At 42.7% G+C, this 144,179-nt stretch overlaps 3 protein-coding genes and 1 pseudogene across 6 annotated transcripts in view; 2 read left to right on the top strand and 2 right to left on the bottom strand.

Annotated features, from left to right (window-relative positions):
* DNAJB9 (DnaJ heat shock protein family (Hsp40) member B9) overlaps window positions 1-1,784 on the bottom strand; it is a 7,312-nt gene extending 5,528 nt beyond the window's left edge. Inside the window, exon 1 of one of the 2 annotated variants that reach the window (XM_075857075.1) lies at window positions 1,678-1,784. The gene's annotated coding sequence lies outside the window, so the exon portion shown is untranslated. Of the gene's footprint in view, window positions 1-1,588; window positions 1,612-1,677 lie in introns of those variants that run through there. The other variant, XM_075857076.1, reaches the window with a different exon arrangement.
* Window positions 1,785-2,148: 364 nt separating this feature from the next.
* On the top strand, window positions 2,149-24,626 carry THAP5 (THAP domain containing 5). Its single transcript, XM_075857077.1, has 3 exons — window positions 2,149-2,381; window positions 23,889-24,184; window positions 24,217-24,626. The coding sequence occupies exons 2-3, from the start codon at window positions 23,947-23,949 to the stop codon at window positions 24,540-24,542; spliced, it is 564 nt and encodes a 187-aa protein (XP_075713192.1). The 5' UTR covers window positions 2,149-2,381; window positions 23,889-23,946; the 3' UTR covers window positions 24,543-24,626.
* An 18,228-nt stretch (window positions 24,627-42,854) lies between these two features.
* On the bottom strand, window positions 42,855-51,871 carry LOC142747922 (isotocin receptor-like; annotated as a pseudogene).
* An 18,444-nt stretch (window positions 51,872-70,315) lies between these two features.
* PNPLA8 (patatin like domain 8, phospholipase A2) lies at window positions 70,316-140,636 on the top strand. 3 transcript variants are annotated; one of them, XM_075857074.1, is made up of 11 exons: window positions 70,316-70,422; window positions 79,340-79,374; window positions 84,531-85,585; window positions 98,362-98,511; window positions 99,441-99,592; window positions 101,050-101,144; window positions 103,821-103,992; window positions 107,251-107,308; window positions 115,805-115,999; window positions 132,006-132,201; window positions 140,112-140,636. In XM_075857074.1, the coding sequence occupies exons 3-11, from the start codon at window positions 84,572-84,574 to the stop codon at window positions 140,384-140,386; spliced, it is 2,307 nt and encodes a 768-aa protein (XP_075713189.1). In that variant the 5' UTR covers window positions 70,316-70,422; window positions 79,340-79,374; window positions 84,531-84,571; the 3' UTR covers window positions 140,387-140,636. The 3 variants fall into 3 exon arrangements, with proteins under 3 accessions (XP_075713189.1, XP_075713187.1, XP_075713188.1); XM_075857072.1 differs by lacking the exon at window positions 79,340-79,374; XM_075857073.1 differs by lacking the exons at window positions 70,316-70,422; window positions 79,340-79,374 and adding an exon at window positions 70,430-70,574.
* The last annotated feature ends 3,543 nt before the right edge of the window (window positions 140,637-144,179 follow it).

Genomic DNA, 144,179 nt, shown 5'->3' with positions numbered 1-144,179 from the left:
TTGTATTAGGTAGGTTCATCAATATTAAAGGGGTTGCCCAGTCCCTAAAAATTGACAGCCTATTCTTAGGATAAGCCATCAATAGCTGATGGGTCAGACTCTTAGGACCCCCACCGATCAGCTGTTTTAAGAAGGTTGCAGCGCTGGTACGAGCGCTGCCTCCTTCATTTCTTCTTGCTCACTGTGAATCAGCGACACATCAAGCAGCAACTCACAGTATTGCAGCCGTTTCCCATTGAAGTGAATGGGTGACGGCTGCAACACTGAATCATCGCTACATCTGTGTCGATGATTGAGTAAGTAGAAATGAATATACAAGCGCTGCACCCCCTTCAAAACAGCTGACCGGCAGGCGTTCCAAGAGTCAGTCGCCAACCCATCAGCTATTGATGCCTATCCTAAGCCTAGATCATTAATTTTTACAGCTCCTTTAAGACAAAAATGCTAAAGGTTAATATTTTACAACTATTTAATGGCATCCTAGATATACCCACACAGTTTGACAGCCAATGAGCTGTAACAACTCACTAGATCACCCCGTGTGCAAACTGCCTATTTGTAAATATATAAAACAGCCAAAAATCCCACAGCTCACTCACACGTCACAGAACCAACATACTAAACATAAAAAAAATTATATACACACACACGAGACAGTCACACACACCATCTACAAGTGTCTAAGAGTTGTACCAACAATATTTAAAGGGTTAAAATAGTGGATGCCATGCTCCCACCATCCAACAATTTCTGGGCAGCAGAGCATCAAGGCCATCCTGGCTGCCATCTAAGCCAATCAGCACTGACCCCGTGGCTCACTTTAACATTTCCTACTTCGGGAAGCTGGATCTAGGACATCCTCATAAAGGAACAGCCTGACATTTACAATGAGGCCATAATGATCCCCACACACAGGTGCAGAGCTGGTGTAATGTGGGGGCTGACACGTGGCCACAACTAGACCAGATACACAAGCTTCATTTTACCTAAAAATTCCTAAAGCCCGCAGTCAGAATAACATCACATCTGACGCCAGCATAATGACAACTACTTTACTGAACCAGAGATGACTAAGGACAGGTCACTTCCCTCCCCACAACCTGTAACTAACGTCTAACCAGGAGGGGTCAAGCCAACAGGCAGCAGAAAGTGATCTAGAATGGAAATAGTAACAGAAGAAACCTAAGAACCCAACATAAGCCGCCACTAGCACTCATCCCATACTGCCAGTCTCCCATCACTCAGGAGGAGTCAGCCATGTGTAGGAAAGCTTACGTTTCATGGTCAGTCCTATGACAGAAGCAGCACGGTCCCTGCACAGCTCACTACCATATAAAAGGAAACTCTAATCTCTCATGGTACAGTTTCCGAGCCTTGTGGTCCCTGGCCTCCATACAAGAGTGCCAGAAATAAATACCTATGTGCACAGCAACTCCATGACCCTGAACACGACGCCATACACAGGTTATCAGCAGATTACAGTCCCTGCAGATAACCAGCCAGCACTTCACACAACTCCACCACTAGACATCAGAACTTCCTGGCAGCCACTCTACGGCCAGCAAACCAGTCATCATAACGGTCCTACCTGCCCTGAAGTCGGAGGTCAGGTTGTACGCCCGCCAGCCGCCCACTCACCCTGCACAAAATGTGCCCTTCACAAAGTCAGCCACTTACCAGCCTCCCGACGATAACCTGCAGCCAGCAGCTCTGACTTATCACCACTGGCACTCAGGCCCCGCCCCTTCTGCTACCAGCCGCTCTGCTACACGACACGCTTTACCATTGGCCATCAACGCTCACGTGATTTTAGGAGCACGTGGAAGGCTGTTGTTTTACAGAGAATGTGGGCGTCACTTCCGCTGACAGTTTATGGGCCTGGTTATTACGTCAGTAGCGCGGGAATATAACGGGAGGTGGGCGGAGACATGTTGTTATAGGCGGTTTTGCCGAACTGTTGTATGATAGCCTGTCTCTGGACTGTTATGTGCAGTTCGTTCTGGCCAGGAATAAGCTCTGGTTCGGTGTACCTGACTGAGTAATCAGCGGCGAGCTGCTATTAATTAATTTTAAAAAAAGGTTATACTGGGAACACATGGACATAGTGTCACTGTAGAGACGAGAGGTCAAGTTCTGGTATTAGTGAGTATTGTATACCATTGCTCTGCCCTCATCAAAAATGGCAACTAAGCGTCTGCTATTGCTGACGGCTTGTGCCAGGTGAGCGCAGGTTATCGTAGGAATGTCAGGTGCCCGGATGCGGAAGAACAGGCGCTGCCCCGTGGTTATCTTTCCCTCAACAATCCTCGTGTTGCCCACATACGTAGCTGCTGCGCCCAGGAGTGACCCGATTCATAACAAGAGCGGCACTTGTAGCTGAGGTGTGTACGGCTGGGGAGTTATCTTTATTTTATACAATTTTGTAATGATCCAAAGCCATAAGGAAAGTGAATTTTACAGCGGTTTCCCAGCTAGCAGAGGTGAAGCTCATTCAGGCACAATGCACACGATGCGTATTACGTGCAGTAATGCCACGCGGATTTGTGTGTGACAAATCTGCAGCGTAATATAGTACCAGCATAGTAAACGAGATTCCACAATCTCATGTACGTGCTGCGGTATTTTTTGGGACGGAAATTGACCTGGGGTGTGTATATTTTAAAATCTGCAGCATGTCAACCTATCTTGCCTATTGTATCTGCCTAGTGCTGTGAAAAATCGCACACAAAACCTGCAGCATGAAAACGCACCGAAAAAACACAACAAAATTTAAAAACCGCACCGAAAAATACACAGTTAGGTGTGTATCTTACCTGTGTATTGCTGCAGTGTTGGTGGGTATTTTTCACAGTCTGCGTGTAGCCTAAGGCATATTACGTGCGGATTTTCATGCGGTGAATCCTGTACCAGCAAAGGAAATGAGATATCAAGAAATCTCATCTACACGGTGAAGATTCTTTCTGTGCGTAAATTGATCTGCGGTGCGTATTTTAACTCCTTCCCGACATTTGACGTATCCATACGACAAAGTCGGGTAGGGGAAGTATGGAACGTGCTCACGGAGTGAACTCGCTTCATATGATGCCGGTGTCGGCTGTTTGTTACAGCCGACACTTCAGAGTAACAAGCGGCATCGCGCTCGAGCGTGATCCCGCTAGTTTTTAACTCGTTAAATGCCGCGGTCAACAGAGACCGCAGCATTTAAATCGTTAGAAAGAGGGGGGCGACCCCCTCTAACAGCTCATCGCGCCCCCCGCAATGCAATCGCGGGGGACGATGGTTGCTATGGCTGCCTGGGGGCCCAATGAGGACCCCCAGGTCCACCATCTTTGTGCACCTCCGGCAGGCCTGTCAGAATCACGATATACTGCAATACATTAGTATTGCAGTAAATCGTGCAAGCGATCTAACGATCGCTGGTTGAAGTCCCCTAGGGGGACTAATAAAGAAAGTAAAAATGAATTCAATAAAGTTTTTTTTGTTTTTTTGTGTAAAAAATAAATAAATATTAAAAGTTAAAAAAAAAAATCTTTTCCCGTTTTCCCCTAGAGCATAGTAAAAAAATTAATAAATAAACCTAATTGGTATCGCCGCGTCCGTAAAAGTCTGAACTATTACAATATATCACTATTTAACCCGCACGGTGAACGCCATAAAAAAATAAATTGTAAACGCCAGAATCTCTATTTTTTGGTCACCTAATCTCCCACAAAAAATGAAATAAAAAGTGATCAAACCGTCGCATGTACCCCAAAATGGTATTACTAAAAACTACAGCTTTTCCCGCAAAAAATAAGCCCACATACCACTTAATCGACGGAAAAATAAAAAAGTTATGGCTCTCGGAATTTGGCGACACAAAATAAATGTTCTTTTTTACACTTAGGTTTTTACTTGTAAAAGTAGTAAAATATAGAAAATACGATATATATTTGGTATCTCCGTAATCGTATTGACCCACAGAATAAAGTTAACATGTTGTTTTAATTGCACAGTGAATTCCGTAAAAACGGCGCGCAAAAAAACAATGGAGGAATCGCTATTTTTTTTCATTTTCTACCCCACAAATAATTTTTCCCCGTTTCCTAGTACATTATATGGCAAAATAAATGGTGCTACAAAAAACTACAACTCGTCCCGCAAAAATCAAGCCCTCATATTGACGGAAAAATAAAGACGTTATGGCTTGTGGAATGTGGGGAGGAAAAAACGAAAATGAAAATCTGAAAAAGGGCTGCAGCTGGAAGGTGTTAAAATTCACAGCAAAATCCGCAGCATAAAACCGCACCTATTTCCACATCAAAATATAAATACCGCACCTAAAAACGCACCATTTGGTGGGTGCCAGCTGTTTTATACAGCTGACACCCAGATGTTTATCCCCTCAAATGCTGCGGTCAGTAGCGACTGCAGCATCTGAGCGTTTAAAGGGATGGAACTCCAACTGTACCCTGATTGCCCCCCTTCCGTGGTGATATATGCGGCATGCTGAGAACGGGGTGCTGGCGCTTGCTTGGCTGTTTCTGTAACTCATTGAACATAAGGCAGAGAGCAATGCGCAAACGTGACCGCCTTTCCACACAGTCCCCGTCTGGAATTGGTGGCCGCCTGACCAGAAAGAACTGGGGGTCAGGTGACCCCTAATCTCATTATAGTTGTGGGTCTCAGAGCTGGGGCTCGCATCTATAAGATGTTTATGGTATATGAATTGTCTGAGGTGGGAATAACCCTTTAAGCCATGCCAGAGGTAGAGCTTAACAGGTTTGTCCCCAACCGGACAACTGATGATCTATCCCCAGCATAGGTCATCAGTATATGATGGGTGCGGGTCCGACACCCGGACCCTGCACCGATCCACCAGTTCAGGCGCCGGATGTTTTCAACAATATACAGTAGATAGAGTCGGAAGCAGATGGCGATTCTGCAGTAGTAGAGCTGCAGTTCTGCAGAACGGCCGCTATGCAGTGGTCAGAGCCATCTGCTTTCAACTACTGCATACCGTTCAAAATATCCGGCAGCCTGAGTGGTGGATCAGTGCGGGGTCCGGGTGTTGGACCTGCACCGATCGTATAGTGATGACCTATGCTGGGGATAGGTCATCAGTTGTCCGGTCATGGACAACCCCTTTAATAGTAGAACACAGAAATAGGCGATATACTCTAATACATCAGTATTGCAGTATATTGCATAAGCAGTCCATCGATCACGTGGTAAAGTCCACTAGGGGACTAAGTCAAAAAAGTATAAGATAATGTAAACCATAAAAAAAGTAAATGATTGGTATTGCCGCAGATGGTTTAAGTTGGAACTATTAAAATATCACGTTATTTAGCCCTAAGGCTGGGTTCACACGAGCACATTAACGTCCGTAATGGACGGACGTATTTCGGCCGGAAGTACCGGACCGAACTCAGTGCACGGAGCCGGGCTCCTAGCATCATAGTTATGTACGATGCTAGGAGTCCCTGCCTCTCCGTGGAACTACTGTCCCGTACTGAAAACATGATTACAGTACGGGACCGTTGTCCTGCAGAGAGGCAGGGACTCCTAGCATCGTACATAACTACGATGCTAGGAGCCCGGCTCCCTGCACTGAGTTCGGTCCGGGACTTCCAGCCGAAATACGTCCGTCCATTACGGACGTTAATGTGCTCGTGTGAACCCAGCCTTAAAGGGAAGGTGTCATGACATTTATTTATTTTTTTATCCTATTGCTTTTAATATGATAACATAAATTTTATTTATTTGTTTTCTCGTGTTCTACTTTTTACTTTGTACTTACTTTTACTTCTCTATGGGGGCTGCCATTTTTTTTTCATCTCTGTGTCGATTAACGACACATGCAGAGATGGAATACGGCACATACAACCCCATAGAGAATGTGAACGGGAGCCGTTCCATTCTCTGCAGCGTACGCCGTCTGTGTGGGAACGGCGCATGCGCGGCTCCCACACAGACCAAAACGAAGCTCGTTTGCAGAGCGAAATCCAGCGCCATTTTCTTGTGGACCGGAAGCCGCTGCCGGACAGTAAGATGATGACTTCCGGCCGCGGCTTCCGGCCATATGTTCAAGGAAGCGAAGGCGCAAAGAATAGGAGTGGCGGCAGGAGAAGGTAATTTATGTTCGTGTATGTGCGTGTTATACTGTCGTCTGAGCACTGTATCTAATCCTCCTACACTGTGCAGTCGCTCAGAAAATGGTGGCACACAGTGTAGGAGGTTTGAAGATTCAACCCCCTCCTTCTCCTGGCACTAGCCAGAATAAGGGAGGGGGGATTGTGTGAGGACACTAGAGGAGAGTGTGTCTACTCCAAATTTGCGGCATAATGCAATGAGGATGCTTTACCACAGTGACCATGCTGCAATTTTGGGAACTGCTCCCTCTAGTGGCCAGCACATGGAAATGTTATAAATTAGAATCTAATTAGAATATAATATTTAAATCAATGTGTAATCACGTAAATATTAATTGTTTAACTAAAAAAAAAAATTCTAGCGACACATTCCCTTTAAGTATAAATTAATATTTTTTGGTCACCTCACTTCCCCCAAAAAATTGGAATAAAAAGTCATCAAATAGTCATATGTACCCCCAAAATATACCAATAGAAACTACAGCTCACCCCACAAGCCGTCACACAGCTCAATGAACGGAAAATTAAAATAGGTCTCAGAATACGGTAATATAAAACACATTTTTTATAAGCAAATTGTTCTAATTTTGTTAAAGTAGTAAAAAAAACAAAACACTATATAAATTTGGAATCGCGATAATGTTAACCCTCAGTATAAAGTCATCGCCTCATTTTTATCGCACAGTGAATGCCGTAATAACGAAGCCCCAAATACTATGGCTGAACTGAGTTTTTTTTTTTTTTTTCAATTCCACTAAGTAATTTCTAAAGCTTTTATTATAAGGTAAAATAAATGGTACCGGTAAAAACTACAACTTGTCCTGCAGAAAACAAGCACTCATGCTGTCAACAGAAAAATAAAAAAAGTTATGCCTCTTGGTATGCGACGATGGAAAAACAAAAATTGGCTCTGTCCTCAAGGGGTTAAATGCTAAGTACACCTTTGAAAACGATTAATTTTTTTAATAAAAATGTGTTTATAATGACATTTTATTAAAAAATTTATTTGCTTTTTCAGATACAGTTGCTTTGTATCCCGCATAGAGAGCCGCTGTATCTAGTGCTGAAACCTGTATCCGTCATGTCCGCGGCACTGACTGGTTATCGATCACATATAAAGTCGTGACAGATACAGGTCTCAGAGCACTATAAAAAGTAAAAATAATTTTTAATAAAATGTAATTACAAAGTTGCACCAATCACACTGGCATTTTTATTTAAAAAAAATTGTTTTCAAAGGTGTACATAGCCTTTTAACACTTTGGAGACACGGCCAATTTGAGCGATTACGCCGTTTTTGTGGGGGGTTTTGTTTTTACGGTGTCCATCAAGCGGTAAAAACTACATGCGCACCTTATTCTACAGGTTGATACGATTACGGCAATACCAGATTTATATGTTTGGTTTTATGTTTTACCACTTTTAAAAAAAAACAACAAAACTATTTGCAAAAAAATAAAAAATGTTTTGTGTCGCCATGTTCTGAGAGCCATAACTTTTACATTTTTCCATGAATATAGCGATGTGAGGGCTTAATTTTTGCGAGGCAAGCTGTTTTCACCGATTGTCGGGCTGCTGGTAGCTAAATTTTTACGCAAAATGTGAGTCTTTGCGCAAATTAAGACTTTTCTATGCCACAAATCTATCGTAGATTGTCTGATGAATTCCTTCCTTCTGTATTTCAAGTAATCTCAAAGTTGTTCAGTGGGATTAAGGTCGGGGCACGGTGCGGGCCACTCGAGTACTTCCACACCAAACTTGTTAAACCATGCCTTTATGGACCTTGCTTTGTGCACTGGGACACAGACATACTGGAACAGAAAAAGGCCGAACCCCAAACTCTTCCCACAAAGTTGGACGCATACAAGAGATACAATTGTCCAAAATGTCTTGCTATGTTAATACATTAAGATTTCCCTTTACTGGAACTCGGGGGCTTAGGCCAAACCCTGAAAAATAACCCCATAGCATTATCCCTCCTCCAACAAACGTAACAGTTGGCACACTGCAGTCAGACAGGAGGCTTCCACACACAAATTTTGTTGCAGAAATTTCTGTAACGGAAAATCATTTTGATTCATCTAAATAAGGTTCTTTCTGCAGCAGGTGCATAGATTTCTGCAAGTTCCATTCAGAAGTTTCTGCAACAAATTCTGCCACATGTGCAGAATTTCCGCAACGGAATTCTGTGCAGAAATTCCGCAGCATTTACAGTAGCAGCAAAGTGGATGAGATTCAGAAAATCTCATGCCCACGCTGCAGAAAACAACTGCAGCGTAAACGTTAATAAATTGCCCTGCAGTGTGGAATTTAATTCCGCAGCATTTCAATTTATGCTGCGTTTTTGTTGATGCGTCTTCTCCATTAAATTCAATGGGGATGCAAAACCAGCAACAGAAAGCCCAGTGTTGCAACATTTGCGGTGTATTCCCAGCGAATACGTCGTAAAAATCGCAAAAACAGGAAAAAAATCATACCCAGAATGCACGCCTTCTTCCTGTAGTCCGGCCTCCTGGGATGACGTCGCATCCCATGTGAATGCTGCAGCCAATCACAGGATCAAGCATCACATGGCCTGCAACGTCATCCAGGGAGACTTGACTGCACGGGGGGGACGCATCGCCATAACAACGGCCTATGTAAGTATGAGCGGTTTTTACGGCTTCTTTCCACAGCGGAAATTCCGTCTGAAAAAACGCAAAAATGTTGTGCGGTTTTCGGACAGAATATACTGCGGGTTCAGGGTCGGATACGCTGCTTGGTTTTTATGCAGCGTATCCGGCCTGTGGGAACCTGGCTAAGGGTGTGTTCACATCAGCGTTAGGGTTCCGTAGATGGGTTCCATCAGTCCTTTTCGTCAGAGGAACACACCAACGGAAAGGCAAACGGAAACCATAGCTTTCCATTAGCATTACAATTGATTTCAATGGTAATTCTTCAGTTGCTAATGGTTTCCGTTTGTCTCCTTTCTGTAAGGTTTCCTTTTCTTCGTTCCGTAAGGTTTGCGTTTGTCTCTGTTCCGTAATGCTAATGGAAAGCTATGGTTTCCGTTTGCCTTTCCGTTGATGGGTTCCCCTGACGGAAAGATCTGACGGAACCTAACGCTGATGTGAACACACCCTTAAGGCATGGCCAGCCAACTCTGTCCGAGTGAGAGCAGCTTCTTCTTATAAGGTATCTTCTCTGGCTAATAGAGGGTGTCCTGAGCAGTTCACACACACAAAACAATATTGTAATACAATGTTGCAGCGTATCTGACCTAGAACCCATAGAAAATTCTGCCCAATTCGGGCGAAATTTCTACGGAAGAAAGCGGCACTTCAGAAAAAAATAAAAATGTTCGTCAACGACAACCAGACCAAATCCCCGACGACAAACCGGGGGTTAGCAGAACGTCTACTATCCGCCTGAATCTTTTGTGCGCTCTGGGACGCCTCTAGGTTCTTCTGAACCTGGGCCCAGACAGTGCACAGTTCCCGATGAACCTCCTCTACCTCAGGATTATTGGAACAACCAGGGGAGACGGAGGAGAACCTTGGGTTAAACCCGAAATTACACAAAAACGGGGAGACCCCTGACGAGTTACTGACCCGGTTATTCAGGGAAAATTCAGCAAGGGGAAGGAATGAGACCCAATCGAATTGACAGTCAGAGATGAAGCACCTTAAATATTGTTCCAGGGATTGGTTGGTCCTTTCCGTTTGGCCATTAGTTTCGGGATGGAAGGCGGAGGAGAAGGACAGATCAATCTCCAACTTTTTACAAAAAGCTCTCCAAAATAAGGAAACAAATTGTACCCCTCTGTCAGAAACGATATTGACTGGGGCCCCATGGAGACGCAGGATGTGTTTCACAAACAAAGAAGCTAACGTCTTGGGGAAACGGGGCGGCGAACGAACAGTCAGGACCAGGACGAAGTGAGTACACCCGAGCGGGCACGGAGACAGAAGCAAGCCAGGGGCAAAGCAAAGCAGGTCAAGCAGAACTGCAGCAAGGCAGAAGCACGGCAGAAGCAGGCTGGAGCAAAGCAGCAGTGGGGCCAGGAATCCAAAAGAATTACAAGCACTGAGGGAGAGCACAGGGCAGGTAATAAAGGGCAGGGGGCGGAGCTAACTCCGACAGACCAGGCCGCGATAGGCTCTCCCACTCCTGAGCCTGCCACCCTGGTTGGTGGGAGATGGTGTCAGTCGAACAGGTCTGGCCTCAGGTGTGGATTGATTAATCCCAGGAGTATAGCTAGATGAAGTACCTGGCAGATCCCTAACAGGATGTTTTTTTGTCTTTTGTTTATTTAAAGTGAATGTGTCGCTAGAAAAATATATATATATTTTTTTTAGTTAACTGTTAGTATATAAATGATTACACATTGTTCTAATTTTTTACAATTTTTTCACAGGTCAGGAAATATTATAAATTAGATTCTAATTTGTAACATTTCCATGTGCTGGTCACTAGAGGGAGCAATTCCCAAAATTGCAGCATTGGCATGTGGTAAAGCAACCTCATTGCTTTATGCTGCAAAATTGGAGAAGACATACACGCTCTAGTGTGCTCAAACAATCCCCCCTCCTTTATCCTGGCTAGTGCCAGGAGAAAGGAGGGGGTAGAAATGTTCAAACCTCCTACACTGTGACACCATTTTTTTGAGCGAATGCACAGTGTAGGAGGATTAGATACAGTGGTAATCACACAGTAAAACACGAACATACACAAATATTACTTACCTGCTCCAGCCGCTGCTCCCTCCGCTCCTAGTCCTTGCTTCTGAACATATGGACGGAAGCCGCGACCGGAAGTAGTCATCTTACTTTCCAGCTGCCTCTTCCGGTCCACATGAAAATGGCGCCGGATGTCGCTCTGCCGAAGACCTTCCTTTTGGACTGTGTGGGAGCGGAGCATGCGCCGTTTCCACGCAGACGGCGTACGCTATAGTGAATGGAACAGCTCCCATTCGCATTCTCTATGGGGATGTATGTGCCGTATTCCATCTCTGTATGTGTCGTTAATTGACACATACAGAGATGAAAAAAAAAATGGCAGCCCCCATAGAGAAGTAAAAGAAAGAAAAAAGTACAACACATAAACACAAATAAAATTTATTTTAATGACATACTACACCCGTGCAGTGAACGCCGTAAAAAAACATTGCCAATATTGCTTTGTTTTCCAAAAATGTAAATAAAAAGTGATCAAAAAGTTGCATGTATCAAAAAATGGTACCTATAAAAAACTATAGCTCGTCTCGCAAAAAACAAGCCCTCATACAGCTCCGATGACTAAAAAATTAAAACGTTATGGCTCTTACAACATGGCAACAGAAAAAATACATTCTTTTTACAAAAGAAAAACATAAAAAAAAGTGCTATTTGGTTTCACCGGAATCGTACTGACCCGCAGAATAAAATTAACATTAATTTATAACGCATGGTGAATGCTGTATAGGAAAAAAAAACTATGACCGAATTGCTGTTTTTTGGTCACTTTGCCTCCCAAAAAAAAAAAAGGATAAAAAGTGATAAAGTCGCATGTACCCCAAAGTGATACCAATAAAAGCTACAGCTCGTCCCGCAAAACAGCCCTCCTACCACTACGTCTATGAAAAAAGCAAATAAGTTAAGGCTTCCGTTCAGGAAAGAAAATTATGCAGTTGTGCCGGCCCGAAGGGAACATTTCTTCTGTTTAAAGCGGTGATTTAGCAAGGCCCTAAAATTAGGGAGCCAGGGAGGGGAGGGCTCAAACATATCTGCTGGAAGCGAGTGTGCCCGTATTATACCAGGACAACACTTCCCAGCAAAATTCCCCAAACTGTAAAGGTGCAGAGTCTGGACCAAACGGGTTAAGTAAGGACACCATTTATCAGTGGGACACCGACCTGTGCAGAAAGGATTGCTTTACAGCGTAACAAATCTCTATGGGTTATTTTAGAGGTTTTTTTTACTCCATTATTATACCACCTGACTATGCCCCTGATGTACTCTGCCCAGCTTACATTTGCTCCCACATTATAAACTAAAATACCAGTAAAACTACAAACCAAACTACTACCACTCAAAATCCACGCTCCAAAAGCCAAATGGCGATCCCTCCCCTCTGAACCCTACAGCGTGCCCAAACAGCAGTTTACTTCCACACATATGGCATCGCCAAACCAGGGAGAACCCTTTTAACATTTTTTGGGGTGTGTGTCTCCAGTGGCACAAGCTGGGCATGACATATTTGCCACTGAAATTGCATATCTGGGGAAAAATTGCAATTTTTACTTTGCACCATCCGCAGCGAAATCATTTATGGAAGAGACCGGTGGGTGAAAATTATCACTACACCTCTTAATAAATGCCTTGAGGGGTGCAGTTTCCGAAATGGGGTCACTTCTGAGGGGTTTCTTTTATTATTTCACATCAGAGCCTCTGCAATTGTGAATCAATACTGGTCAAATGGTCAGGCAAAAGATTAGGGCCACATGTAGGGTGTTACTAAAACCGGGAAAGAAGCTGGGCACCACATATTGGCATATCTATGGAAAAATTGCCATTTTCACTCTGCAACATCGAGTGTACACTAATTTCTGTAAAACACATGCGGGGTTAACATTCTCACTACAACACCAGGTGAATACCTTGAGGGGTGTAGTTTCACTTCTGGGGGTTTCCACTGTTTTGGTCCCACAGGGGCTTTGCAGATGCTACATAGCAACCAGAAATCAATCCAGCAAAATCCTCGCTCAGAAAGCCAAAGGGCGCTCCTTCCCTTCTGAGCACTACTGTGTGCCCAAACAGCAGTTTATGACCACATATGGGGTATTGCCGTACTCGGGAGAAATTGCTTTACAAATGTTGGGGTGCTTTTATTTGTTGGGAAAATGAAACATTTTGAGCTAAAGCTGCGTCTTATTGGAGAGAATTGTATGTTTTATTTCCACTGCCCAATTCGAATAAAATCTATGAAACACCTATGGAGTCAAAATGCTCACTACACCCATAGATTATTTCCTCAAGGGGTGTAGTATCCCAAATGGAATAACTTTTGTGGAGTTTCCACTGTTTTGGTCCCACAGGGGCTTTGCAAAAGCGACATGGTGCCAAGGAACCAACCCATCAAAATCTGTGCTCCAATAGCCATTGGTGCTCCTTCTCTTCGGAGCTCTGTCGTGTGCCCAAACAGCAGTTTATGACCACATATAGGGTATTTTCATAATCTAGAAGTTGCTTTACAAATGTTGGATGGCTGTTTTTTCTTTATTCCTTGTGGAAATATTATTTATTTTTTTTAGCTAAAACGACATCTTATTGGAAAAATGTAAACATTTTTATTTTCACATCCAAATTCTATGAAAGACCTGTGGGGTCAAAATGCTCACTACAGGGAGGACTCCTTCCTCCCAGTGCGATGCGAGCGTTGCAATGTTCTCAATGTAAGTTATTCTACATTACTAAACTATCAGACATGAGTGACAGACTGCTGAAATCAGCGTGTCTGTCACTACTTTATGCTGCCCTCTGAAAGTCACTGACCAGTTCCCTTTAAAAATACTAAGCTGATTGTGTATTCAGCTCATTAAAGTCTATGAAAACCTTTGAAGACTTTGTTTTACTTTAAAAAATAAAATATATATATATATATATATATATATATATATATATATATATATGCGTGTGTATTATAGTGTTTAGTTTAACTTTGTAATTGTTTTTTATTAAAAAATATTTTTCGTTTTTCACATATAGCTTCTGTGTATCCTGGATACATAGAAGCTGTATCTTGTGTTGAAACCCGAAATCGGCGGGACTGATGGCTTCGGCGACACTGCACACATAGAGCAGAGAATATTCTGCTCCCCTATCTATCTATATATATTGCAGGCAGATTTAAACAAACTAAATGTTTGGGCGTCCACTTGGCAAATGAAGTTTAATGTAGATAAATGTAAAGTTATGCATCTGGGTACGAAAAACCTGCAAGCATCATATGTCCTAGGGGGAGCTACACTGGGGGAGTCAATTGTTGAGAAGGATCTGGGTGTACTTGTAAATCATAAACTAAATTTCAGCATGCAGTGTCAATCAGCTGCTTCAAAGGCCAGCAAAATATTGTCGTGTATAAAAAGAGGCATGGACTCGCGGGACAGGGATGTAATATTACCACTTTACAAAGCATTAGTGAGGCCTCATCTAGAATATGCAGTCCAGTTCTGGGCTCCAGTTCATAGAAAGGATGCCCTGGAGTTGGAAAAAATACAAAGAAGAGCAACGAAGCTAATGAGGGGCATGGAGAATCTAAGTTATGAGGAAAGATTAAAAGAACTAAACCTATTTAGCCTTGAGAAAAGACGACTAAGGGGGGACATGATTAACTTATATAAATATATGAATGGCGCATACAAAAAATATGGTGAAATCCTGTTCCATGTAAAACCCCCTCAAAAAACAAGGGGGCACTCCCTCCGTCTGGAGAAAAAAAGGTTCAACCTGCAGAGGCGACAAGGCTTCTTTACTGTGAGAACAGTGAATCTATGGAATGGTCTACCACAGGAGCTGGTCACAGCAGGGACAGTAGATGGCTTTAAAAAAGGCTTAGATAATTTCCTAGAACAAAAAAATATTAACTGCTATGTGTAGAAATTTTTTACTTCCCCTTTCCCATCCCTTGGTTCAACTTGATGGACATGTGTCTTTTTTCAACCGTACAAACTATGTAAATATATATATATATATATATTCTGCAGCAGCATGGAAAAGATTATAGAGCATTAATGAGCAGTGTATGGGCAGCGCCTGTGTTTTTGTCCCTGCTCCTGCCCCCTCCCCTCTCAATAGACTTCTCTGGGCAGCAGTCTCTCTCTTTTTTTTTCTCTCTCTCTCTTCTCTCTCTCTTTCCTCTCTCTCTCTCTCTCTCTCTCTCTCTTTCCTCTCTCTCTCTCTCTTTCCTCTCTCTCTTTTTTCCCCCTCTCTCTTTTTTCCCCCTCTCTTTTTTTTCCCCCTCTCTTTTTTCCCCCTCTCTCTTTTTTCCCTCTCTCTTTTTTTCCCCCTCTCTCTTTTTTCCCTCTCTCTTTTTTTTTTCTCTCTCCTTCTGCTCTCCCTTCCCACTCCATAGACTTCTATCTGCAGCAGCGTCTGTGTCTCGTTCTGCTCCATCCTCCACTCTATACATTTCTATCGGCAGCTTCTATGTCTCTGTCTGATCCTGCTCCCCTTTCCCCTTCATAGACTTCTATGGGAAGCATCGTCTGTGTCTCTTTCCTCCTCCCCTCCACAAACTTCTATGGGCAACAGCATCTGTGTGTCTCTTTCCTCCTCCCCTCCACAAACTTCTATGGGCAACAGCATCTGTGTGTCTCTTTCCTCCTCCCCTCCACAAACTTCTATGGGCAACAGCATCTGTGTGTCTCTCTCTCTCTCTCTCTCTCTCTCTCTCTCTCTCTCTCTCCTCCTGTTCCCCCTCTCTCTAAATAGCCTTATATGGGCAACAGTGTCTGTGTCTCACACAGAATTTGCATGGATGAAACAACTACATTTTAACAGTAAGTCAATTAAAAAGTTGATGATATATATCAGGTGTACTATTAGATTAGCATAAATTGTTTGAAAGCTAATGTCCATTTAAGGGCACAGATTTTTTTTTTTGTTCACTGCATTTCAAAAGCCATAGTTTTTTTTAGTCGAAGTAGCCATATTGTTTTTGTGGGATGAGATGTATTTTTAATGCCATTTTTGAGTACATATGTAATGTACTGAATAACAGGCATTAATTTGTTTGTGGGGCAATGGAGGAAAACTGCAACTTTTTGAGGATTTGTTTTTACAACGTACAGTAATAAATGACATGTTAAAGAGGCTCTGTCTCCAGATTATAAGTGCCTTCTCTCCTACATAATCTGATCGGCGCTGTTATGTAGATAACAGCAGTGGTTTTTATTTTAAAAAAACAATAATTTTTGAGCAAGTTATGAGCAATTGTAGATTTATGCTAATTAGTTTCTTAATGACCAACTGGGCGTGTTTTTACTTTTTACCAGCTGGGCGTTGTACAGAGAAGTGTATGACACTGACCAATCAGTGACCAATCAGTGTCATACACTTCTCATTTTTCCAGCCCAGCTTCTTTCACTGCACAATCACACTGTAACAATGGGCTGGAACAATGAGAAGTGTATGACGCTGATTGGTCACTGATTGGTCAGCGTCATACACTTCTCTTTACAACGCCCAGTTGGTAAAAAGTAAAAACACGCCCAGTTGGTCATTAAGAAACTAATTAGCATAAATCTAAAATTGCTCATAACTTGCTCAAAAATGATAGTTTTTCAAAATAAAAACCACTGCTGTGATCTACATTACAGCGCCGATCAGATTATGTAGAAGATAGGGCACTTATAATCTGGTGACAGAGCCTCTTTAACTCTTTTCTGTGGGTTATTACATTTACGCCGATATCAAACTGTTAGGCTATGTTCACACTGAGTTTTTTTGACGCGGAAACCATGCCGCAAAACGTCAAAAACAGCCCTTAAATTGATTTCAATGGGAGAAGCAACATGCCCTATCTTCGGGCGTTTACGCCTCTGACCTCCCATTGACATCAATGGGAGGCAGAGAAAGCGTATTTCGCTGCGTTTTATGCCCGTGGCGCTCAATGGCTGCGGGCGAAACATGCACTGAAATTCGGTGTGCAGGGACAGGAAAATCTGCCTCAAACTTCCAAACGGAATTTTGAGGCAGAAATTCCGCCTGCAAAATACTCTGTGTGAACATAGCCTTATAGTTCTTTGTTTATTTTTTTATGCTTTACTACTTTTCCACAATATAACTTTAAAAAAAAAATTATCGCTAACATTATACACTGCAAAACTTCTGTATTGCAGTTTATGTCTGCCTCGTCCATGCCAGACCTCTGGGTACTTTATAAGGGCCTGTTCACACGGCGTGTATTTGATGTGTTTTTCTGCGCATTTTACACGCCGAAAAACTTCTCAAAAACGCTTTGTTTAAAGTGGTTGTCCACTTTCTGAGAACTGTTGACCTATCCACCGGATAGGTAATCAGTATATGATTGGTGCGGGTCCGACATCCGGACCCCACACCGATCTGCAACTCCGGCTGCCTCTGTGCTCTGAATGTTTGGAACGGGATGCAGTAGTTGGATCCGGAAGCAGATGGCTCCGACCACTTCATAGCGGTGAACTGCAGCTCTGCTCCTATACGCTTGAATAGGTGCAGAGCTGCAATACTCTAGCTCGGCCACTATGCTTTGACCTGAGCCATCTGCATCCGGAGGCAGCCGGAGTGCCTGATCGGTGTGGGTTCCGGGTGTCAGACACGTACCGATCCTATACTGATGACCTATCCGGTGGATCCGTTTTCAGAAAGTGGAAAACCCCTTTAAGCTTCCTATTTACATCAATGGGAAAGCACGCCATTAGTGCATACTACGCATTTTTTTTCTGCATGTTTAAAAAATCTGTTGCATAAAATGAAGCGTCAGGTCAAATCTTTGGCATATAAAACGTCCCTAATTCCCATAGTCAATGGGAGTCCTAATTACGCGCCCAAAAAACACACCCAAAGTGTGCACAAAATTAGTATTCGTTTTTTTATTTTTTTTTAACGCCGAGTGAACAAGGCCTAAGGTTTCATGCTGCTATGGAAACCCATAGACGCCATATGATTTCTGGGGCTTAATGCCTTTTTACATGGGCCAGTAATCAGGCAAACGAGCGTTCGCAGAACTCTCGTTCCCGATAATTGTCCTATGTAAACTGGGCAACAATCAGCCGATGAACGAGCGAGTGTTCATTCATTGGCTGATTGTATCGTTTATGCAGCCGAAAATATTATCGTTGTTATAAGCACATCTCCCTGTGTAAACAGGTTGATGGTCTGCCAACATGATAGAAATGTATGGGGACGAGTGATCGTAGCAACGAGTCTCGGCGCTTGTTTACACGGCCCACATCAGGCTGTGTAAAAAATCCCTTACACAGAGAGCCCCTCCCTCTGAAAAACCCATTTCTCTGCTGCAGTCGCTATTGACAGCGGTATCTAAGGGATGAATTGGATTAGAATTATCGCTGATACCAGCCATTGCAGCTGTATGTTGCAACTGACACCTGCTGCTGACGGCGCAGAGCTTCTGAGCCCGCACCATCCTTGCGCCTTACATTTAAATATGTAAATATACAGTGCAGGAATAAAAATTCAAGAAAGCGATGTTATGAATTTTAGAAGCTTATGATTGGCCAATTGGCATAATCACAGCCGGCGTCTGCAGCGGCAGGGTGCTTTACGCTGCCGTCATGACTGCTCCAGGAGCGGAATCCCTGGCCAGAGCGTTGCCGACACTGGACGGTGATTCTGCTCTTGGAGGAGCCCCTGACGTCACTATCCATATATGGACAGTGACGTCAGGTGCTCTTACTGAAGCGGAATCCCTGGCTAGACATTTCTGATGCTGTCATTTACAGCGAGATCACGCTTCCTCTGCTGTAACTACCACAGACAGAGTAACGAAGTGCAGAGATTGTGAATAAACATCCCGTGGAATGTCTATTCACTGTCTAAACACTTCAGTATCATTAATGTTTAAGTATAAGACAGCACATAAGGATCTAGCAGGATCACTATGCGCTGAGTAAATGAATGGAGAGGAGTGCATGACGCTGATTGGTCACTGATTGATCAGCGTCATACACTCCTCTGTACAACGGCCACTTGGTCTAAAGTAAAAATACGCCCAGTTGGGAATTAAGCAACTCATTAGCATAAATCTGAAATCGCTAATAAGGTGGTGAAAACAGATCGTTTTATTAAATAAAAATCATTACTGTCACCTGCATTATAGCGCCCATCTCCTTATATAGGAGATAGGGCACTTATAATGTGGTGACAGAGCCTCTTTAAGCACATAACTTTAGGCTGGATTAACACATGCCGTTTTGATGCATTTTTTTTTAGAACATTATGTGATGCATTTTATTTTAGCCTAATCCAGGAGTGAATACAAAAGGAAGATAAAGTATAGAAGAAAGATTTGTATCTCTCCACTCTTTTAAATCCATTGCTGCCTTTGGCTCAAAAACTGCATCAAAACTGAATGTATAATTCCAGCCCTAGGCCTTTTTAACATAGAAGTAATTACGTCAGTATTTTGCCTCCGTATTTATGAGCCAAAACCAGGAGTGATTCCAAAACACAGATGAGGCACACATTTTTCCATTATACTTTTTCTCTGTGTAAAATCCACTCCTGGTTTTGGCTTCCAAGTACTGCTGTGTGAAAGAGGCCTAAGGCAGGTTTCACATGTGGCCTTTTGATGCAGTTTTTAAAGCCATTTCCAGGAGTGGATTGCACAGGGAGGGAAAGTATATAGGAAAGATCCTACTTCTCTTTTTTTTTTCTTTCTTTATTCCACTCCTGGTTGTGGCTTACAAAAACTGCATCAAAATAGCACGTGTGAAAACACCCTAACGTCCAGTGTCTTTTTGTCCTTGATACAATGGGAAAATCCAAGCAACAGCCATGAACTCAGAATAAAAATTGTGGACATTCACACATTCAGATCCTTCTTAGGATCAATTCCCCAAAATTGAAGGTACCATAAGCATCTGTACAAACAATTGTATGCAAATATAACCATTTTAGCGTGACACAGACACTTCTTAGTTCAGGTAGAAGTCACAAATTCACTCCCAGGGCTGAATGAATTTTGGTCCAAATGTTTCAACGGAATCCCAAACCAACAACAATATAAACAGTAAATCAGCTGGAGGCATAAGTTACCAAAGTATCTATATTAACGGAGAGAGAAAAACGAAAGTTGGATCCAGCACTGATGGATGTAAAAAAGGAAACTTCTTCTGCCGCCAAACATTTTATTCATCATCACAACAGAAGTGTAAACACACTGAAATGTTATGCAATAGAAAAGGTACACATCCCGAAGAGAGGAGGAGATCTCAAACACAAAATACACAGGAGAGAAGCCTATTGGATCTATAGGCTTAAAACAAGAGCCCCAAAGGGTCTAAATCGAAAAAAGAGAAATTATGTTCCATTATTAACGCATACCAAAAAGAACTGGCATTCCATCATTAAAATTTACTTCGATAATCAGTAGAGTCTGTATGGGGCTGTAATACATGACAAATAGCTGTTATTAGCCACTGAAATTAAACTGCCCATCAGTTATATGAAAGACTACAGATTATAACCATCTACAGCTATATTCCACTAGTTATGTCCTTGATTTTTCCTCTCCTCTCCCCTGCATTCAAATAAAATGTAACAAAAAGTTCTTGCAATAAAATAAAAACCAGAAGTTAAAGAGGCTCTGTCACCAGATTTTGCAACCCCTATCTCCTATTGCAGCAGATCAGCAGAACGAGCATTTTTGGCCAAGTTATGGCCATTTTTATATTTATGTAAATGAGGCTTTCTAAAGTACAACTGGGCGTGTTTACAGTAAAACTCCAACTGGGCGTGTATTATGTGTGTTACATCGGGGCGTGTTTACTTCTTTTACTAGCTGGGCGTTCTGACGAGAAGCATCATCCACTTCTCTTCAGAACGCCCAGCTTCTGGCAGTGCAGACACAGCCGTGTTCTCGAGAGATCACGCTGTGACGTCACTCACTTCCTGCCCCAGGTCCTGCATCGTGTCGGACCAGCGAGGACACATCGGCACCAGAGGCTACAGTTGATTCTGCAGCCGCATCAGCGTTTGCAGGTAAGTAGCTACATCGACTTACCTGCAAACGCCGATGCTGCTGCAGAATCAACTGTAGCCTCTGGTGCCGATGTGTCCTCGCTCGTCCGACACAATGCAGGACCTGGGGCAGGAAGTGAGGAGACGGCACAGCGTGATCTCTCGAGAACACGCTGTGTGTCTCTGCACTGCCAGAAGCTGGGCGTTAACGAACAGAAGTGGATGATGCTGATTTGTCAGCATCATACACTCCCATTCCCAACGCCCAGCTAGTAAAAGAATTAAAAACGCCCCGATGTACGCACATAATACACGCCCAGTTGGACTTTTACTTTAAACACACCCACTTGGACTTTTGCAAGCCTCATTTGCATAAATACAAAAATGGTCATAACTTGGCCAAAAATGCTCGTTTTTTAAAAATAAAAACGTTACTGTAATCTACATTGCAGCGCCGATCTGCTGCAATAGGAGATATGGGTTGCAAAATCTGGTGACAGAGCCTCTTTAACACTAACATAAGCCATGCATGAGAAACGTCCAATCAGGGCTAGATACACTAGGATCCTTTTATCAACAAGCACCAGCACTTGTTTCTCCACAAGTACACTCATACCCTTCTATGTATGTTTTTAATCATTTTATCTAATTTGTGGTTCCGAAGTACTGACGGCTGAAGTGGTTAATATGCGGCCAATCTATCATAACATTATCACAATACATGTTTAATGTGTTAAACAAACTTGTTGTAACATAGTTGTATTAACATACAATCAAGCCAAAACAAAGTTTCTATTTGTAACAATGTACTACATAATAACCTTTCCAAGGCTACCCACCTTTAACCCTTTCGTGTCCCAGTAGCTACGATAAGCTGTAACTAGACACGAAGGTCCGCACATCCGGTTTCCTTTGCGTTCCAGAGGGATATTCCCCTGGAACGCAATAAATCACACCTGAGGGATTGAACACATGGATTCATTACGTCATTGTGGTGTATTAAAGAGGCTCTGTCACCAGATTTTGCAACCCCTATCTGCTATTGCAGCAGATCGGCGCTGCAATGGAGATAAGAGTAAAGTTTTTTTTTTTTTAAACAAGCATTTTTGGCCAAGTTATGACCATTTTTATATTTATGTAAATGAGGCTTTCTAAAGTACAACTGGGCGTGTTTAAAGTAAAAGTACAACTGGGCGTGTATTGTGTATGTACATCTGGGCGTGTTTACTTCTTTTACTAGCTGGGCGTTGTGTATAGAAATATCATCCACTTCTCTTCACAACGCCCAGCTGCTGGCAGTGCAGACACACAGCGTGTTCTCCAGAGATCACGCTGTGACGTCACTCACTTCCTGCCCCAGGTCCTGCATCGTGTTGGACGAGCGAGGACACATCGGCACCAGAGGCTACAGTTGATTCTGCAGCAGCATCGGCGTTTGCAGGTAAGTCGATGTAGCTACTTACCTGCAAACGCTGATGCTGCTGCAGAATCAACTGTAGCCTCTGGTGCCGATGTGGCCGACACGATGCAGGACCTGGGGCAGGAAGTGAGTGACGTCACAGCGTGATCTCTCGAGAACACGCTGTGTCTTTGCACTGCCAGAAGCTGGGCGTTGTTTAGAGAAGTGGATGATACTTCTATACACAACGCCCAGCTAGTAAAAGAAGTAAACACGCCCAGATGTAACGAACACAAGACACGCCCAGTTGTACTTTTACTTTAAACACGCCCAGGTGTACTTTAGAAAGCCTCATTTACATAAATATAAAAATGGTCATAACTTGGCCAAAAATGCTCGTTTAAAAAAAAAAAACGTTACTCTTATCTCCATTGCAGCGCCGATCTGCTGCAATAGCAGGTAGGGGTTGCGAAATCTGGTGACAGAGCCTCTTTAAGTCAGCCAAGCATAAACGAAAACATCCAGGACACTATATCTAACTAAGGAATGTTATACATGACTTGATACTCCCTTTCACTTGCGGACCACAGTGTTTTTCAACAAAATGTAGCGCCGTAATGCAGAGCTTTCTTTTGCGCTCCAGGGGATCACCCCTCTGGAACGCAATCAATACAACATGCTTGACCGCATATAATGCCCCAGCCACACATGTCAGACCTTCATTACCAGCCATGAGTAAGGACGCAGGAAGCGTCTGAAACGCGTAGGCATGATTTTCTGATCACCCCTTGTACGGAGGAAAATACCCTGCTGTTTCTATTTTTAAACTTACAATAAAACTTGGAAGAAGTTTCCTTTTTTACATCCATCAGCGCTGGATCCAACTTTCGTTTTTCTCTCTCCATTCATACCGTGTGCCGACACGAGGACCCGAGCTCTGCAAGCAGTATAGGTCTACACCAAGGTGAGCTGGAGGATTCCTCCTATTTTTTTCTTCATTATCTATATTAACCATTAATAGTTCTACGTCACCTTGCCCTAAAAAAAACCTCTTATGCAAGAAGACTGGTATAATAAAATTGTATAGAAGGCTACCCCGAGAGTTTGATTCAAGTTAAATGGGTACTCCAGAATTAGAAAAACCTCTGCTTTTTTCCAAAAATAGGGCCACACCTGTCCATAGGTTGTGTCTGATATTGCAGCACAGCAACTTGTAAATGAATGAGGCTGAGCTGCAAAACCAAACACAAACTGTGGACAGGTGTGGCGCTGTTTTTGGAAGAAAGAAGCCATGTTTTTCTAACCTTGGCCAACCCTTCTAAGCAATTGAAAGGCAATGCTAATGAATACTGACAAAGTGTAAGTAAATTTTTCACCCTTCAAGAAACATATAGTAAAAAAAAAAACCTGACATCAATTTGTCTCCTCACTATTATTTTGCAAGTATTTCATATGGAAATAAAGCACATTCCCTAATTTACTTATCATAGGAAGTGTACGCTATCATGAAATGTGTGGGGTTGTGAAAAATTCAGTTTGAATGTCTGTAACCTAAGTGTATGTAAACTTTCGGCCTCAACTGTGGATACCCTCAACCCATTAAAAACTCTTGCTATTCCTGACCTTAAACAACTATAATGTATGGCATTACCATTTCAGGAAACAAAACCAGACTATGAAATGCCAAGCTGCCAGACAATGACTTACGAGTGGCATCATGCCTCCCTGGAAGACAATTATTAACACATCATCAGGCTTGGTGATGTCTTTTGAAGTTCCATTACGAGAGCAGGGTGACATTGTCTCCGAAAATCTACATCGATTTCATGTGGATATTTTCAGCCACAAACCACAAACCTCTGACAAATCGCTGGTATTCACTGCAATTAATAAAACAATAGAGCAACTGGGCTCGACGGAAGGCTCCATTATTACCATCATTGGCCCAGAAGACCGTTTAAAAAAACAAACTATTTTGACAAGTCAGCCCATATTACAGGATCATCAATCACTGAAGAGGAAAATCTTGATGTGGAACACATTTTTTCCAATGAATCAGACAGAGCGGATAAGATTTTAGAAATGGAGCATTCATATTGCAGATATGATGACAGGAACCGTCTCTGGGAGACCATTGCTAGACTCCAGTCCAAAATAGCAGAGCTAGAAGTGCAAGAAAGTATCACTCTTGCCCGCCTGAGATCTTTGGAAACGCTTATTGGACAATTGAAGCAAGAAAATGTGTTATCAGAGGAAAAGTTAAAAATAATCGATAATTGTCAGAATAATTTTGATTTTGCAGTTGTACAATGAATGTGTAAAGAATGTCCTTGCTTACTTGGATTATATTGTTTCCTTGTATATGAGTATTAAAGACACAACCGAGTTTCTCATTTGGATTAGTGTATATCCTCTGTATTTGGAATGTGCTGAACACAGAGCTAATGTTAGTCAATGCGATTAGGCTTCGTTCACATCTGCGTCAGGGCTCCATTCAGGCGTTCCGTCCGAGCTTCCTGTCAGAACAGAGCCCTGACTGAGACAAACTAAAACCATAGGTTTCCATCACTATTGAATTTAATGGTGACGGATCCGGTGCCAATGGTTTGCGTTTGTCTCAGTTGTGCAAGGGTTCCCTCGTTTTGATGGAATCAATAGCGCAGTCTACTACGGTATTCACAACTGAGACAAATGGAAACCATTGGCACCGGATCCATCACCATTGAAATCAATGGTGATGGAAACCTATGGTTTCAGTTTGTCTCAATCGGGGTTCAGTTCTGACGGAAAGCTCAGACGGAACACCTGAATGGAGCCCTGACGCAGATGTGAACGAAGCCTTATTAGTATTTTCAATATACAGTTTATTCTGTCTGTGTTTTTGGGCGCAATATTTACCCCTACATGTCAATGAAGCCTGCTAAAATATGCATGTTTGATTCTGTATTCACATTAGTATTTCATATGCAATATTGGACAAAATACATCTGAATAATACAGACACGTATACGGATGAAACCTACCCATATTGGGTATTTTTATGTAGATCCATATTTGGATGCATTTGTGTGATTGAGGCCTTTTGTTTTTATATACCGTTAGATTGATTTTGACCTAGTTTCTATCATGCTCACGTGGTGTACAGGTCACAATGGATATACTGTACGTCACATTTGAGTAATCTTGACTTGTAAGAGCACTGAAAGGTATTGCATCTGTTGAAAAATAGGTATGCAAGTGTAATATTTGTTTTCGTGAAATGAAGCTCACGATTGTCATATGCAATTGTTGCCTCAGATTCTATAAAAAATAAAACCACAGCCACATCTCTAGGGAGCTGACGCTTGGAAAACAGAATATCTTCTATCCGGTAAACACATGCCGCTCCAGATGAAATGCAGCTAATTCTTACCTGTTTATTTCCCCATTGAATGAGATCATTGCTCTTGTTTTTATTTTCTTGCTTACTATTGGGGCTTATTCAGATGAACGGGATATACGTCCATGCAACGCGCGTGATTTTCACGCGCGTCGCACCGACCTATATTAGTCTATGGGGCAGTGCAGACAGTTGCGTGATTTTTCCGGAGCGTAAGTCCGCTGCGAAAAAGTCACGACATGTCCGTTCTTTGGGCGTATTTCGCGCATCACGCACCCATTGAAGTCAATGGGTGCGTGAAAATTACGCGCACCACACGGAAGCACTTCCGTGGGACGAACGTAATTCGCGCAACAGCTGTGAAAAGGATGAATGAAAACACAAAAGCACCACGTGCTTTTCTGTTTACAAACATCCAAACGGAGTGTCATAATGATGGCGGCTGCGCGAAAAGCACGCAGTCGCGCATCATACGGGGCAGACACACGGAGCTGTCAAGTGCCTTTTGCGCGTGCAAAACGGTGCGTTTTTTGCGTGGGCAAAACGCACACACTCGTGTGAATCCGGCCTTACTGTGTAATGTTTTATGGTTTCTACTACTTGAAGTGTAGTATGGATCTTTGTTATTATACAATTCTAGATGAGTCCACATCACGGTTCCTCACTATGTCCCAGATTCTACTGGGTCCCACTTTGACTGCGGTCCTCTACGTCCACCATGATACGAAACTAGTGAGGAGGAAGGATGTTTTATTAAAGAGATTTCTATGGAGTTTAAAGTTATTTTATCCTGTGCCCGAAAAACAGGTACAGATGACATTGGAGGGCAGGAGGAAGCTACCAATTGTTTTTAAACCCTGTGAAATGACATATTAATTACACGCACGTGACAGCGACCACACGGGCAACTTGTATCCACATGATCAAAAGTGAATGCCAGAGGCAAACAAACTGCTACTCTCACAGTGTAGATGAGAAAACTTTAAACACCGTTGTCAGAAACTTTTTTTTTTTTTATTTACCCATAATCTATTATAATGTTCCTAAAATGTTGGGTAAAATACACTCTTAGAAACATAAAATAATGATAATTGGTAAGCCAAATACACTGTTTGCTAAAAAAAAAAATATATATATATTTTTTATTTTAGCCATAAGGACACGGGTGCAGCCTGTACTATTGATCCATACCCCAAAAAAAACATGCCTCGTTTTGCATAAATTTACACTATGGTGTTATCTAAAACCATACGCAGCTCGGTGAAATGGAAAAGTGTTTTCCTAGAGATTATCCGTTTGTTTAGATGATTTGCAGTCTATAGAATACAGTAGGAGAATTGATTCACCTATTCTCATAAATACACCAAAAGTATGGACTCATGCACAGCGGCGTATTATGGCATTGTACAACCTTCAAATTGTATGGCAGCCATAGACTATGGTGCCCTACTATTTCATACTGAGGGCATAGGGAAAACCACAGTACCAACGGATGCTGCTGCATTCTTTATACAATTTAATGGAGAAGTGGCCATGCTGCTTGCTCATTATTTTTTTTTTCCCATTCCTCTCCTAGACTTTAATGGAGAGGGCCGTATGCAAGCACGGCCAACTGACCATTGAAGTAATTGCGGAGTCCGTTCACCGAAACCTTGTTTTTCTGATAGGTGACAGTCCCAAAGGTGTGACCCGTACCTATTGGGCATTTATGGCATCCTTTATTGCATTATGATATCCTGTTAATGTGCCATAAATGCCTAAAATGGGAATACCCCTTTAATGTGCTTCACTGTGCATATGACTCTGGGACCTTGATTTCCAAATGAAATGCAACATTTACTTTCATCTGTAAACAGGACTTTGGACCACTGAGCGGCAGTGTTGGTCCACTGTGTTATATCATGTCCAGAGTCATCGCAGCCGTCTAGCAGGAAATTTTAGAGCGCTTCATGCTTCCCTCTGCTGACAAGTTTTATGGAGATGCTGATTTCATTTTCCAGCAGGGCCTGGCACCTGCCCACACTGCCAAAAGCACCAATACCTGGTTTAATAACCACAGTATCACTGTGCTTGATTGGCCAGCAAACTCGCCTGACCTAAACCCCATAGAGAATCTATGGGGTATTGTCAACGGGAAGATTAGACACCAGACCCAACAGTGCAGATGAGCTGAAGGCCGATATCAAAGCAACCTGGGCTTCCATAACACCTCAGCAGTGCCACAGGCTGTTCGCCTCCATGCCACGCCGCATTGATGCAGTAATTCATGCAAAAGGAGACCATACTGTACATACTTTTCAGTAGGCCAACACTTCGGTATTAAAAATCATTTTTGAAATTGGGTTTATTTAACCCCTTCCCGCAAAGCGCAGTACCATTATGTTGCGGTGATAGTGCGGTCTCAGGAGCTGAGCCCGCACCATCACCACCGGGTGACAGCTGTATGTTACAGCTGGCACCCTGAGGTATCGGCCAGGACCGGAGCTAGCATCCGATCCAGCCGATTAACCCCTCAGATGCTGCGTTCAATAGAGATCACAGCATGTGAGGAGTTTTTAGCCACCAGTACCCCAGCAACATGATCGCTGGGCTGCCGGTGGCTGCAAAGGCGATCGGAGGCCTAATACCTCCCCGTCTGCCAGCAACGGAAGCCTCCTATGGCCCGCTCTTCGAAGCTGAGCCGGGGTCGTCAGCAGTGGGTGTCCGCTGTATGTTACAGCGAACACCCCGATGTAACGTCAGGAACTGCAGCTAGCTCCGATTCCTGCCATTAACCCTTAACAATGGCCTCCTGTCTGCTATTACGGAAGCCGATTTAGGCCCTGACCGGAGCCTGATTGGCTTGCTGTCCGTGAATAACTGACAGTTCTAATACATTGCACTACATAGGTAGTGCAATGTATTAGAACATCAATCAAACAGTTGGACCTTCAAGTCCCCTAGTGGGACAAAAGAATAGTGTAAAAAAAGTAAAAATAAAAGTTTCAAATAATAACATAAAACACAATCGCCCTTTTTCCCTTATCAAGTACTTATTGAAAAAATAAATAAATTTGGTATTGCCGTGTCCGTAACGACCTGAACTATAAAAATATTATGTTATTTACCCTGACTCTGAACGCGGTAAAAAACAATGCAAGAATTGTTGTTTTTTTTGGTCACTTTGTCTTCCAAAAATTGAAATAAAAAGTGATCAAAATGTTGCATGTATCCAAAAATGGTACCTATAAAAACTATAGCTCATCTCGCAAAAAACAAGCCCTCATGCAGCTCTGTTGACGAAAAAATTAAAAAGTTATGGCTCTTACAACATGGTGACAGAAAAAATACATTCTTTTTACAAAAGTAATTTTATTGTGCAAAAAGTTGGAAAACATTAAAAGTGCTATAAATTAGGTATCACCGGAATCGTACTGACCCGCAGAATAAAGTTATCATGTAATTTATAATGCATGGTGAACGCTGTATAAAAGGAAACTAAAAAAAACTATGTCAGAATTGCTGTTTTTTGATTTACTTTGCCTCCCAAAAAAAGGATAAGTGATCAAAAAGTCGCATGTACCCCAAAATGGTACCAATAATAACGACAGCTCGTCCCACAAAAAAACAGCCCTCATACCACTACGTCTATGAAAAAATAAAATAAGTTAAGGCTCCAATAAGTCAGGAAAGAAAAAGTTGTGCAGCCCGAGGGGAACATTTCTTCTGTTTCAAGTGGCGATTTATCAAGGCCCTAAAATTAGGGAACCAGGAAGGGGAGGGCCCAAACATATCTGCTGGAAGCGAGGGCGCCCGTATTATACCAGGACAACACTTTCCCAGCATAATTCCCCAAACTGCAAAGGTGCGGAGTGTGGACCAAATGGGAGATAAGTAAGGACACCATTCATCAGTTCAACACCGGCCTGTGCAGGAAGGATTGCTCCACAGCATAACAAATATTTATGGATTATTTTATTGTTTAACCCATTATTATACCACCTGACTATGCCCCTGATGTACTCTGCCTAGCTTACATATGCCCCCACATTATAAACTGAAATACCAGTAATACTGGTAACAATTACTACCAAGCAAAATCCATGCTCCAAAAGCTAAATGACGCTCCTTCCCTTCTGAGCCCTACAGCGTGCACACACAGCAGTTTACTTCCACATATATGGCACCGCCATACCCGGGAGAACCCTTTTAACAATTTTTCGGGTGTGTGTCTACAGTGGCATAAGCTGGGCACGACATATTTCCCACTGAAATGTCACATCTAAGGAAAATTTTAACTTTGCACCATCCGCAGCGCAATCCTTTATGGAAAAGACCTGTGGGATGAAAATGCTCACTACACCCCTTAATAAATGCCTTGAGGGGTGTAGTTTCAAAAATAGGGTCACTTCTCAGGGTGTTTCTTTTATTACTTCACCTCAGAGTCTCTGAAATTGTTAACCAATACTTTACATGTTGCCAAATTAAGCCTCAATTTCGCATGGTACTCTCTCAATCCTGAGCCCTGTCGATAGTCGAGGCAAAAGATTAGGGCCACATGTAGGGTGTTTCTAAAACCGGGAAACACAGCATAATAATTATAGAGCTGTCTTGTTATGGTGGCACAAGCTGGGCACCACACATTGGCATATCTATGGAAAAAATACAATTTTCACTCTGCAACATCGAGTGCTCACTAATTTCTGCAAAACACCTGTGGGGTTAAAATGCTCGCTACACCCCTAGGTGAATACCTTGAGGGGTGTAGTTTCCAAATTGGGGCCATTCCCTGGAGTTTCCACTGTTTTGGTCCAACAGGGGCTTTGCAAATGCGACCAGAAACCAATCCAGCAAAATCTTGACTCCAAAAGCCAAATGGCGCTCCTTCCCTCCCGAGCCCTGCCGTGTGCCCAAACAGCAGTTTATGACCACATATCGGATATTGCCGAACTCAGGAGAAATTGCTTTACAAATTTTGTGGTGCTTATTTTCCTTTATTTATTGCGAAAATGAAAAAATTTGAGCTAAAAATACATCTTATTGAAGAAAAAGGATTTTTTTTTATTTTCACTGCCCAATTTTAATAAAATCTATAAAACCTCTGTGGGGTCAAACTGCTCACTACACCCGTAGATTAATTCCTCAAGGGGTGTAGTTTCCAAAATGGGGTTACTTGTAGGAGGTTTCCACTGATTTGTCCCTTAGGGGCTTTGCAAATGCGACATGGCCTCCGCAAACTATTCCAGTGCTCACACAACATTCCATTGTTCACGGTAATCAGTGCAGACATACTCTTATCATATTATCCATTAACTACATTTCTCTTCATCTTATGGTGACATAGGCACGATGAGAGGGTGCGCTGATGCAGTTTGAGAAAGCAAAAAAACTAAACTCTCGGGGGGGGGGGGGGGGAGTGGTCCTGGCTCATTCCGTCTGCTGTCTCTAATTGGAGCAGGCTGTGGGGGGCGCGGTCAGTCCTCGCCGCTCCCCACATCCTCTCTGATGACGCAGTACAGGAAGTGGGGCAGCGCCATCTTTGTACCCCGCATCAGACGCCACCTATCCTCCATCCGGTTATATCACCTCCTCCTCTTGACTCATAACACCTGGGATGCGCAGTATATAAGAGTGGGCACAAGCAGCTTGACCCCAACCCCAACCCCGGACGAAGGCAGGTGCCGAAACGCGCGTCGGGTGTAGACGTCCCATCTTTGCATCACAATGTCTACTGGTATGTTGAACAAATACTTGCCATCTTCAGCAGCTTGCACAAAACTTTGCTTATAACTCTTTGATTACACTTCAAAACCAGCTTTTGCACACCTAAACACTGCTCTATACTATTGTATCCTGTTGGCGTTGTTTATACATTTTCTTTTTTACTCAAATCGCCACTACTGTACGAAATATATGCATATATGTGTTTTAGCCAGGTATGCTGCTATTTATCTATTTGCTGCCATAATACCTTATTGTTTCCAACATGTTGACCAAATTAGCACATCTGATTTATGATTGATGTGACGTCCTTTTTTATTGTGTGACTTATCCTTATTCCATCTTTTTACTTGTCTCATGTCTCTATTCAATAAAAATTGTATATATATTTTTTGTATTTCACGTGCTTCAAGTCGATCATTTTTTCTTTGTCAGTTTCTCATGCTAAATCTTTTGATCCACGCACCAAGCGTATCTTGGTCAACACTTAGGATATGATAACGTGCCGCTCACATAACTAGCAACAGTGCTTTACAGTGTAAATGTTGATGCTTCGAGCACTATTATCATTATCATATTCTGTCTGTTGGTATTCTTTTGGTCTATAATTATTTCCTTCACTGTAGATTGTAAGCTCTTGCGAGCAGAGTTTGCTCTCCTTCTGTACTAGTCTTTCATTCATTAAAGGAACAGTGTCATCACAATTTTTTTTTAAATATGTTAAAGATGTTAGTGCTTTATTAAAAACGTTTATATTTATTTGTGTGTTTGTGTTTTACTTTTTCTTATTTTTACACTTTTTCTTCTCTATGGGGGCTGCCATTTTTTGTTCCATTTCAGTATGTGTCGATTAACGACACATACAGACATGGAATACGGCAGCCACAGTCCCATAGAGACTGCGAACGGGTCCCGTCCCATCCACTTCTGTGTACGCCGTCTGTGTGGGAACTGCGCATGCGCCGCTCCCACACAGTCCAACTTGAAATTGGCGCCGTCCGGCGCCATTTTCCTGTGGACCGGAAGTCGCGGCCGGACAGTAATATTACTACTTCCGGTCGCGGCTTCCGGACTTGTGCACTTGGACCAGCGGCAGCAGACGGAGCGGACGGGCCGGAGGGAGCCGCGGCGGCAGGAGCAGGTAAGAGATTTCAATGTATGTTCGTGTTTGTGTACGTTTACTACTGTATGTAAACCTACTACACTGTGTGTTAGCTCAAAAAATGGCGACACACAGTGTAGGAGGTTAGACCGTTCAAACCCCTCGTTTATCCCGGCACTAGCCAGGATAAAGGAGGGGGGGATGCTGAGAGCTCACTAGAGCGAGGGCTTTTTACCCAATTTTGCAATGCTGCAATTTTGGGAATAGCTCCATCTAGTGACCAGCAATGGGAAATATTATAAATTAGAATTAATTTATAATATTTCCTGACTCGTGAAAAACATAAAAAAAATTTGAACAATGTTTAATCACCTACACACTAAATGTTTAATTAAAAAAAAAAAAACATGTTTTTCTGGCAACACATTCCCTTTAAGGGGTTTTTCCAGTTCTCAGAAATTGATGGCGCTGCAGCTCCTTTAACAGGTTCCCGACCGCTGGCCGTAAATATACGGCCAGCGGTCAGGGTCTCTAAAGTCCGGCGTATAGTATATATACGGCCGCACTTCAGAGACTGTGCACGCGCGATCGCGTGCACACAGCTCTATGCCCTGGCTGTTGCTAACAGCCATGGGCACTGGGCAGAATGTCAGGGGTCAATCTTTTGGCCCCTGAACATGTGATCGCTGTGACAACCAATCACAGCGATCACATGCATTTCTGCATAGAAAACAGTGTGCACGCGATCGCGTGCACACAGCCCTGTGCCCTCGCTGTTACCAACAGCTCTGGGCACTGGGCAGAGTATCAGGGACCAATCTGATGGTCCCTGAACATGTGGTCGCTGTGACAACCAATCACAGCGATCACATGCATTTCTGCTTATAAAACAGTGTGCACGCGATCGCGTGCACACAGCCCTGTGCCCGCGATCGCGTGCACACAGCCCTGTGCCCTCGCTGTTACCAACAGCTCTGGGCACTGGGCAGAGTATCAGGGACCAATCTGATGGTCCCTGAACATGTGGTCGCTGTGAAAATCACAGCGACCACATTTGTTTTATTTTGAGTTTTCTGGCAGTAAATCTCCTGCCTCTTTTCTTCTCCTCAAATATTGTTTCAGTTTGAGGAGAAAAAGAGACTCGGGAGAATTGCTGCCAGAAGATTACAGTGAAAAAAAAAAAAACAGTTACACTATAAAACATTCTCTGTATAGATAGATTTCTATCTATCTATACAATCTATCTATCCATCTATCTTTTTTTCTATCTATCTACCTTTCTTTCTTTTATTCTATTAGAATAGGCAGGTAGGGAGTATATAATTATATATATATCCACATATATATAATATATATAGCAATAGCGGTTTATTTTTTTGTTAGCGGTAGTGTAGATATATATAGCAGTTAGGCCCCATGCACACGACAGCAAAAAACCTCCGTTTTTGCGGACCGCAACTGCGGTCCGCAAAAACTGAGCCATTCACTTTCATTGAACGCTGACACCTTTCAGTAGCACTACGGAAGGGTGTCAGTGCCGTGGAAATGTTCCGGGAATTATGGAACATGTCCGTTCTTTCGCATTTTGCGGGCCGTGCTCCCATACTTTGTATGGGAGCACGGCCCGAAAATGCGGCTGTCAGCGGCCGGCCGTGCCCGCGATCGCGGACAGCAATTGCGGGCACGGTCGTGTGCATGGGGCCTTAGTTTGTGTGTTTTATATAAAAAAATAAAATTTGTTTAGTTAGTGTTAGTTACGTTATGGCGAGGAAGTTGTTTAGCGCCGAGGAGGCATACGCCATGCTGTGGTCTGAGTCGGAGACCGCATCAGAGATGGCGTCCGAGATGGAACCTGTTTTAGGTAGTGACGATGACAGCGTCACTTCAGGTTCATCTTCAGGGGACGTTGTCCCTGATGCAGTCGAAACTGCAGAACATGAAAGCGCAGGGCCAAGTAGCGCTGTAGCACGGGACAGCCTGGTCCCTCCAGTCCAGGCTCTTGTATGGGCACCTGCCCCATCTTTTGGGCCTAGAATCCACGGATTTACTGCCACTCCTGGCATAACCGTGGACAATACAAATTTTGTCCAAATGGATTACTTCCATTTATTTATAACGGACGACATCCTAAATCAGATTGTCCACGAAACAAATTTATATGCCACGCAATATATAAGGCAGAAACCTTCATCCACCCATGCCAGAGATTGGACGCCCACCAATTTGCAGGAATTAAAAAAAAATTTGGGGCTCACCCTAAATATGGGTATTGTCAAAAAGCCCTCCATTAGGTCTTACTGGTCAACAAGACCCGCCCAAGCCACCCCAGTATATTCTGCAGTAATGCCCAGGTCTCGTTATGAGACAATAATGAGGTTCCTCCACTTCAATGACAACGCACAGGCCCCCCCAAGTACCGATGCAAACCGGGATCGGTTGTTCAAAATAAGACCGCTAATAAATTCCCTGAATAATTTATTTCTGCAACTCTACACCCCTGAGCAGAATGTAAGTGTGGACGAGCAGATATTTTGGAAGTGTTATAGAAACTCTGTTGAGTTTTGTAAAACCAGCTTTGAAAAAAAGCGATTTGTGAAATAATCTTCTTCTATCGTCCGCCCTCCTACATCTCTATGTGATAAATAAGGCCACATATTTGGTATCCCCGTGCACGGGAGAAGTGGCAGAATGTGAACGGAGATTAATTTTGACCGTGGTCTATACCGTGTGTGAAAAATGCTGGTATAAACTGACGCATTTGCTAAAAAATTGCTAATTTTATTTTGTTCCATCTTATTCAAGAAACTTTCAGAAGAAAACTGGACTGTCTAAAAATATGATAAACCCCTTGAAGAAAACCTTGTGGGGTCTACTTGCGTGAATGAAGTCATTTATGGGGTGATTCTAATGTTTCAGCAGCATTAGGCCCCCCAGAAAACAGTATGCGGCTATAAAATCAAATGCAAAATTCCTGGACCGAAAAGGCCAAAAAGCCTCCTTTTATGCCAAGCCCTGGCACATGCCCGCACAGTGAATAAGGCACACATATTTGGTATCCCCATGCACGGGAGAAGTGGAAGAACGTGAAAGGAGATGAATTTTGGCCGTGGTCCATACCGTGTGTGAAAAATACTAGCCTAAACTGACGCATTTGCTAAAAAAGTGCTGATTTTATTTTGTTCCATCTTATTCAAGAAACTTTCAGAAGAAAACTGGACTTGCTAAAAATATGATAAACCCCTTGAAGGAAACCTTGTGGGGTCTACTTGTGTGAACGAAGTCATTTATGGGGTGTTTCCAATGTTTCAGCAGCATTAGGCCCCCCAGAAAACAGTATACGGCTATAAAATCAAGTGCAGAATTCCTGGACCGAAAAGGCCAAAAAGCCTCTTTTTATGCCAAGCCCTGGCACATGCCCATGAATAAAGCACACATATTTGGTATCCCCATGCACGGGAGAAGAGGAAGAATGTGAAATGCGATGAATTTTGTCCGTGGTCCATTTTGTGTGTGAAAAATACTAGCCTAAACTGACGCATTTGTTAAAAAAAAAAGCTAATTTTATTTTGTTCCATCTTATTCAAGAAACTTTCAGAAGAAAACTGGACTGTCTAAAAATATGATAAACCCCTTGAAGGAAACCTTGTGGGGTCTACTTGTGTGAATGAAGTCATTTATGGGGTGTTTCTAATGTTTCAGCAGCATTAGGCCCCCCAGAAAACAGTACACTGCTATAAAATCAAATGCAGAATTCCTGGACCAAAAAGCCTCCTTTTATGCCAAGCCCTGGCACATGCCCGCACAGTGAATAAGGCACACATATTTGGTATCCCCATGCACGGGAGAAGTGGAAGAACGTGAAAGGAGATGAATTTTGGCCGTGGTCTATACCGTGTGTGAAAAATACTAGCCTAAACTGACGCATTTGCTAAAAAAGTGCTGATTTTATTTTGTTCCATCTTATTCAAGAAACTTTCAGAAGAAAACTGGACTTGCTAAAAATATGATAAACCCCTTGAAGGAAACCTTGTGGGGTCTACTTGTGTGAATGAAGTCATTTATGGGGTGATTCTAATGTTTCAGCAGCATTAGGCCCCCAGAAAACAGTATGCGGCTCTAAAATCAAATGCAAAATTCCTGGACCGAAAAGGCCAAAAAGCCTCCTTTTATGCCAAGCCCTGGCACATGCCCGCACAGTGAATAAGGCACACATATTTGGTATCCCCATGCACGGGAGAAGTGGAAGAACGTGAAAGGAGATGAATTTTGGCCGTGGTCTATACCGTGTGTGAAAAATACTAGCCTAAACTGACGCATTTGCTAAAAAAGTGCTGATTTTATTTTGTTCCATCTTATTCAAGAAACTTTCAGAAGAAAACTGGACTTGCTAAAAATATGATAAACCCCTTGAAGGAAACCTTGTGGGGTCTACTTGTGTGAATGAAGTAATTTATGGGGTGTTTCTAATGTTTCAGCAGCATTAGGCCCCCCAGAAAACAGTATGCGGCTCTAAAATCAAATGCAAAATTCCTGGACCGAAAAGGCCAAAAAGCCTCCTTTTATGCCAAGCCCTGGCACATGCCCGCACAGCGAATAAGGCACACATATTTGGTATCCCCATGCACGGGAGAAGTGGAAGAATGTGAAAGGAGATTAATTTTGGCCGTGGTTCATACCGTGTGTGAAAAATGCTAGCATAAACCGACGCAATTGTTAAATTCTTGCATTTTTTTCCAATTTTGCCCACTTTAGAGAAAAAAAAAAAAATTATATATACTGACAAATGCCACTAAAACAAAGCCCTATCTGTCCTTTAAAAAGAGTGTAAAATTCAAAGATGAACTTTATTCACCTGCTGAGTTATAGTCATCTAAAGAAGCACATAGCAAAATTGTGAAATTTGCTCTGGTCATTTAGCTGTAAAACAGCCTAGTCCTTAACCGGTTAAGCTCTTGTTTATTGTACTTGTTTTTATTGTCTCCTGTTATGTTTTTAAACCCTTTCTTTATATGTATAGCATCCTGGAATAAATGGCACTTTAAAATTAATAAAAATCAGTAGAGTTAAGGCCCTTTTACACTAACCAATTATTGGGCAAACGCTCGTTCATAGAACGCTCATTCCCGATAATTGAACGCTCGTTCATCTGCTGGTCGTATCGTTTTAAAAGTGTAAAATATAATCTGTGTAAACAGGGAGACGTGCTGCCGACATGATACAAATGTAAGGGGACGAGCGATCGGTGTAACAAGTGCTCGTCCCCATACATAGCTCCTTGTGAAAGGAGCAAACGAGCACAGATCAACGAGCTGTCTTGTTCGGCGCTCATTTGCACTACTGTAGTTTAGCTGTATTTTCATTAAATCCACAGTAGATGGCGCTCCAATGATACTTAAATTGCATTTTCATTTTGTAATACTACGTATTCATTCTCAAATGGTGCAATGAAATTTATATTCTGAAGTTGCCACATTTCAGTTTTATTTTTTATTCATTTAGAACAAATATTGTACAAGACAGATATTAACATATCCATTTCCCATCATTAAACAGCGTAATGCAATCGGTTATCTGTTATTTAATAAAAAACAAAGCATTCATAAGGCTTTTTATCGCAAAATAAGTACATCGTCAATTCTCACAATAAGGTACACTATCTCATATCTACTTGTAATCCACTCCTCTGTTTTTGTTAAGTCATAGAAAAGAAAGTAGAAGAAAAATGAATGCAAAAACACCCTGCATGGTTTCGTGGGTACCCCCTACTGACAATCATCTCTACCACCCCTCTCGGGAAGCTCCAAGATTGGCTCCTCAATTTCTTCCTATATTTGGGAGAAGATTGGATCTCTGTCCGTTGTGCCCAAATAGCCTAAAAATTGCCCTTGTCCCTTTGATGGAGGAAAGGGCACAAAATCTCATTCTCTTAAACCATTGTCTCCCCATCGGCGGTCTCCTCTCTCTCCATAAGATACGCATATAAGCTTGAGCATCATGAACAAAATGTCTAAGAAGTGAATTCTTATAACTCTAAAAAATTACATTTCTGGATTGGTAGGGGTCTCAGCACACGGACCTCCACTAATCAGAAAGTGATGGCATATCTTAGAGATACGCCATTACTTTCTGTAATGGCAGAGTCTTTTTATAGTGGTATTCTCAAAATAAAAAATGATCAGCTATTCCCCACTGATGACGATAATGGGGGCCCCAAATTCACAGATCCTCTTCACTGTACCTGCCGCAGTGTGGGGTAGCTTGAATGGAGCGGTGGTCAAGTATACACCCGCACCTCCATTCAATGACTATTAGAATGATGGAAGTAGCCGAGCGCTGTACTTGGCTGTTTTAGACATTCCCATGGTCTTCAAACGTGTGGGATCCCCAGCGAACAGAAAATTTCTGTATACTGTTAATAGGTGATCATTTTTGATTCTGGTACAACTCCTAAAAAGAAGATCTATTATAACTACTGAGGTGATGTTGCAAGGACAGGCCTCACATCCTAGATTTCTGGACTTTTTTATTGCATGAATTGCTCCTAAACAAGTTGTATGGGCCCAGCCCTAAGGTGTGTCATTGCTGGCGCATATCTCTTCAATTTAACTCCAAGACCTGGCTAAAGGCCCATTTACAAGGGCCAATAATTGGCTGAACGAGCGTTCTTATAAACAATTGTTCTCAATTATTGGCTCATGTAAGAGGGCAGCGATTAACCGATAAATGAGCAAACGCTTGTTTGTCAACTGATCACATTGCTTATACAGCCTATAAAATCATTGTTGTCAGCAGCACTTCTCCCCGTGTAAACAGGATATGTGCAATGATGCAATCTGATTGGGACCGAATCTGTCAGCTCAATATGCTGCCCTATATAAGGTCAGTATATTACAGAGATAAGTCCGTCCCATTAGCCAAAATGACACAAAAAATTGTGCAATTTGGCTATTAGGAGTGATCAAAGAATACACCGGACTCATAGTTATGAGTCTGGTGTATTCATGAGGAGTGCGCACCTCTCAGGTGATTGATGGCTAGACACAACTAGAAAGTGTTTTCTTATCAGCCCTTCGGGGGCTGAGTAGTGGGTGTTATAGAACCCACTAGTGTAACTTTATTCGATTATCCTACTGATTTTAATAGGTTTGTGATAGTGACAAATTCCCATTAAGGGTCTGTTCACACGTTGCGTAAATACTGCAGATTTTGAGCAACAGAATTTATTGCGGAAAATCCACAGTAAATACAGTAGCAGCAAAGTAGATGAGCAAAGATAAATCTCATCCACACGTTGCGTAAATACTGAGCCGAAAAAACGCCCCGAAATTGACCTGCGGTACGGAATTTTATTCCATAGCATGTCAATTGTATTCGCGTAAACGCTGCTTATTTGTTGTGAGTTTTCCCCCATTGAATTCAATGTTGAGGTAAAACCTGCAACAACCACCTTTTGATAAATAAATAAAAACAGAATTAACCCCTTAATGACCAGCCTATTTTGGACCTTAATGACCAAGCTATTTTTTACGTTTTTCAATCGTCGCATTCCAAGAGCTATAACCGTCTTATTTTTGCGTCGACATAGCTGTATAAGGTCTTGTTTTTTGCGGGACAAGTTGTATTTTTTAATAGCACCATTTTGGGGGACATATTATTTATTGATTAACTTTTATTAACTTTTTTTTGGGGGGAATAGAAAAAAATCTGAAATTTCGCCACTCTTTTTTGCGTCCTAAATCTACGCCGTTTACCGTGTGGTATAAATAACACAATAACTTTATTCAGCGGGTTGTTACGATTGCAACGATACCAAATTTGTATAGTTTTTGTATGTTTTACTACTTTTACACAGTAAAAACGCTTTTTTTTCTAAATGATTTGTTTTTGTGTCTCCATATTTGAAGAGCCGTAACGTTTTTATTTTTTCGCCGATGCGGTTGTATGAGGGCTTTTTTTTTCGGGACGACTTGTAGTTTTTATTGGTACCATTTTGGAGTAGATGCGACTTTTTGATCACTTTTTATTACATTTTTTTAAAGTCAGTATTCACAGAAAACAGCAATTTTTCCATAGTTTTTTATTATTTTTTTTACGGCGTTCACCGTGCGGGTTAAATAATGTAATAGATTTATAGTCGGGGTCGTTATGGACGCGGCGATACCAAATATGTGTAACTTTTTAACTTTATTTTGTTTTTTTAATAGTAAAGCATTTTGTAAGGGGAAAAGCTGGGTTTTTCATTTTTTTTCACATTTTTTTTTTAATTAACTTTATTAAACTTTTTTTTCACTTTTTTACTAGTCCCATTAGGGGACTATAATATGCGATTCTGCAATCGCATTTATAATACACTGCAATACTTTTGTATTGCAGTGTATTACTGCCTGTCCAGGCATTCACTCCAGGCAGCCTGGGGGCCTTTATTAGACCCCCGGCTGCCATTAGAGACACAGACACTCGGCGATCGTATCGCTGGGTGTCGGTGGGAGAGAGAGGGAGCTCCCTCCCTCTCTCCAAAACCACTCAGATGCGGTGCTCGCTATTGAGCACCGCATCTGAGGGGTTAAACGTGTGAGATCGATACTAATATCGATCTCACCCGGCAGAGCAGGGACGCCCCCAGCCCTCAGCTGCCTCTAGCAGCTGAGAGCAGGGAGATCTGACAGTTCCCTGCTCTGTTTACTTATTCCGATGCCGCGACGTAAAAAGTCTATGGCATCGGAATAAGGCCCGTTAGTGACCGACGTAGAAACACGATGGGCCGGTCACTAACGGGTTAAAAAAAAAAAAACCCGCAACAACTAGCACAACTAATGTTTTTTTGCGGCGGGTTCGCAGCGATTCTGCCTGAAAAGATGCAACTCTAAAAAAAAATCTTATACTTACCCAAGAGTCTGTGTTTGTTACTCTAGGCCGGCCTCCTGGGATGACGTTTCATCCCTGTGATTGGCTGCAGCGGTCTCTAGGGATGAAACGTCATCCCAGTGTCACGATCCGTGGGTATGTGGACCCACTAGGCCGCTCCACCGTAGCGGAGTAGCAGCTGGCTAAACAGTCCTAGTACAAGAGTACTTTTAATAGTCAGACAGTAATGGAGGCTCGGCACGGATGAACTTGTAGACATCAGACGTGGTGTATATCAGCAGGCGTGACCAGTGGCATGTTAAGGTCAGCAGGTTAAGGCACAAGAAGAGAAATAGCATGGGATATAGGATACAGGTAGCAGGGCACGGGAACAGGATAACACTAAGGAATCATTTGCTAAGACTAACATGAGTAAACACAACAACGTTCAGGCAATGAATGAAGGGGCAGAGCCCTTTTTATAGTCCAGGTTGATCATGGGCTAATTACAGATTTTCTTCATGTGTGTGCACTGGCCCTTAAATGCCGGGCGCGAGCACACGCGCACCCTACGGGTACTAGTGCAGCGAAGTGAAAGTGAGTGCCAGCTAAGTGCTGCAGTTTTTCGCAGCGGACATTCCGGGCGAAATACTGCACTACAGTTTGGTGAGTTTTTTTGCCCGGAATTCCCTGCAGCGCACAGGACAGATATGCTGCGTGCTCTTACGCAGCGTTTCCGGCCCGTGTGAACACAGCCTTAGGGCTTATTCACAGGAACATAGAGAAACTCGAACGTGAAAGTCGCCGGTTTTTCACGTCCGAGTTTCACCCGTACAGGACCCGTTTTCACGGATCCCCATAGACTTGAGTCTATGGGGATCCGTGAAAACAGGAAGAATATAGGACATGTTCTATTTTTCAACGGACCCTTCACACAGTCCATTGAACAACGGCCGTGTGAACGACCCCGTTGAAATACATGCGTTTATGTGACAGCCGTTGTTTTAACGGTCGTCACACGGACGAATTCAACTTTCATGTGAATAAACCCTTAGACTGAACTTTTGATAATGTGTATGTAGCTTGTGGGCCAGCGCTCATCACATTCAGTTGAGCAGAAGCACATTTTGGATCACATGGACGTATCCTTGGTCCAAGCAACATCCATATATTTGTTGACCAAAGATGCGAGTGGATACCTTCAGTAAATGGTAAAATTTCAAGTCCCACAGCATGGAATAATTTTTTTTTATTTCAGTGGGCCCACCGACTGTAACATAAAAAAAAGTATACCAACATATACTTGCCTGACCGATACCAAAAGCTTTTTTGAAATCTGTTAGGTGTAAAGGGGTCTAAGAACCCGTTCAGAGTATGGTTTGGGAGTATCGCCAGTCGCATACGGTGAACGTGGTATGAACACAGGCTAAACATGTCGGTGGGAAAAATAACATAAATCATTCATAGTAGTAATTTTTATGAGATTCTATTGCGTATCACACCCTGGAAAACACGTTCTCTATGCAAGTAAGAAAATATACTGATGATTATAATGACTGGTTTAATTATTAGTAACTATTCAAGCAACACTTAGGAGTCACAGACATTATTGGATCACTAATGGAAGAGACATGCAGGACATGCAGTTACAGACATTACTTATATATGAGTGAAGCACTTCTTATACATAGGTAACTTGTTCTTCACAAAGTCTTTTTCCACAATTGATGCGTCCTGGGACTTGAAATTCCTGTTGAATTGAGATGTATTTTGAGATATGCTTTAACTGTTTAATGCCATGTGGAATGTCACCTCAAAAATACATATATATCCAGGGGTTGACACAGCTGTTCAGGGTTCCCAGAAGCATTATAATTGTGAATATGGGACCTGAAAATAAAACATTAAAGTAAGAAATAACACATGCTTTTCATCAAGGTCTTTTAAAGTGTGTTCATATCTGGGTGGGAATCTCTGTTTTCGTCATCTAATAAGGTACTGCTAAAATGGTACATACATTTTTTTATTATAGAAAAAATGACACAAAAAAATGCCATAGAAAACCGCAGCACACTTTGACACATGCGTTTTTTAAAGCGGAAAAAACATTGATGTAGGTCTCTGACAGAAAAACGCCACTAACTTGTGGAGAAACACCATAAAAACCCTTGCAAACGGCTCTGAGCCATAAAACGCAAGACAGGAGAAAAAAAATGCCTCCTCCAAAAATGCAATGTGATTTTATTCATACATTTCCAAAAGATGCTCCAGAATTGTTATTTTTATAGGGAATGCTGGTACTTACTCAAACAGACATGTCAAGAGCGCTGGCAGGTTCTATTCCAAGCAAACCTGTCAGGTGATTTCTGTTGCCCTATCTGCACCCTGATATATTGGTTTATATGATTTGAAGCAGGATTTCTGAGTAAAAAGTAGAGTAAGGCCCTGTCCACATCCCGTTGTAGCCTTCCGTCAAAGGTATACGTCAGGAGGATTCGCAACGTATACCTCTGACTGAGGGCTGCTACGTATTTTACTGTATAGGCTTACAGTGGTATACGCAGGGCCGCCATCAGGGGGGTATTAGGGGTACTACTGTAGGGGGCCCGGCCAAACTTAATTGAAAGGGGGGCCCGGCAACTGCCGCGACTTGCCTTTGGTAGAAAAAAACAGGCCCCTGCAATGGGGCCTGTTCTTTTCACCAAAGCAATGTCGTGAGCTGTGGGCCCCCCTCTCGTCAAACACCGCCGTGAGCTGCGGGCCCCCCTCTCATCTAACAACGCCGCGAAACACGCGCGAACGAACGCAAGCGCGCACCGGCACGCTCGTTACTGCAAATGCGCGCTCACGCGCGAACGACCGGGCACGCCGGAAAGCAACCCGCTCGTGCCCGCCGCCGAGAGGGATGCGGTGCGCACGCACCAAAAGTACAGTGACCAATCAACTGGGAAGAACAGCCAGAACAGCGGCGCACAGTCTAATTACCTGCTGGCCCGCCTCCGACTCCGCCTCCTCGTCCTCCTCCTCCTCCTCAGCCTCCTCGTTCAGCGCCTCCTCGTCCGACTCCGCCTCCTCCACCTCCTCCTTCTTCTCCAGAGCGTAGCTGCGTAAGGAGAGGGGGAGGAGTCCAGTTCTTGCGCGGCGGCAGGAGTTCTTCGATCCCCGCCATTTTCTGGAGCCTGGAGGTGAAGGACGACATATGGACCGAATACATCGCCTGACGAGGACTGGAGTGGGAGCAGCTCTTCTGACACAGTGAGTAAAATGTCTCAAAGTGCTGTTTATGTATGGCCCTGTTCACACAGAGTATTTTGCAGGCCGAAAAAATCTGCCTCAAAATTCATTAAAGAATTTTGAGGGCGATTTTGACCTGCCCACACTATCTTGCCGCGTTTTTTGCTGCGTTTTTTGCCTGCGGCGATTGAGGACAGCAGACAAAAAACGCAGCGAAAAATGCATTTTCTGCCTCCCATTGATTTCGATGGGAGGTCAGAGGCGGAACCGCGGCAAGAAAGGACGTGCTGCTTTTCCTTTTTTCCGCGGCTGGCTCCTATTGATTTCAGATTAAATCAATGGGAGGCGGTTTTGGAAGTTGTTTGGTGCTGATTCTGACGCAGTGTCCGAGTCAATATCAAGGCCAAAAAACTCGGTGAACTGGGCCTTATTGTTAGGGCTTATTCAGACGAACGTGTAATACATCCGTGCAACGCGCGTGATTTTCACGCACCTCGCACGGACCTATGTTACTCTATGGGGCTGTTCAGACTGTCAGTGATTTTCACGCAGCGTGTGTCCGCTGCGTAAAACTCACGACATGTCCGATATTTGTGCATTGTTCGCGCATCACGCACCCATTGAAGTCAATGGGTGCGTGAAAATCACGGCCAGCGCTTCCGCAGCAGTATAAACTATGAATGAAAACAGAAAAGCACCACGTGCTACAAACATACAAACAGAGTGTCATAATGATGGCGGCTGTGCGAAAATCACGCAGCCACGCATCATACGCTGCTGCCACACGGAGCTGTTATGGACCTTTTGCATGCGCAAAACGCCACGTTTTTGCGCATGCAAAAAGCACACGCTTGTGTAAATCCGGCCTTAGGGTAGGAACACACTAGGCATGAACACTGCGGATTTTATGCAACACATTTTATTGTGGAAAATCCGCAGCGTATTACAGTCGCAGCAGAGTGCATGAGATTTGAACAAATCTCATCCACACGCTGCAAAAATAATGGACCTGCAGTGCGGCTTTTTAAGCTGCAGCATGTCAATTTATTCTGTGGAATCGCTGCTCCTCTGTTGCGGAAATGCTGCGGTTCTGCCGCAAAAATCACACATGAGAAAAAAAAGGTACTTTTTTAGATTTATAAAAAAGTTTAGACATATCCCGGCCGTAGTCCTGGTGACGCGGTCCTCTATTCTTAGCGCAGCTCGGCCTCCTGTCATGACGTTTCATACCATGTGACTGCTGCAGTGGTCACATGGTCTACAGCGTCATCCCAGGAGGCGGGGCTACGTTCAGAAGAGAGAGATGCGTCACCAGGACTACGGCCGGGGTAAGTCTAAACTTTTTTTCCCTGCAGGATTCCCTCAGCGGACATGCCTCACCAAACCTGCGCCACTATTTGGTGCGGTTTTGCTGGCAGAATTCCCTGCGGCTACCGGGGCGGATAAGCTGTGTAGTTTTACTCAGCATATCCGCCTAGTGTGTCCCTTATGATGTCGCTCCTGGAGCTGCTGCCGCTCTCTAAATAGGAAATTGGTCCAGTAGAATTTGGAATTATTTTTTTTTGTGAACCAGCTTAAAAAAATACAAAACTTTTGTGTTAGGGCCTGTTCACATCACCGTTCGCTTCCGCTCCGGGGTTCCGTCTGAGGTTTCTGTCGGGTGAACCCTGCAACGGAAAGTGAAAGTGACAGCACAGCTTCCGTTTCAGTCACCATTGATCTCAATGGTGACGGAAACATCGCTAATGGTTTCCGTTTGTCACCATTCCGGAAGGTTTTCGGACGGAATCAATAGCGTAGTCGACTGCGCTAATGCTGATGGAAACGGAAGCTGTGCTGTCACTTTCACTTTCCGTTGCGGGGTTCACCCGACGGAAACCTCAGACGGAACCCCGGAGCGAAAGCGAACGGTGATGTGAACAGGCCCTAACACAAAAGTTTTGTATTTTTTTAAGCTGGTTCACAAAAAAAAATAATTCCAAATTCTACTGGACCAATTTCCTATTTAGAGACCGGCAGCAGCTCCAGGAGCGACATCATAAGGGTAGGAACACACGAGGCGGATATGCTGAGTAAAACTACACAGCTTATCCGCCCCGGTAGCCGCAGGGAATTCCGACAGCAAAACCGCACCAAATAGTGGCGCAGGTTTCGTGACGCATGTCCGCTGCGGGAATCCTGCAGGGAAAAAAAAGTTTAGACTTACCCCGGCCGTAGTCCTGGTGACGCGTCTCTCTCTTCTGGACATAGCCCCGCCTCCTGGGATGACGCTGTAGACCATGTGACCGCTGCAGCAGTCACATGGGATGAAACGTCATGACAGGAGGCGGGGCTACGCTAAGAATAGAGGATCGCGTCACCAGGACTATGGCCGGGGTAAGTCTAAACTTTTTTATAAATTTAAAAAAGTGCCTTTTTTTTTTTCTCATTTGTGATTTTTGCGGCAGAACCGCAGCATTTCCGCAACAGAGGAGCAGCGATCCCACAGAATAAATTAACACGCTGCGGCTTAAAAAGCCACACTGCAGGTCCATTATTTTTGCAGCGTGCGGATTAGATTTGTTCAAATCTCATCCGCTCTGCTGCCACTGTAATACGCTGTGGATTTTCCACAATAAAATGTGTTGCATAAAATCCGCAGCGTTCATGCCTAGTGTGTTCCTACCCTAAGGCCGGATTTACACGAGCGTGTGCTTTTTGCGTGCGCAAAAACGTGGCGTTTTGCGCATGCAAAAGGTCCATAACAGCTCCGTGTGTCAGCAGCGTATGATGCGCGGCTGCATGATTTTCACGCAGCCGCCATCATTATGACACTCTGTTTGTATGTTTGTAGCACGTGGTGCTTTTCTGTTTTCATTCATAGTTTATACGGCTGCGGAAGCGCTGGGCATGATTTTCACGCACCCATTGACTTCAATGGGTGCGTGATGCGCGAACAATGCACAAATATCGGACATGTCGTGAGTTTTATGCAGCGGATACACGCTGCATGAAACTCACGGACAGTCTGCACGGCCCCATAGAGTAACATAGGTCCGTGCGAGGCGCGTGAAAATCACGCACGTTGCACGGACGTATTACACGTTCGTCTGAATAAGCCCTAACAATAAGGCCCAGTTCACAGAGTTTTTGGGCCTTGATATTGACTCGGACACTGCGTCAGAATCAGCACCAAAGAACTTCCAAAACCGCCTCCCATTGATTTAATCTGAAATCAATGGGAGTAAGTCGCGGAAAAAAGAAAAAGCAGCACGTCCTTTCTTGCCGCGGTTCCGCCTCTGACCTCCCATCGAAATCAATGGGAGGCAGAAAATGCATTTTTCCCTGCATTTTTTGTCTGCTGTCCTCAATCGCCGCGGGCAAAAAACGCGGCAAGATAGTGTGGGCAGGTCAAAATCTGCCTCAAAATTCGGTGCGCGGTAGGCGGTCGCGGGTGCGCATGCGCGGGAGTTTGCGGGTGCGCGCTATCGGTCGCACGGGCGGCAGTGTTTGACGGCCCCCATGACGACCCCCATGCTACCCAGGGCCGCCATCAGGGGGGGTATTATGGGTACTGATGTGAGAGGCCTGGCCAAACCTAATTGAAAGGGGGGCCCGCAGCTCACGACATTCTTTTGGTGAAAAAAACAAGCCCCATTGCAGGGACCTGTTTTTTTTTCTACCAAAGGCAAGTCGCGGCAGTTGCCGGGCCCCCCTTTCAATTAGGTTTGGCCGGGCTTCTCACATCAGTACCCATAATACCCCCCCTGATGGCGGCCCTGGGTACCATGATATAGTGCTGGACGGAGTACCGTTAACAGGCGGTGCCACTGTAGGGGGGCCCAGAAAATGTAGCTGTAGGGGGCCCTGAAATTCCTGATGGCGGCCCTGGGTATACGTCCCCAACACTGCCTCTTCTTGACACTGGCTGGTATACTTCCTTCTCTGTACACACACTGATACATTCCTACGAGTCCTGTCAGGATTTGCTCTGGTTTTTCCTGAGAAATAACGTACCAAATCACATAAAATTATATACCAGAGTTCAGCATCCATCCCTTTATCATATGATGCCTATCGCCTGACGGGTTTATTATAAAATTGGAAATAATATGGGAATGTTGTAAATCTGGCAGAAGAGGCCATCCTCAATAATGTCAATAACAACTCTGAAGGAGTTATATGTTGTGGCTAATATGGGAAAGACTGGGCATACAACAGTTTTCTGGTTGTCTTATTAGTTACAGCTTTATGGAGAAGTGTCAAAAAGACTAAAAAAAAAAAAGGAAGGAGCCTGACACAACCCGAAAGGTGGCTTATACATGTTAAACGAAACAGATTTCTCCTTCATAACCATGCACACTCGGCTCAGTGAGAATGTTTATTTCAAAGAAGAGAGGGCAATAAGCAGCTGACAGACTCCTCTGGCAGCTGCTTATCTCCTCTGGGAATAAAGGATCGGGCATGTTGGATTTTATCCTTCTTCCCCTGACATCTGCCGTCGGAGAAGAGTTGGGTGGCCCCCATAAACATTAGATCATTGTCCGATCCTAGTAAAATCGGCAGGTTCCCCAAGCTTTGTCTAATGTGTAAAGTCAAGTAGAAAAATGTTCTTTGGGATTTTTTCGTGTAGATGAACATGTTTTGCCAAGCCAAACATGACACATTACTAAAGAGGTCACAAACATAAAGCCAAAGCTACACAGGAACTGCTTAAAACAACAATGTTCGTGTGTACTACAGTCCAGACTTTAATCCAATGTATCATTTGTGTGTTGGTTTTGGGGGGAAAATAATGCTAAACAGACTCAAAGATGCAGATACTGCCAAAAGTAGCTATATTAAATATTGACTAGAAGGGGGTGAATAGTTCTGCATTCAATTGTTTTGTATTTAATAACGGCAATGAATGGTAATCGCTTTCTACACAATAATGTGACAGTCACATGAAGGAAGTAGTCATTATCTTACTTTGGTATTAATAATTAAATTTTTACTACATCTTTTCAGTAGTTCAGGTATGTGTTTAGCTCAGAACATTTATTAAAATGCATACATTTCACGTGTACCTGTGTATTAGCTCCATTAGTCATATACACTGAAAATCTACCACTTGAAATCTTATGTACATTTCTTTTTACTGTATACATCATTCCCCCTTGTTTATGTTGTTTTTCTTCTACCCACCTTTAATGTTCCCTGTTTTATTCTCTAACTTTTTTCTATAGAAAGAAATTTATATTAAGGGGGAGGTTTACTTCAGGTAATAAGAAATGATTTTTGATGTTGTTCAGAAAGCAGCTGCAAGGAATTTGGTTTATTCCACACGTACTATGCCTTAGGATATATCCACAGGCAATGAACCATGAGTATTTGCAGTTTTGAGTACAATAGGAACTGTTTATTTAAAACCACAACTGCAAAAAAACTGTAAAAATCACACGGGGGATCTACCACACCATTACCACTGCAGGAATATACCTTTTGTATTAGCTGCATTTCTTCCACTTGTTGGATCAGGATCACACACACACACAGCTTTGATGCAGTTTTTGTGGTAGTTTTTGGCTTAGGTTTTTGTGCCCAACACAGAAGTTGACACAAAAGAAAGGAGATGCAACAGTCTTTACTTTATGCCTTTTGTTCCATATGGATCCACTTCTGGCTTTGTAACTGAATCAAAAACTGCCACAAAAACTGAATCAAAAGTGTGTGTGTGTGTGTGTGTGTGTGTGTGTTTTCGATCGATCCTGCCCTAAACAAATCAAATAAGGTAATGATATGTTCAATTATTTTGCCCACTAAAGTAAGAAGATGCATATCGGTAGGATCGAACTGACTGGACCCCCACTGATAATTGACGGATTTTCCCTACACAACGCGCTCCCAGCACCCGCTGTGTAGGGATCTACAACACATCCCTGTTCACGTGAATACAGGAAAAATTCTAAAGGAAATATTGCCCCTTTGTTTTTAAGGGATTGACAGGACTCCTCTTTGATCATAATGTAATGGCATTTCTTAGCGACATGCCATAACATCAAATTATGGTAAAACCTTATTTAGTCATTTCAGTAAGATTAGTTCCATCAAATTTGGTTGGCGTCTCACTATAGGTGAACCTTTATTTTAATATGAATTGACTTTACATTTTACAAAAAATTCTTACAGCTATATGTAAACAGAAAAAACTGATCTTGTGCCCCAGTGTATTCATTTCTGCTATTTCGATCATGAATCAAATAATATCTTACCGTATGGGATATCAGCAGACCATGCTGCCCACATCTGAGCGATGAAGAACGGTGTCCAACATGTCACATAAAAAACAACTGGGATATTTTCACATTCTTTATATATATATATATATGTATATATATATATATAGATATATAGATGTATATATCTATATATATATATATATAGATAGATAGATAGATAGATAGATAGATAGATAGATAGATAGATAGATCTATCTATCTATCTATCTATCTATCTATCTATATATAGATATATCGATATATAGATATATCTATATATATGTAGATATATATGTAGATGTATATCTATATATATATATATATATATCTATATATATCTATAAACTTTTGATATACAGTTAACACTACTTGCTCTGGATAGTATTCTTGTCTGTGGATCATGGACTAGAAACCCCTTGTGATTTTTCACATAGACATTCATTTTTATCTCCCAGCAGATTTTGATCTGGCATATACTAAGTATAGTAACTGGAATAAAAAATATAGCTATAGAAATCCAGGTCACATATGCCACTACGCCCCATAGTTCAATGGAATGAGCCCAGCACTCGGAGATGCCTGGAGCAATCTCTGTTTTGGAGAAAATGAAAGCCTGTGGAACACTGAGAATGAGAGAGATTGACCAGCTTGTGCATGTTGCAGAGTTCCACAGAGCTCGTTTCTTCTGAAATGACACCGTGGGGTAACATATTGCTTGAAAACTGTCCATGGTCATCACAACTGTCATATAAGTGGAGGCAAACATCCCAACTAGTTGTAAATATTTAATAATCCAACATAATGGATCAGGTCCAATAAAGACATCTGTAATATCCCACATCAGCTGAGGGAGAACTTGAAAAAATGCTACAACTAGGTCAGCCAAGCTTAAGTGAAGCATAAACACATACATCCGAGACCGCTTCTTTCTTCTGTTCCACAAAATCAGAATCAGGATGAAATTTCCAACTGTGGCTGCAATGAAAATTATCCCGAGCACAGAAATTTCAGCAAAAGCCAAATGCTCATCTCTCTTGGACCAGCCGGTTATTTTAGTCCCGTTGTTTTTGTTTACTTCATAGTTCTGAATAGACTTTTCAGTGTGGTTGAGCTTTCCCTTTATAGAAACTGAAATGTTTTTCATTGTGGGAAATTGGTCCTAAAGTGATGTGTTTATTCCTTCAAGGCTTTTGTTGATGCCTTATAGACACAGTTAACAGATTACGATTTTAATTTAGATGTCCGTAAGAAGAGGTATGCTTCAATGGATAAGCGTTTAGCTGTTTTTTACTGTGTTTGGAAATTCTGTGACTGAGCAACACTCCTTCTCCTGACCAATTCCAGGAATTGTCTATAGTTATAACAGACTATACCCTTCCTTATTACAACAGAAATGTATATATTTATATTTACACACAAGTCTATCTGTCTGGCTTTGGAGAGAGGTATGACTTCATAGTCACATGTTTGCATGCAACGGTCACCCCATTTGTGTGTAAAAATATAGCAAGATGTTCCATGTTCTGTTCAGGCAACATGGAGTTCAGACTGACCACAAAAGTTTTAAAGCAGATCTGTCATCAGATTATACTGCCCTATATATGGTCTTATATAGTATGGAGACAGGTCTACTCTTTTATTAGCCAAACCACCACTAAAAAATATTGTGCCATTAGTCTAATAGGAGTGATCAAAGAATACACCGGACTCGTAGTTACAAGTCTCTTGTATTTATGAGGGGAGCGCTCCCCCCCCTTCCCTCACCCTTCTCAGCGGTGATTGATGGACTGCATACACAGTAGCCAGTTGTCAATCTCCAATTGGGGCGGAGGGAGTGTTCCCCTCATGAATACATCAGACACATAACTATGAGTCCTGTGTATTCTTTGATCACTCCTACTAGCGAAACAGCACAATTTGTTTTGGCTAATAGGGAAGCGGAACTCTTCCCATATTATGGTACCCTTTTTATAGGGCTGCATAATCTGATGACAGATCCACTTTTATACAATATTCCAATTTGTACAAGTGACAGTATTGATGTATGACCCCAATAAGAAGAAACAGAAGCATTTTTTTTTTATCATACATATACAATAACCATCTGTTGGCTGAAATATTTTCCTCATATGATTTCTCTTAGATTTAAGAAGCTTAGTCCTGCAGTGTAATGCCTGGCATGAACTATAAATGTTTCTACAAAGATGGATAAGAAGCCGCTTCAGTGCACACTTTCATCATCTGCTACATTGCAGTTTTCTCCAGAACTTTCCATGCAATGCTTGTGAGCGTATACCAGGTAGAAATAGTTTTTTTTATATATCGTTTCAGTTTTTGAAACGCAAGAAAGGAACTTTAAAGTCTCAGTCGTATTAAAAAAAAAATTTTTTTAACATTTCACAGTTTAAAATCTACATAAATTTTGAGTTTCTTTGAAAAATCTTTTCTTCACTTTTCTTGTACTGATTTTGAGCTATAGCTTTTCTTTATCATTCACACTCAAAGTTAAAATACAATATAAATCTTTTTTGGAATTTGTTTGCAGATCATTTTAATGCCCCCACCTTTGGCTGCTACACACAGCCCCCTTGTAGATAGTGCCTCCCTGTAGACAGAGCCATAATCGGCCACCTCCTCCTTGTAGACAGTGCCATACAGCCCCCCACCTCCCCCTTGTGGACAGTGCCATACAGCCCCCACCTCCCGCTTGTAGACAGTTCCCATCACCTCCCCGTGTAGACAGTGCCATACAGCTCCCACCTCCCCCTTGTAGACAGTGCCATATAGCCCCTCACTTCCCCCTTGTAGACGGTGCCCCCAAACAAAAAAAAGTTCTCACCTAAGCCCCATTGCCATGACGTACGGAGCCACTCCACAATGCCGAAGACGGGATCCTTGCGTAGGCCAGCGTGATCCAGCGATGTCATCACGCCAGCCTGTGCTGACCATCAGCCCGCCACTCACAGATGCCCCCTGTAGATATTGCCACACAGCACCCTGTGCATAGTGCCACACAGCCCCTTGTAGGTAGTGCCACACAGCCCCCCTGTAGGTAGTGCCACACAGCCCCCCTGTAGGAAGTACCAAACAGCCCCCCCTGTAGGTAGTACCAAACAGCCCCCCCTGTAGGTAGTGCCACACAGCCTGCCTGTAGGTAGTGCCACACAGTCCCCTTGTAGGTAGTGCCAGACACCCCCTTGTAGATAGCACCCCCTCCCCTTCCTGTAGATAGCGCCACTGTAGAACCCTGAAGGAGCGGAATATCCCTGTGGCCGGGGATTCCACTCCTGGACGGAGCGCTTGATGCCTCTGTCCATATATGGACAGTGACATCAGGGGCCACTCCAGAAACTGAATCCCCGTCCACAGCGTTGCCAACGCTGTGACCGGGTATTCCATTCCAGGAGAAGTCCCTGATGTCTCTGTCCATTTAAGTCCAGGAGCGGAATCCCTGTCCACAGGGGGATTCTACTCACTATCTACAGGAAGGTGGGGTAACATCTAAGTAGGTGGGGGGCTATCTATAAGCACTTTGTGCTTTGAGTAGGAGGAGAGAAAGCACGGCCGTAGTTCAGAGGAGTGTCGCGGCACCCCTGGAGGGTTCCTACGGCACCCCGGTTGGGAACCACTGGCCTGGTAGATAGCAGAGCAGGGAGATACCTCCCTGCTCTGCTATAGTGTTCAATAGTATCTGCGTCCTAAGGAATTGTTACCGCTGTAGCAGACACAGCTGCTAGCAGCGCCACTGGCCATGGCGGGGGCCCGTCCCGGCGGTCGGCACGGGCTCCCTAATGCCCAGTATCGCCGCTATGGCTGCTGCAGCGGTAGCGACGCCACAGAGAGAAGAAGCGTCCAGGTGGAAAGGCAGCTGCTGAGTCGCTTCTGAAACAATCAGGGGAAGGGAGCCAGCGCAGCGCCCCCTTCCACCTGCTGGAGTGATGTGCCCTGTGCAATGGTCACACACCCCTAAGGCTGGCCCTGTCCATGAGAACATCCTTCTTGCGGCAGAAGAGTTAAAGAAAGGAAAATATTTTAGATGTCAGTGTTGTATATGGGCAATTCTATAAAAAATAAATAAAAAATAACGGGCAGCCTTCCTTACTGACTGCTCAATGCAAGAACATTTAAGTGTTTTCTATGAAAATCATTATGTTGCCTTCTATAATGTCAAACAAAATGCGTCATCCTCCTTCTTTGTAAATTATATGTAGCACTAATCCACTTTCAGTCTTGCTGCAATTTGTATTCCAAAGGTTTGTCCCCAATGTTAACCAAAACATCAATTTCCATAACCTAAGTGTTATCAGATCATGTTTACAGCCTAAAAGCCAAGATACAATCCATGCAGAGGATGGAGTGTGTCTTTCAGTCTATAGCTAGTACTAGACAGTGCATTAGAAAGTGTATCTTCTATAATTACAAAAAAAAATTCTAAACAATTTTCACTCAATTATGGAGGAAAGTCATTTTTAGATAAATTCCCTAAACTTGTCCTTCTCAGTATTATGTAACAGAAGTCTGTTTAAGTTATTTGAGATACATATATATATATATATATATATATATATATATATATATATATATATATATATATACACACCACACACACACACACACACACACACACACACACACACACACCTTGAACGCTTAACCCCTTGGCGACATATCACGTACATGTACGTAACAGCCACCAAGGGGATGTATGGAGTGCACTCATTGGCTAAACGCTGAGCAGGTGTTGGCTGTATGCAATAATAAATGCACACAGGTCTGCCTTTTTAAGACTCCATTGTACTCCTATTAAGTCCAATGATCGCTGGTTCAAGTGGCCTAGAGGGACTTGTTCAACAGAAAACCCTATTCCTACTTTTTCTTCTAAAGTAATGGTAAAAAAAAATAATAATTAACATTATTGCAGCGTCCGTAAAAGTCTGAACTATTCTAATATAACATTATTTAACCGGTACTATGACTGGCATAAATAAAAAAAATAAAAAAATCGCGTGTACCCCTGATACCACTCAATCGACAGAAAAATAAAAAAGTTATGGCTCTCAGAATGTGGTGACACAAAACATTTTTTTTTAACAAATATACATAAATACAAAATCCAAAAAACAAAGATGGAATTTCAGTTTTTTTGCCTATTTCACCTCCGTTTTTCAGTACATTATATGGTGCATTAAATTATTCTGTAAAAAGCTACAACTCGTCCCACAAAAAACAAGCCCTTTTACTACTATGTAAATGCAAAATTATAAAATTGATTTCTTTTGGAAGGCGGGGAGGAAAAAACAAAAATGAAAATCCAAAAATTAGCTACATCCCCAAGGGGTTAAACAACTAGTTGACCTGACAGAAATTTGTAATATCTATATTAATAATTGTTGCATATTGACTTCAAGCATGGCACATTTTTACTTAAAGGGAAGGTGTCATGATTTTTTTTTTATTATTATTATTATATTGCTTTTAATATAATGTAAACAAAAATGTTATTTATTTGTGTTGTCACATTCTACTTTTTAATGTATTCATACTTTTACTTCTCTATGGGGGCTACCATATTTTTATTTTTTCATCTCTGTATGTGTCGATTAACGACACATACAGAGATGGAATACGGCAGCTACAATGCATAGGGCACAATGAACGGCTCCCGTCCTGCGCAGGCGCAGGTCAGAGTCACACAGCAGAGAAGCCGGTTTGTAGGGAGATAGCAGGCACCATTATGAAGACCAGCTGCACTGCAGGTAAGGTGTGTGTCTCTGTCTGTCCCTCTCTCTTTCACAGACCCCTGCTCTCGTGACCCCTGACGGGCCGCCCATGCATTGCTTTGCAGACTACAAGCCGACATAAACGGCCCTTGTAGTCTGCTGACGATACCTGCAGTGCAGCCGTGGAGTCTGTCATCCCCTGACGGTTTATTATCAGTGCAGCTCCTGCTGATAACATATCGTGCTTGTTCTGATCTTCCTACAAGGGGCCCTTGCTTCTTTGTGTTCCTTGTAAAAATGTGTGTCAGATGTAGTAGAGCTGAGTGTGTGTGTGTGTGTGTGTGTGTCTGTGTAGCAGAGCTGAGTGTGTGTGTCTGTGTAGCAGAGCTGAGTGTGTGTGTGTCTGTGTAGCAGAGCTGAGTGTGTGACTGTAGCAGAGCTGAGTGTGTGTGTGTCTGTAGCAGAGCTGAGTGTGTGTGTGTGTGTGTGTGTGTGTGTGTGTGTGTCTGTGTAGCAGAGCTGAGTGTGTGTGTGTGTGTGTGTGTGTGTGTCTGCGTAGCAGAGCTGAGTGTGTGTCTGTAGCAGAGCTGAGTGTGTGTGTCTGTGTAGCAGAGCTGAGTGTGTGTGTCTGTGTAGCTGAGTGTGTGTGTCTGTGTAGCAGAGCTGTGTGTGTGTCTGTGTAGCAGAGCTGAGTGTGTGTCTGTGTAGCAGAGCTGAGTGTGTGTGTGTCAGCGTAGCAGGGTTGAGTGTGTCGGTGTGTGTCTGTGTAGCAGAGCTGACTGTGTGTGTGTCTGTGTAGCAGAGCTGAGTGTGTGTGTGCGTGTCTGTGTAGCAGAGCTGAGTGTGTGTGTCTGTGTAGCATAGCTGAGTGTGTGTGTCTGTAGCAGAGCTGAGTGTGTGTCTGTGTAGCACAGCTGTGTGTGTGTGTGTCTGTGTAGCACAGCTGTGTGTGTGTGTGTCTGTGTAGCACATGTGGCGTATGCACGGGCACCGCTGATCCTTCACAGCCGCTTATCAGCTGTTTTGAAGAATCAGCAGCGAGCACCCCCCCATATACACACACACAATTCCCCCTAAACATGCAACTACGCCACACACAACCCCACCCACTGTTCTTTTTTACGCAACACGTTTTTAAAAACGCTTGCGGAAAAAACTAACGGCTCGCTTTTTAAAAACGCGTGTGTAAAAAGCGCGTTGTATGTACTAGCAGCACACTTTACCAATTATGTAAATAAAAAAGCGTAATCAAGCATTTTTTTATGTGGTTTTTGTCACGTAAAATGCACAAAGAACCATGTCAAATACACGCCGTGTGAACCTGTCAACTGAAAAGTCATTGACTTCACTTTCATCATTCTAAGGGTATGTTCACACGCAATGTTTTCATCCGTTTTTCAGGCCGTAAACGTCCCGAAAAACGGCTGAAAAATCGTATGCAGAACGCCTACAAACATCTGCCCTCTGGTTTAAATAGGAAATACGGCATTCTGTTCCGACGGGGCATTTTTTACGTGACCGTTTTTCAAAAACGGCACGTAAAAAAACGCCCGCCAAAAAGAAGTGCATATAATTTCTTGGGACGTTTTTGGAGCCGTTTTTCATTGACTCTATAGAAAAACCGCTCCAAAAACGGCCGTAAAAAAAACGCCACCAAAAACGCGAGTTTGATTAAAAAATAGCTGAAAATCAGGAGCTGTTTCCCCTTTGTTGAGTAAGCGTGTGAACATACCCTTAGCCTTTTGGTGTATCCTATAGCTTCTGCATTTGTACAATCACACCCAAAATGGCAGCGGGCCACTGCTTAGCAATTTGAAGACACCTTTTCCTGGCTTGTGGGAGGGGGGGGGGTGAGATTCCCTCCCACATTTACGGCAGCTGTGAGTCAGGTTGCTTTGCCTTATTCACCTTGCTGTAATTCTTGGAAGTGCTCCATCTGGTGGCCAACATAGGAAAACAAGTCAAATTATTATTTAATTTTTAATACTTTCCACCATGTGGAGGAAAAAAAAAATACAGCAAAAAACTTAAAAATATAATAGAGATAAGGAACTTACTTTAGAAAAAAAAGGTTTCATTTGCGACACATTCCCTTTAATGATAGAAAATTAATACATACTCATTGTATTGTAACTGCAATCAATGGTGGTCAAGGATAATGGTCAGAATACATGTGAATACACTTCAGCTAAGAGACGTTGGTGCAACCCCGAAATGTGTAGCTATAGATTTTAAATACAGCTTTAAAAATTAACTGCATAGTCACTGTGGTTTATAAACAGCGCTGAACCAAAATCCCAAGCTTTTCTTATCCGTAGGAATGTGTTTAATTACATGTTAATAGCAGGTGAGAATAAAAATGTTTGGGTCAGAAACAAATGCAAAATATTTCCTTTTTCCCATCAGACATATCCCAGTGCACTTCCAAAGTTGCTTCTTGCCAGAGCTTTGAGGGTAGTCACATATAGAATATACGCGGCATTTTTCCATCCATATTTGCAGGCAGAAAATCCGCAGTGTATTACAGAAACAGCAAAGTAGATCAGATTTTAACAAATCTCATCCACACACTGCGGAAAAATGCTGCGCAGAATATTGCATACGGTAAATTAACCTGTGGTGCGGATTATAAATTTACAGCATGTCAATTTATGCTGCGGATTCACTGGGAATTTGTTACAGAATTATCCTATTGAGTTCAACGAGGAAGTAAAATTTTGCAACAAATGCCATAGTTGGCGCAATTTGCTTCGATTACGCTGCATTTTCACAGCAAATTCCGCAGGTTAAAAAAAAGTTTATACTCACCTCTCTGGGCGCTGCCATAGCTAAGCTTCCCTGCTTTTCTGGCTGTTTTATGTCCAGGCTGCCCTCTCTGATGGCGTTTCAGCCAAAAACAGGCTGCAGTGGTCACATGATGAAACGTAATCACCGGAGGCCACCTGGACGTAAAGGAGCCGTAAGAGAAGTGACGTGTGGCACCAAGACCATTTGGTGAGAATATTTGGCCGGATTTACTCTGCGTGTTCTGGGTCGGATATGCTGCAGACTTTTTCATAGTGTATTCAACCCGTGTGAACATACCCTAAATGTGACAGAGAGACACAGCCAGCAGGTTGGGCTGTAGTGTTGCCAAGGCTATCCTACATCACCAGTACCAGTTTTCGGCACATGTTCTGGATGGCAGCCTGCAGAGAGATTGCCACACACTTATAGATAAATGTGTCATTTTTATATGTTTGAGATAAGGATATACGAACGTGTAAATATTAGTATACATATAGTTCTACACAATGCCAGGACAAAAAAAATAGGATAACATTGTTGTCATTCAATAGGAACCTTGATTGTTTACTTCCAGTGGATAAAATTCTGCCCATGGTCATGTGATGGACACACAGTTGAACGGCTCGTTACAGTTACAGTATGTGTATCAGCTGTGTCTTCTAGTGATCCCAGCACCTGTGTGTCCATCACATGACCAGAACAGAGTTTTTTCCACTAGAAGTAAACTATGAATGTTCCTACTGAATGTCTGGACAGCCAGGGCTGTCACGTTGGGATAGTGGACCCACTGGGCCGTACCGCCTTGGCGGTATGGCAGCTGGCCAACAGGGCGCAGGTAACAGTCTATAGTTTGTATAGGGTACCTGTGGCAGCTCGGACAGTAGAGAGGCAGGCTCAGCTGGAACTAGGCAGCAGGTAGACGTCAGGCGTGGAGTAGTAGGACAGGTGTAGACTCTAGCACAGCACGACTACAACACAGCACGGCACTTGACCGGGATAGCACGGGATTCAGGATACCGGATACAGGAACAGGGTACGCTGGGAACAGGGAGACACCAGGGGATCATTTGACTAGACAAACTTTGGGTACGACAACAATGCTCAGGAAAGGATCAGAAGGGCAGTGGCCTTCTTATAGTACAGGAAATCATGTAAATTGATGATGATTGTTTTCATGTGCGCGCGCTGGCCCTTAAACAGAGCTGGCACTAGCGTGCACACGCACCCTATGGGACACAGCGGATCGGAGCGGAAGTGAGCGCTGGCGTCTCCTAGGAAGGAGATGGGGACCAGCGCTCACAGATCCATGGCTGTGGGCGTCGGGAGGTGAGCAAACCCGACGGCCCGCGGCCATGGACGCTACAAGGGCATCTCTGGCAAAATCAACTTTATTCTGAAAGGGGTTGTCTCTGATTAGACAACCCCCTTAATGTCACACTATATATGTATATAAATAGAGCACTCACAATAGACTCTATAATAAAACAATAAAATAAATATAATCTAACAAAAACAATAGATCAGCGAATAGTAGCAACCTTTTGCTTGCTTTTGAGAAATGGTCAGTATGTAAATCCTATTATGATTCTTACTGATGGATAGTTTGGACTATGCAAATTGACAATAATTAAAATACTGTGCAAAAGAGGTTGTTTTCATACATATCCCGCTGAGAGCTTATAATTGATTGTTGTTAAAACGGACGTTCGTATTCAGCATTCTTTAACCCCTTCCCATTTTTTCCTCCCCACCTTCCAAAAAGTAATTAGGAAACAAAAAGATTTTTCTTTTTCCATCGATGCAGCCATATGAGGGCTTTTTTTTTGTATTTGTGCAGGACGAGTTGTAGTTTTTCACATCACTATTTATTGTAGCATATAATGTACTGGGAACATTGAAAAAAAAATCCTTGTCGGATGGAATGGGCAAAATACAGTGATTCCTCCATTGCTTTTTTTGGTTTCGTTTTTACAAAGTTCACCGTGTGGTAAAAACGACATGTTAACTTTATTCTACTGGTCATTACAATTATAGCAATACCTACCTTTCCAAGGAAAACTCTAATTGTTAAAAATAAAATTTGTCTTGTGTCACCACATTCTGAGAGCCATAACTTTTTTATATATTTGTCGATTTAGCGGTGTGATGGCTAGTTTTTATTGGCACAATTTTAGGGAACATAAGACTTTTTGATCACTTTTTATAAAAAAAAATTGTGGGAGACGAGCTGATCAAAATTCCCCAGACCATAACGTTGCGGCCACCAGCTTGTGTTCTTCCAGCAATGGTTGCAGGGTGTTTGTTCTCCAATGTTTCTCGCCTGACACGCCAACGTCCATCCGTTCGATGAAGCAGAAAACTTGTCTCTTAAGAGAAGGCAACCCTTTGTTAATCATCGGTGGTCTAATTCCGATACTGCCGTGAAAATTGGAGCCTTTTTTTCTGATGCACCTTTGTTAGCATAGTAGCAGTGACAATCCGTGTACTTAGGAGCCCCATACGCAGAAGGGTTCGCTGAAATGTTGTTTTAGACACACGTCTGGTAGCCCCCTGGTTGATTTTCACGGTGAGCTGCTCCACCGTAGCGTGTCATTCTGCCCTCACGCACCTTGGTTGCCAACGTTGACCTCTCACATCAATGACACGTGGTGCTCCAGAATTTCCACGTCGGTTATTCCCAATGGTGCCATTTGTCCACTCACTATACACTTTCACCACAGCAGCACGCGAACAGTTCACAAACTGCGCTGTTTGAGAAATACTGCCACCCTTGGCCCGAAAGCCAATAATCATCCCCTTTTGCAACTCTGATAAATCGCTACTTTTACCGATTTCAACAACGTGTGATATGTGTTCAGACAGCCTATCGCACAGCTTATATACCCACCAAGCCAGGCAACTACACATCACTTCCTTTATAGGCTACGCGCTGCTGACGTTAAAAGTAGTAGGTGGTCATAATAATGTGACTTGACTGTGTGTATATATATATATATATATATATATATATATATATATATATATATATAAAAGCTGCAGCAGCATGGAGGACATTGTACAGCAGTAATGAGCAGTGTAGCCAGGGGCGGAATATAATGAGGGAAATCTGGGCAAGTTCCCGGGGCACAAGGCTGAAAGGAGGCCCAGTTCACCCCGGTTCTCCCGAATCGGCTGTAAAAATTACAGCCGGTTCAGAGAACAGCTGTGAAGCGGGACCTCTCATCCAATTGTATCTGCATCCTTAGGATGCGGATGAAATTGCATACTCTAGCGCTGGCAAGACAGGGAACTATCAGTTGCCTTCCTTGCCATTTGGCGATTTAGTAATAATGCAGTTTGCACAATGACGTCATCACACCGGCTGCGCAGTTACGCTGGATGAAGTTGCTTGGTAACAAGACCTAAAGTTCGGAGTCTGACACACCAAAATGATTTAAAACAAAAGTTTCTTTATTAAATACATCTAAAAAGTAACATGAATTAAAACAGAGATGAATTCCACAGTGCAGAAAGACAACCAGATCACAAGTATATAATATATCCAAATATATGGGTGATGGGCGACACTGTTTAAATACAGAAATGCAAAGATACATCAACAGTATATTACATTTATATGATGTGCATGTTCTGTTACATAAACCAGCAGGAAAAACTATTCAGCAGCAGGACAAAATACCCCTGACAAAAGCCAGATAAAGAAATCAGTACTAGTACTGTACACACAAAATATATGGCTCAATTTAAACCCCATAAATAGAAAGCACAAAGCAGATTCAAAGCTGTGGCTGTGTTGTCAGCCACAAGTGCAGACAACCACTACCCAATAGGTATAATCTCAATGGAAGACTCGTATTGCTGAAAGTTTACATATGCTGAAAGCGGAGCTCATACCCATTTAAACAGGTCACCGTCTCTGGCGTCACCCCGTCTCTGAACAGTCCTGCATCGCTAGAGGATGGCGCGGGAACGGGGACAGGTGAGAATGTTTTGGTTTTTTTCAGTGGACAGAGTTGGAGGCAATATCTACAGGGGGCATTTTGACTGGCACTATCTACAGGGGGCATTGTGACTGGCGCTATCTACACATCGTGGTCCATGTGGGTACTAACGACAGAATACATGGCAGGTGGAGGAGCCTTAAGAATGATTTTAAAGAACTAGGCTACAAGCTGAAGGGAAGGACCTCCAAAGTTGTATTCTCAGGAATACTGCCTGTGCCATGCGCATCACAGGAAAGACAGCGGGAGCTCAGGGAGTTAAATGCATGGCTGAAGTCTTGGTGTAGAGGAGAAGGCTTTGGGTTCCTAGAGCACTGGGCTGACTTTTTATTGGGGTACAAACTGTATTCTGCAGATGATTTGCATCTAAATGGAAGGGGGTCCGCTGTGCTGGGGGAGAGAATTCTAGCTGGGAAGGTGGAGTATTTAAACTAGGGCTGAGGAGGGAGGTCAATGTAGAAAATAAAGGGGTAGTCAGGTTAGAGAGGGGTCAGACTATATTGGGGGGGGGGGGACAGACTGTGGGGAGAGGACTGGGCAACAAGATAAGGAGATCATTGATAAAAATGCTCAAATAATGTCTAATAATCACATTTCTGATAGAGAGCGTGACAATTTGAAATGTAAGTAAAACACTTCCCGACATCCGCCGTATATATACGGCGCACGCCGGGTGAGGGAATATGGAGCGGGCTCACGGGCTGAGTCCACTCCATAGAGCGAGTGTGTCGGCTGTGTGTTACAGCCGACACTTCCGGGTTACAAGCGGGATCCCGTTTTAGCGCGATCCCGCTTGTTTAACCCGTTAAATGCCGCGTTCAATAGAGATCGCGGCATTTCAATTACTAAAAACAAGGGGGCGACCCCCTGTAACGTCCCAACGTCCCCCCCGCGGCAAGATCGGAGGGAGCCGTTGGTTGGCATGGCTGCCTGGGGGCCTGACGAAGTTGCTGAAACATGGCTGGACTCTTCACATGACTGAGCTGTAAATCTACAGGGTTTTACACTGTTCCGGAAAGACAGGGCAAATAGGAAAGGGGATGGTGTATGTCTGTATGTGAGAAGCGATATGAAGGTGAGTGTAAATGAGACATTAGAGGGTGAAGACTGTGAGGAGGTTGAAACCTTGTGGGTAGAATTACAAAGTGAGGTAAACACTGAAAAAATTACTTTTGGTGTAATCTATAGACCCCCCAATATAACTGAAGAGATAGAAGGTCAAATATATAAACAAATGGAGCGGGCTGCACAGGCGGGTACTGTAGTGATAATGGGAGATTTTAATTATCGGGATATTAATTGGTGTCATGGTTCGGCTTCAACTGCAAAGGGGAGACATTTCCTCAACCTGTTGCAGGAAAATTTTATGTGCCAGTTTGTGGAAGACCCGACTAGAGGTGAAGCTCTGTTGGATCTGGTCATTTCTAATAATGCAGATCTTGTTGGGAATGTCAATGTTCGTGAAAACCTTGGTAACAGTGATCATAATATAGTTACATTTTACCTATACTGTAAAAAACAAACGCAGGCTGGGAGGGCAAAAACATTTAATTTTAAGAAAGCCAAAATCCCCAGGATGAGGGCGGCAATTCAGGATATAGACTGGAAAGAACTAATGTCAAATAATGGGACAAATAATAAATGGGAGATTTTCAAATCTACTTTGGGTAATTATAGTGCAAAATGTATTCCTACAGGTAACAAGTATAAACTACTAAAATTAAACCCCACATGGCTTACACCTTCTGTGAAAGGGGCAATACATGACAAAAAAAGTGCATTTAAAAAATACAAATCTGAGGGTACATCTGCAGCCTTTGTAAAATATAAAGAGCTTAAAGAGGCTCTGTCACCAGATTTTGCAACCCCTATCTGCTATTGCAGCAGATAGGCGCTGCAATGTAGATTACAGTAACGTTTTTATTTTTAAAAAACGAGCATTTTTGGCCAAGTTATGACCATTTTTGTAATTATGCAAATGAGGCTTGCAAAAGTCCAAGTGGGTGTGTTTAAAAGTAAAAGTCCAAGTGGGCGTGTATTATGTGCGTACATCGGGGCGTTTTTAATACTTTTACTAGCTGGGCGCTGTGAAGAGAAGTAACATCCTCTTCTCTTCAGAACGCCCAGCTTGTGACAGTGCAGATCTGTGACGTCACTCACAGGTCCTGCATCGTGACGGCCACATCGGCAGCAGAGGCTACAGTTGATTCTGCAGCAGCATCAGCGTTTGCAGGTAAGATCGACTTACCTGCAAACGCTGATGCTGCTGCAGAATCAACTGTAGCCTCTGCTGCCGATGTGGCCGTCACGATGCAGGACCTGTGAGTGACGTCACAGATCTGCACTGTCACAAGCTGGGCGTTCTGAAGAGAAGAGGATGTTACTTCTCATCAGAGCGCCCAGCTAGTGAAAGTATTAAAAACGCCCCGATGTACGCACATAATACACGCCCAGTTGTACTTTTACTTTAAACACACCCACTTGGACTTTTGCAAGCCTCATTTGCATAACTACAAAAATGGTCATAACTTGGCCAAAAATGCTCGTTTTTTTAAAATAAAAACGTTACTGTAATCTACATTGCAGCGCCTATCTGCTGCAATAGCAGATAGGGGTTGCAAAATCTGGTGACAGAGCCTCTTTAATAAAATCTGTAAAAATGTAATAAAATCAGCAAAAATACAAAATGAAAGGCAGGTGGCCAAGGATAGTAAAACAAATCCTAAAAAATTCTTCAAGCATATAAATGCAAAAAAGCCCAGGTCTGAACATGTAGGACCCTTAGATAGTGGTAATGGGGAGTTGGTCACAGGGGATCAAGAGAAGGCAGAGTTACTAAATGGGTTCTTCCACTCTGTATATACAACAGAAGAAGGAGCAGCTGATGTAGCCGGTGCCAATGCTGTTAATATATCAGTTGATATACTGAATTGGATGAATGTAGATATGGTCCAAGCTAAATTAAATAAAATAAATGTACACAAGGCCCCGGGACCAGATGGGTTACACCCTAGAGTTCTTAAAGAGCTTAGTTCAGTTATTTCTGTCCCCCTCTTCATAATATTTAGAGAGTCTCTCATGAGTGGTATAGTGCCAAGGGACTGGCGCAGGGCAAATGTGGTGCCTATTTTCAAAAAGGGCTCTAGGTCTTCGCCGGGTAATTATAGACCAGTAAGCTTAACATCAATTGTGGGGAAAATGTTTGAGGGGCTATTGAGGGACTATATACAGGATTATGTGACAATAAATAGCATTATAAGTGACAGCCAGCACGGTTTTACAAAGGACAGAAGCTGTCAAACTAACCTGATCTGTTTTTATGAAGAGGTGAGCAGAAGCCTAGACAGAGGGGCCGCTGTGGATATAGTGTTTTTGGACTTTGCAAAGGCATTTGACACTGTCCCTCATAGACATCTAATGGGTAAATTAAGGACTATAGGTTTAGAAAGTATAGTTTGTAATTGGATTGAGAATTGGCTCAAGGACCGTATCCAGAGAGTTGTGGTCAATGATTCCTACTCTGAATGGTCCCCAGTTATAAGTGGTGTACCCCAGGGTTCAGTGCTGGGACCACTATTATTCAACTTATTTATTAATGATATAGAGGATGGGATTAATAGCACTATTTCTATTTTTGCAGATGACACCAAGCTATGCAATATAGTTCAGACTATGGAAGATGTTTGTGAATTGCAGGCAGATTTAAACAAACTAAGTGTCTGGGCGTCCACTTGGCAAATGAAGTTTAATGTAGATAAATGTAAAGTTATGCATCTGGGTACCAACAACCTGCAAGCATCATATGTCCTAGGGGGAGCTACACTGGGGGAGTCAATTGTTGAGAAGGATCTGGGTGTACTTGTAAATCATAAACTAAATTTCAGCATGCAGTGTCAATCAGCTGCTTCAAAGGCCAGCAAAATATTGTCGTGTATCAAAAGAGGCATGGACTCACGGGACAGGGATGTAATATTGCCACTTTACAAAGCATTAGTGAGGCCTCATCTAGAATATGCAGTCCAGTTCTGGGCTCCAGTTCATAGAAAGGATGCCCTGGAGTTGGAAAAAATACAAAGAAGAGCAACGAAGCTAATAAGGGGCATGGAGAATCTAAGTTATGAGGAAAGATTAAAAGAACTAAACCTATTTAGCCTTGAAAAAAGACGACTAAGGGGGGACATGATTAACTTATATAAATATATGAATGGCACATACAAAAAATATGGTGAAATCCTGTTCCTTGTAAAACCCCCTCAAAAAACAAGGGGGCACTCCCTCCGTCTGGAGAAAAAAAGGTTCAAGCTGCAGAGGCGACAAGCCTTCTTTACTGTGAGAACTGTGACTCTATGGAATAGCCTACCGCAGGAGCTGGTCACAGCAGAGACAGTAGATGGCTTTAAAAAAGGCTTAGATAATTTGCTAGAACAAAAAAATATCAGCTCCTGTGTGTAGAAGTTTTTCCTTCCCTTTTCCCATCCCTTGGTTGAACTTGATGGACGTGTGTCTTTTTTCAACCGTACAAACTATGTAACTATGTAAGGTCCGCCATCTTTGTACTCCTATGAAGCTCTGCCTCCGGCAAGGCTTAATGGATGCCTGTCAGATTCACGATATACTGCAATACATTAGTATTGTAGTATATCATGCAAGCGATCTAACGATCGCTGGTTGAAGTCCCCTAGGGGGACTAATAAAAATGTAAACATGAGTTAAATAAAGTTTTTTTTTTGTGTAAAAAAAATTAAAAATTAAAAGTTAAAAAAAAAAAACTTTTCCCATTTTCCCCCTAGAGCATAGTAAAAAATTAAATAAACATAATTGGTATCGCCTCGTCCGTAAAAGTCTGAACTATTACAATATATCATTATTTAACCCGCACAGTGAACGCCGTAAAAAAAAAAATTGTAAACGCCAGAATCTCTATTTTTTGTTCACCTAATCTCCTACAAAAAATGAAATAAAAAGTGATCAAACCGTCGCATGTACACCAAAATGGTATTATTAAAAACTACAGCTTATCCCGCAAAAAATAAGCCCTCATAACACTTAATCGACGGAAAAATAAAAAAGTTATGGCTCTCAGAATTTGGCGACACAAAATACATTTTCTTTTTTACACTTAGGTTTTTACTTGTAAAATATAGAAAAAACGATATATTTGGTATCGCCGTAATCGTATTGACCCACAGAATAAAGTTAACATGTTGTTTTAATTGCACAGTGAATTCCGTAAAAATGGCGCGTAAAAAAAGCCATGGAGGAATTGCTATTTTTTTATTTTTCTACCCCACAAATAAATTTTTTCCCATTTCCTAGTTCATTATATGGCAAAATAAATGGTGCTACGAAAAACTACAACTCGGCTCGCAAAAATCAAGCCCTCATAGGACTATATTGACGGAAAAATAAAAAAAGTTATGGCTTTTGGAAGGTGGGGAGGAAAAAACGAAAATGAAAATCTGAAAAAGGGCTGCGGCGGGAAGGGGTTAATATACCGAGTTATTGAGTTTAGCTCAGATGCCAGATAAACTTTGTAATTGACTTATTTATAGAATAGTGCCCCCCGTTTCCAGTTGCGGCTGAGCATCACGTGACCTGTGACGTTGTCTTTAGTTCACGCTCTACTGACATCCCGTATACCTAAGGGCGGATTCACACGAACGTGATTTTCGTCCATGCAGTCCGCGTGGTATTCACGCGCTTCGACCGGACCTATACAAGTCTATGGGGCAGTGCGGACAGTCTGTGAGTTTTGCGCAGCGTGAGTCCGCTACGTAAAACTCACGACATGCTGTATATTTAGGCGGTTTTCGCGCATCACACACCCATTGAAGTCAATGGGTGCGTGAAAATCACGCATGCCCCACGGAAGCACTTCCGTGGGACAAGCGTTATTCGGCAACAGCAGTAAAAGAATGAATGTAAACAGAAAAGCACCACGTGCTTTTCTGTTTACAAACATCCAAACGGAGTGTCATAATGATGCCGGCTGCGCGAAAATCACACAGCCGCGCATCCATATGAACAGGACACACGGAGCTGCCACGCGCGCAAAACGCAGCGATTTGTGCGCGAGCTAAATGCTCACGTTCGTGTGAATCCGCCCTGATGGTGAAGAAGCCACTAGTCCCTCACCAGTATACGAGACGTCACTAGTGATGTGAAATACAGGGGCCGGTCAATTTAGCAGCAGGCAACACGCATGCGCGGTCCCTGCTGTACTCTGTACAGAACAGCGTCTACATCAGTGTCTGGTGGAGATGTCTGGAACCTAACAACTAGAAACGTAAGTGGGCGGAGTGTGATACAGAGCAATGCATGCCGGGAAATGTAGTTTCAGCATCAAGCCGGTACTACTGGCACGGCCCGCAACTGCAGCCCCGCGATGTAAACAAACAGTGCCCGATGGGGGTGCAGATAGCGGCAGGAATGTAATTCTGATGTTAGGGCAGGGACATGTTTATAATCAGATACAAATGTAATTTCAGTGTTTTTTTTTTCTTTTTCATGAACTCGGAAAACCCCTTTAATTTAGAAGTTACTGATCGATATTATTATAGCAGTTATTACCGTCTCGATCTCTCGATAACCAGCATAACGGAAGTACGTTTATACTGAGGTTTATTTACATTTGTTGTCATTATTTACATTTAGGAAAAGAATACTTTCTTAAGGAGATAATGGTTTTATTAATAATAATAATAATCAAAAAAAGCTACTCTATGTGCCGTGATAGGTCATTTTTTAATGGCACACCTGTATGGGTTTCAGAGTGGCACACTGAACTGGCATTGTTCCGACCTCGCATTCCTCAATGGCATGGCGCATGCACAGGGATAATGTGCCAGTATTAATAAATCTACCCCAATATTTTTTTACTCCGTTATTCTTACTTTGTAAATGAAAGTATTGAAGGCAGTTACTGTGTATGACATGGCACATATGACAGTATATGTAGCAGAGCATTAAATGATTACTGTTCATCTAGCTTATTATTTATAAGGCACTAGAGCTAAGTGAAACGCTTTTTGGAGACTTTTGTCCTGGCTGGGTTCCCTTAGTTCTTAGAGTAAGTCACGTGATGAGAAATGAAAACAGGCGAGTGTCAGGCCACAGCTGATGTGATATCGCCCACATCAAGCCCGGGTGACAGAGCTGCTGGTCTCCTCCTCCTCCTATGGCTGCCTGTGAGTGATCGACTATGTTTACTCTACTATGCTGCACCGCTCTGCTCGTCTATATAGCTCCATACTGGATTCCGCTACAGAGATAGCAGCATATACCAGACTCCTACGTAACATTACACTCACTGACAAGCCTGTGACCGGGCATCGCACAGGTATATTGTATAGTACACACTGGTGTATATGGAGCTATTGTGTAGTACAGACCGCTGTAAAGGGACAGTGAAGTTGTAGGGAGTGTATATATATATGTGTGTGTGTGTGTGTGTGTGTGTGTGTGTGTGTGTATATATATATATATATATATATATATATATATGGGCAGTGTACTAGTATGAGGACATTGTGTGTATAGCACAGCCCGCTGTATAGGGACAGTGTAGTTGTAGGGTGTGTGTGTGTGTGTGTATGTATATATATATATATATATATATATATGGGCAGTGTACTAATATGAGGACATTGTGTGTATAGTACATACAGTTACATAGAGGAGGTATGCTTGTATAGTACATACAGGTATATAAGGACATTGTGTGTATAGTACATGTTGTTATTTTGGGATATTATACTTGTATAGTGTATATGCAGGTATATAATGACAGTGTGTAAAGTACAAATTGTTCTACTGGGACATTATACTAGTACAATACATATAAGTATATGAGGACATTGTGTGTATAGTACATATGGTTACATAGAGGTAGTATACTTGTATAGTACATATAGGTATATGAGGACATTGTGTGTGTGTGTGTATATATTGCATATGGTTATATTGGGACATAATACTAGTACAATACATATAGGTATATGAGGACATTGTGTGTATAGTACATACTGCTACATAGAGGTAGTATACTTGTATAGTACATATAGGTATATGAGGACTGTGTGTGTGTGTGTATATATTGCATATGGTTATATTGGGTCATAATACTAGTACAATACATATAGGTATATGAGGACATTGTGTGTATAGTACATACTGCTACATAGAGGCAGTATACTTGTATAGTACATATAGGTATATGAGGACATTGCGTGTATAGTACATATGGTTACATAGAGGCAGTATACGTGTATAGTGTATATGAGGACATTGTATGTGTATAGTACTTATTGTTATATGGGGATATTCTGCTTGTTATAGCATCTACAGGTATGTCAGGACATAGTAGTAGTGTGATTCATCTACGTTAATCTTCTTCCTGGGGTGGATACTGACGTCACCTATGCCTTGAGTCACGTGTGAACGTGTTCTTCTCACAGATGGCTTTCAGGACCGTAGGGATCACAGTTTACTTCTTACAGGGAACTTTTCTTTGTCTTGAATGGATTGTGGGGTATTTTCATTTCTTGTAATGTGTTTGTATTGTCCTGGAGATCTTATCCAAACATTCCTTTGTTAATATAATATTTTGCTGACATTGTGCATAGTAATGGCAACGCGCTTTACTGTATGGGGTGTTAATCCTTTAGTTCACTAGGTGTAAGTCTACCTACACACGTTGGAAATGTCAGCGGCAAATCCGCCAAGAATTCACTGTGGATTTCACCCCTTTCATTGAAATTGGCGGCAGAAATTGACGTTCTGTGGATTTTAAAATTCCACCGTGGGTCAATATACATTCTGAAGCATGTGGCTGGTACTATAATCTACTGGATTCACAGATAATACAAACGTATCCAAGCGGCCTAATAAGTTGGTGTATATAACGCTACATTTCTTTGGTTATTTTAGTCTATGATTCTGTTTTGTGCCCTACAGTGAAGGCGAGCAGAGTTAGTGAAGGCGAGCAGAGTTAGTGAAGGCGAGCAGAGTTAGTGAAGGCGAGCAGAGTTAGTGAAGGCGAGCAGAGTTAGTGAAGGCGAGCAGAGTTAGTGACTTAAACTGGCCGTACTCTAGAGATTGTGTAGATTTAGGTAGTTTTCTACTGACGGTCGGCACCTTTTCTGACATAATGAAGACAGATAACCAAAGACCGATATCTGTGAAAAAGGTGATCTGCCGTGTTGGTTTTTTTTCAGTTGTTTTCGACTTTACAAGATTGCAACCGTTTATGCCAAGTCCATCCCATCAATAAAAGCTGAAATCAGGCCACATATCAAGGCAGATATCGATGAGCGATTTGTCTTTTTAACTTCGAGTTGTCATCCAGAACAACGACCTTCATAGACCAACCATGAACGATAAGTCATCAGAAAACGGCCATCTGAAACCCCTAATGTATAGAGCGGATTCATACAGGACGGAAATGCTGCAGATACTCATGTTTTATGGGCATATTTCACCCCTTCTACATTGAAAAGGCTGAATTCTGCGGTGAACATCCAGAACAGTATGAGCAGTTTATGGTTTTGAAAATCTACAGCATGATCTGATCTCCGTCCGGAAAATGTTCAGCATCTTGTAAATGAGATTTGTGCAAATCTCATCCACATGGCTGGGGCTGTAATACAGCTGATTTTCCGGTCGGGAAATCTGTACCACTTTGCGTCCTGTGTGAATCCAGCATTATTCTGCAGACTTAGGCCTGATTTACACGAGCGTGTGCGTTTTGTGCACGCAAAAAACGTGGCATTTTGCGAGCGCAAAAGGCACTTAACCGCTTCGTGTTATCAGCGTATGATGCGCGGCTGCGAGATTTTCGCGCAGCCGCCATCATTATGACACTCCGTTTGGATGTTTGTAAACAGAAAAGCACGTGGTGCTTTTCTGTTTTCATTCATCCTTTTCACAGCTGTTGCGCTAATCACGCTGTTTTGCACGGAAGTGCTTCCGTGCGGTTTTCATGCACCCATTGACTTCAATGGGTGCGTGATGCACGAACAGCGCACAAAGATAGGACATGTCGTGAGTTTTTTTCAGCGGACTCACGCTGAGCAAAACTCACGGACTGTCTGCATGCCCCCATAGACTAATATAAGTGTCTACGACGCGCGTCGCACGCACGTATATCACGCTCGTGCAAACGAGGCCTTAGGGTCAGTTTACACGTTGCGTAAATACTGCGGTTTTTCCGCAATGGAATTTGTTGCAGAAAATCTGCAGCAAATACAGTAGCAGCAAAGTAGATGAGATAAAACAAATCTCATCCACACGCTGCGTAAATACTGAGCGAAAAAAACGCTCAGAAATTCCTGGACCCACTGGGCCGTACCGCCTTGGCGGTATGGCAGCTGGCCAACAGGGTGCAGATCAAAGTCTATAGTTCGTATAGTGTACCTGTGGCAGCTCAGACAGTAGCAAGGCAGGCTTGGCTGGGACTAGGCAGCAGGCAGACTTCAGGTGTGGAGTAGCAGGACAGGCGTAGAATACAGCACAGCACGGCACTTGACCAGGATAGCACGGGATACAGGAAACACTGGGAACCGGAAAACACTAGGAAACCATTCGCATAGACAAGCTAGGAAACGACAAACAACGCTCAGGCATTGAAGCAAGGGGCTGGGCCCTTCTTATAGTCCAGGGCACTCATGGGCTGATTAACTATTAAAGTCTGGTGCGCGCACTGCACCTTTAAGAGTGGGCGCGTGCGCGCGTACCCTATGGGACCCAGCCGAGGTGAGTGGAAGTGAGCGCTGGCGTCTCCTGAGGAGGAGACTGGGGCCAGCGCTCGCAGACCCATGGCTGCAGCCGTCAGGAGGTGAGTGAACCTGACAGCCCGCAGTCACGGAAATGACACAGAATTTTCTTCCGCAGCATGTCAATTGTATTTGTGTTGATGCTGCTTATTTGTTGCGGATTTTCCCCATTGAATTCAATGGGGCGGTAAATCCTGCAGCAAGTAGCAGTTGTTGCGTTTTTTGTGGCGGGTTCGCAACGATTCTGCCGCAAAAAACGCAACTCAGAAAAAAAAAATCTCATATTTACCCAGAAGTCTGTGTTTCTCCCTCCAGCACTGCCTCCTGGGATGATGTTTCATCCCATGTGACCGCCGCAGTCAATCACAGGCTGTAGTGGCGGTCACATGGGATGAAACATCATCCCAGGGGGCCGGTCTGCATGATGTCAGAGGGCCGGCCTCCTGGGATGACGCTTTATCCCATGTGACTGCCGCTGCAGCAAATCACGGGCTGCAGAGGTCTCCTGGGATGAAACGTCTTCCCAGGAGGCCGGTTTGCTAGCTGGCCGGCTCAATGCTGCAGTTTTCCACGGCAGACATTTTGTTAGAAAAACTGCACCATAGTTTGGAGTGGTTTTTTCGCCCGGAATTCCCTGCGGCGCATAGGACGGATAAGCTGCGTGCTTTTACGCAGTGCATCCACCCCGTGTGAACTCTTCCTTATGGAGGATTTAGGAGTACAGTGAGAGAAATTATTTGCATCATGATGCAGAGGACAGTTACAGCATTAACCCTTGAGTACCTGGCAGGAGAATACAGACTGTTTCCTACTCAGACGTTATCTGGCAACATTAAAGCAGAACTGTGGTCCTAGGACACCTCTAATTTCTCCAGCACTGCAGTGTGAATTACAATGCCAGCTTCTGCCCCCCCCCCCCCCCTGCACCATAAGTGTATGTTCCCACAGGCAGTATACGCTGCAGATTTACTGCAGCAGAAAATCGACTGCAGAATCTGAGATAAACCAGTCACGGAAATCCCCAGCGTTTAGTGCGTTTTTTGCTGTGCATATTGCGGCGGAAACCCACAGTGGTTTTACCTGCGGATTTTGTATGAACAAATTCTATGTGAACCTGCGGATTTACAGTGTTTTGTTTTTTTTCAGTGTTTCCGCTGTGTAAGCACTGTATGAACCGCTACATAACTCAACTTGCGTATTTTTAGTGCAGGATTTATGCTCCCATAAATGCCATAAATGTGCAGGTGGGCATACGCCGTGACTTCAAAAAACCATTGCAACAGCACTGCGAGCGCGGAGACCACCGAATCCTGTAAAGAGCTTGTTTTGCATTATTGCTATGTTTACTGTACCTATAAATGTGAGGTTATTGGTGCACATTTTGACCGACTTGTGTGAGCCCACTTGCCATGACAAGGTGACCTCGTTTAAGTGGATCTTAAACCTAAAAAGACACCTCTCTTTTGGGCCTAAGCCTGCAGAATATACTCAGGATAGGTAGGAACCAGCTTTAGGGTATGTGCACACGGCTTATTAACGGACGAAAAATCGGAAGCAGAACGCCTCAAAACATCTGCCCACCGAATTCAATGGGAAAAATGGCATTCTGTTCCGACAGGCCGTTTTTTCACGCGGCCGTTTTTAAAAACAGACGCTTAAAAAAAAAAACGGCCAGGAAAAAGAAGTGCATGTCCCATCTTGACCCGTTTTTCATTGACTCTATAGAAAAACTGCTCCAAAAACGTCCGTAAAAAACGCGAGTTTGAATAAAAAAAACATCTGAAAATCAGGAGCTGTTTTCGCTTGAAAACAGCTCTGTATTTTCAGACGTTTTTTGCTACGCTTGTGAACATACCCTGAGCGTGTGGACATACCCTTGGGGTATGTTCACACGCAGTGGCTTCAGACGTAATTCCGGCGTTTTACGCCTCTAATTACGCCTGAAACTAACGGCTCCATTACGCCTACAAACATCTGCCCATTGCTTGCAATGGGTTTTACTGTGTTCTGTTCCCATGAGGCTTACTTTTACGCGTCTCTGTCAAAATATGGCGCTTTTAAAAGACGCCTGCAAAAAAAAAGTGCAGGACACTTTTTGGGAATTTTTGGAGCCGTTTTTCATTGACTCCATTGAAAAACAGCTCCAATAACGTCCGTAAAATACGCCACGAAAAACGCGAGTTGTTACATAAACGTCTGAAAATCAGGAGCTGTTTTCGCCTGAAAACACCTCGGTATTTTGCTAAGCCGTGTGAACATACCCTTATTACTTAGCCACAGCCTGAGAAAGCTTTTATACAGACTACCGGGCTGATCATGATCTCCTCCCTGTAGGGACATACGGGTGTCATGCTTCAGAAGCGGCACAAGAGAACCCCTTAGGGTATGTGCACACGATAACGCCAATTACGTCTGAAATTACGGAGCGGTTTTCAGGAGAAAACAGCTCCTGCATTTCAGACGCAATTGCTTGTACTCGCGTTTTGCGAGGCGTCAATTACGGACGTAATATGGAGCTGCTCTTCATTGGAATCAATGAAAAACGCCTCCAATTACGTCCCAAGAAGTGTCCTGCACTTCTTTTGACGAGGCTGTTCTTTTACGCGCCGTCTTTTGACAGCGACGCGTAAAATGACAGGTCGTCGGCACAGTACGTCGGCAAACCCATTGAAAGTAATGGGCAGATGTTTGCGGACGTGTTTGTGCCATCACTGGTTTTATATGACCTTTGTCCATATTTAAACGGAAGCCTTATCTACTAAGAGTTTTATATTTCTGTGTATCTTTTATTGTAGTATATTTTAGATTAAAACTTGGCTTACATCTTGAACTGTAAAATGACACACGTGAGAACCTGAGTGAGGATACTGCCATGTTCAGGGCACGTGTGTGCTGCTGACGTCACCCGGCCATCTGAGAGTACAGAGGAGTGCACCTTGTCCTGAGCTCTCATTGGTGGACAAGCCACAAAAATGTGTCTTCCGAGATATGTAACATGACTACGCAGAAATATGTGTACCGTAAGTGGCTACTATCTTGAGCCTTCCCATGTCCTCAGGATAGTACTTCTAGGAAAGTGGACTGGATACAAAGATTCTTTTCACTTGGTTCAATTCATCTACAGCAACAACCTATAATTTATTGTTTTCAGTGTTTACATAAACATTCATCATATATTTACTTTACAATGAAAAAGATCAAAATCCTTAATAATCCTAGTATTCAGCTGTTTGTTTGTCTGTCACCCATCTTTCCTAGACTCCTGAATGATAAATCTGGCTACTGATGTGTCGTTATGACATTGGATTAGATTACAATATAGGCAGACTGGCTGATATGGGTCTGAGAAAACTGAATGAGAATCCTTGTAGAATCTGTAATGCCGACCATATTGGATGTTTCCCAGAAACTGATATAATTTATGGTCTGTTCACGTCTTCGCTGTGGCTTCCCCCAATCATTGGAAGCAGGAGACATAATAAATGACATATAAAAAACATAAACAAATTCCAAAAGGGGAGAAAAACCTGCCAGTAAGGACTTATGCACACGACCGTGCAGTATTTTCGGTCCGTAAATACTGCATGGACGGGCTGCGGAGTGTCGCCTGCTTTTACGGACCATGCTCACAGTGAGAAGTATAGGAGCACAGTTCGTAAATGCAAAAAATAGGGCATGTCCTATTTTTTGCGGGTTATTTCTACAGTCTGGACACACGCCCATAAATATACGGCAAGGTGGCCAATAGAAATGAATGTGTCCGTATTTTATCTGCAATTATGGATCCGTAATTGCGGTTAAAAATTACGGTCGTGTGCATGAGGCCCAAGGGCTTACAATCTAAAGGTTATGATAAGTTAGACAGTGGTGTGTCTTGTCTTATTCCGTATTCCTCTATACACCTTTTAAATATAATTTTACAGTCTATATATAGATTTAGGGTATGTTCACACAATCTATTTTCAGGCGTTTTACACCTCGAATTACGCCTGAAAAGACGGCTCCATTACGTCTGCAAACATCTGCCATTGCTTGCAATGGGTTTTACGATGCGTCGCTGTCAAAAGACGGCGCATAAAATTACGCCCGCGTCAAAGAAGTGAAGGGTACTCCTTGGGACGTTTTTGGAGCCGTTTTTCATTGACTCCAATGAAGAACCGCTCCAATTACGTCCGTAAAAGACGCCGCGTAAAATGCAAGTGGATGCAAAAACGTCTGAAATTCAGGAGCTGTTTTCGCCTGAAAACAGCTCCGTAATTTCAGACGCATTTTGCGTTGTTGTGTGAACATACCCTTAAAGGGGTTGTCCCAGTATTAAATGTTAATGCAATATAATTTAGTATTAAAAATAACTTTTTTTTGTAATTGACCTCATTACAAAAATCCCCCAGTTGCGAGAGATTTACCTTTTACTTCATTATAACGGGCACAACCTCCTACTGAGCTGAATGAGAAGGCACATGCTCAGTTCCACTCTCGAGCTGCCACCATCCAATAGAAAATGTCTTCTCTGCCTGTCGGTAAAGAAGTAGAGAAGAAACTTTTATTCAGAAACACAGCTTGTAGTGTGGATGAAAAGTCACACAGTAAGAAAAGCACAGGAGAGACAGCAGTGTGCTGAGATGAGAGCGCCTGCATATAGCACTGCTTACATACAGCGTTGAGCTCTCCACTCTCCTGCGCATACTCTCACTGTGTGTAACCTGCAGGCTCTCCCTCTTCTTGAGTTATATAGAGTTGGACTCTCCCTCTAAAAAGACATGTTACGGGGGCATTTGTAAATCCTAGAGAAGAGGCAGAGGCAGTGAAACAGAATGATCTGCCTAAACAAGATATCACATGGAGGGGGAGGAGCTGCAGTAGAAAGGACACACCCCTGAGGTGCCAGCATGAACAAAATCTAGCAGAGCAATAAATGAGATGATCTCTGGTTCCATGTAAGATCTATGGCTGGTTCTAGCTTTGTTAGAAAGAGATTGTCATGCACTGTTATGTGTAAAAAAAAAAATTGTTATTTTTTTTTTTTTTTCATTCTGGATCTTTTTATCTTTGGTAGCATTTTTACTGCCCCAACAAATTTGAAAATAAAAAAAAATTAAGCAACTTTGCAAGTATTAACGATAAAAAAAACTACAGTTTTGTGTATGCAGCTGCTCTGCAGATCCGTGTGTCTCCATCCCAGTGTCGTGCATCCTGCAGTTATACTCCCTAACATCTATACTTTAGGCACTGTTCAGCAACCATAACTTTTTTTTATTGTTTTGTTGATGTAGCTGTATGAAGCCTTGTTTTAGGCAGGAGGAATCATACATTTTTTTATTTTTTTTTGTAGGCACCATCTAGGGCAGGGGTCTCAAACTCAGCCGGGTAAGTAGGCCGCATATAGAAAAAATGGGAAGTTGACGGGCCGCATTACTTTCAAATTTGATAATATACAAAATTATTATTAATCAATTAGTTATTTGAACTACAATAACACTACATTACTATAATAATAATACTACATTACTATAATAATACCGCTAGGTTTAAAATTTGAGATATTTCTCCACGTGCTTATTTCAACAATCCAGCTTTCCAGTTTAAGTGTCGCTGAATGCAGTCCGGAGGCTCAGTCAGCAGCGTTTGGCAGACACACATGTCAAGATTGGGCAGCCAAACGCTCGGTGGACGCTGCCGCAGTGCCCTCGGTGGACGCTGCCGCAGTGCCCTCGGTGGACGCTGCCGCAGTGCCCTCGGTGGACGCTGCCGCAGTGCCCTCGGTCAGGGTCTTGCCCAGAGCTGGAGTCCCGGAGCAGAGCCGCTTCTAGCACTCGAACTACAGTAGATTTGTGACTGCAGCTCTGGATTTGTTTGGAGTATGGGACCTGATGTTGTACAGTTGTGACTGCAGCACTGGATGTGACTGGAGTATAGGACATGATGTTACAGTAGACTTATGACTGCAGCTCTGGATGTGATTGGAGTATAGCACATTATATAATAGTCGAGTTGTGACTGGAGTTCTAGATTTGTTTGGAGTATAAGACAAGATGTTTGCATCTGCATCTACTGATCTTGCAGTAGAGTTGTGAGTGTAGCTGTCGATGTCTCTGGAGTATAGTACATGATGTTACAGTAGAGTGGTGACTGCAGCTCTGGATGTGACTGGAGTAAAGTACATGATGTTACAGTAGAGTTGTGAGTGCAGCCTGGGATTCCAGCTCTGCTCCTGACATCACTGTCCATATATGGACAGAGATGTCAGGGGCAACCCCAGAGCTGGAGTCCCAGGCAGAGCGCTAGTAGGCTCTTCCTGGGACTCCAGCTGTGCTCCTGACATCACTGGGACTCCTGCTCTGGGGAAGCCCCTGACATCATTGTCGATGTATGGACAGCGATGTCAGAGGCTTCCCCAGAGCAGAGCCTATACTAGCGCTCTGCCCGGGACTCCGCTCTGGTGAAGACCCTGACACACTGTCCATATATTGGCAGCGATGTCAGGGAATTCCACAGAGTCCTAGAGCAGAGCCGATACTAGCGCTCTGCCCGGGACTCTGCTCTGGGGAAGACCCTGACACACTGTCCATATATGGACAGCGATGTCAGGGAATTCCACAGAGTCCCGGAGCAGAGCCTGTACTAGCGCTCTGCCCGGGACTCCACTCTGGGGAAGACCCTGACACACTGTCCATATATGGGCAGCGATTTCAGGGAATTCCACAGAGTCCCGGAGCAGAGCCGATACTAGCGCTCTGCCCGGGACTCCGCTCTGGGGAAGACCCTGATACACTGTCCATTTATGGGCAGCGATGTCAGGTAATTCCACAAATCCCCGGAGCAGAGCCTGTACTAGCACTCTGCCCGGGACTCTGGCTCTGGGGAAGCCCCAGACATCGCTGTTCATATGACTGTGTTATATCAAGTCCAGAGTCAGCGCAGCCGTCTATCGGGAAATTTTACAGCACTTCATGCTTCCCCCTGCTGACAAGCTTTATGGAGCTGCTGATTCCATTTTCCACCAGGACTTGGCACCTGCCCACACTGCCAAAGGTACCAATACCTGGTTTAATAACCACAGTATCACGGTGCTCGATTGGCCAGAAAACTCGTCTGACCCAAACCCCAAATAGATTCTATGGGGTATTGTCAAGAGGAAGATGAGGGACACCAGACCCAACAATGCAGACGAGCTGAAGGCCGATATCAAAGCTACCTGGGCTTCCATAACACCTCAGCAGTGCCACAGGCTGATCACCTCCATGCCACGCTGCATTGATGCAGTAATTTATGCTGTATTTTAGTATACAGCAGGCAGGCTCAGGGGGTATATATTATATACAGAAGTATACCATTCTGCTAACACTTGGCTGAGGCATCTCGGGGCACAATGTCATACCCCCCCTCCCCACCAGACGGTACCCATGCTCTCTGCTGCCGTCGCCGCTCCGGATGGTCTCCATGCTTTCTGCCTTGTTTAACAAAGATAAAAGCATGGGGACCGTCCGGGGGGGGGGATGAGCAAGTGCATGGGGACCGTCTGGGGGAGGGGGGTGAGCGGCGACAGTAGCAGAGAGCATGGGGACCGTCTGGGGGGGAAGGGATGAGCGGCGACGGCTGACCAAAACAAAGTGTTAGTGGACTAACTGTAAATAGTACAGCGACCACACTGCTGTGTGTGGGGTGGGGGGGGGGGGCACTCTTGGCTCAGGCAGGACCCACCGAGTAATTTGGTGGGTCTGCTTGTGCCTGTATATGCAAGCGCCTGTATATCTGCCTCAGCAGCCAGCCTGCAGCTGCTGTAACTGACTGAGCTCATAAGATAGTCCCTGCACTCCAGGCAGCCATACCTCCTGCGTTCTGGAGGAGTAACGTCGATGCCGTCATATTAAGCCTGCTCTGCCATTCGCTATGCCAAATGTCAGTAACTGTATGCTATCCAATAAGAATCGCTGATATGTTAATCACATATCAGCGATTCTAATTGGGTAGAATACAGTTACTGACGGCAGAGGCTGAGCTGCATGTAATAACAGAACCAAAGATGCGAAGATGACGTCTATTATCTGTGCTGAGTTTCGGTTATTTTTCTATTTTAATTGCCCAGTCCTAACTTGAGGGGTGTAGTTTCCAAAATGGGGTCACTTCTCAGGGGTTTCTTTTGCAATTGGAACTAATACTTTGTAAGTTGCCAAATTAGGCCTCAATGTCGCATAGTACTCTTTCACTCCTGAGCCTGGTCGAATGTCCAGGCAAAAGATTAGGGCCACATGTAGGGTGTTTCTAAAAGCGGGAAACACAGCATAAAAGAGAGAGCTGTGTTTTCATGGTGGCACAAGCTGGGCACCACATATTGGCATATCTATGTAAAAATTTTCACTCTGCAGCATAGACACTAATTTCTGTAAAAAACATGCAGGGTTAACATGCCCACTACACCCCTAGGTGAATACCTTGAGGGGTGTAGTTTCCAAAATGGGGTCACTCCTGGGGGGTTGCCACTGTGTTTGACCAACAGGGTCTTTGCAAATGCGAGATCGTACCAAGAAACCAATCCAGCAGAATCTGTGCTCCAATAGCGCTCCTTCTCTCCTAAGCCCTGCCATGTGCCCAAACAGCAGTCTATAACCACATATGGCGTATTACCGTACTCGAGGGAACTTGATTTACATATATTGGGGTGCTTTTTTTTTTTTTCATTATTTGTTGAGAAAATTAATAATTTTGCGCTAAAGCTACATCTTATTGAAAAAATATGTAACTTTTATTTTCACTACCCTATTCTAATAAAAACTATGAAACATCTGTGCCATCAAAATGCTCACTACACCCCTAATTGAATCCCACTGGCCAGGGAGATTCCGCTCTTAAAGGGAGTACAGTGGGTCCACTGTACTGGTCCCTCAGGGGCTTTGCAAATGCAACATGGTGCCGAGAAACCAATCCAGCAAAATCTGCGCTCCAAATGGCGCGCCTTCCTTTCTAAGCACTCCCATGTGCCCAAACAGTAGTTTATGACCACATATGGGGTATTTACATACTCTAGAGTAGTTGCTTTACAAATGTTGGAGTGCTTTTTCTTCTTTATTCCTTGTGGAAATTTTTTATATTTTTTAAGCTAAAACGATTTCTTATTGGAAAAATTTAAAAATGTTTTATTTTCACGTCCAAATTCTAATAAAATCTGTGAAACACCTGTGGGGTCAAAATGCTCACCACACTCCTAGATTAATTCCTTGTGGGTGTAGTTTCCAAAATAGGGTAATTTTTGGGGTGTTTCCTTAGGTTTGAAGAGGTCTTGTGATGTCAAAACAGATATTGTGCCTAAAATATATTCTAAAAAAAGCAGGCCCCAAAATCCTCTAGGTGCTTCTGAGGCCGGTGCTTCAGTTCATTAGCACGCTAGGGCCATATGTGGGATATTTCTAAAAACGGCAGAATCTGGGCAATAAATATTGAGTTGCGTTTCTCTGGTAAAACCTTTTTTGTTACAGAAAAAAGGAATTTTTGCAAAAATAAGAAATTTGTAAAATTTCACCTCCTATATTGCTTTCATTCTTGTGAAACACCTAAAGGGCTAAACTTTCTAAATGCAGTTTTGAATACTTTGGGGGGTTCAGTTTTTAAAATGGGGTGACTTATTTGGGGTTTCTAATATATAGGGCCTCTCAAAGCCCCTTCACAACTGAACCGGCCCCTGTAAAAATATCCTTTTGAAATTTTCTTGAAAATGTAAGAAATTGCTGCTAAAGTTCTAAGCCTTGTAACGACCTAGAAAAATAAAAGGATGTTCAAAAAATGATGCCAATCTAAAGTAGACACAGGAAAAGTTCATCAGCAACTGTTTTGTGTGGTATTACTATCTGTCTTGCAAGAATATACATTTACTTTTTTTTTTTTTTTTAAATGCTAATTTTTGCAATTTTTTTGACAATTTCTTTTGTTTTTCACAATTAAATACTGAATATATTGACCAAATTTTACCAGTAACATAAAGTACAATATGTCACGAGAAAACAATCTGAGAATCTCTTGGATAGGTAAAAGCATCCCAAACTTATTACCACATAAAGTGACACGTGTCAGATTTGAAAAATAAGGCTCTGTCAGGAAGGTCAAAAGTGGCCAAAGCGGGTTAATGGTGTCCAACTGTGAATGTAAGTCGAAATGGCCTATTTATACCTTTTTGTACACACAGTAGCTTATTGTCATTTGGATATGAGCACCCATGATTTATTCTAATATAAGGCCTGTGCCTGCAGGACTGCGCTGTATTTCTTCACACCGGTTCATACGTCAGCAGCTTCTATGGGCTTGTGGCGTTTGTGTAACGCTGCTGTATGGACATGCATTGTGTGAATAAACACCACCTAATCCAGCAGCCGCAGTCCTTCAGGTATCATGTTAGGGAATGCATTACAGAGTTGCATAATTCGGTATACTAATAAACCGTGTATAAACCCTTTTATATTTAACTGTATTATATTACCTAGAATATAGCCTTTTGTCGTTTTTTTTTATAGAATTTTTTTTTCTCATTTCAGATGAATACAAGGCATAAGAGCAATTGTGAAAATATCAAGTAATGTCCATGCTGTTGGTGGTTGATACATATCTGTATTTATTGACCTCTAGAAGTAGTATCTGGAGGAGACCTGATTTAAGGCCTGTATACTTCTACTACAGACATTTTGGCATTTACTCAAGTATCCGCTGTAGTAGCTTACTCTCAAAGTTTCAACAACACGCACAACTGTACAGGAAAGGAGGAGAAGGGGGATATATTCATACCAAACTCCAGGGTCGTTCTCACTCAAAAAGTCCTAAACTCAACACCACAACTTCAAAGGGAATAACAATAGCAAAGGCGTCTATGTCACGGATTAAGAGTACTTTGGATTCTGTCACCAAAGCCGTCACAAGCACACATGGAGACTTACTTTCACGTATTGTACGCCCAAAGCCAAGTCCTGCTAATATTGAGAAAGAAGAAAACCTCCAAATAAAGGAAGTGAGTGCAACCCAATCCAACTCTGGTAAAGGAGAAGTTCAGGATACCTGCAAAGAACCACTTCCAGCTCTGTCTGAGAAATCAAATAGTTCTGCTGAATCCTCCTCTCAACTCACCCAAACTGGTTCCGTGGATGCTTCACAGGAAAGCACTGAGTCCAGAACGGGTCTGTTCCATGCAAGCTATATTACCACGAATTTTGGGGAGACCTATAATTTTTTGGCCCATCATATAAACTCCTACTTTGCAAGTAGAACAAGCATGGAGAAAAATAATATTGCACAGAATGGTGAAGGCCACAGTAGTGACAAGGAAAATGACTTCTCTACTGAAACTGAAGATAATGCTAGTTCGGCAAAGAAAAGTATTTCAGACTTTCTTTCAAATCAGTCCAATAACGTTCACGCTTTTGTAGGAAATTATTTTGGTGGTCTTGTGCCCAAGTTCAGGCCTGAGCAGAAGCTTGCATTAGAGGAAAAGGCAAAAGAATTAGAGAGCGTTGAATCTGAGAGTAAGACGGAGCAAGAAATAAGTAAAGATAAAGGTGTTGATGAAAAAGCCAAGCGGTTGTCTCTTCAGAGGGAAAAGGTAGGTCAGCCATGTATGTACATAAGTGGCACAAAATAACGGGTGCTCAAGCAGTTGTAGATTAAGGCTCAGACTGCGTTTGTGACATACACGTTAACCGTATTACTGTACATCTGAGCTGTATGGAGCTGTATTATGGAACATCAAATGTTAGAGGTAGTCTCTCCAAGAAGCCCATTACAGAGATAATACGTATTGTAAGAAGGCACCATACACCTACAACTCCATAGTATGGCACTTTAACCTCCAATATTAATCCCTTTATGACTGCCATGCGGTTATATACGTTCCAACTGCCGATGCCCCGTGCAGTTGTCACGTATATAAACGTTGGCAGCCTGGAACAGGGTTTAATGAGTGCATCGCTGCTTCAGTGCGAGCACTCTCCTGTCTGCCGGGCTTTGAGAGCCCCGGAATACAGCCCCCACTGTAGATAGCGCCACCTAAGCTCCCTCTAGTATTAGAATCTAGCACTCTGGCAGGGGATTCTTCTAGAGGAAGCCCCTGACGTCTCTCCAACCCCGCTGCAGATAGTGCCACACCTCTGCAGATTGCGCCACCCCCCTGTAGATAGGAACTCCCCCGCTGTAGATAACATCACACCCTCCACTGTAGATAGCGCACTGGCTGGGGATTCCGCTTCTAGAGAGAGCCCCTGACGTCACTGTCCATTTGGACAGTGGCGTTAGGGGCTCTCTCTAGAAGCGTAATTCCCGAGCCGACACTCTGGCCAGGGATTCCGCTACTGGAGAAGCCCCTGGCGTCACTCTCCATATATGGAGAGTGACGTCAGGGGCTACTCCTGGAGCGGAATCCCTGCTCTGGCAGGGGATTCCGCTTCTAGTGTTAACCCCTGACTGCACTGTCCATATATGAACAGAGACATCAGGGGCTCCCTGTAGGAGCGGAATACCCGGCCAGAGGGATTCCACTATTACAGGGAGTACAGTGGTGTTATCAACAGGAAGGGGGTGCCACTTACGGGGGAGATGTTGCTATCTGCAGATAAGTGGGGTGTTGCGATCTGCAGGGGGGCTGGCGCTATGTACAGGGGGGTGTCTCTATTTGCAGTGGGTGGCAACATCTACAGGGGGTTTGGTGCTATATACATGGGGTGTGCTATATGCATGGGGTGTGGCACCATCTACATGGGCCCCTGTGGTGCCATCTACATGGGCACTCTATGTGGGCACTATCTACAGTGGGAACTATGGCACTCTGTGGGCACTGTGGCAATATTTACAGTTACTATTTACAGTGGGCACTATCTATGTGGGCACTGGCGCTATCGATGTGGGCAATGTCTAAAGGAAATGAAGAAAAAGACGGCCCCACATGGTGCAGGTTACCCAAGGTAATGGAGCAAAAGATAACAGTGAGATGAATAATAATCACCTATTGAGGTTGTGCAAAAACAGGCACAACACTGGTGTAGGTAAGTAAATGGATATGATGAAGCTGCAGCTAGGTCCCAATCCGGCCAGCACAAAGGTAACCGCTAGGCCAACTTGGCCTGATGAAGATGCTAGTCCGGCGTTGAAAAGCGTAGCCTCTTGCTTTTACCAATAAAGCGGTCAATATTACTTACTTGGGTGCCTCTTTGATGTTATCAGCGCTATTCTATGGTCCATATTTTTTTTTTTACATTACAATTTATGTGGGCAATGTGGCACTATTTACAGTGGTATTGCATCACTATCTACATGGGTACTGTGGCGTTTTCAGGAGGTTGGGGGGACAAAAAAATCCTAATTATTAATATGAATGCATTTTTTTAACTTCTATGATAAACAAATGGCGGTTAAAAACGGTCAGACGGCCCGGGAAAAGGACTCCCATTTTGACACACATTGATGCAAAACAGCCATGAAAAACTGACAGTTGATCCGTTAACTGCGTTTTTTTTTCTTCACTGCTGTGTGAATATAGTCTTATAGCCCTCTTCGCTCACATTTTTTGTGATTTGTCTGCTCCTAATAAAAATTCAAAACACAGAATTAATTAAACTACTCTAGAAAATGAAAGCCTTGTAAAAAATAAAGTAAAAATAGTTGTGTTCCTCAATTTGTTGCATAGATATTCTAGTTTAACCCCTTCCCGCTCCTTGACGTACTATTACGTCATGGCAGCTGTATCGTTCGCGCTCCATGACGTAATAGTACGTCACGGGAGTAACGGCCGTTTCGGCCGTCCTCCCGACACATACAGGAGCTGTGACGCTGCTGTCTTGTTCAGCAGCTGTCACAGCTCCTACAGCGGGGACCGATCGCTGTGTCCCCGCTGATTAACCCCTTAAAAGCCGCGTTCTATAGAGATCGCGGCTTTTTAGGAGTTAAGCTGCCATCGCCGGCCTGCTACGCGACAGCGGCCGGCGATGGTGACTATGGCAACCGGACACCAAACAATGGCGTCCGGCTATGCCATAGACGGAAGCCTAGTGGGTCCTGACAACGTCAGGACCCACTATGCTTGCTGTCAGTGAGTAGCTGACAGTTCTAATACACTGCACTACGCATGTAGTGCAGTGTATTAGAATAGCGATCAGGGCCTCCTGCCCTCATGTCCCCTAGTGGGACAAAGTAATAAAGTTAAAAAAAAGTTAAAAAAAGATGTGTACAAATAAGAAAATAAAAGATTTCAAAGTATTAAAAGTAAAAATCCCCCTTTTTACCTTATCAGTCCTTTATTATTAATAAAAATATATAAACTAAACTATACATAATTGGTATCGCCGCGTCCGTAACGGCCTGATCTACAAAATTATTTCATTATTTATCCCGCACGGTGAACGCCGTAAAATAAAATAATAATAAACCGAACCACAATCACAATTCTTTGGTCACTTCACCTCCCAAAAAATGGATTAAAAAGAGATCAAAAAGTCGCATGTACCTAAAAATGGTACTGATCGAAACTACAGTTCGTTACGCAAAAAATAAGTCCTCGCACGGCTTTATTGATTGAAAAATAAAAAAGTTCTGGCTCTTAGAATAAGGTGACACAAAAAGTGAATGATTGTTTACAAAACGTATTTTATTGTGCAAACGCCATAAGACATAAAAAAAACCTATAAACATCTGGTATCGCCGTAATCGTATCGCCCCGCAGAATAAAGTGAACATGTCAATTATAGCGCACGGTGAACGCCGTAAAAAAAAAAAGAAAAAAAACCAATCATACAATTGCTGTTTTTTAGTCACCACGCCACCTAAAAATAGAATAAAAACTGATCAAAAAGCTGCATGCACCCCAAGAAAACTACAATGGATTCCTCAAGGGGTCTAGTTTCCAAATTGGGGTCACTTTTGGGGGGTTCCCAATGTTTTGGCACCACAAGACCTCTTCAAACCGGACATGGTGCCTAATAAAAAAGAGGGCTCAAAATCCGCTAGGTGCTCCTTTGCTTCGGAGGCCGGCGCTTCAGTCCATTACCGCACTAGGGCCACATGTGGGATATTTCTCAAAACTGCAGAATCTGGGCAATAAGTATTGAGTTGCGTTTCTCTGATAAATCCTTTTGTGTTATAAAAAAAATGGTATAAAGAGGATTTTCTGACAAAAAAAAAAAGTAAATTTCACCTCTACTTTTCTCTAAATTTTTGTGAAACACCTAAAGGGTTCATAAACTTTCTAAATGCTGTTGTGAATACTTTGAGGGGTCTAGTTTCTAAAATGGGGTATTTGATAGGGGTTTCTAATATATGGGCCCCTCAAAGCAACTTCAGAACTGAACTGGAACCTAAAAAAATAAATAAATGAGGCAATACTTCGCTTCTTACATTATACTAATAATGAGCCGTGCCCACACCGAGATGACCCCAGTTTTGACCGTTTGTATAAACGGAGACCCCTATTAGACCGTTCCAGTGCCCGGTTTTCCCAAGCATACACCCTGAGAAGTGTATTTCTATTGATGAGTCCCTGGTACATTTTAAAGGGAGGGTTCAATTCCGCGAGTACCTGCCGGGTAAGAGGGCAAGGTATGGCGTGAAGATGTATAAGCTGTGAGAGTGCATCAGGGTATACCTACAGGTTTAGGATATATGAAGGAAAGGCCACCCCCCAAACCAGACTGCATCCTGGACTACAATAGGTACATGGGAGGGATGGACTTGTAAGATCAAGCCCTGAAGCCCTACAGCGCCATGCAGTGTGGTATAAGAAACTGGCCGGGCACATCATACAGATGGCATTGTACAATGCGTACATGCTACGTCGATGTGCAGGCCAGACGGGAACTTTCCTGGAATTTCAAGAGGTGATTATCAAGAACCTAATCTTTAGGGACCAAGAAGGGAGGGCACCCAGTACTTCTGGAAGCGAGCCCACACGCATCGTACCAGGGCAACACTTTCCAGGAGAAGTTCCCCAAACTGGCAAGAAGGGAAAAAGTCAAAAGAGGTGCAAAGTCTGCTATAAGAGGGCGATAATGGATGACACAATATATCAATGTGACACGTGTCCCGAATAACCAGAGCTCTGTATGAAAGTGTTTTAAAATTTATCATACATGCCTTGGTTTATAATTTACCCCAATTTTACTTACCCTGATGCACTCCACACAGCTTATCCCCCCTCGTCTTTCCCCTCTGGGCCCTGCTGTGTGTCCAGGCAGCTGATAACAGCCACATGTAGGGTATTGCCATACCCGGGAGAACCCACATTACAGTTTATGGGGTGTAGGTCTCCGGTCAAAATGCTCACTACACCTCTAGATGAATGCCTTAAGGGTGTAGTTTTTAAAACGGGGTCACTTCTTGCGGGTTTCAACTGTACTGGTACCTCAGGTGCTTCTGCATACATGACTTCGCTCTAGAAAATCCCCAGTAGGCCAAATGGTGGTCCTTTCCTTCTGAGCCCTCCCATGGGCCCAAACGGCAGTTTATCACCACAAATGGGGTATTGCCGCACTCAGGACAAATTGGGCAACAAAATGGAGTATTTTATTTCTTGTGAAAATAAGAATTTTTGAGCTAAAATGACATATTATTGGAAAAAATATATATTTTTTTAATTCCCAGCCCAATTCAAATAAGTTCTGTGAAGAAACTATGGGGTCTAAATGGTCACATTACCCATAAATTAATTCCTTGAGGGGTGTAGTTTCCAAAATGGGGTCACTTTTTGGTGGGTTTCCATTGCTTTGATACCCCTGAGGCTCTGCAAATGCGACATGGCACCCGAAAACCAATCCAGCAAAATCTGGACTCCAAAGAACACACAGCGCTCCTTCCCTTCTGAGGCCTCCCATGGGCCCAAACGGCAGTTTATCACCACAAATGGGGTATTGCCACACTAAGGACAAATTGGGCAACCAAATGGGGTATTTTGTTCCCTGTGAAAATAAGACATTTTGATCACAAATGACATCTTATTGGAAAAAATGACATTTTTTTCATTTCACAGCCCAATTCAAATACGTGCTGTGAAAAAACTGTGCTGTCAAAATGGTAACAACAACCATAAATGATTTCCTTGAGGGGTGTAGTTTCCAAAATGGGGTCACTATTGGGGGATTCCTACTGTTTTGGCACCTCAACACCTCTTCAAACTTGGCATGCTGCCTAAAATATTTTCTAATAAAAAAAGAGGACTCAAAATGCACTAGGTGCTTCTTTGCTTCTAGGGCTTGTGTTTTAGTCCACGAGCGCACTAGGGACACATGTGGGACATTTCTAAAAACTTCAGAATCTGGACAATACATATTTAGTAGTGTTTCTCTGGTAAAACCTTCTGTGTTACAGAAAAAAAAATGAATAAAATTGAAATTCCGCAAGAAAAATGAAATTTGCAAAGTTCACCTCCACTTTGCTTTAATTCCTGTGAAATGCCTGAAGGGTTAAAAAACTTTCTAAATGCTGTTTTGAATACTCTGAGGGGTCTAGTTTTTAAAATGGGGTGTTTTATCAGGGTTTCTAATACATAGGCCCCTCAAAGCCACTTCAGAACTGAACAGGTACCTTAAAAAAAAGGCTTTTGACATTTTCTTAAAAATATGAGAAATTGCTGTTTATGTTCTAAGCCTTGTAACGTCCAAGAAAAATAAAAGAATGTTCAAAAAACGATGCCAATCTAAAGTAGACATATGGGAAATGTGAACTAGTGACTATTGTGGGTGGTATAACCGTCTGTTTTACAAGCAGATGCATTTCAATTCTGAAAAATGCAATTTTTTCAAAATTTTCTCAATTTTGCAATTTTTCACCAATAAACACTGAATATATCGACCAAATTTTACCTAGAACATGAAGCCCAATGTGTCACGAGAAAACAATCTCAGAATCGCTTGGGTAGGTTTAACCATTCCGACGTTATTACCACATAAAGTGAAATATGTCAGATTTGAAAAATGGGCTCTGAGCCTTAAGGCCAAAACTAGGCTGCGTCCTTAAGGGGTTAAAAAGTGCATATCAGAAATGGAAAATTTGACCTGGACAAAGGGGCATCAATGACCATTGGTGACGAAAGGGTTAAGTTATGTGGTAGAATTGGTCACAAATATATGTAAGGCTGTAAAATCGTCCGTAATTATGGCGGGCCCATAGACTATTTTTGACCGCGGTTACCTTCCCGTCTGCGTACGGGAAGGTGCCCGGGCCGTTGAAAAATATAGAACATGTCCTATTTCAGGCCGTAATTACGGCACGGACAGGCACATAGAAGTCTATGGGGCTCCCGTAATTATGGGTGGCTACGTGTGTCCACCCAGCACTTATGGGAGCGTTGCTAGGCGATGTCAGGGGATTTCAATTTTTGAATAAGGAGAAACAAAGAAAATGGCGTCTGAGCGATCATGTGACATCCTTTCCAGCCCCCCTTTTTTACGTGTCCTTAAATGAGCGTGAAATACGGGTCCGTAAATACGGGTTAAAAACGTGTGACAAAGGACCCGTATTTACAGGAGGGAAAAAATACGGTCGTGTGCATGGGGCCTAAGGCCTCATGCACACGACCGTATTTTTTCCCACCCGTAAATACTGGCGTAAATACGGGTCCGGTGTCACACGTATTCGACCCGTTTTGCACCAGTATTTACGGACCCGTGCCCGTAAATATGTGTCCGGTGTCACCCGTATTCCACCCGTATTTACGGGCACGTTTTTGGCGGCAAAATAGCACTGCACTAATCGGCAGCCCCTTCTCTCTATCAGTGCAGGATAGAGAGAAGGGACAGCCCTTTCTGTAATAAAAATTAAAGAAATTCATACTTACCCGGCCGTTGTCTTGGTGACGCGTCCCTCTCTTCACATCCAGCCCGACATCCCTGGATGACGCGGCAGTCCATGTGACCGCTGCAGCCTGTGATTGACCTGTGATTGGCTGCAGCGGTCACATGGGCTGAAACGTCATCCAGGACGTCGGGCCGGATGTCGAGAGGGACGCGTCACCAAGGCAACAGCCGGGAGACCGGACTGGAGGAAGCAGGAAGTTCTCGGTAAGTATGAACGTTTTTTATTTTTTTTTACAGGTTGCTCTTTATTCTGATCGGTAGTCACTGTCCAGGGTGCTGAAAGAGTTACTGCCGATCAGTTAACTCTTTCAGCTCCCTGGACAGTGACTATTTACTGACGTCGCTTAGCAACGCTGCCGTAATGACGGGTGCACACATGTAGCCACCCGTCATTACGAGAGCTCCATTGACTTCTATGGACTGTCCGTGCCGTTACTACGGCCTGAAATAGGACATGTTCTATCTTTTTCAACGGCACGGGCACCTTCCCGTGAGAAAACGGGAAGGCACCCGTCGCCAATAGAAGTCTATGAGCCCGTTATTACGGGTCGTAATTACGACCCGTAATAACGGGAGTTTTTACGGTCGTGTGCATGAGGCCTGTTCACACTGACATCATGGCTTATGTTTCTAAAGGCATTGTCTTATATTTTTGTTAACTTTTCAAGCTACGTTCAAAATGACTCTCCATTCTGTGCCTGCAAGAATGTGTCAGATCCCACCAGTTCAATGATCCAAGAAGGCTCAATTGTCCGCTACCTCTGCATAAATTCTGTCATTAGATTTATTCTTAGATGTAATTGCAGTGGTTTTTTCAAGGAAAAAAAAGCTTTTCATAAGCCTGAGTAACAGATGTCACTCAGACCTTTTTTTTTTTTTTTTTTTAAAACCTGCACAACCCCTGTTGCTTTCTCTTGGAGACACCACTGCGACCACTAATGACTTATTACTATTCAAATAAGGTTTGTGTTTATTAATTGGGAAGTTGGAGTGTTACCTATGGGCTGCAGGCTCTGGTACCCATGGCATGCTTTTGGATGGAATGGTGATCTACTGTAGCAACTTTAGTATTACTCGGTACATTGCATGCGCATAATAAAGCCTTTACACATTAAAAAAATAATAGGGTCTACGTTTTTGTTTTTTTAATTGTAGCTTTTATTACGACCGCGGATAACAAAAACAAAGGTACAATAAGCATACAGTAAAAATTTGTTTATAACATGTTTTACAATAGGTCAACAAAGAACGACGTGTGTGTGTATATATGTGTGTATATATATGTGTATATATATATATATATATATATATATATATATACACAAAGTATTACATATAGAATACAAAAAAACCTGAGCTTTTCACAACACAAAGCATAGAGCAGGACAGTTTGTAGTAATTGCACAATTGAGATGTAAGGAAACTGGGTGATATACCAGTAGCCTTCAGCAGAAGGAGCATTGCCCAGGACAACCTTGAAGATTAAGAATAGCTAGTGTGGGGGTTAGCTATCGATGGTTGCAAGCTCCAGATGTATACACTAAACGTGTCCATTGGGCTCCATTAGCCCGATAGAGGCAGAAAGAGTGTCATTTTGGCCTCTGTCGGGCAGGTATTTGTCAGTATACCTGGTATTTAAGATCTTGTGGAAAAAGAAACATGAAAGCCTATGGGTGATGTATGGCATATGTCACAGGTATACTGTATTCATTTAAAGTCTAGATCATGAGCGTTCATCACGTATACCATTATATTCTATGGTGACTGATGCTGCTGTTTGGCATTCGTCACAGCCTACTTTTAATATATATGTCGGGAACTTTTCCTACTGTATATGTCAAACATAAGGCATAGAACGTAGTGTGCACAGAGCCAAACATACCACAGCCGTTAATTCTTTCACTCTGATCCCCCAAATGTCAGTTTCCAAGGTGCTCTGCACACAAAGTCCTTAACACCACAGGACATAACTACTGCTTCATGTTACTGGGATGTACAGAAGAATCACTTAGTGCTCTCCAGCTATTGGCTGAAGCTGCACCTCACAGACTTCCTGCTGTGCCCTCCGCCTGCATTCACACTGCACCTAATACTGATAACTGAAAGAAGCAGAGAGCTCTCCGTATTAAGGTCCAATTGTACTTATGTGTAAAGATTACTTTTACAAAGTACAAGTAAATTGTATACACACGAAGTAGACAGTAGTGGGAAGTCAGATCATCTTACTCTACTCTAAATAAATGTTTGATTGAATAAAGTAACAATTTTTCTATCCAGCAAAACCATGCCCTCCATGTTGTACAATTGAGCACCCGGCTGGGTGTACTTTTAAGAGTGCTGAATGCCGCTGATTGTAAAGGGTCTGGTAGGAATACATTGGGAGGGAGAGGCAATTCTTTCTGCTTGCTGCAAGTTGTGTTATACGAACAGTGGCATATCTATCCCCCATGAGTGACCGCGATATGTGTACTACAGCTTAAGTTCCGCATAGATCGCTTCTGAGTGGAATTGTACGCTGAGTTATAGCAGAAACCGTTTTTAATGCATATCTACTAAAAGTGAAATATTATAATTATTCAATTACAAGAGAGCCAGTGTTTATGACTTTATGCATAGTCGCAATTTAACACATTTTTTAACATTTGTATTTCTAGACACAAGTTAAGTAAATTGTGGCATGAGAGCAAGGTTTTTTTTCTCCCCACTAAACATTTATCACCTACAGCACTCAGCTGTTTGTCAGCCCCAAAGACATTGAATAGGGCGCATGCGTGATTGCCGCTTTATTCAAACTCCTCTTCAGTACGATTGTGCAGTGAGGAGGAACGGGGGTTTCGGGCCCCCTGTTTTAGTGATCGGTGGAGGTCCCAGTGGTGGGGGCCCCAGCAATCATACATTTATCACCTATCCTTTGACTAGGTGATCCGTGTTCTTAGTGTCAGTTATTTTTATTGTGGATCACATGTCAATCTGGCTCCTTAAATAGTGCAGTAGGCCACTAGATACTTTTATATCCATCCGTGATTTAACAATATTTTTATGCCTCAGTTTGAGAGACGTGTTTCTTCTAGGCTACTATTTGAGCATTGGTGCTCTCTTTGATGGTATTTCTGTTTCCTTTATGTTATAAATAAGATGTAACAAATGTTCATCTTGCCTATCACATCACTTCAAGAGAAAGCAGTTCGTCCTTAGGCACTGGTTCACACTTGCTTTTTCTGGCCTGTTCACCACTCTACTGGCACTTACCCTTTTGGTTGTTAAAAGGAATTGAATCCAATTATTGTGCAAAATAATGGTCCGTGGTATAATTCTGTAGGAAGAGCATGTTTCATCAGTGATCAAAAGCCAGCGTTTGTTTCCACGTCTCCTCCTGTTAGGTATGTCGCTTTTTTAAGGCTGTGTTCACATCAAGTCAATGCCTTTACAACAATTACATCAATTCATGTAGTTCGCCCATGAAGTCCGTTATATAATGGGGTGTGTGAAAACACTCGACACAACCGTGCTGTTCCCGTCCCCAAGATCTTGCTTCAATTGCATGCTGGAATAATGTAAGAGTCTTCAGTTTTCTATTCCAGTAGTCTCATGAAGTCCTGGAAGTATTTTTCATTATAAACTGTATTTGTTCTTTTCTTACATTCTGCTTGCTGGCTTCTAAACTATTGTCTCATTAGTTGCAGCAGAACTTGGCATTTAGCTGGCATCTGCCAAATATGAGTAGTTTATATAGGAGTAGGCAGAACTGGTGAAAACCAAATATTCTGATACGGTAATTCCTTTATATCTATCTTTTATTCCCTCATGCCAGCTTTCTGATGTAACCGCTTCCTGACTACCAAGGAAAATATTTTAGTCCGGCTTGTACTGAATGGCAGACAATTGACTGTTTGTTTGCCAAGTGGGGTGGTTTCCCATAGTTATGAAGTGGCAGACATTTCCGGTATGCAAAATTAATGAGATCTCCGAGGGCATCGTACTTCTAAATTACTGCGTGTGGCGCCCATGCTTCATTTAGGAAATTGATCAGCTGGGTATAAGACTGCAGGGAATATGTTCTCCAGTAAAAGTGAACGTGGTTTAACCACCAGGGTCTATATCCATACAAGACTGCCAGAAAGAGAAAGTATATATATCAGCCGTGCAGGGCTAAAGTCTATTAATGGCAGTAAATTGATCCAGAAATACAGATCCATAGGCTTCTGCAGTCTATCTGCTGCTATAAAGGTAAAAACAGGCACATACAACAAACATCCCTTTTTATTTTTGTACATATAACAAAGTTATTATGAACGTCTTCCAACTACGCAGAACATGTTCATATTCACTTTTCACTGCTTCGTTTTCATTGAGCACCATATTAATAAGAAATAACATTTTTATGTATAAATGATTAAACATTGTTCTAATTTTTTCACGAGTCAGGAAATATTATAAATTAGATTCTAATTTATAACATTTCCCAGTGCTGGTCACTAGATGGAGCAATTCCCAAAATTGCAGCATTGGCATGTGGTAAAGCAACCACATTGCTTTATGCTGCAAAATTTGAGAAGACACACTCGCTCTAGTGAGCTCACAGAATCCCCCCTCCCTTATCCTGGCTAGTGCCAGGAGAAAGGAGGGGATTGAACGGTCAAACCTCCTACACTGTGTGTCGCCATTTTTTGAGCGAATACACAATGTAGTAGGCTTACTTACAGTAGTAATCACACACTAAAACACGTACATACACAGACCTAACTTCCTAACTTACCTGCTTCTGCCGCCGCCGCTCCCTCCGGTCCGTCTGCTCCCTCCGCTCCAAGTGCTTGCTTCAGAACACAAGTCCGGAAGCCGCGACCGGAAGTAGTAATCTTACTGTCCGGCCGCGGCTTCCGGTCCACAAGAAAATGGCGCCGGACGTCGCTCAGCCGAAGACCTTCAATTTGGACTGTGTGGCATGCGCCGTTCCCACACAGACGGCGTACAGCATAGTGGATGGAACGGGTCCCGTTCGCATTCACTATGGGGCTGTATGTGCCGTATTCCATGTCTGTATGTGTCGTTAATCGACACATACAGAGATGGAAAAAAAAATGGCAGCCCCCATAGGGAAGAAAAAGTTACAAAATAAAAAAAAAAGTAAAACACAAACACACAAATAAAACATTTTTTAATAAAACACTAAAAGCAAATTGATATAAAAAAAATTTTTTCGCGACACTCGTCCTTTAAAGTCCTAAACCCCAGCGGAAAGATATGCGTAATTAAGTTTACAATCACCAATAAAACAAAGCAGTTCTGTCCCATAGTCGTGTCCACCTACCCTATGATTTTTATGTATGGCAGCTCCTAGCGCTCAAAGCTTATCCAAAAATTGTGTTCTACATGTATGACCTGATGTATATCTATTTGCTGTGTTTTGGATGCTCCCAGGGAACTTCACAACTCACACGTAGGAGTCAACGTTTTCAGGTTCCTTGCCAAATAGATTATTTAGGTTGAGTGGGCTACTGATTTCCTGGAGGAATTAATGGATTGTCTTTTATTGTGTTCTATCTAGATTATTGCACGTGTGAGTGTGGATAACAGAACAAGATCTTTAGTTCAGTCGCTGCAAAGATCCTCTGACCGGAGATTATGCATCAATCGTGTTGAAGAGTTGAACTGTCACCTTCTAGAGTTTCCCGAAACCAGAGGAGTTGCAGTTAAGGTAATAAGTGACCGAGGGAATAGCCGCATTTTCTGTAGGATAATGGGGCGGATTTATCAATGTGTGGGGTACAAGAGTCCTGAAAACTGTCACACGTAACTTAAGTCATGTTTATCACACAATTGCAATATGTTTGGAGACCAATCCCTCTAGCCAGGTAGCCAATGTGTAAAGACATTTTCTGTTGGCAATTAACATTGTGGGGGCAGTAAGAACCAAGGAAAGAAGCAACTGTGGTGGTAGTTAATGGGTTTTTATTATCACAGACATTGGTGGATGATCGGAAATAATTGCTGCGGTGCTAGGAAAGTATCATGACGCTTGGTCTCCAGTCAGCTACACTCGTTTTTTTTTGCCTGGCAGCCGCATGGATGTCCATTGACTATAAGCTGCTGCGACTTCATTTGATCAATCATTGGGGGTCACAACAATCGCCCGTCGCTGATTGGACATTGGTGGAGTATCCTAGCAATATATCACCATTGCCTATCACTGACCGACCACTATAATGACGTAGTTCTAGGTAGTGTTCCTACATTCTACAGTCTATGGGCTGAAAAAAAAATATGCAGCTCTGAAATCCTGTTCACGAACGTAAAACTTACAACAGCCACCAGAACACAGCGTAACCACCAATTGTAAAGCTTTTACTCCTTCACCCGTGCACCAATAACCAGCACATCATGACCTCCTGTGAGGACTGTATTGACAGAATACACGTTTCCTTCTGATGACTACTGCAGGCTTACCGAGGATTTCCAAATGCCTACCAAGCCATTCTGGTATTGGGTGTCCTGGTAGTCTAGTGCTGTGCTTCATGACACCCTCATCCTAAGGTTTAATAGTAGGGGTGACAACTAAAGTGAATTACTTTGATTTTCAAGCAAAAAGCAAATTGCATAAATCTTTTATTTTCTTGTTAATTCTAGGAAAAAGCCATTCCTTACTTACTGCGGCTGCGACAAGCACATGATGAAACCCTCCGAGCTGCTGTGAGAGAGGCATTAGCCCTAATTGGTTACAATGACCCTGTTAAAGGCAGAGGAATAAGGGTTCTCACCATCGATGGTGGAGGAACCAGGTAAAAATATTACCGGCTTTGGCCAGATTCAGGCCTCATTTACACGAGCGTAATATACGCGCGTGCTTTTCACGCGTGTCGTACGCACCTATATTACTCTATGGGGCAGTGCAGACGATGCGTGAATTTTGCGCAGCGCGAGTGCGTTGCGTAAAACTCACGACATGTTCTATAATCGTGCGTTTTTCGCGCATCACGCACCCATTGAAGTCAATGGGTGCGTGAAAACCACACATGCCGCACGGAAGCACTTCCGTGCGAACTGCGTGATTCGCGCAAGAGCTGTCAAAAGGATGAATGTAAACAGAAAAGCACCACGTGCTTTTCTGTTTACAAACATCCAAACGGAGTGTCAAATTAGAGATGAGCGCACCGAACTTCACCGGGTTCGGCCGAACTCGTTTTGACCGAACCCGGCAAAATTTTTTCCGGTACGCGACGTCGGGAGACGGTCACTGTCCACGGTGCTGAAAGAGTTAAACTGGTTCAGCACCATGGACAGTGACTTCCGATCACAATATACATGTACGTGTAAAAAAAACCAGAAGTTCTGACTTACCGATAACTCCCGGGTTCTTCCTCCAGTCTGACCTCCCGGGATGACAATTCAGTCCAAGTGACGGCTGCAGCCAATCACAGGCTGCAGCGGTCACTTGGACTGCCGCGTCATCCTGGGAGGTGGGGCCGGATGACAAGAGAGGGACGCGTCACCAAGGCAACGGCCGGGAGACCGGACTGGAGGAAGCAGGAAGTTCATGGTAAGTATGAACGTCTTTTTTTTTTTTATTCACAGATTGGTGTATATTTTGATCGGAATTCACTGTCGAGGGTGCTGAAAGAGTTACTGCCGATCAGTTAGCTCTTTCAGCACCCTGGACAGTGACGGACGTCGACTGGCCTCATCTCTATGATGGCGGCTGCACGAAAATCACGCAGCCGCGCATCATACACGGATGACACACGGAGCTGTCAAGTGCCTTTTGCGCGCGCAAAACGCTGCGTTTTTTGCGCGCGCAAAGCGCACACGCTCGTGTAAATCAGGTTTCACACGAATGAGTGCAAACTTTTCACGTCCAAGTTGCACCCGTGCGGGTCATGTTTTCATGGATCCCTCGTAGACTTAAGGCAATCGAGGGATCTGTGAAAATGGAACAAAATAAGACATGTATTTTTCAAAAGACCCTTCACATGGTACGCGTCCATGTGACAGCCGTTGTTTTATCGGCCGTCACACGGACGTATACTATGGTCGTCTGAATTCGGTCCCATACTGACTTAAATACAATAAAAGTCCTTTTGTCAGGCATGCGATTATCTTTAAAGTCTAATAAGCTAACCAGCACGGAATGTGAATGTTAGATGACCGGCAAATGATCTCTACCCTGATCGTCTTACATGATAAATGATGTCCGCTTTTTATACATTTTCATCTGCTTTTATTCCTATCTCTGCTGCAGAGGAATTGTAGCGCTACAGACACTACGAAAGTTAGAAGAACTGACCGGGAAGCCAGTGCATCAGCTTTTCGATTACATCTGTGGGGTCAGCACAGGTAACATGAAGTGGCAGCAGCAAGGTTATGTTTTACTCGCGCTAATATGTCCAGTCACCAGGTGCCTGTTTACTGTATGAAGAAAACAATTGTTTATATTGACACCTTTGCTCCACTTCTACATGCGTTGGCTGAACCTTTTAAGTAACCGCAAAATAGTTGGCACACTAGGGTTGGGGGGGGGGGGGGGGGGCGGCAGGTGAAAAGTATTTTCTCTCCGAGTAATATAGTGGTCTAAAAAACATTACCTGTGAACCTTTCTCACTAATTCGTCTCATCACAAGAATTTCATGATGTATAAAGATGACTTTGTTTGCTATTTGAACATCAAGCTGCATTCATATGGGGGCCATGGTGCTGCAGATAACAAAATGCACCCAAAAGAAAAAAACTTGAAATCAGTTTTTTTGAATTAATACAGTTAAAACATTTTGAGTATTAGATTAATTTGTCCATTAGTCAGAGTAGGAATATTGGGACACACATCCAGTAAGTGAGGTAAGTTCTTTGTTATGCTCTTGTCTAGCGTTGATAGATTATAAAATAATAAATGCATACTGTATGCTCTTTTATCAAACAACCTTGCCATAATTCTGAAACAGAAAGCCTGTGATAGTCCAGATGTCTGGCGCATGTTGTAGTCTGGATTGGCTACGCAGCATCATTACAAGGTTCATCTTGTAGCCAGAGATTGTTAAAAGGAATTCTGTAAGACACCGCTTGGGGAGTGTCCAACAAGATTCCATTCTCTACTTCGTACCGCTCTAGTCCTAAGGGCCGTGACCAGTCATTTTAGTTGTTAGGACAGTGATGGTCAACCCCACCCATTATTGGGAACTCAAGTATGGCCCTTGACTCCATCAATGGACTGCACTTAAAGGGATCCTGTCATCAACATCTTACCTGTTAAACTCGCCTGACCCCTCAATGGCCGCAGCTGTCCAGAGTTCGTTCCTGTTCTCTTCTTTCCTGAAGTCCTCCTCTGTCGGTAAATGTAGTAGTTTAAACTTTTCCCGCCTTTTATGGTAATTATTTTTCCCTCTGGGATGCAGCTTCTTAACCACGCCCACTGCCACCACCTGTCCGGCCCTGACTGGCTAAGGAGTTGTCAATCAAAAAGAAGGAGGTGGAGTCCACTCTGAGATGCTGGAGGAATGAAAATCTGACTCTTTTCAGATGAAGATTTGACTCTTTTCTGCTCATTTGCATACGGCGCCAGACCACTGAAAAACGGAATACTAAAGCTACGGAGCTTACTTAGAACATATTTATAGCTTAGATGACAATGATTTTTCACCCACTTTCACCAGGTATTGCTGGCTTTATAAATGCTGGTGACAGGTTCCCTTTAACATTCTCATGCATATGACTCCCACAGCCATGGTTTGGATCCAGCAGGGGGAAAAAATAAAACCTTTTCAAAACTGGTCTTCTGAAACCTGTACTTTTACTTTTGTAAAATATATATGTTTAGGGAACATATACTGAAAACTCAGCCAAATAAGCCCATGCATGCATCCATACATAGATCACCATGTAGCTCTTGACCAGATACTACTGTATCATGCCCCGGGTTTATGGCTGCCTCCTGGGTTTTGCCCCCTCTACATACCTACACACTCTGTCCTGTGTTGTGTTGCTAGGCAAAAGGAAAATGTACATTCTATCTGTTCTCCTGCTGCAGATTTTACACCGTATGGGAGCACAGTCCGTATAAAGCGAAAGATAGGACATGTCTTATCTTTTGTGACTTTCCTGTAAATAAACGGAAGGTGTCCGTGGACAATAGAAGTGAATGGGTCTGTAATTACGGTCCGCAATTATGGACTATCTTTACAGTCGTGTGCATGGGGCGTGACTTCCCAAAATGCTTTGCATCTTATGTCTGGTAATAGGCGAGTGTTAATGAGGTACCATAATTAAAGTAAAGTGAATGTTGTCATTAGAAAATGAAGGTAATCTCTAATAAGTTTCTATGGCAGCACTCTGAATTTGTTTGTGATCATTTCTATGAATAGCTCCTAATATTTTATTAATGCAGAATATTTTGGCTGCAGACACTCGTGTGATGTTCTTGCATGCACCCACTAGATGGCAGTATAAGGGTACCCTTTTATTCTGAACATTTTCAGCCTTTTTCCAGTCTTTCTCCTGAGATCCATGACCAATGCTTTTGACATGTCCTATGGAGCTAATCCGAGCAAATAGTACAAAGTACTAAAAACACAGTTTTTGCCCATTAACGCAAAACCTTTTATATGGAATATCTGAAAACATATTAAGCCATCATTTTTGGAAACCACCTAGATAATCGGGCCTTCATATGTATGTAGAATTATAACATCTTTTTAAATGCAGAAATGGCTTGTATGTGCGTATTGTGAAGTATGATAAAGTGCAGTTGTTGGTATTCTGATCGCTTAGAATCTCATTTCTAGCAGATATGTTGCATGTTGGACCGTTTAATCCCAATTTAATAATTGTTGATTTTCATGGTGTTGTTTCGAGGTTCTATGGTGACCTTTTGGGATCTTAAGCACTTAGCCGTTGTATAATAGCTGCTTAGGGCTGATTATTCAGGGATAGTTTCACAATAGGATAGCGATTCACAATTTTGTGTTGCTTTTTATGTATTTTTAGGCTTGTTCTATACATACATGTTTTGTTTCTTATTAGGGGCTATACTGGCATTTATGCTGGGATTATTCCACATACCACTTGATGAATGTGAAGACCTATATCGTAAATTAGGAAGTGACGTCTTTAAGCAGAATGTTATTGTTGGAACAGTTAAAATGGGCTGGAGCCATGCCTACTATAACAGTGAAATGTGGGAAAAAATGCTCAAGTAAGTATGCAGCGTTTTACCATATCACGCCGGTTTATTATGTAATAAGATTGTAATCTTCACCGCAGAGGGCACACAATATTGCAAATTAAATATTTTAGATCCACTTCGAAGTTCATAAACCCTTGTAGGTCATGTTCGGAAGTGTTGGAAATTTTCTGTGCTACGTTTTTCTGCAGATTTTCCTTATTCGTGGCAAAATAATTGCTACAAATCCACAACATGTAGGGCATGCTGCTACAAAACCTAGTTGGCTATACATGTCAGGATTGTGGGACAGTTAACAATGAGGAATAACATCCTTCAATCTATCACCAGGGAGGAATATAGAAAATGGTTTATCGTGCATGATTCATGAGATTGTGAGAAATAGAGGTAGGATGTGCTGAAAAGTAAGTGGAAGTCACAGTTTGGTAAAGATGCACACGTTTTTCTATTTTTTATTATTGCATTTTTAAAATAATACATTGATGCACCATCTCAATGTGCATGACCGGAGATGCAGTTATTTCTATGCTTTCCATAGGTGAAAATTATTGGGTTAAAGATAGATAACCCGTTTTACTTGCCCTCTGACTGTATCGATTTTGATTTGAAAGAAATCCATCTAAATAGCAATGGCCATTAAGGCGGGATTCACACGACAGTGTTTCCTGGCCGGGTGCCGGCCGTTCATAAATTGGCCGGCACCCGACTGCATTAGGAATAATAGACCCCTAATGGGGCTATTCACACGACCGATTTTTTTGACGGCCGGGAAAACCGGCCGTCAAAAAATAGGACATGCTCTATTTTCGGCCGGGTGCCCGGCCGCCCGGCTCCCATAGAAGTCTATGGGGCCGGGTAATACCCGGCCATCACCGGAATGTGTCCCGAGTGATGGCCGGGTCTACCGTCGCTCGCGCACTCTCTCTCCTCCTCCTCACAGTGCAGAGTGCATGTGAGGAGGAGGAGGAGGAGGGTATTTTATTGCTCGCTGTAGGAGTCGGAATCCCCAATCCCCGGCCGGGGATTGGGGATTCCGCTACAGGAGAAGTGCGTGACTACACTGTCCAGATATGGACACAGCGAAGTCACTCACTTCTGCAGCGGAATCCCCGACTCTATGGCCGGGGATGCCGCTACAGGAGAAGTGCGTGACTACACTGTCCATATATGGACACAGCAAAGTCACGTACTTCTGCAGCGGAATCCCCGACTCTATGGCCGGGGATTCCGCTACAGGAGAAGTGAGTGACTACACTGTCCATATATGGACATTGAAGTCAGTGACTTCTCCTGGAAGGGGGGGGGGGATGGGTGCAACCTACAGGGGACTTGGTGGCATCACCTACAGGGGGCTGGGTGGAATCAACTACATGGGGCAGGGTGGAATCAACTACAGGGGGCAGGGTGGCATCACCTACAGGGGGCAGGGTGGGTGGCATCACCTACAGGGGGCTGGTGGGTGGCATCACCTACAGGGGGCTGGTGGGTGGCATCACCTACAGGGGGCTGGTGGGTGGCATCACCTACAGGGGCAGGGTGGCATCACCTACAGGGGGCAGGGTGGCATCACCTACAGGGGGCAGGGTGGCATCACCTACAGGGGGCAGGGTGGCATCGCCTACAGGGGGCAGGGTGGCATCGCCTACAGGGGGCAGGGTGGCATCGCCTACAGGGGGCTGGGTGGCATCGCCTACAGGGGGCTGGGTGGCATCACCTACAGGGAGCTGGGTGGCATTACCTACAGGGAGCTGGGTGGCATTACCTACAGGGGACAGGGTGGTATTCCTACAGGGGGCTGGGTGGCATCGCCTACAGGGGGCTGTGTGGCATCACCTACAGGGGGCTGGGTGGCATTACCTACAGGGGGCAGGGTGGCATCACCTACAGGGGGCTGGGTGGCATCACCTACAGGGGGCTGGGTGGCATTACCTACAGGGGTCTGGGTGGCATTACCTACAGGGGGCTATGTGGCATCACCAACAGGGGGCTGGGTGGCATTACCTACCAGGGGGGCTGTGGCATTATCTACAAAGGGCTGTGTGTGGCAACAAATTTAAATGAAATTCATCCGATTTTAAAACGGACAGGGAACAAAACGGATGCAAATCGGGTCCAAATCGGCCGGTAAAAACGGCAACTCGGCCCGGAACGGAATCGGAACGGATGCAAATCGGATGCAAACCGGCCGGGAAAATCGGCCAAAAACGGCCGATTTTTCCCGGCCGACACTCGGACCCTGTCGTGTGAATGAGGCCTAAGTTGCGGCTGCCTGGGACTCAAGTGATATGTTGATAAAAGTTATTGCTCTGTTACTACTATTAACAGCAAATAATTCTTTATTTTTTCAAGAGACACTGGGGCAAATTTTTTTTTTATTTTTTTTTGCACATATAATGCTAACTTACTTACAATATTCTAGCAGTGTTGTTTGCTTCTTCCCAGCTCGGTTGCATCTATACATTTTGAACCCTTTGATTATGGGCAGCTGTGCCATGTGATCGGAGTCTGACTACCACAGTAGACCATACTCATGTGTAGACAGGAGGTCAGTCTCTTCTGTGTGGCTGACTTCCTGTGAACTACATGGTTACATTAACAATTATCAAATACATCCTGTCAACTCGGAGACCCCTCAACCCCCACCCAGCTCCATCCTCCTTGTTTTTCTGTATGTCCCCCCATGTATATAGTGCTGCTGAAGAGATAATTTCTGCCCGATCTAAGGGTCCAGGAGTGCAGTGATCTAATCGTCCTTACAATGATTAGCTGCAAAGTTATAAAACTACCCTGACTCGCACTAACTGTCTATACTATCTGTGAGTGCTGTGTGCAGAATCTCCAGTGTATTTCTGAGTTGCTGCTTCTCACGGTCTCCTGCTTGTATAACGGCTGACAGAAATCTATGGCAAGCAGGAGGCAGAGAAGACAGGCTGAACCTGCATCATATAGGATACACTGAGACTGCAGTGTGAGGACAGAAGTTCTGTGTCACTGATCTATCACTTGCTGCAATTAGATAGGACTCAGAGCAAAGCAAGTGCAGTGTGATGAGACTGCCTGCCAGAGGCATGATGGGAAATGTAGGCTTCACTAGGGGAACCATATCGGATGAAGAAGAAACCAAGATAGCAGACAACCCCTACATGACACATCAACTAAAACTGGTTTATACAAGGCATACACTATAATTTAATAATAGCAAATGATAATTAAAAAAATGCTTGGGCTTCTTTCATATTTGTAAATTGTATTTCTTTTTCCTTCTAAAAGGGAAAGAATGGGTTCTGACCTTATGATTGAAACAGCAAGAAATCCCTTATGTCCTAAAGTAAGTACTTCAATGCTCAGTTATTTTGTTGTTGCGTGGCAGATTTTTATAGCTATAATTTTGTTTTGGGAAGATGTTTGAATGTTTGCTCAAATGAATTGCATGTTATTGTGCCTACCAAATGGCATGCTGCCTTTCCAGTGATTATGACTTGGTGTGTGTGTTTTTTTTTTTTTTTTTTCAGCCAAACAACAGAAATCACACTTTTTCAGTAGTTAAGGCTATGTTCACATCTACGTTTGGGGGTTCTGTATGGGCTCTCATCAAGCTGTCTGGTATTTTATTTATTTTTTACAACGAAAATAGCGCAGTCTGCAGCACTATTCTTTCTATTTAAAGAGGCTCTGTCACCAGATTTTGCAACCCCTATCTCCTATTGCAGCAGATCGGCGCTGCAATGTAGATAAGAGTAACGTTTTGTTTTTTTAAAAACGAGCATTTTTGGCCAAGATATGACCATTTTTATATTTATACAAATGAGGCTTGCAAAAGTACAACTGGGCGTGTTTAAAGTAAAAGTACAACTGGGCGTGTATTATGTGCGTACATCGGGGCGTTTTTACTTCTTTTACTAGCTGGGCGTTGTGAATAGAAGTGTATGATGCTGACGAATCGGCATCATCCACTTCTCTTCACAAACGAGCGTTTGCAGGTAAGTAGCTACATCGACTTACCTGCAAACGCTGATGCTGCTGCAGAATCAACTGTAGCCTCTGGTGCCGATGTGTCCTCGCTCGTCCGACACGATGCAGGACCTGGGGCAGGAAGTGAGTGACGTCACAGCGTGATCTCTGGAGAACACGCTGTGTCTGTGCACTGCCAGAAGCTGGGCGTTGTGAAGAGAAGTGGATGATGCTGATTTGTCAGCCTCATACACTCCCATTCACAACGCCCAGCTAGTAAAACAAGTAAAAACGCCCAGATGTACGCACATAATACACGCCCAGATGTAACACATAATACACGCCCAGTTGTACTTTTACTTTAAACACGCCCAGTTGTACTTTAGAAAGCCTCATTTGCATAAATATAAAAATGGTCATAACTTGGCCAAAAATGCTCGTTTTAAAAAAAACAAAAACGTTACTGTAATCTACATTGCAGCGCCGATCTGCTGCAATAGGAGATAGGGGTTGCAAAATCTGGTGACATAGCCTCTTTAAAAAGAAAAAAAAAAAGTTAAATCCTGCCGAATATATATTATCACTGAAATCAATATATGGGTTCCTCAAAGAAACAAGTAGTATCACAGAGTGGGAACTCTTCATAAAACATAACCTTTATTCATTATTAAGAATAAAATGCTGTAGGTAATTTTTTTGAATACAAATGCCACGCCTGCCCAGGAAGTCATCACAGACCATGTGGAATGCCAAGCCTCCATCTACAACTTCTACAAACCAGCATGCCTTGTAAAATGGATCATCATTATCCACCTGTTCCTTCCTCAACCAATTGTCGTCTTTACTCCCAGGAGTTGTGAGTTGTGATCTGACACAAATGTGCCGATACAAGCAAATATTTATTACATATTTATCTATACATTTTATAGGTCTGCAATTACACACAATTTGTCCAGTATTGTCCCCTGATGAACCAGCTAGGTTGGGGAAACGCATTGGGACGATATGAAGTGTCAGTGTTGGGATTATTTTATGCAATATTTGGTGCCTAGAAATGACACTAATTGTGTGTGATAGAAATGTTTGTATCCCTGGAGTTTGTCCATAGATGGTGTATGCTACCATGCCATCTAGATCTTTTCTGGATACTTCAGGGGATTATTGTGGGTTGCGTATTTAATTCAACGCTGTTTGGGTAATTCTTTTGAATACGAACACCCCTGAGTCTTTTAATCTAAATAATGAATAAAGGTTACGTTTTATGAAGAGTTCCCACTCTGATACTAAATCCTGACAAACTCCATTACTGTCGATGGGGTCTGGCGGTGACTGGATTCGTTGGATGATGTATACGTCACAGCATAATAAGTGTTGTTGTTTTTTGGGGGCTGTGTATGCTTCTATTATGTTACGTCCTTTTGAGACTATAAAAGCATCAAATTACTGATTATATAAGGTGCTTCCTGAGTATTCTGATGATTCTATTCGCGCCTCTCCCTCTCTCTCTCGCGCCTCTCCCTCTCTCTCTCGCGCCTCTCCCTCTCTCTCTCGCGCCTCTCCCTCTCTCTCTCGCGCCTCTCTCTCTCTCTCTCTCTCGCGCCTCTCCCTCTCTCTCTCTCTCGCGCCTCTCCCTCTCTCTCTCTCTCTCTCGCGCCTCTCCCTCTCTCTCTCTCTCTCTCGCGCGCCTCTCCCTCTCTCTCTCTCGCGCCTCTCCCTCTCTCTCTCTCGCGCCTCTCCCTCTCTCTCTCGCGCCTCTCCCTCTCTCTCTCGCGCCTCTCCCTCTCTCTCTCGCGCCTCTCCCTCTCTCTCTCGCGCCTCTCCCTCTCTCTCTCGCGCCTCTCCCTCTCTCTCTCTCGCGCCTCTCCCTCTCTCTCTCTCGTGCCTCTCCCTCTCTCTCTCTCGCGCCTCTCCCTCTCTCTCTCTTGCGCCTCTCCCTCTCTCTCTCTCTCTCTCGCGCGCCTCTCCCTCTCTCCCTCTCTCTCGCGCGCCTCTCCCTCTCTCTCTCGCGCCTCTCCCTCTCTCTCTCGCGCCTCTCCCTCTCTCTCTCTCGCGCCTCTCCCTCTCTCTCTCTCGTGCCTCTCCCTCTCTCTCTCTCGCGCCTCTCCCTCTCTCTCTCTTGCGCCTCTCCCTCTCTCTCTCTCTCTCTCCCTCTCTCTCTCTCTCTCTCGCGCGCCTCTCCCTCTCTCCCTCTCTCTCGCGCGCCTCTCCCTCTCTCTCGCGCGCCTCTCCCTCTCTCTCGCGCGCCTCTCCCTCTCTCTCGCGCGCCTCTCCCTCTCTCTCGCGCGCCTCTCCCTCTCTCTCTCGCGCCTCTCTCTCGCGCCTCTCCCTCTCTCTCTCGCGCCTCTCCCTCTCTCTCTCTCGCGCCTCTCCCTCTCTCTCGCGCCTCTCCCTCTCTCTCTCTTGCGCGCCTCTCCCTCTCTCCCTCTCTCTCTCTCTCGCGCCTCTCCCTCTCTCTCTCTCTCTCTCTCTCTCTCGCGCCTCTCCCTCTCTCTCTCTCTCTCTCTCGCGCCTCTCCCTCTCTCTCTCTCGCGCCTCTCCCTCTCTCTCTCTCGCGCCTCTCCCTCTCTCTCTCTCGCGCCTCTCCCTCTCTCTCTCTCTCTCGCGCCTCTCCCTCTCTCTCTCTCTCGCGCCTCTCCCTCTCTCTCGCGCCTCTCCCTCTCTCTCGCGCCTCTCCCTCTCTCTCTCGCGCGCCTCTCCCTCTCTCGCGCCTCTCCCTCTCTCTCTCGCGTGCCTCTCCCTCTCTCTCTCGTGCCTCTCCCTCTCTCTCTCGCGCCTCTCCCTCTCTCTCTCGCGTGCCTCTCCCTCTCTCTCCTCTCCCTCTCTCTCTCTCGCGCCTCTCCCTCTCCCTCTCTCTCTCTCTCTCGCGCCTCTCCCTCTCTCTCTCTCTCCTCTCCCTCCCTCTCTCTCTCGCGCCTCTCCCTCTCTCTCGCGCCTCTCCCTCTCTCTCTCGCGCCTCTCCCTCTCTCTCTCCCTCTCTCCCTCTCGCCTCTCCCTCTCTCCCTCTCTCTCTCTCGCCCCCCTCTCTCTCGCCCCCCTCTCTCTCGCCCCCCTCTCTCTCGCCCCCCCTCTCTCTCGCCCCCCTCTCTCTCGCCCCCCTCTCTCTCGCCCCCCTCTCTCGCGCCCCCCTCTCTCGCGCCCCCCCCTCTCTCGCCCCCCCCTCTCTCGCGCCCCCCCCTCTCTCGCGCTGATTATATAAGGTGCTTCCTGAGTATTCTGATTCTATTCGTTAAATAGTAACTGTCGTTTCAGGTGACTTTTCACCATTCGCCTCTGTTCTGTGTATGTAGTGTACATGAGGAATAACAATATTTCTGACATGTTTACTGCAATTTTCAGCAGCTTTCCCTTCTGCAGACTTAATATCGAATTGTCAGTTGTCCCTGAACTCCGCTCCAGAGTGGGCAGAGACAAGCTGCTATGTCGTCTCCCGTACACATGTCACACAGAAGATTCTCGCGCGCCTCTCTCGTATTAGTATTTGCCAGTGCTACTTCCATATAACAGTAGTCAAATTATTGATAGAGCGGAATCTGATATGTTGAACAAGAATATTTCCCAGCATGTAACTATCTATTACTACTACAGTGTGTATGTGTATATATACATACATATATATATATATATATATATAATACATACAGTGAAGGAAATAAGTATTTGATCCCTTGCTGATTTTGTAAGTTTGCCCACTGTCAAAGACATGAACAGTCTAGAATTTTTAGGCTAGGTTAATTTTACCAGTGAGAGAGATTATATTTAAAAAAAAAAAAACAGAAAATCACATAGTCAAAATTATATATATTTATTTGCATTGTGCACAGAGAAATAAGTATTTGATCCCCTACCAACCCTTAAGAGTTCAGCCTCCTCCAGACCAGTTACACGCTCCAAATCAACTTGGTGCCTGCATTAAAGACAGCTGTCTTAAATGGTCACCTGTATAAAAGACTCCTGTCCACAGACTCAATTAATCAGTCTGACTCTAACCTCTACAACATGGGCAAGACCAAAGAGTTTTCTAAGGATGTCAGGGACAAGATCATAGACCTGCACAAGGCTGGAATGGGTTACAAAACCATAAGTAAGACGCTGGGTGAGAAGGAGACAACTGTTGGTGCAATAGTAAGAAAATGGAAGACATACAAAATGACTGTCAATCGACATCGATCTGGGGCTCCATGCAAAATCTCACCTCGTGGGGTATCCTTGATCCTGAGGAAGGTGAGAGCTCAGCCGAAAACTACACGGGGGGAACTTGTTAATGATCTCAAGGCAGCTGGGACCACAGTCACCAAGAAAACCATTGGTAACACATTACGCCGTAATGGATTTAAATCCTGCAGTGCCCGCAAGGTCCCCCTGCTCAAGAAGGCACATGTACAGGCCTGTCTGAAGTTTGCAAATGAACATCTGGATGATTCTGAGAGTGATTGGGAGAAGGTGCTGTGGTCAGATGAGACTAAAATTTAGCTCTTTGGCATTAACTCAACTCGCCGTGTTTGGAGGAAGAGAAATGCTGCCTATGACCCAAAGAACACCATCCCCACTGTCAAGCATGGAGGTGGAAACATTATGTTTTGGGGGTGTTTCTCTGCTAAGGGCACAGGACTACTTCACCACATCAATGGGAGAATGGATGGAGCCATGTACCGTCAAATCCTGAGTGACAACCTCCTTCCCTCCACCAGGACATAAAAAATGGCTCGTGGCTGGGTCTTCCAGCACGACAATGACCCGAAACATACAGCCAAGGCAACAAAGGAGTGGCTCAAAAAGAAGCACATTAAGGTCATGGAGTGGCCTAGCCAGTCTCCAGACCTTAATCCCATCGAAAACTTATGGAGGGAGCTGAAGATCTGAGTTGCCAAGCGACAGCCTTGAAATCTTAATGATTTACAGATGATCTGCAAAGAGGAGTGGGCCAAAATTCCATCTAACATGTGTGCAAACCTCATCATCAACTACAAAAAACGTCTGACTGCTGTGCTTGCCAACAAGGGTTTTGCCACCAAGTATGAAGTCTTGTTTGCCAAAGGGATCAAATACTTATTTCTCTGTGCACAATGCAAATAAATATATATAATTGTGACAGTGATTTTCTGTTTTTTTTTTTTTTTTTTATATAATCTATCTCTCACTGGTAAAATTAACCTAGCCTAAAAATTCTAGACTGCCCACTGTCAAAGACATGAGCAAACTTACAAAATCAGCAAGGGATCAAATACTTATTTCCTTCACTGTGTGTGTGTGTGTGTGTGTGTGTGTGTGTGTGTGTGTGTGTGTGTGTGTGTGTGTGTGTGTGTGTGTGTGTGTGTGTGTGTGTGTGTGTGTGTGTGTATATATATATATAATATAATCCAAAAATCAGGCAGCACTCCAAGGTATAAGCAAGGTAGAAAAAGGTGCTTTATTGGTCTATATACACACGACGTTTCAGCTCAACACAGGAGCCTTTCTCAAGTGATATATTGCTTATACCTTGGAGTGCTGCCTGATTTTTGGATTCTACTACAGCAGGTCAGTTAGCCCTGACCTGGGCAGGTCGGCACCCACCTACGATTTACAAGGCTGTGCGGCTGACATTGTATTTGGACTTTTAATATATATATATGCACCAAATTGTCACTTTTCTTCTGTATGGATGCAGCCAGATGATAGCTGGTCCATTTAATGAATGAGTGTAAGAGGGCAACATAGCAGAAGCATCCTGTATAAAAAAAAATAAAAAAAATCTATAAAAACAATGGTAGGTATGTGTCCAGTTCATGTATGATAAATTGCACCATACTGTAAGAGCCTGTTCACATCAGCGTCGCCCTTCCGTTGAGGGGTTCAGTCGGAGTTTTTTGTCAGGTTAACCCCTGAACGGAAAGGCAAACGGAAACCTTAGCTTCCATTTCCCTCACCATTGATCGACTGCGCTATTGGTTCCGTGAAAACAACAGAACCCTGTCACAACGGTGACCAATGGAAACCATTAACAACGTTTCCGTCACCATTGACATCAATGGTAGGGGAAACGGAAGCTAAGGTTTCTTAGCCTTTCTGTTGAGGAGTTAACCTGACGGAAACTTCTGTCAGAACCCTTCTGTCAGAACCCTTCTGTCAGAACCCTGTCATTTTCCGTAGAATGGAGGATCTAGGATTATTTATTATTCTTTCTATAATATCATTAGAATATTACAAAAAAATAATATTTCTGCTTTTATATTTTACAACAAGAGCTTATTGTAAGACCGTTGTGTTCCGGCTTTGAATAGCATCACTTCCCTTTAAGTGGATCAATTATTCAGTTAGTATAATACAACTGTGGGATGAGGAGTTTATTCACTGTTATGTTCTGCTTTATCAAGTACTGATGTAATGCTGTTTAGCTGCAGTGAAACACAAAGGCCACTTCATAAAATGTTGCATTGCAAATAGTAATTCAATTGACGGAGGCACCAGACGTACTGTTTCTGAATGTCAGCCACTCTGTGCGTATGTGCCACTGGAAAAGTTCCTGATGAGTCTTGACACTGTCTTCTAAAACATCCCGTATTGACTACGACTTCCCAACAGGAAGTGCTGTATCATCATCATGTGAATTCCACGGTCTGGCGCTTTGTAGGACACTCTAAATGGCTGCAATAGTGCAGCGGCTCAGCAGTATAAGTAGTCTGGTGTTTAGGGGATGGATCTACATTACAAGGTCAGTGTAATTGCCTTGTACAATATTGATGTGCAGACAATGCATTTACAACATACTAACAGATATAAACAGACAATTACAACAATGCCAGCACATAATAATGGTTTTATGGAATTCTGGTACTATGGTGAGCAATGGCAACTCATGATTTTCCCGTTTACACGCATGTGCCCATGCTAATTAAATGAACGTCTGCTGAAACACTGCTGTGTATGGGGGTGTGCCGATTCTCCCCCCAACGGCAGATGTCGGGGAAAGAAGGATTCAGCATGTTCGATTCCATGGCAATATTTTCTTCTCTCGGGATATAAGCCGCTGCCAGAGTGTCTGGCCATGGCTTATTTCCCCTCTACTCCATTGAGTTCACATTCACACTCAGCCGAGCCGAATGTGTATGGGGGTCGGGAGAAACAATTGATGGCCGAACGAGTGTTCAGCTGTCAAATGTGTATAGCCACCTTACATAGTGGAGTGTCAGAACTCCGATTTTGTCATTTCTATATGGCAACAGTGCAAATGAAGTATCTCTATCTCATAGTAGGTACAATCTTAGCCTTCGTTCACATCTGCGTTGGGGTCCCGTTCTGACGTTCCGTTGGAGCTTTCCGTCAGAACGGGACCCTGAACAGACACAAACTGGCACTAACGGAAACCAGAAGTTTCTGTTTCCATCACCATTGATTTCAATGGTGACGGATTCGGTGCACATGGTTTCCGTTTTCCTCTGTTGTGCACCGGATCCGTCATTTTGCCGGAAGCAATAGCGTAGTCTACTTGAAATCAATGGTGATGGGAACAGAAACCTCTGGTTTGTGTCTGCTCATGGTCCCATTCTGACGGAAACCTCAGAACGGGACCCCAACGCAGATGCGAACGAAGCCTAAATCCAACATTAACAAAGTGAACCTTAAAATCTAGCTTGTCATTTGTATCAAATATTTTGATATTGCCAGAATGTTGCCTTCTAGATTAGTGATTTTGGTTTTGTTTTGTTTTTGCTTTTGAAGCTTCATGGAAATTTTGTGTTTGGGAATGTTTTGCCGTCTAGTTAATTTAGTTCTCTATTTGTGACATTTTTGATAATTTATCCTGAAGAGAAGAGTTGTATTTTAAACCTGGTTGTGCTGAGAAATGAATACATGGCCATTGTTGTTATACCATGTTTATCTTTGATTATTGTAGGTTGCTTCTGTGAGCACCATTGTTAATAGAGGAATACCATTAAAGGCGTTTGTGTTCCGGAACTACAACCATTATCCAGGTGTTAAATCGCCTTATATAGGAGGATGTCAATATAATCTGTGGCAAGCTATTCGAGCTTCATCTGCGGCACCAGGGTACTTCCAGGAATATGTACTCGGAAATGACTTGCATCAGGTGAGTGGCATATCCACAACCTCATAATTTTTTATTTAGCCTGGTTCTAGAATTTTTTTGTGTTCGTATTGTAATACAAGTTGTTATTCACCTCATTACATTATACTGACTTTAGTATCCAGGATTTAGTAGCACATCTTCACTGAGCACAGTTTGGTGAAGGTGCCTGAAGGCTGATGGATAATCGTGTCAAACACATCCTCCACTTCACATCATTATTTTCTACAGACTGTGATTGACCTAATCCTATAAAACAAAAAAGAAACCTGAACTGAAATTATTCGCTAGCAGCCTGACAGCCTTGACACTAATAAAAAGCATTACTGAAGCACAGAATATTGTGCCTTCTGGCATCACTTGCTCAGATTCCTAAATGAATGAGCCATGTTACCCTTGACAGAGCAAATCCTGTTCCTCTCCAGTGCACCACGGTTCATGTTGACATCATCATTTATCCGCCACTCCTTCCCTTGCCTTGTGCAAATGGATTTACTGTTATTTAAGAGTAAATTACATGACAGTACCTATAACTGTAATATCTGATTATTGTCTTCATAATTTCATCTTTACCTGCTTCATGCCTGGCCATAGCCTGTTATTTCCTCTGACTTCATAACTTTGCTGTCAAGCCTCCTTAATGTCCACCATTCTTTGTCTGGTTATGATCATTGTTCACATCTAAGCTGTCAGAAGGCAACAAATTGGATTTAGATCTTTGTTACCACTTACATTTGTTTTGCTTTATTACACCATATATAGTGCATTGCGTACAAAGCCAAACACGATGAGGCGTAAATTTAAACAAGGCAGTCAGAAGATGTGTCAAATTTATCACAGTGGTGCACGCTGTATGATAAATTTGGTGCGTCTTGCTAGGCCTGCAAGACACTTTTCTCTTTCTTATACTACCTATTATTTTGCATAGTTCCCGCTAGTTTTTGGTGCCTAAATCTTGGCATATTTTAAGCCACGCCCTCCTCAAAACCACACCCCTTTCCCGCTAAGCCATGCCCCTGTCGAGTGTGTTGAAAAAAGTTAAGACCGTTAAATAGTAAATCTGCCCCAATGTATTTTCACTAAAGCCTTTTCATCCTTTACTGAAACTTCTTCCAAGGGCTTAATGAGTTTGCAGTTCTTAGAGGCCCTTGTGTTTGATCCCAGGAGTTCTCCTATATGCTGCTGCAAAGCAATGTTCCCTAACAAGTGGCTCAGGAGTGTCTTGGGCTCCCTACATGTGGCTCCTAAGCGGGCGGCAGATCTAAATACTGTTTTGACCTAGTGGAAGCAGGGACAGCATTACTGAAAATTAGCACTAGGGTCAAATCCAGATCTCTGGCAATTACCAGGGTAAGGGCCATATCATTCAATCATATCTTTTGTATTTAAAAGTGACTTAAAGGAAAGAAAAAGTTGGACTGCTTCTATAGGGGAGCTTAATACAGGAGCAGGTTTAGCAAAGTTTTACATGACGTCCCTTGGTTTCAGTAGATGTTAGTGACGTCTGTTAATTCAGCGAGTGCTCTACAGTACTAAAATTCTGCTAGCTGCGCTGAACATGGGACTTCCACCCTTTGTTGGACAGAAATTATTTTGATATCTTGAAAAGGGATTTGTCACCTGGACAGTCCGTACAGTCCCCTTCAACTATTTAGTGAGCCCCTTCTCCCCCACATCTCTCATTCAGGGTGATGCTAAAAAAGCTCAAATGATACCACGTGGCCACAAACGTGCTACTGTTAGTAATCATTTTTACTACAAAATATTTATTGTTTTTGTGTGTTTTTACTTTACCTTCCCTCCAATGTTTGCTGAACTCAATGCTTATCTTTAACTATTGATATAGATTTTTGGGTAGGTGGTAAACCACTTAGGGCCCATGCACACAGCCGTGCCCTTAATTACGAACCGCGATTGCGGGCACGGCCATCTGCATTTTCGGGTCGAGCTCCCATACAAAGTATGGGAGCACGTCCTGTAAAATGCAAAACAACGGACATGTTCCATAGTTTTCGGGACATTTATACGGCACGGACACCCATCCGTAGTGATATGGAAAGGTGTTCGCTGCCAATAGAACTGAATGGGTCCGTTATTGCGGACTGTATTACGGTCCGCAATTATGGACAATTTTTACAGTCAAGTGTATGGGGCCTTAGTCAAGTGCCTTATTTCCTAGTGTACTTTTTATGCATTTACATGTTTGATTATGCACTATAGCATTTGTAACAGATTTACCGACCTGTTCAGTCCAGGGTTCTGCACTTAATATATGAGGCATTTCACTATGCACTTTATGCCATTTACCTTGCATATCCTGTGTCTTAGGCCTTATTCACACAAGCGTATTTCACGTCTGTGTTTCGTGCGTTAAAACAACGGACGTCACATGGACCTATGCAATTTAATGTGCGTATTTTGCGCATCACGCACCCATTGAAGTCAATTTGTGCGTGAAAATCACGGAGAGCACACGGACGCACATCCGTGTGCTGTCCGTGATTCACGCAACAGTTGCCAAAGAAATAGCAAAAAAAAACAACTGAAGGTGGTGTTTTTCTTTTTCTCGACGTAAAAAACGTGTGAGATACGTGTACAGTGCGCATATGTCAACTGTATGTCACGCGGAACTGCAACGCAGGAAAAACAAGTTTTTTACGTGCGCAAAACTGACACGTTCATGTGAATAAAGCCTTAGTCATTAAATAAGTCCTTTTTGCTACATCGTGTGTGTTTTCCTTTCAATGTTTATCGTATGTTTTCTTATATCATTTACTAAAAAAAGAATCTCTTTCCTGATATATACTGTCTTTTAACCCCTTAACGACCGCCAATATACCTTTTCACGGCAGCCGTTAAGGGTACTTATGCCAGAGCACCGCCTTCTTCATGTCGCTGTGTCATAAGCCCGGCACGGGTGTCCTGTGCCGGCTAAAGCGGGTGTCGGGCGGTCTAAAGACAGCCGGGCGCCTGCTCTAACGGCGGGATTGATTTCAACATCTATCTCCCCTTAGATGCGGCACTAAATAGCGAGCGCCGCATCCAAGTGGTTTTGGAGGGAGGGAGCTCCCCCTCTCACTCCACCGGCACCCTGGAATGGCAATCGCAGGGTGCCGATGGCTTCTATGGCAGCCGGGGGCCCAACAAAGGGCCCCAGGTCTTCCTGTAGTGGATGCCTGCTAGGCATGCCTGAGGCACAACCTAGCAGGTGCCTGCCAGTTTTACACTGACAGGCAATAATACCCTGCAATACAGAAGTATTGCAGTATATTATAAAAGTGATCAGAAGATCGCATAGTGAAGTCCCCTAGTGGAACTAAAAATAAAGTTATCAAAAAGTTTAATAAAGTTAATAATAAATAAATAAAAAACACACATTTTCCCTTTATAAAATACTTAATTAAAACATTACACATATTTGGTATCGCCGCGTCCCTATTAACCCCACCTATAAAGCTATTATGTTATTTAACCCGCACGGTGAACACCGTAAAAAATAATGCCAGAATTGCTGTTTTCTGGTCATCCTGCCTTCAAAAAATTTGATAAAAAGTGATCAAAAAGTCGAATATACTCCAAAATGGTACCAATAAAAAACAAGCCCTCATACAGCTGCATCGACGGAAAAATAAAAAAAATGATGGCTCTTAAAACATGGCGACACAAAAACAAATAATTTAGAAAAAAAAAAGTGTTTTTATTGTGTAAAAGTAATAAAACATACAAAATCTATATACATTTGGTATCGCCGCAATCGCAACAATAATTTCATTTATTGACTGAATCCCCAGGAGGTTTCTCCAATAGCAGCAGCCGTTTGGGCTTTAAGAAAAATAGACACCTCTAAAGAAAAGGGATTATACACTCTTTGAAGTCCAATCACATCCTCGTGGGCCTTATATATTCAGCTGTAGAATATATTGATCAGAAATGGTTGGTTTAACTGGTTGCCGACACAGGACGAGTATGCTCGTCCTGAGCGGCGAGCACTTCGCGCATTAGGACGAGCATACTCGTCCAGTGTGACAGCCGTCTCTGTGCGCGCCGGGTCAACGGCTGTAATACACAGCCACAGCCCCGCTCTGACAGCGGAGAGAAGAGAAACATCTTCTCTCCGCCGTTAACCCTTTGAACGCCGCGATGACAGCTGATCGCAGCGTTCAAGGAGAGGGGACTGCACATTGATCGCGTCACAGAAAATAACTGTGACGCGATCAAAGCCCATAACTCATATGGCCAGACAGCCCAGGGTCCAGTGAAGGACCCCAGGGCTGTCTGAACATATTTACTGTTGTTAGGGCATACTGAGGTATGCCCTAACAACTGCCTGTGTACGATCAGTAACAGGCTAATGTACTGGCATATAGATCTATGCCAGTACATTACAGTTACAAAATAAAAATCAAAATGATAAATCCCTTTATGGGATTAAAAAAAAAAGTTAAATGAATGTAAAAAAAAAATAATGGTAAATAAATAAATAAAATACACAAACACACATTTTTTATAATAAATCAACTTTTTAAGATATAAGTCCCAAAACATGAAATAATATAGACATATTTGGTATCGCCACGACCGTAACAACCTGTACTACAAATGTATACCATTCTTTATTATGATCGGTGTATGGTGTAAAAAAAAAAATAATAAAACTGCTGCACAACTGCTTTTTTTCGGCATTTTAATCTAATTAAAAATTTATAGAAATTAAACGATAATGTATTTGTACCAACAAATGGTACGTACATAAAGTACAACTCGTCCCGCAAAAAACAAAGTCTCATACAACTACGTCGTACAAAAAATAAAAGCGTTATGAGCGTCGGGATGCAAAGAGGGAAATGTAAAAAAAATTGCTCTGTCCTCAAGGCTAAAATTGGCCGTGTCCTTAAGGGGTTAATGAAATGGCCTTATTAAAAACAATAATAATGTGTATTAACAGGGAGGAAGGAACATTGTCTGGGGGAAACATAAGCAAAGAATTTTTCTATGATTTAGTTTAGGAATAGTGTCTATAAACAGCCCATAAATCATATCTTACATACATGTCAATATATATTGTTCAGAGTTGGCATGAGACAGAGGCTGGCGATGGGGTCGGGATTCATAATTGTGTTTTTGTTTTGCAATAAGTTGTTTTGCTCTGATGACAAATTGATATCATATTGCATCAGTTTTCATTGTTTTCTCACTCTGTCACATATTGATCTCAATGCTTTAAAACAAAAAAAATCCTGATAAAACCATCACGCCTGAACTGATGAAGGCAGATGCAGATTGATGCACTTTGGCATGAGTTTGAGTCTCCATAGGAATGAATCTGATCCAATGACTATTCCATCGGGAGGGTGTGAACGCATATTCATACACCGCTTTGCATTGAGTGATGTCTGATGATTGCTGGGGATACATTACCTAATGAAAGCCGTCTTTTCAGTGGAGTTCCAGGCAGCACATCCCTAGCCACACTCTATCTCACAATACTGAGGTCTTCAGCTGAAGAAAGGGGTGCCGCTTAACTGAGGGCAGAGAATTGGATTGAGAATTGGCTCAAGGACCGTATCCAGAGGGTTGTGGTCAATGATTCCTTCTCTGAATGGTCCCCGGTTATAAGTGGTGTACCCCAGGGTTCAGTGCTGGGACCACTATTATTCAACTTATTTATTAATGATATAGAGGAAGGGATTAATAGCACTATTTCTATTTTTGCAGATGACACCAAGCTATGTAATATAGTTCAGACTATGGAAGATGTTCATGAATTACAGGCAGATTTAAACAAACTAAGTGTTTGGGCGTCCACTTGGCAAATGAAGTTTAATGTAGATAAATGTAAAGTTATGCATCTTGGTACCAACAACCTGCATGCATCATATGTCCTAGGGGGCGCTACACTGGCGGATTCACTTGTTGAGAAGGATCTGGGTGTACTTGTAAATCATAAACTCAATAACAGCATGCAGTGTCAATCAGCTGCTTCAAAGGCCAGCAAGATATTGTCGTGTATTAAAAGAGGCATGGACTCGCGGGACAGAGATGTAATATTGCCACTTTACAAAGCATTAGTGAGGCCTCATCTAGAATATGCAGTTCAGTTCTGGGCTCCAGTTCATAGAAAGGATGCCCTGGAGTTGGAAAAAATACAAAGAAGAGCAACGAAGCTAATAAGGGGCATGGAGAATTTAAGTTATGAGGAAAGATTGAAAGAATTAAACCTATTTAGCCTTGAAAAAAGAAGACTAAGGGGGGACATGATTAACTTATATAAATATATTAATGGCACATACAAAAAATATGGTGAAATCCTGTTCCTTGTAAAACCCCCTCAAAAAACAAGGGGGCACTCCCTCCGTCTGGAGAAAAAAAGGTTCAAGCTGCAGAGGCGACAAGGCTTCTTTACAGTGAGAACTGTGAATTTATGGAATAGCCTACCGCAGGAGCTGGTCACAGCAGGGACAGTAGATGGCTTTAAAAAAGGGTTAGATAATTTCCTAGAACAAAAAAATATTAGCTCCTATGTGTAGAAATTTTTCCTTCCCTTTTCCCTTCCCTTGGTTGAACTTGATGGACATGTGTCTTTTTTCAGCCGTACTAACTATGTAACTATGTAACTATGTAAGAATAGGGCAGTGGATATAAGGCATCTTACATCTATTACTGCCGCATTCACCATCTTTATCTTAATATAAATGTAGGCGGAGGACCTCTTTAACCTTACCGTTAATATCTGTTTTGTAGTTCCAAGTCCAACTTCAGTGACTTGTAGTGTTTTTCAGATTCATGCGTCAACCCACCATAGTTTCAAGTCACAATAATGAGGCAGTCAAATAAAGTCACTGCATTGACATTTGAACAGTTCAAGTGCACTGTCAAAGTCTGCATAGTATCCCACCTGACCGTATGCATGTAGCCCCTCTAAGATGAATCGAACATAAAAAATGGAGCAAAAAGCTGCTTACTGATAGTTATCGAAAATATCTCCAATCTAACAGTATCTTACATTCTCCGATCAACAAAGGAGCTGAACGGAGTCACTAGCCACACAAAGCATGTCTAACCGGGCAGTGATGGGAAATGGTTACTATGGAGTCCGAAGACCTTGCGTCCAAATATTACAGCTGGGTCTGCCAAGTCCTATATTTCTCGATGCATACTGCATTTTGATGCTCGTTTTATTGAATTAATTTGTGTCATTACTGCTTCGTGGGGATTCATGCTCAAGGTTTTGTTTTTGTGTTCCGCATATAAAATAGCAAACTTTATCCAGGGACTGATTTCTGCAAATGACAATCAATGCAAAATGTATCAACGTAAGAAATATCTCTCAGGAGGGTAAAGTAAGTGCTAACGAAATGCATATAGAGCAGAATAGAATTGCCACTTTTGATAATTTGCATACTTAATAAATTAACTGACACTTGCTGCTCTTTGAGAAATAAAGAATAGTGTTATGTTGTATCTATAAAGTTCCAACATATTATTATGCTTTTGCTTTATGGAGAATGTATTCATTTTCTCCTGAAGGAGATTAAAACACAAAAAAAATTGGTCAGCACATCCTAACAAAATTAAAAATGTGCAGATGCCCGTATGCTGTGACTGCAAATGATACACATAAAAAAAACACATTGCAACTGCACTCTGCAAACGCTAAGACTATTAAAAGCGCTGTATCTAGATCATTTTGCATTACTGCTACTTTTACTTACAAATGTGAGGTTCTTAGCGCACATTTTGATCAAATTGTGTGAGCCAACCTGCCACAACAAGGCGACCTCTTTTAAATGGGTACGTATCCTAAAATGACTCCTCTCCCGGACATAAGCCTGTGGAATGAACTCTGGATAGGTAGGAACCAGCTTTACTCTAATAAAAAACACCCTTGGGCAGAATGGGAGGTGTGCACAACCAAAAATTGAGGCAGTCACCACCCCCACACGAACACAAAAAAGAAAATAACAAAAAAATTGGAGAGCACGTCCGAACAAAATGAAAAATGTGCAGGTGCCCGTCTGAGTGCAGACGATACACATCAAAAAAACACATTGCAACAGCACTCTGCAAACGCTAAGACTACCAAATGCACTGTATCTAGATCATTTCTCCTGAAGGAGACTGCAGTTAGTCCGAGCTGAAGTATAAACTTTATAACCAGCAAAATTAGAACTTGCGGCTAACTTCTCATCCCTTAGAAAAACATGAATTCATATCATTCAATTGCAGATTTGTTTAGCGGCTTATTTAGAACATGCCCTTATTCCGCTACAGCCCAAAGGTTCTCTATTGGTTTGAGATCTGGTGATTGTAAAAGCTATTAGAATTTACTGAACACATTTGTCATGTTCAAGGAACCAGCTTGAGATGATTGTAATATGGCACATTTTCCATCATATGATTTATAGATTGTGACCGTAAAGAGATACGCGTGGTCAACAACAATAATCTTGTATGCTATGACTTTTTAACAATGCTCAATTAGTATTAACCCCTTCCCGCTCCTGGACGTACTATTAGGTCATGGTAACCATAGCGTTCGCGCTCCATGACCTAATAGTACGTCTCGGGAGTAACGGGCGTTTCGGCCGTCCTCCCGACACATACAGGAGCTGTGATAGCTGCTATCTCGTACAGCAGCTGTCACAGCTCCTACAGCGGGGACCAATCGCTGTGTCCCCGCTGATTAACCCCTTAAAAGCCGCGTTCAATAGAGAATGCGGCTTTTTAGGGGTTAAGCTGCCATCGCCGGCCTGCTACGCGATAGCGGCTGGAGATGGTGACTATGGCAACCGGACACCAAACAATGGCGTCCGGCTATGCCATCGACGGAAGCCTAGTGGGTCCTGACGAAGTCAGGACCCACTATGCTTGCTGTCAGTGAGTAGCTGACCGCTCTAATACACTGCACTACGCATGTAGTGCAGTGTATTAGAATAGCGATCAGAGCCTCCTGCCCTCAAGTCCCCCAATGGGACAAAGTAATAAAGTTTAAAAAAAGTTAAAAAAAGATGTGTAAAAATAAGAAAATAAAAGATTTAAAAGTAAAAATACCCCCTTTTCCCTTATCAGTCCTTTATTATTAATAAAAATATATAAACAAACAAATAAACTATACATAATTGGTATCGCCGCGTCCGTAACAGCCTGAACTACAAAATTATTTCGTTATTTATCCCGCACGGTGAACGCCGTAAAAGAAAATAATAATAATAAACCGTACCAGAATCACAATTGTTTGGTCACTTCACCTCCCAAAAAATGGAATAAAAATCAAAAAGTCGCATGTACCTAAAAATGGTACAGATGGAAACTACAGTTCGTTACGCAAAAAATAAGTCCTCACACGGCTTTATTGATGGAAAAATAAAAAAGTTCTGGCTCTTAGAATAAGGTAATACAAAAAGTTAATGATTTTTTACAAAACTTATTTTATTGTGCAAACGCCATAAGACATAAAAAAAACTATAAACCTCTTGTATTGCTGTAATCGTATCGCCCCGCAGAATAAAGTGAATGTGTAATTTATTGTGAACGCTGTAAAAAAAAAATAGAATATAAAAACAATAGTAGAATTGCTGTTTTTTAGTCACCGCGCCACTTAAAAATAGAATAAAAACTGATCAAAAAGCCGCATGCACCCCATGAAAACTACAATGAATTCTTCAAGGTGTCTAGTTTCCAAAATGGGGTCACTTTTGGGGGGTTTCTACTGTATTGGCACCACAAGACCTCTTCAAACCGGACATGGTGCCTAATAAAAAGGAGGGCTAAAAATCCACTAGGTGCTCCTTTGCTTCGGAGGCCGGTGCTTCAGTCCATTACCGCACGAGGGCCACATGTGGGATATTTCTCAAAACTGCAGAATCTGGGTAATAAGTACGAAGTTGCGTTTCTCTGATAAATCCTTTTGTGTTCTAAATAAAAATGGTATAAAAAGGATTTTCTGAAAAAAAAATAATTTCAATTTCACCTCTACTTTGCTCTAAATTTCAGTGAAACACCTAAGGGGTTCATAAACTTTCTAAATGCTGTTGTGAATACTTTGAGGGGTCTAGTTTCTAAAATGGGGTGTTTCATAGGGGTTTCTAATATATAGGCCCCTCAAAGCAACTTCAGAACTGAACTGGAACCTAAAAAAATAAATAAATGAGGCAATACTTCGCTTCTTACATTATACTGATAATGAGCCGTGCCCACCCCGAGATGACCCCAGTTTTGACCGTTTGTATAAATGGAGACCCCTATTAGACCGTTTCAGTGCCCGGTTTTCCCAAGCATACACCCCCTGGAATTGTATTTCTATTGATGAGTCCTTGGTAGATTTTAAAGGGAGGGTTCAATTCCGCCAGTACCTGCCGGGTAAGAGGGCAAGGTATGGTGTGAAGAGGCATAAGCTGTGCGACAGTGCATCAGGCTATACCTACAAATTTAGGATATATGAAGGGAAGGACACCAGCGCTCAGCCCCCAGAATGCCCCCCCCCCCTTACTGGGAGTTAATGCAAAAATTGTGTGGGATTTGGTGCACCCACTGCTGTTACCACCTCTACCTGGATAATTTTTATACCAGCGTCCCACTCTTCAACTGCCTCGCTTCCAGAAGTCATGCGGCATGTGGCACTGCTAGAAGAAACCTGAGAGGCCTCCCTAAGACTCTGCAGGGCAAACACTCAGAAGGGGTGAGAGCCGGGCACATTCTGGCAGCAACATATTGTGTGTCAAGTACAAGACAAGAGAGATGCCACACCAGTACCCATGTACCAGTACGAGGTACCAGTACAGAGACCCCAAACCAGACTGTATCCTGGACTACAATAGGTACATGGGAGGGGTGGACTTGTCAGAACAAGTCCTGAAGCCCTACAGCGCCATGTGGTGTGGTATAAGAAGCTGGCCGGGCAAATCATTATCAAGAGCCTAATCTTTAGGGACCAAGAAGGGGGGGGCACCTAATTCAAATAGGTGCTGTGAAAAAACTGTGTGGTTAAAATGATGACAACAAAAATAAATGAATTCCTTGAGGGGTGTAGTTTCCAAAATGGGGTCACTTCTGGTGGGTTTCCATTGCTTTGATGCCTCTGGGGCTCTGCAAATGCGACATGGCACCCGAAAACCAATCCTCCTGACCCAGTTCCTGCAGGGTCATAAACCACCTCTTTGTAAAGAAAAGCTCCTTCTGCTGGATCCTATACTATCCAGAACGTGACCACACAAACGTCAATCAATGCAGGCATGGAGAATCCCAAGGATTATTCTTGGGAAATGGACTATAACTGGGGATAAAACTGTATTATGCAATTTGTCTTATCACACTGTAATATTTATTGGTAATTACTTGATGGTTTCTTAAATTTATATGATTGTGAATAAAATAATGTCAAGAATTTGAAACCAGTGACATCTGTGACTTTTATATTACATTGTACAGAATGTTCTATACCTGTCAATGCATGTTTCTTCGGCTATTAAGTTCTACAACATTTGATACTTGGTAACCCGGAAATAATTTTATGTAAATAGGGCTTATTACACAAATTCCGACCTACTATGGATTAGTCATTAGTAGTAAACTCTCATTTTAAAGTGATCTTTAATTTTTTCTGGTTTACATACACTACCGTTCAAAAGTTTGGCGTCACCCAGACAATTTTGTGTTTTCCATGAAAACTCACACTTATATTTATCAAATGAGTTGCAAAATGACTAGAAAATATAGTCAAGACATTAACAAGGTTAGAAATAATGATTTTTATTTGAAATAATAATTTTCTCCTTTAAACTTTGCTTTCGTCAAAGAATGCTCCATTTGCAGCAATTACAGCATTGCAGACCTTTGGCATTCTAGCTGTTAATTTGCTGAGGTAATCGGGAGAAATTTGACCCCATGCTTCCAGAAGGCCCTCCCACAAGTTGGATTGGCTTGATGGGCACTTCTTGCGTACCATACGGTCAAGCTGCTCCCACAACAGCTCTATGGGGTTGAGATCTGGTGACTGCGCTGGCCACTCCATTACAGATAGAATACCAGCTGCCTGCTTCTTCCCTAAATAGTTCTTGCATAACTTGCAGGTGTGCTTTGGGTCATTGTCCTGTTGTAGGATGAAATTGGCTCCAATCAAGCGCTGTCCACAGGGTATGGCATGGCGTTGCAAAATGGAGTGATAGTCTTCCTTATTCAAAATGCCTTTTACCTTGTACAAATCTCCCACTTTACCAGCACCAAAGCAACCCCAGACCATCACATTACCTCCACCATGCTTGACAGATGGCGTCAGGCACTCTTCCAGCATCTTTTCAGTTGTTCTGCGTCTCACAAATGTTCTTCTGTGTGATCCAAACACCTCAAACTTCGATTCGTCTGTCCATAACACTTATTTCCAATCTTCCACTGTCCAATGTCTGTGTGCTTTTGCCCATATCAATCTTTTCCTTTTATTAGCCAGTCTCAGATATGGCATTTTCTTTGCCACTCTGCCCTGAAGGCCAGCATCCCGGAGTCGCCTCTTCACTGTAGACGCGGGTACTATTTAATGAAGCTGCCAGTTGAGGACCTGTGAGGCGTCTATTTCTCAAACTACAGACTCTAATGTACTTGTCTTGTTGCTCAGTTGTGCAGCGGGGCCTCCCACTTCTCTTTCTACTCTGGTTAGAGCCTGTGTGTGCTGTCCTCTGAAGGGAGTAGTACACACCGTTGTAGGAGATCTTCAGTTTCTTGGCAATTTCTCGCATGGAATAGCCTTAATTTCTAAGAACAAGAATAGCTTGTCGAGTTTCACATGAAAGCTCTCTTTTTCTAGCCATTTTGAGAGTTTAATGGAACCCACAAATGTAATGCTCCAGATTCTCAACTAGCTCAAAGGAAGGTCAGTTTTATAGCTCCTCTAAATAGCAAAACTGTTTACAGCGGTGCTAACATAATTGCACAAGGGTTTTCAAGTGTTTTCTAATCATCCATTAGCCTTCTAACACAGTTAGCAAACACAATGTACCATTAGAACACTGGAGTGATGGTTGCTGGAAATGGGCCTCTATACACCTATGTAGATATTGCATTAAAAACCAGACGTTTGCAGCTAGAATAGTCATTTCGCACATTAACAATGTATAGAGTGTATTTCTGATTAATTTAATGTTCTCTTCATTGAAAAAAAAATGCTTTTCTTTCAAAGATAAGGACATTTCTAAGTAACCCTAAACTTTTCAACGTGTGTGTGTGTGTGTGTGTGTGTGTGTGTGTGTGTGTGTGTGTGTGTATATATATATATATATATTTAGCAGAGACTTGCTCGGAATCTTTATTTCTGACTAATTTAGGACCCTATTTGTATCTACAGTATCACGGCTGTTGTAAAATGAGATCCTGCTCAGTGTGAATCCCTAATAAATAATGTATGATACTTTCTCAAGGTTCTCTTCAAAAGAAATCCGAACGAGATATCTGCTTTTTTTGGGGGGGGGGGGAAGGGAATTTGATAAACAAGGAACAAGGCCAGGTTTCTGCTTTGAAAATTCTTATAGTCACAAACCAGCTGAGGATGGAGTGAAATATCTCATGTTAACACTATGCTACTTTTGAATATATGGACTCATTGTGCCAAACAATTCAGTTAGGACTCCATGATCTAAATCTCGTTTTATCTATAGAATAGATTAGCAGAATGGTTCTTCACATTGTATTTTATGCTAAATAAAATCAGTACATTTTTTTTATAGTTTTAGTTTTGAAGATGCACAGTAATTGTTACAAACCTTACCTGCCTTCTAAGTCGCTGTTCAGATATAAACAAAAGCCATAGTGCAGATATGAACAGTGCCCGAAGAACCCCATTGACTAATTTTGACACGTAAAGTGACGGAACCTCTGAAGGAAAGCCCCAACCCATCAGGGCCTTATTTGAACACCTTCCAGTGTTTAAAGGGATTGTGCGGGCATGGGGAGGTTTCTAACACTGATGACTTTGTCCACCGTATATGATCGATGGGTGTATGACACCTAAAACCTGCACCAATCACCTGTTTTGGCTGTCTCCAGCACCGGATGTGATGCAGTGGTCAGTACTGGAAGCAGATGGCTCCAACCACTGTGAATAGGAGCAGAGCTGCAGTAACACAGCACGGCCGCTATGCAGTGGTCCGACCCATCTGCTTCCGGCACCGACTACTTCATAACATCCAGTGCAGAAGACAGCCTAAAGAGCTGATCGGTACGGGGTTCGGGTGTTGGACACATTGATCGTATATTGATGACCTATCCTGTGGATAACGTCATCCGTATGAAAAATCTCACCATGCCCGGACAATCACTTTTTAACGATGCAGTTGCAATATATCTAAATTTGAATGAGCTCTCTAAATAATGAGATGGCATACAAAGAAGGGCCAACCTGTTTCATTATTAACCAGTTCAATTTGGCAGTAGAACATTTAGCCCTCATTTATAAAGGCTACCTGTCATTTAGAATGTGTTTTCGTTCTCCCTACAGCCTCAGGGGTTGTCAAACTTAAGAGTTATTTCGTTTAGGATCAGTCTAACCGTTATGTACAAATATTCCAAACTGTGTCACGGTGCGGGGTGTGGGCCCACTGGGCCAAACCGCGTAGCGGAGTAGCAGCTGGCCAACCAGGTACAAAACAATGTGTATAGTTCAGAACTGGTATCGGAGGCAATGTAGACAGTAGCGGGAGCACGACTTGACTTTCACAGCAGGTGACACTGCGGATGCAGCGGGAAGACTTGACTTTCACTTGTAGATACGATAGCACGGCGTACAGGCAGCAGGAACGGGTAACACTGGGAACTGGAAAACACTGGGAGACCATTTACAAGACAAACTTGGGTATACAAAAACGCTCAGGCAAGGAACCAGTTGGCAGAGCCCCCTTATAATAGTCCAGCAGCCATTTGGGCTGATAACTGATGGGTGACAGCTGGATGCGTACTGGCCCTTCAAGTTCGTGCACACGCGGGGGCGCGCACGCCCTGCGGGAATCAGTCCGAGGACCCGGAAGACAGTGCCGGCGTCTCCCTGGAGGGAGCTGACGCCGTGAAGAGATGTCCATGGCCGGGATCGTCAAGGGGTAAGTCTAAACAGCGACCCACGGCCATAGACGTTACAAACTGCCTTTATTTATTTTTTTGCCAAGATCAATACAGAGATCTGCCTAATCTGTATATATCCAGGATTGTAACTATGACAAGGGGGCATCCACTATGTCTAGAGTAAACATGGTTTCTATATCAACATAGAAGGGGATTCTTTACTGTAAGAGCAGTGAAACTGTGGAACTCTCTGCCAGAGGAAGTTGTGATGGTTGATTACGTGAAAGCGTTTAAAAGGGGCCTGATGCCTTTCTTAAAAGTTATGATTTTACAAGTAATGCATACTAGATTACTGGAGTTGGGTCTCCCCAGCTTTTGGAGTCGGGAATATAATTTCCCCCCTAATATTAGGCAATTGGCAACTCCCTCATTAAGGGTTTTGCCTTCCTCTGGTTAAACACTAGGATAGTGTGTTAAACTTCATGTCCTTGTGTCTTTATTCAACCTTGCCAACTCTTAGACCCTATGTGTTTGAGTTTATAGAATATGAAATGTCTTTTAGAAGATTGAGTCTCGTTATACCATTAGAGTGTATATACACATACAGGTTTTGTTCAGGTTTTTTAATGCAGTTTTTAAAACCAAAACCATAAGTAAATCAAATAAGAGAAGATGTAGAATGTAATCGTATATACTTTTCTCTCCTCTCATTATCCACACCTGGTTTTGCGTTAAAAAAAAAACCCTGTACACAACCCTTGTTGACAGATATCTAGTAAAGCTCCATTTTCATGGGGTTTCAGGAGATTATACTACAGATAGCTGTTAGGTTTACTTTTCTGTAGTATGGGTTTTTTGGCTATTTGCTGGTTTATGGTTCTGTCTTGAGTTGTCCAGCAGTAGTTTTATCTCATTCTACAATATTACTTGTGATACTGACTGCTTCTAAAACATTGTACTTCCTTTACAGGATGGAGGACTGCTCATAAACAATCCTTGCGCGCTAGCTGTTCATGAATGTAAGTGCCTATGGCCAGATGCCACTTTCCAGTGCATAGTCTCGCTTGGCACAGGGCGGTATGAGGGTGCAATGAAATCTACAGCAACGCACACAAGTCTGAAAGCCAAACTGAACAATGTGATTAGTAGCGCTACTGACACAGAAGGTGGGTATGAGCACGATATAATCATTTTATAATGAACGGTAAGCAAAATAATTTTCGTCAATCATGAGTAAGATTCCTTTTTCAGGCAGATGTAAAAGGGTTGCCTGGTTTAGGGAATCTATTCATGTATCCTAGAAGGGCATTTTAAAGAGGCTCTGTCACCACATTATAAGTGTCCTATCTCCTACATAAGGAGATGGGCGCTATAATGTCGGTGACAGTAATGCTTTTTATTTAAAAAAACGATCTATTTTCACCACTTTATTAGCGATTTTAGATTTATGCTAATGAGTTGCTCAATGCCCAAGTGGGCGTGTTTTTACTTTAGACCAAGTGGGCGTTGGTCAGCGTCCTACACTCCTCTGTACAATCAGCATCATGCACTCCTCTCCATTCATTTAGGCAGTGCATAGGGATCCTTTTAGATCACTATGTGCTGTTTTATACTAACACATTAACAATACTGAAGTGTTTAGACAGTGAATAGACATTCCACGGGATGTCTATTCACAATCTCTGCACTTCGTTACTCTGTCTGTGGTAGTTACAGCTGAGGACGCGTAATCTCATTGTAACCTGTCATTTACTGCGTAATCTCGCGAGATTACGCTTCCTCTGCTGTCACTACCACAGACAGAGTAACGAAGTGCACAGATTGTGAATAGACATCCCGTGGAATGTGTATTCACTGTCTAAACACTTCAGTATTGTTAATGTGTTAGTATAAATTTATTTTATTTATTGAAAAATGCTGTTTATCCCTACCTAGCCCTAAATGAAAACGTAATTGCCCCTATTGCCTACTAATTCAACCAGTTACCAAATTCAATTGACAATTGGGTTCAATTTCACTAGCACACCCAGGCGTGTTTACTGTTAAACCTGCTGAATCTAAGCATCACTTCAATAGAACCTACCTGGTAATATGAATCAGGCTAGGGGGTCTCAAAAAGCAGCACATGATGCCACGTTCTAAAGAGATTCAAATACAGATGCCAAACAGTCATTGGAATCTACCAGTCTGGAAATAGTTAAAATGTCATTGCTAAGGTTCTGGGACTCCAGTGAAACACAGTGAGAGTCATTATCCACAAAAAGAGAAAACTTGGAACCTTCCCAGGAGTGGCTAGCCTAAACAAATATCACCAAGAGCGCATCAGACTCATCCAGGAGGTCACAAAAGAAACCAGATGAACATCTATAGAACTTCAGACCTCAGTTAAGGTCAAGGTACACGATTCACAATAAGAAACGGAGCAAACATGTTATCCATGGGAGAGTTGCAAGGTGCCAAACCACTGCTGACCAAATAGAACATGAAGGCTCGGCTTGCATTTGGCAAAAAACATCTGAAACTCAAGATTTTTTTGGTATAATCTGTGGACTGATGAGTCCGCGGTGGAACTTTTTGGAAGATATGGGTCTTGTTATATCTGGCATAAAGCGAACACTCCATTCCTCCATAAGAACATCAGTCATATATGGTGATGGTCTTGGGCTGCTCTCTATCAGAAAATCCTGAAGAAGAATGATTGCCCGTCAGTTGGTGACCTAAAGCTCAAGGGCAGGTGGGTTATGCACACTAGCAACTGAATGGCTCAGAAGAAACAAAATGAAGGTTTTTGGAGTGGCTGGGTCGAAGTTGTGACTTGAATCCCATTGAGATGCAGTGGCAAAACTTTAACGGGCAGTTCCTGCTTGAGAAATAAAACAATACTGCGAAAGAAGAGTGGAACAAAAATCCTCCACAGCCATGTAAAAGACTCATCGTAAGTTGTCAAACGGTTGATTGCAGTTGTTATTGCGAAGGGTGGCACGACCAGTTATGTTTAGGGGAGCAATTACTTTTCCACATGGGTGATCTAGGTTTTAAATACATGTTTATTCTCCATAAATGGAATGATCATTTAAAAGTGGCATTTTGATCTTAGTCTCTATTCAAATCTGCGTTGGGGTCCCGTTCCGACGTTCCATCATAATGGAACCCTGAGCAGACCCAAACTGACACCGACGGAACCAGAGTCGACTACGCTATTGCTTCCGGCAAAACGACTGATCCGGTGCACAAAAGAGACAAACAGAAACCACGGGCATCGGCTCTGTCACCATTAAAATCAATGGCGATGGAAACGGAAACCTCTGGTTTCCGTCAGAATGGACCCTGAGCAGACACAAACGGACACTCAGACGGAATGCCCGAATGGGACCCCAACGCAGATGTGAACAGAGCCTTACTCGTGATGTCTTTATTTATCTTATGTAAAAATTATTTGGATGGTCGGAAACATTTTTAAATGTGACAAATTAGCAAAAATAGAAGCAATTGGGAAGGGGGTAAATACTTTATTAAAGCACTGTAAAATACCTATAATTGCCATCCATGATCTATCTGAAGGAACATTTCCTCCCGTTCATCAGAAATCCTTGCTTTAAGTTCCCAAAGCTAGCATCAAAATGTTTAAAGTTATTGAAAGATGAATGACAAGACACTTGAAACAACTCCTATATAAGGACTGACTGTATAACACCATAAGCCTTTTCCTTCAGGGTGTGGGAACGGATCTCTCAAGAGACCCGATTAGAGTTCAGCCCATGAGTCTCGGAATGAGACTTTGGTTGTCAATGATAACACATTTTGGATGATGAGGTGTAGTGCTATACATTTCTAGTCCTACAAGTCACTGGTTTTAATTTGCTGAATGTACAGACTGTGCCAACTGAGTTACTACTGGACACATATGATGTTTAAAGCGTGCCTGCCTGGTCAGTGTTTCTTTTTTTTTTCTTTCTTTTTTCGTTAAAGGAAACAGCCACCGCTTTGTATGTCGCTCCTATTAATTGTTTGTTTTTCGCGACCATTGCATGTTCTAGTGTTGCCGTAGAGCCATAGGCCTAATATCCACAGCAATAGAAATGAGGTACTGTTGCTGAACAGGAGATGACAAATATTTCCAAGTGATCTTTAAAATATTAATATATAATAAATTCATGTTCATTTGGGAAAATATTGAACACTGTTGACAGATCTTACGTTTGCTTGAACCTTTTATCTAAAAATAATTATGGACTGAATCATATTTGAGTCAGAACAGTCTCCAAATGGGGTAAACAGGATTCTATCATGTGTCCAATGCTCACAAATAAATGAGTTAATACCAGTTTAGCTACCACATAGCAAACGTATGAAAACTGGTCTGTCCCTTACAAAACAAGTGACATTTAAGCATTGTAAAGAATAAGCTCTTCAATAGGCACGGATAGTTTTTCTTTGAATTGATTCCACAGTGACTGTTACAATCTTTCCTGCAAACAAAGAGAGTGATGTTGAGGCTATTTTTATTCTGCTGATGTTGTCCTGCTCTGCCGGCTCAGCATATTCACCGGGGGAATGGATTGCAGTTCTGAGCATGGCCAATATTTAATTTGACTGAAACCTTAGTCTGATACGCATTGCAGGGCTGATTCAGGACATACCACGTTTGCCTTAAGGCTGGGTTCACACGACCATGTTACGTCCTTAATGGACGGAACGTATTTCGGCCGCAAGTCCCGGACCGAACACCCTGCAAGGGAGCCGGCCTCCTAGAATCATAGTTATGTACGACGCTAGGAGTCCCTGCCTCGCTGCCGGACAACTGTCCCGTACTGTAATCATGTTTCACGGACGTAACATGGTCGTGTGAATCCAGCCTAAATACGTGACAACTCCCTTTCAGGAAAATGTTTTTAAGAGTGCCTGTCCAGAATTCAGTATGGCAGGTGTTTTATTAGTTTTAGGGCTTTTATTTTTATTTTTTTTGGCAAGTTGTGTTTTTTAAAGGCACCATTTTTTGGTGCATAGAATTTATTGATTGGCTTTTCTGAATTTTTTTTTTTTTTGGGGGACGGAAAGCAAAAAAAATAAAATCAATTCCACCATTGTTTTTTTGAAAAAAAATGTAACATGTTGTTCTACGGGTCGGTGCGAATGTGCTGAAACCAAATGTGTATAGTTTTTTTTTTTTTGTTTTAGTACTTTTGCACAATAAAAACATATTGTATGGCAAAAAGTTTGTTTGTGTCGCTTCATTCCAAGAGCCTTAAGTTTTTTCCATTTTTCAGTCGCTGTAGAGCTATGATGGCTTGTTTTTTTACAAAATGTAGTTTCTATTAGTACCTTTTGGGGTGCATATAATTTATTGACTAATTTTTATTAAAAAAAATTTGGGGGATGGAAAAAAAAATGAAAATCCACCATAGTGGGTTTTTTTTATGCCATGATGTATTAAAATCTATTCTATGGCAATAGCTAATTTTTTTTTTTTTTTTTTTTATGATGAACCATTTTTAAAAAAAAATAATAATAATTTTTAATGAAGAAAAGTTTTATTTTTAGGGGGAGACTTATTGTTTTCATCAAATTTTGATTGAATAGAGATCTTCTTTTCTTTTTTTCATTGCTCTACTAAGTTTGTTCGCTTGTATTAGTAAAAGTGGGCCGCATATCCATCCTAAGACCCTCATGGAATTCCGGCCAAAAAAATTACACCAAGTTCAGCTTTTTGAGAAGAATCTCTGTTTTCAAGCACTGCTTTCCACAGCAAAGCCAATTCTTATCCCCCCCGCCCCTGGGCATGATCATAGCGACGCGTCCTTTTGTTCTCCATGCGGTCTGGCCTCCTGGGAGGATGCTACACGTAATGTAACTGCTGCAGCCTATGATTGGCTGCATAGTCACATGGAATGAAATGTCATCCCAGGAGGTCGGGCTGCATGGAGAAAAGAGGAACGCATCGCTATGATAATGACCGGGGGTAAGTATCGGCTTTTTATTTTTATTGATCGTTGTTTTTGTTTTTTTCTGATTTGCAATTTTTGCAACGTTTGCTATTTGTTGCTGGTTTTACCTCACCATTGAATGGAGAAAACCCGCAAAAAAAGACCAGCGATTCCGCAGCATAAATTGACATGCTGCGAATTAAAAAACTGCATCGCAGTTAAATTTTTGAACAGCACATGGCTGTAATACATTGCAGATTTTCCGCAATTAAATCAATTGCAGAAAATCCGTAGCTAATCCGCCCTGTGTGAATATGTCCGTAGAGTGAATTCAAATGCAGCAGATTAGTTGCAGAAGTTTCTGTGACTGAAAATCCATTCCATATGTGTGAATGGCTTTGTTTCTGCAGCAGGTGCATGAATTTCTGCAAGCCCCATTCAGATGAATAGAAATGATTTCCAATCACAGAAATTTCTGCAACAAATCTGCCGCGTGTGAATCCAGCCTGATGCTTTGGAATAGTTTAGTACTATTACCATTAAATAAATAAGTTATGGGGGGGGGGGGTTGTTTTTGTTTTTTTGCTTTTGGGTTTGCTCTGTTTTTTAGTTGTATAAAGGGTGGGTGTAGGGGATGCTTGTGTAAAATTATTTTTTATAGATAGAGTGAGATAGAGAGATATATATATATCTCTATCTCTGTGTGTGTGTGTGTGTGTGTGTGTGTGTGTGTGTGTGTATATGTATATATATATATTTATTAGTGGCACATATACATGATATTTTGAAATATAAATAAATAAATTGGAATTCTTATGGAATGATTCTTGCTTTACAGTGTTACATATGGGTTTGATAGGTGGGCAAAGCTTTGAAATGATGTCCCGGCAGATGCTGTTCATGAAATAGTTATTGTAATAGCTCTGTATAAGCCTACAAACAGAAATATAAATTAAAAAAATGTGTGTGTGTAAATATGACCTCCTGATGCTGCAAATTCAACAAATTACCATTTTAGTTCTCTTTACAACCTTTTTAAAATGTTTTGATCTCTGTTGTGTATAATAATTTGAAACCGTGCATTTTGAGTTTTTTACTTCTAAAAAAAAATCTGCTATCATTAGGAGATTTGTTCAATAAAATTTGCATTGCACTCCAACGGTTGATGGCTTGAAGATTATACTGACTGTCATTTGCATCGACTATTTAGGAAAATCAGTGAAAAATAACATTTGCATAATAACTTGGAACGCGATGTGTGTGTATGTATGTACACTACCGTTCAAAAGTTTGGGGTCACCCAGACAATTTTGTGTTTTCCATGAAAACTCACACTTCTATTTATCAAATGAGTTGCAAAATGACTAGAAAATATAGTCAAGACATTGACAAGGTTAGAAATAATGATTTTTATTTGAAATAATAATTTTCTCCTTCAAACTTTGCTTTCGTCAAAGAATGCTCCATTTTCAGCAATTACAGCATTGCAGACTTTTGGCATTCTAGCTGTTAATTTGCTGAGGTAATCGGGAGAAATTTGACCCCGTACTTCCAGAAGGCCCTCCCACAAGTTGGATCAATAAAATAAGGAAAAAAAGGGGACCACCGGCGCTGCTATAAAGGATGTCAGGGCAAGAGATGATAAATACTGTTTATTGAAGGAGGCTACGCGTTTCGACGCCGGACCGGCGTCTTCATCAGGCCAATGAGTTGGATTGGCTTGATTGGCACTTCTTGCATACCATACGGTCAAGATGCTCCCACAACAGCTCTATGGGGTTGAGATCTGGTGATTGCGCTGGCCACTCCATTACAGATAGAATACCAGCTGCCTGCTTCTTCCCTAAATAGTTCTTGCATAATTTGGAGGTGTGCTTTGGGTCATTGTCCTGTTGTAGGATGAAATTGGCTCCAATCAAGCGCTGTCCACAGGGTATGGCATGGCATTGCAAAATGGAGTGATAGCCTTCCTTATTCAAAATCCCTTTTACCTTGTACAAATCTCCCACTTTACCAGCACCAAAGCAACCCCAGACCATCACATTACCTCCACCATGCTTGACAGATGGCGTCAGGCACTCTTCCAGCATCTTTTCAGTTGTTCTGCGTCTCACAAATGTTCTTCTGTGTGATCCAAACACCTCAAACTTCGATTCGTCTGTCCATAACACTTTTTTCCAATCTTCCTCTGTCCAATGTCTGTGTGCTTTTGCCCATATTAATCTTTTCCTTTTATTAGCCAGTCTCCGATATGGCTTTTTCTTTGCCACTCTGCCCTGAAGGCCAGCATCCCGGAGTCTCCTCTTCACTGTAGACGTTGACACTGGCGTTTTGCGGGTACTATTTAATGAAGCTGCCAGTTGAGGACATGTGAGGCGTCTATTTCTCAAACTAGAGACTCTAATGTACTTGTCTTGTTGCTCAGTTGTGCAGCGGGGCCTCCCACTTCTCTTTCTACTCTGGTTAGAGCCTGTTTGTGCTGTCCTCTGAAGGGAGAAGTACACACCGTTGTAGGAAATCTTCAGTTTCTTGGCAATTTCTCGCATGGAATAGCCTTCACTTCTAAGAACAAGAATAGACTGTCGAGTTTCACATGAAAGCTCTCTTTTTCTAGTCATTTTGAGAGTTTAATCGAACCCACAAATATAATGCTCCAGATTCTCAACTAGCTCAAAGGAAGGTCAGTTTTATAGCTCCTCTAAACAGCAAAACTGTTTACAGCGATGCTAACATAATTGCACAAGGGTTTTCAAGTGTTTTCTAATTATCCATTAGCCTTCTAACACAGTTAGCAAACACAATGTACCATTAGAACACTGGACTGATGGTTGCTGGAAATGGGCCTCTATACACCAATGTAGATATTGCATTAAAAACCAGACGTTTGCAGCTAGAATAGTCATTTAGCACATTAACAATGTATAGAGTGTATTTCTGATTAATTTAATGTTCTCTTCATTGAAAAAAAACTGCTTTTCTTTCAAAAATAAGGAAATTTCTAAGTGACCCTAAACTTTTCAACGGTAGTGTGTGTGTGTGTGTGTGTGTGTGTGTGTGTATATATGTGTGTGTATGTATGTATGTATGTATATATATATATATATATAATCTCTTTTATAATTGTACATTGTTCTATTTTTCATTCATCACAGAGGTTCACAAAACGCTGGATGCCCTGCTACCACCAGATAGCTATTTCCGATTCAACCCAATCATGAGTGAAGACATACCGCTGGATGAAAACCGTAAGGAAAAACTCAGTCAACTACTTTTAGATGGACAGAGCTATTTAGATCGAAATGAAGAGAAACTCAAGAAAGCTGCCAAAGTCTTGAAACAAGAGAGAACAACATTCCAGCAAATTTGCGACTGGGCTAAATTAAAAACGGACATGTACGACGGCCTTCCACTCCTCTCCAAGCTGTAGAGTGACTACCATGTAAGACACAGGGGTACGTATGTCCATTTCTACTCCACTCCTCACTTGTGTGCCGTTTACATCTTTTCTGGTAGCTGAGAATTAAAGGGATCACTGCGAATGAAGTTATGGTAATTGTTCCTCTTCAAGCTCAACGTGGAGGGGACGACGACAAAAAACTTCATTTTGGACAGATTTTTACATTGGTGGACGTTGCATCTGAGAAAAGGAATGTACATATAAAAAATATTTTCCTCAATTTTACTGTATTTTATTAATCTGTGGGAACTGCTTGGTTTAGCTTTATACATGATTATTTATTTAAAATTAAAATGATTTCCGTCCTTGTCTCCATCCTGTCACAGGATTGTTGCACTGACAGCTCCTATATATAACACGTGCACATATATATATATATATATGTGTGTGTATGTGTTAGAGGGGCAGTATTAAATAACCTACATGTGTACAATGAATTTCTGATTATGTGACAAAGCAAAGGTTCACCTTTGAACACAGTTTTCCAGTTGAAGCTACAGAATTAATCTGCATACAAAGTTGAGTAAATCTGTACTGCTCCTGAGCATCTGCATGTTTTGTAGCGCATTGATCTCTTCAGATTCTGCAGGAAACAGTCAACAATTTAGCTGAGCTTCTATAAAGAAATCCAAATTTCTGCATTGCATTCTGGGAGTCACTTATTTGTACATTAGATTGGTGTACAGTGACTGGTGTTAGGATTACACTTTCCATAATGTTCATTATCAGGACTATTCTGTGCAGACTCTAAACCACCAGGGGATGCTTAAAGGTTGGAGCCCAGTGCCCAAAAGAATGTCCCGGACTATAATGTTGGAATTCAGGATCAGTACAAGATGATGAAAGCAATGGGGGAGATTTATTGATACTGTTCTAAAGTTAGACAGGACAAAACTAGACCAGACAGACACAATTAATAACATTGGCGCTTGTTGTACGATAAATTTGGTGCATCTTGTTAGACACGTACCGTTAATAGATCTGGCACATTTTACAACTCTCGGCCACACACCTTTTTCTAAACACTTTTTTTTTTTTTTTTTCAAAACTGTCGAATAAGGTGTAAATAGTGTCTAAAACACGTAATAAATAGGGTGCATGGCTAGTACTCCAGTGTTTTCTACAATTCGAGACAGAGCTCTGGTGCATTTTCCTTTTGTAAATTCTCCCCATTGTATTTACAAATCAATACGGTATCTACATATTAAGTAGCTTATATGTAAATGGTATTAAAGGGGATGTCCGGGATTTGTCATCTTTTTATTTAGCACTCCTATTCTTGGAGAATAGGAGGGCTTATCAATATAATGTTTGTATAAAAAAAAAAAAAATGACCACCCAGTGAACTGAGCTGCTCTTCATGTAAACATTGCAGCAGCGCTCAAATCTGTTCACTGCACAGAGAGGCTCTTTGCTGTAGCCACGGCTTTCTGCCACGCCTGCAGTGGGGAAAGCCTCTCTGCGCAACGTACAGGACACCCGTACATTGCTCCGACTCCCTGTACGGACTTGAGCGCTGCTGCAATGTTTAAATACAGTGGCACTTGGTTCAGTATGTACTGTAGAGAAGGGATTATTTTAACATGCATCCAATTGCAAAGAACTATTGTTCTTAAAGAGAACCTGCCACCGCTCCTAAAATGTATGTTTTAGAAAACACTTGTATTCCTCATGAAATAAAAATTCTGGAATACATTTTTTTTAGAACTCCGCATTATGACGTTCCTCTGTTATTTTCCCCAGGAACTAATTAATAAATTGTCAACTGGTTGTTGCCGTTCCCTTTGTCAAAGGGGCGTGTCCCAACACTGTCGGCACTGATTGGACAATGTCAGTCTGCGTAGACTAGTGACACGCAGTTGTCAATTTATTTATCCATTTCTAGGAGGAATAACACAGGAATAGAATGACAATGCAGCGTTCTAAGAAAAGAGTAATGTTTCATAGGGAGTAAAAGTATTCACTAAAACAGACATGTCAGGAGAGGTGACAGAGCTACTTTAAAGAATAAGAGGGCTAAATAAAAAAAGATAAATCCTGGAGAATTACACTTTTTAAGATTTATTTTTATGCTGTAATGTTTTTCACAGTTTGTCCAATGACCGAAGGAAAAAAATATTGTACTATATTGTTATTCAATTAAGTAGTTTATATAATAAACTCAGAATTTAAATTCCTTGGGGTGTTACTGGTGGATATACTGTATTATGTTATCACCATTTCATTAAAATAGAGTATAGAAGTGTATGCTTATTCCTCCCGGATAATGATCTGTCTGAATTGGTTCTGAAGGCATCTTAATATGAGAAGATTCTTTTATCGCTCCAGATTGTTTTTAGCTATAGATCGATAGAAATACAGCTGATTTATTAACCTATAGAGAAATGAATTGGAACACTGTAAATACTCATTTTTGCATACTTTATTATTATATAGGTAGTTTGCCACAATGGGCATTCTGTTTTATACTTGAAATCTCTTGGAAATATAAGTGTATGTGCATAACCATCCAGTGAACTTTTGGTTACCTTTTAATTTTAAAGAATGTAAATATTTCACAAAAATGAACGATTGTCAGACCGTGATAACATGATGTCTAAACTCCTATCACAAAATGTGGATCTCTTTAAAGTGAATCTGTCAGCTGAAGATGCTACCCTATGTAAGGGCAGCATATTTCAGCAACAGGTCCGTACCCCTAACAGCCAAAACCGCACAATTTTTTTTTTTTACAGGAGCGCGGAAAGAATGCACGGAGTCAGTTATGCGTCTACTGTTATTATTTGGGGAGCGCTGCCCTGCCGTTCTCTGCAGTGACTGATGGGTTTCTCTGTATACACAGCAGTCTGTCAATAACTGGCCTACAGAGAGCGCTCCCCTCATGAATACACTGGACTTAGAAGCGCTGAAGGAATGCGCGGGGCTCATGGTTATATTAGCCTTTTTTTGAGCCGTTTTGGGTACTTTGAGTGTGGATCAGCCCTTACAGAGGGGAACATTTTCAGCTGACATTGTTATGATATACAAGACATTATGGTTTGTTAATAATCTGCACTGCTAGTGTAATCTATCATCCTCTTCAAAATTAGAGTTCTCTTTCAATAGACCCTTGATTGCGGCATAAATTGCATAAAATGATAATGCATGCAAAATATTCAGGATATATGTTGCAATTTGCCACGTTTTTCTATGGCAGTTTGAATTCTAGATAGTAAACCATCTATCTAATAAAATATACAATAATTCACTATAATGTACATTGTTTTTCCAGGTACCATCTATTATTATAGTTCAGTTCTCTGGTGTAAATAATAATACATTTGTCGGACTGCTGTGGTCCCAACCCTTTTTGAGGAGTTACGCCTCCAAAGTTGGAGTAAGATGCGACACTTTTATTAAAAGGCAAACACCTCTTAATGTGTTACATTGGACCTTTTTGTGCACAACAATTTTGGTACAATGACCGCGGACGTGCACCATCCATTCCCACCTTCCCATTGGACATACTGTAAATTTAAAAAAAAAGTATACTCCATTTACCGCTCCTCTTCTCAACTCTGGGTCCTCTCAGGCTCCCTCGGCATGCTGCAGCTCATTCAAGGTCCTGATGCTGATCAGCGTCAGGGCTTTATACGCAACGCACCGCTCATTTATCAGTGATACGTTCCAATGCTGCCTGGTGTCAGGATTTTGAATGAGGAGCAGCATGCTGAGGGGAAAAAAGGAGCTGTAAGTTAAGTCTTTTTCTTCCCTTTTTTCTCCT

Source organism: Rhinoderma darwinii, chromosome 3 (assembly GCF_050947455.1).
Source record: "Rhinoderma darwinii isolate aRhiDar2 chromosome 3, aRhiDar2.hap1, whole genome shotgun sequence".
Lineage (NCBI taxonomy): Eukaryota > Metazoa > Chordata > Amphibia > Anura > Rhinodermatidae > Rhinoderma > Rhinoderma darwinii.
Note: the sequence above shows the minus strand (reverse complement) of the source record. Positions and strands in the feature narration are given on the sequence as shown.

Coding starts and splice junctions, on each gene's coding strand:
- THAP5 (XM_075857077.1), top strand. CDS start 23,947: ATGCCTCCCTGGAAGACAATTATTAACACATCATCAGGCTTGGTGATG. Junction 24,185..24,216: donor CATCATTGGCCCAGAAGACC/GTTTAAAAAAAC, acceptor TTGACAAGTCAG/CCCATATTACAGGATCATCA.
- PNPLA8 (XM_075857072.1), top strand. CDS start 84,572: ATGTCCATGCTGTTGGTGGTTGATACATATCTGTATTTATTGACCTCT. Junction 85,586..98,361: donor TGTCTCTTCAGAGGGAAAAG/GTAGGTCAGCCA, acceptor TGTTCTATCTAG/ATTATTGCACGTGTGAGTGT. Junction 116,000..132,005: donor TCGGAAATGACTTGCATCAG/GTGAGTGGCATA, acceptor CTTCCTTTACAG/GATGGAGGACTGCTCATAAA.